At 44.2% G+C, this 121,148-nt stretch overlaps 4 protein-coding genes across 7 annotated transcripts; 3 read left to right on the top strand and 1 right to left on the bottom strand.

Annotated features, from left to right (window-relative positions):
* The first annotated feature begins 17,341 nt into the window (after positions 1-17,341).
* ZC3H6 (zinc finger CCCH-type containing 6) lies at positions 17,342-40,977 on the top strand. Of its 2 annotated transcripts, none has more exons than XM_028724918.2 (12): positions 17,342-18,459; positions 24,882-25,065; positions 25,825-25,947; positions 28,591-28,828; positions 29,171-29,283; positions 30,203-30,319; positions 31,299-31,410; positions 32,652-32,761; positions 34,153-34,406; positions 35,183-35,652; positions 36,670-36,912; positions 38,634-40,977. In XM_028724918.2, exons 1-12 carry the CDS (start codon positions 18,368-18,370, stop codon positions 40,109-40,111), a joined length of 3,534 nt encoding a protein of 1,177 aa, XP_028580751.2. In that variant the 5' UTR covers positions 17,342-18,367; the 3' UTR covers positions 40,112-40,977. The 2 variants fall into 2 exon arrangements, with proteins under 2 accessions (XP_028580751.2, XP_028580752.2); XM_028724919.2 differs by lacking the exon at positions 17,342-18,459 and adding an exon at positions 22,989-23,501.
* Positions 40,614-58,112, bottom strand: LOC114594788 (uncharacterized). The gene is made up of 8 exons (XM_028724914.2): positions 55,025-58,112; positions 53,146-53,361; positions 51,670-51,853; positions 45,109-48,408; positions 43,940-44,131; positions 43,060-43,232; positions 42,295-42,412; positions 40,614-41,706 (listed from the first exon to the last, which is right to left on the bottom strand). Exons 2-8 carry the CDS (start codon positions 53,349-53,351, stop codon positions 41,512-41,514), a joined length of 4,368 nt encoding a protein of 1,455 aa, XP_028580747.2. The 5' UTR covers positions 53,352-53,361; positions 55,025-58,112; the 3' UTR covers positions 40,614-41,511.
* Positions 58,113-58,244: 132 nt separating this feature from the next.
* Positions 58,245-89,814, top strand: TTL (tubulin tyrosine ligase). Of its 2 annotated transcripts, XM_028724920.2 has the most exons (7): positions 58,255-59,010; positions 72,694-72,772; positions 76,358-76,590; positions 77,942-78,077; positions 78,216-78,485; positions 80,687-80,830; positions 82,694-89,814. In XM_028724920.2, the coding sequence occupies exons 1-7, from the start codon at positions 58,854-58,856 to the stop codon at positions 82,806-82,808; spliced, it is 1,134 nt and encodes a 377-aa protein (XP_028580753.1). In that variant the 5' UTR covers positions 58,255-58,853; the 3' UTR covers positions 82,809-89,814. The 2 variants fall into 2 exon arrangements, with proteins under 2 accessions (XP_077781629.1, XP_028580753.1); XM_077925503.1 differs by lacking the exon at positions 80,687-80,830 and having other exon boundaries at positions 58,245-59,010.
* A 2,913-nt stretch (positions 89,815-92,727) lies between these two features.
* On the top strand, positions 92,728-115,228 carry POLR1B (RNA polymerase I subunit B). Of its 2 annotated transcripts, XM_028724912.2 has the most exons (15): positions 92,728-92,947; positions 94,012-94,179; positions 95,431-95,577; positions 96,491-96,623; positions 98,046-98,182; positions 98,908-99,131; positions 100,272-100,443; positions 102,213-102,384; positions 103,676-103,957; positions 105,464-105,597; positions 105,903-106,073; positions 107,162-107,318; positions 110,398-110,594; positions 111,262-111,515; positions 112,962-115,228. In XM_028724912.2, exons 1-15 carry the CDS (start codon positions 92,768-92,770, stop codon positions 113,839-113,841), a joined length of 3,408 nt encoding a protein of 1,135 aa, XP_028580745.2. In that variant the 5' UTR covers positions 92,728-92,767; the 3' UTR covers positions 113,842-115,228. The 2 variants fall into 2 exon arrangements, with proteins under 2 accessions (XP_028580745.2, XP_028580746.1); XM_028724913.2 differs by lacking the exons at positions 92,728-92,947; positions 94,012-94,179; positions 96,491-96,623 and having other exon boundaries at positions 95,450-95,577.
* Positions 115,229-121,148: the final 5,920 nt, after the last annotated feature.

Raw genomic sequence — 121,148 nt, forward strand, 5'->3', positions numbered from 1 at the left:
AAATGCAGTATTTTAATGGAAAGATGTAGTTTGCATGCTTCCCTTCAGTTTTTCCATTGCCCTCGTCATTTGAACCAAGGTTTAGATTATTACATAAACTAAACCTCGGTTCAAATTACGAATGCCGTGGAAAAACGGAGGGCAGACATGCAGAATACATTCCTGTGGAGTATTTTTGGGATGTATGGAACATCATCAACATGAGCAAAGTTGTTCCTGCTCAGAAAAGTTTGCATTTCAAAAACAACCAGGTGCATACATCTTCGTTCAAGATACATCAAAATATAAGGCCCAGAGTCAGTTTAGTGATTACAGCAATGGATTTGGACCAAGGTGATTTACAGTGCAATTGTATACGTAACTACTAAAAAGTAATCTCCATTGAGTCCAATGGGACTTACCTCTTGCTGTGGTCTAAACCACTGAGCTTGCCGAACAGAAGGTCAGCGGTTCAAATCCCCGGGACGGGTGAGCTCCTGTTGCTCTGTCCCAGCTCCTGCCAACCTAGCAGCTCAGTTTTTCCATTGCCCTCGTCATTTGAACCAAGGTTTAGATTATTACATAAACTAAACCTCGGTTCAAATTACGAATGCCGTGGAAAAACGGAGGGCAGACATGCAGAATACATTCCTGTGGAGTATTTTTGGGATGTATTTGTGAGAATAGGACCTGCCTCGAACATCACAAAGGAGTGGATGTGCCACGTAAAAGCTGGCAGTGGAAAATTTCAGAACCTGAAATAGTTGTGTAACAAGCACACGCTCCTCCGGTAAAAAGAGGAAGGAAACAAGCTTAAGACCTTGCGATTCCTAAAAAGGCAATGAGTTAAAATGGATAGTACATTGTATTAGAAATATGTTATTTTGTAACAGGAAGATTGTAAGCCAAGCCTCCGAAGGAGGGGCGGCAGTTAGGGCTTAAAAACCTACATGCATTGCTTGAACGGGGCTCTTCGGTCACACGGGGATGTGATGGGAGCCCGCCTTTGCAAACGCGACCCAATAAATATATTTGGTTGACCAAGCTAAAGGTCTCAGTCCGTTTATCCACGTTTAGGATATTCTCACAAATTTGGCGCCCAACGTGGGGCCCCTTACCGTCCAACGGGGGAATCGGTGGAGACGAGGGGCTTGAGGCGCCTCTCCTTGATTTTAGGGAGGTCCGTCCTCTCCACCCGACCCGCCGTGGGCGAAAGGGGCTAGACGAGACCCACAGGAAAGTAATAATTGGAGAACTTGCAGGGACGCCTGCCTGTCCACTACCTGACGAAGGACTGGACTGACCGACAGGTGAGTAGAAGGGAAGAAGCAAAAGGGAGATTGGAAAACTGGGAGGGAAACAGAACTCCCTGGTGAAAGAGAAGTCCAAATGGACGCGTGAGAGTGGACCGGATTCCTGGTAGTCCGGCGGGAGGATTAGCTTGCGGTTCCGTCCTCCCGCGAGGGAAACGGCCAGGCGATTCCGCGTGTTTGTGTGTGTGATTGGGGAGTATTTTTGTGACAATGGGGAAGGGACAGAGTAAGTCCGCCCGCAGAGAACGAGAATCTGAAAGAGAGGCGGCAAATGACACCAAAAAAAAGAGACGTATAGATCCCAATTCGCCCCTGGGACAACTTCTGCAACAGTGGTCCGAGGAAAATTTACAAAAATATACCCGGAACCTGGTTAAAATCACTATGATAAGGTTCTGCCGGGATCTGTGGCCTGGTTATCCGATTGGCCCAGATGGGGCCTATCGTTGGAGCCCGGAGGGGGAGGTGGATAAATATTGGATGAACCAATTGAGAGCCTATTTACAGGACAAAGGCAGGAAGGTGGAGAATGACTATTTGGAGGTTTTCTATCATGTACAGTTCATAGGACCTGACCCTCCCCACCCTGGGCTCCGGCAGTATCCCCTCTCGGTCGACTCGGACATGGAGGACTTGGTCCCTCCTGGGCGGCGCCCGAGTCCGGCCCCACAACCGGGACCGAGCCCACAGTTGGGGTTGGGCACGGATGCCTCCGGAGCCCAGCCCAGTGCTCCGGTGACTGAGGAGGGGTCGGAATCCGAAACGGAGCTCCCTCCCCCTTATTCTCTGGACCACGGACGTCTGAGAAAGGAACTAGAAAACCTGAATAAGGACCTGCAGAGTTTGCCCATGGATCGTACCCATGGGTCGGGTGGACGGAGGCGTCCGCCGGCAACCCAGGGGGGGACACCCATAGCTGCAGTCTGGCCATCTCCCGCCAGTTCTCCCGGAGTGAATAATTACCCTTTGAGGGAGGTCCCAGGAGGGGTGAATGATGGAGGAGCAGCCGTAATGGTTCACGTAGTAAGCCCCTTGAGGCCCAGTGAACTACGAGAACTGAAGAAAACCCTACCTAAGTTGCATGAGAACAGCCAGGAGGTGGCGGAACAATTGGAACTGTGGATGGGACCACATACCCACACATATACGGAATTAATGTATGTGTTGGGGTACTTGTTCACTCCGGAAGAAAGACAAATGATCCGCACCGCGGCCATTAGAGCATGGGACGCAAGACACCAAGGGGCGGCGGGGGCCGTAGCGGGAGACGTAAAATTTCCTCTGGCAGAACCTGCATGGGATATAAACGTTCAGGCTGATCGAACTAGGATGAATGATTTAAAAGACATGATATTGGAGGGCATACGTAAAGCGGTCCCCCAAACAAGAAACCTTACAAAAGCCTTTGAGGTCTGCCAGACGAAAGAGGAATCACCCGGGGATTTCGCGGGTCGTATACGGGAACACCTAGTCAAGTATTCAGGAATCCAACCGGATACTGAAGCTTTTACCAACCTCCTGCGCATGCAATTTGTAACAAAGTTCTGGCCAGACATCCAGAAGAAGTTGCAAAAATTGGAATGGCAGGACGCCACCATGACCGAACTGGTCAGGGCGGCACAGCAAGTGTTCGTTAATAGGGAAACGGCGAAAAACAAACAGAAATGTCAAATGATGGTGTCAGCCTTTCAGGCAGCGGCAAATAAACAAACGCCGCAAGGGAACCTAGCAAGGAGGGGACAAAGGGGAGGGAGATTGGGTCAGAGGACAGGAGACCGTCTGACTTGTTTTCGATGTGGAAGGATGGGACATTTTGCCAGGGAATGTAGAGCCCCTCAACCGATGGGACTGAACACAGGGAAAGAAGAACGGACGACTCCGGCGGACCGGGTGGTCTCAGACGACCCAGATACCACCGAAGGACTCTACACATTGTTTGACTAGGGGTCCTCCGGCTCTCCTTTGGGAGCCCGAGGAGAGCCACTGGTGAACATATTAGTGGGCCCCCATAAGCAACCCTTGACGTTCTTGGTAGACTCGGGAGCTACCCGGTCGTCAGTCGGTCAGGAAATCAGGGGAATAAGAAAAACGGGGGAAACTCTGCGGGTGGTGGGGGTGAGCGGGTCTCCAAACGAGGTAGACATACTAGAAACCACCACCCTGAGTAGGGGAAATCAGACGATACAAGGAAATCTCCTGTATGCCCCCATGTCAGGAGTCAACCTGTTGGGAAGAGATCTGATGGTGGGTCTGGGGTTTCAATTATTTGATCTCCAAGGAGAAATCCCAATGTACACCTTACGTGGGGAGGATGAGGAACAAATATCATCTGAGGTATGGGCAGATGGGGAAACAGTGGGAAAAATGGACATTAGCCCGATAAAAATCCAGGTTCAACCCGGAATAGTTAAATTGTGGACCCCTCAATACCCCATGAATAAAAAGGGGCGGGAGGGGCTGAACCCGGTGGTGCAGAAACTAAGGGATCAGGGATTGTTGGAACCCACGATGTCTCCATTTAATTCACCCATCCTTGCGGTACCCAAGAAGGATGGGACTTATAGGATGGTACAGGACTTACGAAACATAAATAACATCGTGGTTCCCCGCTTTCCCGTGGTCCCGGACCCCTACACGATTTTGAGCCAGGTCTCGCCAAGTTCAAAGTGGTACACAGTAATAGACCTGAAAGATGCATTTTGGGCTTGCCCTTTGGTGGAGGAAAGTAGGGACTTATTTGCCTTTGAGTGGGAAGACCCTGGAACCGGACGAAAACAACAATTTCGATGGACGGTCCTCCCTCAGGGATACACCGAGTCCCCCTTGTTGTTCGGGCAAGCCCTGGGCGAAAAGTTGGTAGGATTCCTCCCGGCCAAAGGGAATTCCCTGACCCAGTACGTGGATGACCTCTTGCTGTCGGGAGAAAAAAGGGATAAGGTCAGGATAGACTCAATTAAGCTGTTGAATGCCCTAGGGAGCTGGGGACTGAAAGTGTCGAAGGAAAAACTGCAATTTGTGGAAGAAAAGGTGAAGTATTTGGGACACTGGTTGGAGAAAGGAACTCGGAGGCTGGACCCTGATCGTGTAAAAGGGATCCTGGAATTAAAAGCCCCGAGCACAAAAACGGATGTAAGGCGAATGATTGGACTGTTGGGATATTGTAGGCTGTGGATAGATCAATACGCCAAGGTGGTACGGTTTCTGCATGAAAAGACACTTGGGGAGGGAGAAAGGGTGACCTGGGAAGAAAATGATGAGGGAAAATGGGACAAAATAAAAGAACTGCTGACACAAGCCCCGGTGTTAGCACTGCCCAACCTAAAACTGGTGTTTCACCTATATGTAACAGTAGCTCCACAAGTAGCGGTTGGGGTTTTGGCCCAGAAAAGAGGGGGGCGGTTTCAGCCGGTGGCATTCCTAAGCAAAACACTGGAACCTGTAATTAGGTCCTGGCCCACCTGCATTCAGGCTGTGGCGGCCGCTGCATTATTGGTGGTAGAAAGCAGGAAATTAACATTTGGGGCTCCAATAATAGTGCACAGTCCCCACCAAATTTCCTCCATTCTCACAAATGTGGCAGCCACCTGGATGACGGAGGGACGTTTGGTGACTTATGAGACAATTCTTAGAACTAGCCAAGACATTGTGATAGGGACTGATAGAAATTTAAACCCTGCCGAATTCCTTGCGGGCGCCCGAAAAGAGTGGGAGGGGGATGAACACGATTGCAGAGAATCTATAGAAATAGTCTCAAAAGTAAGGGAGGATTTGGAGGAGACTCCACTGGAAAGAGGAGAAAGATGGTATACAGATGGGTCAAGTTACGTGAAAGAAGGAAAAAGAAGATCTGGATATGCGGTTGTGACTGAGGAGGGCGAACTCATAGTTGTGGCAGCATTGCCAGGGACGTGGTCAGCTCAGAAGTGTGAAATCATGGCTCTAATGCGGGCTCTCGAGGAAGCACGGGGACTAGAGGTAACGGTCTGGACGGACTCCCGGTACGCTTGGGGGGTGGTTCACACGTTTGGAAGAATGTGGAGAGATCGGGGATATATAAAAGCCAACGGAAAGGAAATAGATCATTGGAAACTAGTAGACCGCCTTCTAAAAGCCTTGATGGCCCCCTTGCGGATTGCTGTAGTACACGTCCCGGGACACGGTAAGGGAAAGAGTCAGGAGAAGGAGGGAAACCGGTGGGCGGACAAACGGGCGAAGGAAGCCGCAGAGGGAGGGGAATTGGAAGCAGGAGTTAAGGAACTGGCTCTAAGGATCCCCGTGATTGAAGGACCAGTGAAGGGAGGTGTCTTTTCAAAGGAGGAAGAGGAACGCCTGAAAAAGATGGGATGCACGCGGGAAGGGACTGGGGAATGGAGAACAGTCGAAGGACAACTGGTGGTGAATAAAAATACAATGAGAGGAATATTGGAAAAAATCCATGAAAGTGGCCATGGAGGAACCGAGGCCATGATTAATACCGCAAAGGCTCTGTATTGGAGTCCAGACATATGGGCAATGGCGCATGGGGTGGCTTGGAAATGTTTGATATGTCAAAAGGTAAATAAAACCAGGGCAAAGCAACGGGACAAAGGGGGTCGCCCCCTAGCTGTTTGGCCTTTTCAGCGGGTCCAAATAGATTTCACAGAGTTACCAGAGAAGGGAGGGATGAAATACCTGCTGTTGCTGAAAGATCATCTTACGGGCTGGGTGGAGGCGTTCCCTAGTCGAAGGGCGACTGCCCAAGTAGTCACTAAAATCATCCTGGAACACATTATTCCCAGATATGGGATGATGGAGGCAATGGACTCCGACAGGGGAACCCATTTCACCCAACAGGTGCTTCAGGAAGTAATGCGGGCCTTGGGGGTGAGATGGGACCTACACACCCCTTGGCACCCCGAGAGTAGTGGAAAAGTAGAGAGAGCAAACGGGGAAATTAAGAAACATTTGACAAAGTTGTATTTGGAAAATGGGCTACCTTGGACGAAGAACCTCCCTCTGGCTCTTATGAGAATTCGAACAACCCCAAGAAAAGACACGGGGATCTCCCCATTTGAGATGTTAATGGGAAGGCCCTATTTAGCCTGCTTGGGAAACCCTATTCCAGAGTTCCGAGACATGTTTTTGAGGAAATACCTGCAGACATTGTCCCAGTCTTTATTATCTCTTCACAGACGAGGTCTTCTGGCGCAGAGACCACCTCTCCTTGGAAGCCAACATCCCCACCAGCCTGGAGACTGGGTGCTCATAAAAACCTGGCGGACTGAGAAATTAACCCCGGCTTGGGAGGGACCGTACCAAGTTCTGCTGACAACTGAATCGGCAGTGCGGACCCAAGAGCACGGGTGGACACACTATCACCGGGTTAAGAAGGCACCACAGGACTGGACCGTTTGGGCCGACCCTAGCAATCCGCTAAAAATCACGATCCGACGAACCTAGGTCCAAAGGGGGATGAGCTCGAGGAGGAGAGGGATGGACTGGCCAAAGATGACCTGGACACTTTTGCTGTGGGCTACAGCCGCAATCGCGGACGAACATGCCTGCACAGACTGTATCCAAATTACTAAAACTGGGACTGTTGTCACACGGACATTGATGTATTATAATGTTGCTCCGGAATGTGAGAAGGAACTAGAACCCTGTGTCCATAACCAAACCCAATATTTTAGGTGCAGAACTAAGGAAAACAAGACCGAGTGTTATGAGCCCTTAGCAGTAGGGCCCATTACATCCAGTATATATGTGTATGGATATAAGGGAGGAACGGCAAACAAGGCTGGAGAAAGAGCACATATGTTTGCCCTGGCACAACAAAGGCAAGGGTATATAGCCCACAATATTACGAGGGGTGCAGATAAGGTACATGTCTGTTTTGATGCATGCACCGCTATCACAAAGGGGCAGGGGCCTAACGATCAAGCTGGAGTTACTTGCGGGTCACTGAGCTGGGAAAGGTCTTACCTCCAGGAAAATAAGTATCTATTCCAGCAGATTGCCGGTTCTAACGTGGGGACCACCCGGACGATCAATTATTGGTATACTACGGGGGTTGACGAATCACCCCCGTATCGGGGTCCGGAAGGTGTCAACATTACCCGAGCAGGAATCTCCACGGCCTGTAGCTCGGGGAAATGCAACCCTGTGTGCCTATGGACTAAGGAACTGCCCTCCACTAGCCCCAAATATGTCTATTTTGGGTTGGGGATAGATGGAACTGGAAAGGATCCCTATGGGTATTTGATTATAAAGATTCACACTACCAAGGTAAGCAAAAAGCCTATATCAGTATATGAAAGTTTTGAAGAAGAAATGCAACAACTAAACAATTTACCTTTACCCCCAAAAGCATATAATATGTTTCTAAGCCTGGCCGAAAGTATAGCAAAAGAACTAACAGTAAGAAATTGTTTTGTGTGTGGGGGGACAAACATGGGGAACCAATGGCCCTGGGTGGCGCATGAAGTAAATTATACTGAAGTCTTGAGGAATGAGAAAAATTATACGTACCTTCATCCAGGGAACGAAGTTTGGCAAATATCAAATAGCCTTGTGGGAGTAGAATGCTTTGTCCGGAACAGTTCAGACCAAAAGAGCATAAGGGTAGGAGATACCCCTTGCTTGGGACAATGGAATGGCAAGGAATGGTGGAGCTCCAATAATGCAACCAAGGATTGGCCATCAGCCTTAGCCAACATGACTAACATGACTCCTCTCCAGGATCCCCAGAACACCTCAAGGGAATGGACGACCCCAGATGGGTTTTATTGGGCCTGTGGGGGATATGCTTACAATCGCTTACCTTTAAACTGGGTGGGATCATGTGTACTGGCCACTCTTCGACCAAGCTTTTTCTTGCTCCCTCTGGAAGTCAAGGCTAGGTTGGGTATGCCCGTGTATGATGAAATCGGACCACGGAGAAAGAGAGCGGTCAGCATAGGAAAATGGGAGGATAGTGATTGGCCCCCCGAAAGGATAATCCAATATTATGGCCCCGCTACTTGGGCTAATGATGGAACCGCTGGGTCCTTTGGACGGGACCCCATTTATTTGCTGAATCGTATAATCCGCTTGCAAGCTATTGTAGAAATAATAACCAATGAAACTGCTTCCGCATTAACAAAACTCGCTAAAGAAAGTGCAAAGAGTCGCACTTATATTATGCAAAACAGATTAGCGCTCGATTATTTATTGGCAAAAGAGGGCGGGGTTTGTGGAAAATTCAATTTAACTAATTGCTGTATTGAAATAGATGACAGTGGAAAGGTGGTGAAAGACATAGCCGATCGAATGATAAAGTTAGCTCACGTTCCTGTTCAAAGATGGGAAGGGCTGAATTTTAAGGAATTATTCGGCTCATGGTTCCCAAAGTTGCCAGGGTTGCAAGCCATCGTAGCCCTAATTGGATTAATAGCCGCAGGATGTGTATTGATCCCTTGTGTGTTACCTATCTTTGTCAGGGCAATCAACAACTCCCTCTCCCTGTTAGCACAACGACACGCTGCCACTCAAATGATGGTAATGAGGTATGAACCTGTGCTTACAGACGAGGAGGAAGGGAACCATTTGGATTTATTGTGTGAGTTCGAGGCAAGCATGAAAAAGAGGGGGGATTTGTGAGAATAGGACCTGCCTCGAACATCACAAAGGAGTGGATGTGCCACGTAAAAGCTGGCAGTGGAAAATTTCAGAACCTGAAATAGTTGTGTAACAAGCACACGCTCCTCCGGTAAAAAGAGGAAGGAAACAAGCTTAAGACCTTGCGATTCCTAAAAAGGCAATGAGTTAAAATGGATAGTACATTGTATTAGAAATATGTTATTTTGTAACAGGAAGATTGTAAGCCAAGCCTCCGAAGGAGGGGCGGCAGTTAGGGCTTAAAAACCTACATGCATTGCTTGAACGGGGCTCTTCGGTCACACGGGGATGTGATGGGAGCCCGCCTTTGCAAACGCGACCCAATAAATATATTTGGTTGACCAAGCTAAAGGTCTCAGTCCGTTTATCCACGTTTAGGATATTCTCACATATGGAACATCATCAACATGAGCAAAGTTGTTCCTGCTCAGAAAAGTTTGCATTTCAAAAACAACCAGGTGCATACATCTTCGTTCAAGATACATCAAAATATAAGGCCCAGAGTCAGTTTAGTGATTACAGCATTGGATTTGGACCAAGGTGATTTACAGTGCAATTGTATACGTAACTACTAAGAAGTAATCTCCATTGAGTCCAATGGGACTTACCTCTTGCTGTGGTCTAAACCACTGAGCTTGCCGAACAGAAGGTCAGCGGTTCGAATCCCCGGGACGGGTGAGCTCCTGTTGCTCTGTCCCAGCTCCTGCCAACCTAGCAGCTCGAAATCATACCAGTAGATAAATAGGTACCACTACGGCGGGAAGGTAAACAGCATTTCTATGTGCTCTGGTTTCTGTCACAGTGTTCCGTTGCGCCAGAAGCGGTTTAGTCATGCTGGCCACACGACCCAGAAAGCTGTCTATGGGCAAACGCCGTCTCCCTCAGCCTGAAGCAAGATGAGCACCACAACCCCATAGTCGCCTTTGACTGGACTTAACCATCCAGTGGTCCTTTACCTTTTTTTTTTTTTTTACCTTTACACCCTCTTTGCAGAGATATTAGATGATTCCGACTATTTAGTGAGCATGCATCCTAACTTGTTCACAGGGAGGTTAGATGGCGTGTCAAAGCAAATGTTATCCCACACTTTTCAGTGTGTTTCCCCAACACTTTCCTTACGGCAAAAAGTTCAGGCTTTCAGAGATATCTCTGAACTGCACACTGTTTCTATAAACACACACATAGGTGTCAGGAGCGAGCGAGCCAGCAGTAAATCACACAAAGTAAGTGGAGTTAACCCTTTATTTGAGAAAACAGGATCTGCACAGGAGTGTCAGGTCAAATGAGCACAACAACTCTTCTTTGCCCATATAAAGAAGTTGCAGTAAGGGTCTACAACTCCCACCAAAGAAGAGTGGCAGACAAAACTGATGAACGACGTTGAGGTGGCAAAGCTTACAGGCAGAATTAGAAACCAAGAAGAGGACCTCTTTAATAAAGAATGGGGAAAGTTTATAATTTAGTTGAAAAGCTATTGTAAAGAGTTACATACATTGGTAGGATTGACAGAAAACTTGTAGTAAAAATTTGAACTATGGATGGACAAATGATTTATAAAAATAGAGTTATGAAAGGGATGGTGTTATGTACTGAAGTTCTCACCCTGGGCCAGCAGGGGGATACTGTAGATAGTTATGCAAATGAAGGATCGAAAAGTGACATCCAGTGATTGGATAGTTTTGTATGCAAATGAAGGATCGAAAAGTGACGTTCTGTGATTGGATAGTTTTAGAAAATGGCAACAGTTACATTGTTCTGGAGCTCTATATTAGCAGGCTGACTGAGCTCCTCAGTTTAGTTCTGTTCTGATATCGGAATAAAGAAGAGCTGTTTGAAGAATCACTGTGTCGTCTGCTATGTTCGCCCACAACTTAACAGATGCAGAGGCAGAAATCACTACATTAAGATGCTGCACTGGTTGGAGGGTATGCTAAGCAGCACGTCAGGGCTGTCGTCGTCCTGGCGCGAGGAGTTCCATCGGCCCTTCTCCGCCCGAGGGGGGGGGAGGGAGAGAGACTCTCGCCCACGCCGCCCGCGAGCCCAGCATGAGGCGGTTGCGGCACCACCACGGCCACTGAAGTGCCGCCCTTCTGCGTCCCTCCCCATCCCCTCCTCTTCCTCCTCCCTCAGGCTGCCTCCTCAGCTACAGCCGCCACCGCCTCCGGCTTCCCCTGGCAGCGTGGAGGACGTCTCACAAGAGAGGGGCTGCTCACCCGCCCGCCACCACCCGTCTCCTCACGACGCACCCCTGAGGGGGAAAAGGGAGAGATGGAGACGCGGCAGCTCGTGCACACTCTCTCGCGTGCGGCGGAGGACCCCGAGCCGCTGCTTCCCTCCCGAGCTGGGCGAGCATGAAACCTGGGAAATTTAAAGGACATCATCAATAAGGGACAGCAGCGGGACACAGCGCTGGGATAAGGGAGTTTCCCGCCAAATAAGGGACGGTTGACAGCTATGCCACAGCTTCATTTTAATAGGACTTCGAGTAAATAAGCTGTGAAATGCAGCCTAGGGGTCTTACGTTCCATTGCACTGCAGCAAAACTGCAGAACCAATATGAATTTCCCAACATGGACACAAACAACCTTTTTATTTCCTTCTACCGGTGTTGGGAGTTGCCCTGGCCCACAATGGTAGGGCTGCCAAGCTACATTGCTGCTGCGAGGTCAGATCAGCTTTTGCCTGTGAACAAAAAACATGGAATGAGTCATTTCATGATGAAATGACTTAGCGTTCTGTCACCGGTCCAAGCCCACTTAGCACCCCAGCCAGAATTTTGGTCCAAAAGGACTGAACTTTTAGAAAACATTTTGCATGTGTTTTTAGAAGTGTTTGCTGCCAATCGTTCGAAGAGGCCAAATGCACAGTGGCCCAGCAGCGTCTCCTCCTGAACCAGAGCAGTTTACAATGCTTATCAGTGCAAACATCATATTACCCAAAGACCTTAATTGTAAAAACAATTCAGCACTTCAGATGCAGTGGAAGGTTCCAAGGAAAGCTTTCTTTCCTCATCATTTGCATGTGACCATCAGCTTTCTGCTTTGAGTAAGAGACTGTGCTCAATGGCCTACAAGGTCTTCTGCAACTAGGATGGGGGTGAATTTCAATTCATTTAAAAGTGAGCCCACATAATTTTGACTTTCTTAAACAATATGGGGACCAAAACACAGCTATTCTGTGAAATTCACATTTCTCCGCATTTTACAAAGCAATTCTCCAGTCAACTAATGTGTACCAAAACTATTTAGGTATGCTGGCCTAAACACATATATTGGTGAAAAGAGCATACAAAAATGCATAATTCTAGGGGAGAGAATTTTGCAAAAGTATGCATATAAGATTTAAAAAATGCATACATGAACATATATATCAGGAGAAATGTGTGTTTAAATGCTGGTGAATTTTCAGAATGACTTTTATTTTTTTGAATAAAACTTGACATGAGCCAACAATGTGACACGGCAGCTAAAAAAGCCAATGCAATTCTGGGCTGCATCAATAGGAGTATAGCATCTAGATCAAGGGAAGTAATAGTGCCACTGTATTCTGCTCTGGTCAGACCTCACCTGGAGTACTGTGTCCAGTTCTGGGCACCACAGTTCAAGAAGGACACTGACAAACTGGAACGTGTCCAGAGGAGGGCAACCAAAATGGTCAAAGGTCTGGAAACGATGCCTTATGAGGAACGGCTAAGGGAGCTGGACATGTTTAGCCTGGAGAAGAGGAGGTTAAGGGGTGATATGATAGCCATGTTCAAATATATAAAAGGATGTCACATAGAGGAGGGAGAAAGGTTGTTTTCTGCTGCTCCAGAGAAGCGGACACGGAGCAATGGATCCAAACTACAAGAAAGAAGATTCCACCTACACATTAGGAAGAACTTCCTGACAGTAAGAGCTGTTCAACAGTGGAATTTGCTGCCAAGGAGTGTGGTGGAGTCTCCTTCTTTGGAGGTCTTTAAGCAGAGGCTTGACAACCATATGTCAGGAGTGCTCTGGTGGTGTTTCCTGCTTGGCAGGGGGTTGGACTCGATGGCCCTTGTGGTCTATTCCAACTCTATGATTCTATGATTCAATTCTATTCTATGATTTTTTAAAATTTCAAACTGATATAGAAATGTGGAGAACTGAAGACAAGGTTAAAAAATTAAGGAAGTGAGAGAAACTGAAATTGACAGATTCGTTCATCTCTACCTCCAGCTCTGCTATTCTTTCTCTCTGTGTGCCTTTGCTATTGGAAAATAAAATACGTGCCTGCCACAAAGGTGACCATTACACTTGTCATACTTATGCTACAAATTTATTCATTGAATCTTTCTCTTGCCCTTCATTTGATTAAAAAAAGAACCACAACTCTCCCTCTGTGTGTTTCTGTGTCTGTATAAGTTGGATTGCTCACATTCAAAAGGCTACCACCACAAGAGACATGGGGGAAATGCAGTTCAGTTCATGCTTAAAGGTTACCGTATTTTTCGCCCTATAGGACGCACCGGCCCATAGGACGCACCTAGATTTCCTAGCTCGCCGGGCTGGGGGGATAGCTTCCTGAAGTGTGGAGAGCGAGCGGGGTCGGTGCGCACCGACCCCGCTCGCTCTCCAGCCTTCAGCGAAAGCCTGCATTCACCCCATAGGACGCACACACATTTCCCCTTCATTTTTGGAGGGGGAAAAGTGCGTACTATAGGGCGAAAAATATGGTAACTTACCTACCTTTTTTATTCCTGATACAGAGACACCCTTCAAAATGTACACTTGTGCAAATTTTGCACTGCACTTCTACAACCAAGTAATGTGCAGAAATATGCATATACTATGGTAAAGTGTGCATTAAAGTAACGTATGGTAGTGAAACTAAAATTTAAAAAAGCATTGTACTAGGGGGAACTGTTTTGCAAAAACGTGCATATGAGGCAAAATTGCTGGCAAAAAAAAAAAAGTATGTATATTAGGAGAACGTCTCAGTAGAATTTTCATAAGGGCTTAAAACAAAAATCACAAACGAATGTAGAAATGTGAAGGGCTGAATATAAGACTGGAAAAATGAGACTCAGAGAAACCAAAATTGACATTCACCCATTCCTAGTCACCAACAGTAAAGAAAAGATAGGTAATATATAGCTCGTATATGCCACCTGGTGGATAAGGAGAAAATAACAAACTCCAATTATGATAAAGGTAAAGGTAAATGACCCCAGATAGTTAAGTCCAGTTGCAGATGACTCTGGGGTTGCGGCGCTCATCTCACTTTACTGGCCGAGGGAGCCGGCGTTTGTCTGCAAACAGTTTTTCCAGGTCATGTGGCCAGCATGACTAAGCCGCTTCTGGCGCAACAGAACACCGAAACCAGAGCAGCGCATGGAAACGCCGTTTACCTTCCTGCTGGAGTGGTACCTATTAATCTACTTGCACTTTTGGGCATGCTTTCGAACTGCTAGGTTGGCAGGAGCAGGGATCGGGCAACGGGAGCTCACCCCATTACGGGGATTCAAACCGCTAACCTTCTGATCGGCAGACCCAAGAGGCTCAGTGGTTTGTACTACCCTGACCATTAGGTCCAGTAGTGACCGACTCTGGGGTTGCGGCGCTCATCTTGCTTTATTGGTCGAGGGAGCCGGCGTACAGCTTTCGGGTCATGTGACCAGCATGACTAAGCCGCTTCTGGCGAGCCAGAGCAGCACATGGAAATGTTGTTTACCTTCCCGCCGGAGCGGTACCTATTTATCTACTTGCACTTTGACGTGCTTTCGAACTGCTAGGTTGGCAGCAGCAGGGACCGAGCAACAGGACCTCGCCCCGTCACGGGGATTCGAACTGCCGACCTTCTGATCGGCAAGTCCTAGGTTCTGTGGTTTAACCCAGAGTGCCACCCGCATCCCTGGTTTAGACCACAGCACCCTCCAATTATGATAGTTCATAGCAATTAGCAGAACCTGCCACAAAATGTCACATAGGGTGCTTCCAGGTGGTGTGTTTATTTGAGCATCCATCCTGTTTTTCTTGCAGGGACATTAAACAACACTGGCTACTTCATGAGAATTGCCTCTGATTTGTTTGTGGGGAGGTTAGACCACTTTGGGCCAAAGCAAAAGTTATTCCACGCTTTCCAGTGCATTTTCCAGTTACTTTTCTGATTGCAAAAAGTCTGATCTTTGGGGAAAGTGGGTTAGTTGTAAAACAACTCCAAGTCAGCTTTAATTTAGCAGCTTGTACTTGAATTCCACCCTTGGATATGCTCATACCAATAACTAACTTAGTTGGTCTCTAAGGTGCTACTGGAAGGAATTTTTTAAATTTTGTTTCAATCACCTAACAGTGAGGGTGAAGGAATCACCGGAAAAGTAAGGTTTGAAAGTAGGGAAGGAGAGAAAAAGAAAGGAGCAGAGTTGCATTACCCTAAGTACTCTCATAAAAATTCCAGGCATAAGAGATGGCATGGAAGAACAAGTAAGGGAAAGGAGAGATAGCTGCCTCGCCTTCAGATAAACTTATCTAGGATTGTTGTGTCTTGTGTCTCTCGCTCAAGGCCAACTCAAGAGCTCTTGGTGCCTAAAATCATAAGATGGCGTCCCACCTTCTTTCTGGGTATGGGAAGAGTGTGGGGTGGGGGAAAGGTTATGTCCTATATTTGAAGAGTTAAGATGCTTAATCCAGACAGGAATGTATTATTACTAAAAGGTTGTTTGAATATCACAAAAGAACAGTTGGCAGCAGGTGTGTTTTTTTAACATCGACTTTTAAATGGCATGGGTAAATTCAGATTTAAAAGGGGAAGGGATATGAGCTGCCATTTTGATGCTAATGATGTTTTCTGAACGTTGCCAAAAAAATGCATTAAGAAAATCAAAACCACAAGAAATACCTGTCTGAAAGAACTCTTAGAAAAGGTTTGCTGGTGTGTGTGTGTGTGTGTGTGTGTGTGTGTGTGTGTGTGTTAAAGGCTACAGTGTATTTAGGGCAACATATGCGGGTGGCACTGTGGGTTAAACCACAGAGCCTAGGACTTGCCAATCAGAAGGTCGCGGTTCGAATCCCCACGACGGGGTGAGCTCCCATTGCTTGGTCCCTGCTCCTGCCAACCTAGCAGTTCGAAAGCACATCAAAGTGCAAGTAGATAAATAGGTACCGCTCCGGCGGGAAGATAAACGGCGTTTCCGTGCGCTGCTCTGGTTCGCCAGAAGCGGTTTAGTCATGCTGGCCACATGACCCGGAAGCTGTACGCCGGCTCCCTCGGCCCATAAAGCGAGATGAGCACTGCAACCCCAGAGTCGGCCACGACTGGACCCTAATGGTCAGGGGTCCCTTTACCTTAAAATATAAAAGTTATTTCAACCCTTCCTCCTCTCAAGGACCCCTTGTGGGTGACAACAGCTTAAAAGACAGCAAAAGACATACATTTGATTTTATGTTCCTTGGTTTTATTGTTTTCACTTTATTAGTAAAAACCAGAAAATGAGATGTATTTACAAGCAAAGTAGCAACCGTATAACAGGATGTTTTATTAAAGTTAATTCACACAGACTTAGCTTGTGCTGTTTAGAAACATTCAGGTTAAACTTTTCTGTTAGGAATTCAGATAGTCAAAAGGGCAATGTAACTGGTCGTGCATGGCAGGTGGTACATGAGAAAGCAAGTCTGCTAGGCATATTGTGACTATATGGTAATATATTTGTGACTACAGACACGCTGTTAAGACCATATTCATGGAAGACAATCTTACGAGTGATCGCCAAAGAAAGAATATATTTGTGACTAAGAAAAAATTGAAAATAAATGTATTGCATACATTTTAAAACTTGTAGATGCAGAACCTCCTCCGTGCTGCATATATTTGCATAATGTTCATGCACAATCCTTCAAGTGGCTTTCTGCTGAGCTTCCGGCTCACAACCTTTGCTTCAAAAGTCTTGAGGAAGTGATATTCTAAAGTTTTCTGCAGGTCCTTTCCCTTAACAGCCATTCCCAACTGGGATCTGGAAAGCGAATGGCTCTGAATTCAGCCGGAGGCTGTATATGCACTGGAAAGATCTATGCCATCCATTTAAAGCACATCTAAGGAGCTATTTGGCCATTTCTAAAATAATTTTTAAAAGGTTGATAACGAGCCAATATTTAGAGATTTTTAGGGGAGCAAGGTTGGCAGCCAAAAGTTTTACTCAGGCGTATTGAAATTAATGAACCTGAGTCATGCTCGTTAATTTCAATGCGTGTACTCTCGAGTAAAACTTGGCTGAATGCCACCCTCGATCCCAGTGAAATAAATGAGGCGATTTATTAGCCGCTCAATCAAGCGGTACACCTAATACACACGTTATAGGAGGGGAGAGAGAGAGAGAGAGAGAGAGAGAGAGAGAGAGAGAGAGAGAGAGAGACCCGCTATCTCTGCGCTTAGGAAAGCAGGAGACGGCGAGAGAAGCGGACGCGCGCCCGTTTTATAAATAACAGGAGCGGTTGCGCGACGCGCACGCAAGAGAGAGGGGCTTTCCGCTCTTTTGCATTTCGAACGCGCCCTGGATAGGCAGCAAGCCCGCCCAATGGACGCCTCCCCGTCTACCCTCGCGGGCCAATGCTGAGAAGGGAAGCCCCCCTAAATCTAGGCGATGACGACAGCGGCGGGGCGCAGCAGAGCGCGCGGCCAGGCCCTCGCCTCGATCGCAGGCGACCCGTGAGGCGCCAACAGAGAAGCTCCGCTGGCCCTTCCCCCCTCCCCTCCCCTTTCCCGCCGCCACCTCCTGCTCCTCCTCCTCTGCTCGGCGCCATTTTGTGAGCGCGTCCCACCTCCTCCCCCACCCGCTCCCCTCCCCACCACCCCGTTCCGCCGCGCGCCATTTCTCTTCCCACGCGCTCTCTTCCCCGTCTCGCTCTTTTTCTCTGTGGCAAAGCGACCGGGCGCCATGTTTGTAAGGAAGACATAACCAGACCAGCCTCCTCCTTCTCCTCCTCCTCCTTTGCGGCCAACGGCACCTCTTCCCCGTCCCCTCCGACCGACCCACCACTCCCTCTTCTTCTTCCTGTGGTGCGTGTGTGTTGCCTGTTGTTAAACCCCCCTAGCCCCTATCTTTATTTTAATTTTATTTTTTGAAATTTGTGGCCAGCCTCGCCCGGCCCAGAGCGACCGTTAAAAGCGCCCTTTTCTGGGGGCCGCGCGCGCGTGTGTGTTTGCGTGTGTCCCCGTGCCCACCCTTCCCGTCACTCAGTAAAAAACCGTGAGTGGAAATCTTCGCTGCTTTTTGCTGAGGTGGTGGGGGGGACCCCCCACGCGGTCCTCCTCCGGCCGCCGCCGCCGCCGCTTCTGCGTATATTTGTGTGTGTGTGTGTGTGTGCCTTGTGTCTCCTCCTCCCTCCTCTTTCCTCTCCCAACGCCCCACCACGGGCAGCAGTGTCCTGCCTTCCTCCTCCTCCTCCTTCCTCCTCCTCCCTGCACACACAGCCAGAGCCAGCACAATGGCCTTTGAAAGCCTGTTCTCCAAGCCCCCAAACCCAGTTCTTGACCAAAACATGCCCGACTCTGACAGGCAACATGCAGGGGACGAAAGGTCGAGTAACGTTCTTCTCTCTCTCTCTCTTTTTCTTTTTTCTTTCTCTCCGCTTCTCAATGGTGATAATAACTAAGAATGTGAGATGATGGTCGTGGTAATAATGATGATAATGATAATGATATTGTCTTAAATGTACCTAGGTGGGTTTTTTTTTTTTTAATTTAAAATGTATGTAACATTGTACTGGGGAGGGGAGTCACCTTCAGCCTGAGGGAGGAGGGGGGGTGTTCTTAATACAGGAACAAGGATGTCTTTTGAGGAGGGGTTTTTTTTTGTCTCTTCAAGGTGCATTTTGCATGCATTCCCCCCCCCCCTCACATTTCATTATCTTTTTTAAAAATCCCATCTTTTCATAAAATGCACTTTACATTGGGTGTCTGTATAATGTCACTGTTGTTCTTATCCTCCCATATATCCCTTACTGCCATTTGAAATCAAAGAGTGTGCTTCTCTCCCCTCCTCCCTTTATACATGGAGCTACGTGTAAGTGTTTACACCTTACACATTTAACTGGATCTCTTTTTGTGCAGGTGAAGTTCTGTTCGATTTTATCTTTTCCTCCTTTCAATCCCTTTGAGCCAAGACACCAGAGGGTTTTTGTTTTTTTTCCTGGTTGAGGTCTTGTGCCTTGCTCTGTTTTCTCCAGCCTCTTGTTTTCATAAGATCTGGCTCTTCTCAGTTGGTTAAAAAAAAGGGGGAACCTCTCTGAAATTATTGATCTGTCATTCACCAACATGTATTCAAATCTTGTTCCTTAGAACACGGTTTGTAATTGTATTCCCCATAACAGCAAGCCTACCCATGGTCCACATTCCCCAACAACCATGTGCAATACTGGTTTATCAAAGTGGTAAAAAAAAAAACATAACATAACCCCTAATTCATGTAGTAGCATTGTAGGTTGTATACGGCTTTCATCTTTTATAAGCCAGGATAAAGAGACAAATGGCAATTAAAATGACTTGGACAGAGCTACAGTGAATCGGACTGGGCCTTGTATCTCAGATCTACATATCAGCAGTCCTTCATAGCTGTAGCAGTTTAAAATGTTCATGAAACAGTTTTTACAGTACTGCAAAGGATACTACCTGGTGCAGTATTGTTACTTTTAACATAGTCATAAATGCAGCATGAGTTTTCCAGCAAATATTAGTTAAAGGAAAGGCTTGCACATTACTGAATTATTAATAGACCTGGAGCTAATTATCCTAGGAGTTCTTAAGAGATACTACTCTTTTGAAAGGGGAACTAATAAGGGGAAATCAAAGATTACTACATAATGCAATGTGTTCTTGTAGACATTTAAAAACAAAAAGTATGTCAGAAAAGCAGGTGACCCTCAAATCTATTGACTAGCAAATCTTCTGAGATACATTGGAATTGTACTAAGTAGTTTAAGCACAGCCAAAGCTTGTAAACTTGTATAGCTTTGCAGAAATTGCAGCTCCTAATGAACTAATTCCCCTGCTAGCCTGTCAAATCTCTGAATTTTTTGTTTCTTTCTAACTCCCAATAATAAATTAGACCTTTTTATAGGTAGATAACTTTAATATTGAGATTCCCTGAATTGTTGGAAAAACAAGAAACACAGGGGTTGTGATTCCTTGTTTTGCAAAAGTAGCAGAAGCAGATACTCTTTCTGCAAAATCTCAGAAACAGTTTAGTTGCAAAACAAGAGGGAAAGTCTACATGGAGAAATTTAAAATACAATGGGAATTCATTTTCCTTAGTTCTTAGTTCTTTCGTGCCATACTTTAAAGCAAATAGAGATAGGGCTGCTACTTTTGAATTGAAGATACATTTTGTTTTGTTTTGTTTTGACATAAGACATCTGGGGCAAGGAACTCTGCAAATGTTTAGCAGATGTTTCCATCCTAGTCCTTGGAGGCCCAACTGCCCATTTTACTGCCCCACTTATTGCGCTGAGTGTAACTGACTATGTGCAGCAGACAGAAAAGGAGGGTGTTTGAATGTTGAGTGTTGGAGCCTTAGAATTTGCTAGAATAAATAATATATAGTTAAATGGGAACACTTGGTGCCTATGAACTCGTTATTGTACACCAGTAGTGCTATTCTTAATCTATATCAGAGTTAAACCTTATAGTTTTCTCTTTTCACTATAACTTACCACAGCACTGTTGGACAGAATTAGATTCCACTGTATACAAGAGCCAGATCTCTTTCTGTTTATAGCTAGATTAATCTAATTTATAAGCATTGATCACATCAGTGGTATCCAACATGGTGTCTTCTGAATGCTTTGGAATACAACTGCCATAATCCCTGATCATTGACCATGCTGGCTGGACATAGTTGTTGTCCATACATATAGAGAGCACCATGATGAATACCCTTGCTTCACATTAAGAAAATACTAATAGAGCTGTTTTCTCATTTTGTGCTCTTAGATCCCCCCCCTTGCATTAATGAACACATTTTAACTGCATATTTAAGGGCTTATCTTTTTCATCTCACATTAAATTTTAACTTGAATATACTAGATTTGTAGATCTGTGGAGTTTAGTTAACAGGGAAGCAAGTAAATTCTTGCATTTCAGTTGCAAGAGTGAAAACCATATTAAAAGCTCCCACTTCTAAACAGGTCAGTTTAGAAAAAGAACATTTAGATAAATTTTGGAGAGGTTTTTAAAAAATCGAATCCTTTTTCTCAGAATAAGAGTGTAAGGTTTACTGTTACTGGAGGATCAAAATATATCATGATGCTGTTCATGCTAAACTAGTTTGGCCCTTCAGATATGTTTTAAAACTAAAGGCATGTACAGTGGTACCTTGGTTTACGAACCTAATCCGTTCTGAAAGTCCATTCTTAAACCAAAGCGTTCTTAAACCAAGGCGTGCTTTCCCATAGCAGCAGGGGACTCAATTTACAAATGGAACACACTCAACAGGAAGCGAAACATGTTATGCTTCCAAGGCAAAGTTCACAAACCAAAACACCTACTTCCAGGCTTGCAGAATTCTTAATGCAAGTTGTTCATAAATTAAGCTCTCCTTAAACCAAGCTACCACTGTATAAGGCAAAAGTGCATATTTCAAATACAGTTTCTGCATAACTAAGATGGTGGAATGTTAATAGTTACAAAATTACACCAACCCACATTCCTGAGACTAACTCTGATAAACATTTGATTACAGTGGTACCTCAGGTTACATACGCTTCAGGTTACAGATTCCACTAATCCAGAAATAGTACCTCGGATTAAGCACTTTGCTTCAGGATGAGAACAGAAATTGCACTGCGGCGGCACGGCAGCAGCGGAAGGCCACATTAGCTAAAGTGGTGCTTTAGGTTAAGAACAGTTTCAGGTTAAGAAAGGACCTCCAGAACAAATTAAGTACATAACCAGAGGTACCACTGTATTAAACTAAAGATATGTTTATGGCACATTGCATATGTTAGTAGATGCCACACAAGTCATCTAATTTAAACCTTCAGCATTGAGACCACTCCTGGTATCCAAATGCTGGAACCCTCCAAAGGAGGAGACTTTCTGTTTTCTAATCAGTTCCTTAGCTAGTTATCCTTGTGTGTATAGTCCTTGTTTATGTCTAATACAAACACTGCCTTTGTTGAATTTAATTTTGTGTTTTTCACTGAGTTCAAGATTATCAAGTTGTGTGTGTGTACTTAGATGATTTGGGGGGGGTTGTCAGTGTTAAGACATGCAATGTTGAGCAACTACGGTACATCTCTCAAGTAAAAGGTAAAGGGACTCCTGACCATTAGGTCCAGTCCTGGCCAACTGGGGTTGCGGCGCTCATCTCGCTTTATTGCCCAAGGGAGCCGCCATACAGCTTTCGGGTCATGTGGCCAGCATGACTAAGCCGCTTCTGGCGAACCAGAGCAGTGCACAGAAACGGCGTTTACCTTCCCACCGGAGCGGTACCTATTTATCTACTTGCACTTTGACGTGCTTTCAAACTGCTAGGTTGGCAGGAGCAGGGACAGAGCAACGGGAGCTCACCCCATCACGAGGATTCGAACCGCCAATCTTCTGATTGGCAAGTCCTAGGTTTGTGGTTTAACCCACAGTGCCACCCACATCCCTACATCTCTCAAGTACTTTTTAACTATTTGTCATGGCAAGCTGTGGCAGTACAAGATGCCCAAAAGAATTGTGTCCCCAAGAGTTGTAGTTGGCTTTTGCAACATACAGTGGTGCCTCGCAAGACGAAAAGAATCCGTTCCGCGATTATCTTTGTCTAGCGGTAGCGGCTAAGCGGATTAGCGCTATTAGCGGCTTAGCGGCTATTAAAGGCTTAGCGGCTGAGCTGCTAAAAGGCTATTAGCGGCTAAGCGGCTTAGAAAAAAGGGGGGGAGCGAGAAAAAAAATGGCGAGACTCGCAAGACATTTTCGTCTTGCGAAGCAAGCCCATAGGGAAATTCGTCTTGCGAAGCGCATCGCAAACGGAAAACCCTTTCGTCTAGTGGGTTTTCCGTCTTGCGAGGCATTCGTCTTGCGGGGCACCACTGTACCTAGTCAGCATTTCCCAATTGTTGAAATGTAGACGTAAGTTTTTTCAAGTAACATTTCATGAGAAAGCTGAACAATAGCAGCTTGAGGTAGTACTGTCCAGAAACAAATTCACCACTTCATCTGCTGTTTGAATAAACTTGATCAGAGGCCTTTGATAAAGTGATAATTTAGTTCTCTCTACCCCAACCAATGTACTGAACAAATGGTTGCCTATATGTCTGGTTATACTTAAAGTTGGTTGAGATTTCTGTGTTCATTATTTTTTCTGGGCATATATGTAGTTGGTCTTTGTAGATTTTACCAGAGCCTGAAATAAATTCTTTGATTTCTTTTATCAATCATTGACAATTCTACCCAGAGGCAAATTGCAGTCATGCTGTTATTCACTATGGCAGAGGAATCTCACCCTGTGCATGCTATGAGGCATTCTGGTTCATAAGAAGAGCCTCCTGCAGGGCCAGGCCAGTGGCCCAGTAGCTTTCACAGTGTCCAGCCAGATGTCCCCATGGGAGACTCTAAGAGCAGGATCCGTGCACAAGGGTACTTTCTGCCTTGTGGCTTCCAGCAACTGGGATTCATCCTATGCCCTTTTAAAATGTCGGGGGTTTTTTGGGGGGGGGGCGTGTTATTGGGCTGTTGTTTTTATTTTGATTATATACTGTAGTGGTTTTATATTCTGATTTTGTTCTGTAAACCGCCCTGAGACCTCCAGGTATAGGGCGGTATATAAATTCAGTTGTTAATAATAATAATGATGATGATGATGATGATGATAATAATATTAAGCATAGTCACATACACCTTAATCCAGGGTTAAATCCATCCCTCCTACACCTCACTGATCAGCAGCTGTTAACCTTAAGGTAGACATTTAAAAAAAAAAAAAGAGATCATACTAAATTTGTGAGATGTGTTTTGTTTTAGTTTTCCTTCAAACACAAGTAGCCTATTTTGAGAAGAGTTTAACTTCAGTACTTTATTAAGAGAGCCTTCCTTTTTAACTGATGCCCTACACCACTTAACATAACATCACTGTTCTTGCATAGTTCATTATTTCTATAGTACAAAGTGCATTTCAGTTATGAAATTCATTTACACTTGCAATAACCCTGTAAAGTAAATTAACCAGAAAATAATTATTTGTGCAAGGCTAGAAGTACAGGACTTAGAAAATAGATTTCCATGCTCTGTATTAAGTGCAGTTAAGATTATTCTTCCTAACAAATTGTATATGTTATTATTTTAAATTGTATATCGTATATTTTCACAACCAAACTAAATAACATTGCTGTCACATGTGATCAGTGTTATCATAGTAAATCAATACCAAACAGTGTTCCCATATGAACCTGCCTGATAGTTAAGATATGCAATAAAACCCTCTTTTCCAGGGGCCCTTCATAAGTGAGTCAGGATGAGGCCTCACTTCACTAAGCAAGTGAAGGAGGCATCTACACTAGCATCACTTAGTTCAGAACTACTATATTCACCTGGGCAATTAATTAATATTTTTTAATTGCTTTGTAATAGATTTAGCTGCTTTATTGGTTTTGTCAGCTTTTCATGTCTTGGATTATTTATTAATGTATTAATAGTTTTTAGGTTTATGTTTTTATGCATTTCATAGTGGTGAGCTTTGGGAACTTTAAAATCAAAAGTGATTTTATTATTCATTAAACTGCCTATAATTTTAAGGTAGTAAACTGAAGTTATGTAATCCTTGCATGCCTCTGTTTCTTAAAATGCAAACAATACTAGATAGTACTATAGGGTGAGCTTGTGTAAATGTTATGTAATTGTTGTGGTTGTTGGACAAATAAGCATGGGAGATGATTGTACTATTACTGTCAACTATACCCCCTTTAAAAAAATATATTCTAATTCATATTGAATCTAAACTATTGTGACTTTATAAAACAGAGAGGATGGTGAACTCGAAGATGGCGAAATAGATGATGCTGGATTTGAAGAGGATAAGGAAGAACAAGATGCAAAGGTTGAAGATAAACAGAAAAATGAAAAAGCCCATAGAAAATCCCGCAAGAAACGCAAAAAAGAAAAGGATAAGAAAAAGTCAAAAAGGAGAAGACGAGATAAACACAAGGTTAGAACTGTTAGTCAATATTCTTTGTAACTCTAGTAATTATTTTTCATTTACTCAAAGTAGTGTTAAAAAAAGTTTACAAATATTGTTTATTTATTAAATTTGTATTCTGTTTGCCATGTCTAGAGTGGCAAACATCAAAAATATTTACACAGTACAATTTAAATAGAATAAAAACATATTTAAAACACTAAAACAATTTAAGAAAATTTAAAAACAATCACATAGCGTCACAGTTTTTAATTTCACAGTTGCCGTGACCATTACCTACAGTCATCAAATGCCTGGGTAAACAAAAATATTTTAAAGTTTCTCCTGAAAGTCAATAATGAGGGAGAAAGGCACACCTCACCAGGGAGGGCACTCTGCAAATGGGAACCACCACCAATAAGGCCCTGTAATAAGCGAGGACCAACTGGGTATGTACAGATATAATGTGCCCAAGAGTATTGGCCTACTAAATCATTATTTGCTGTGTCCAACATTCCTCACACCACATGTGTACTGAGAAGTGTGCCAAATAATGTATTGCAATGTTTGCCTGTGCTTGAGGCTCATGAGCTGCTCTAGTGCATGCAGCTAAAGTACAAGCTACCTTAATTATTATTGGTAATAAATTAGCCCTCATGGGGATTTGAATTGTATGCCACTTCCCCACAATCTGCTTCTCTTCCAATTGACTTTCCTGTAGCATTTTAAATACTATATATATAGTTCATATGCCTGCATTATACAAATGAAATCATTCTTGTTTTTCAGCATAATTCCCCCTCTAGCAATGACAGTTCTGACTATAGCATTGATTCTGATGCCGAACGAACAGAAAGATCCCATAAGAAAGGATCTGGTTTCTACAGAGATTATGAGTCTTCATTCATTCAGGTACAGCTTTCAAAATGTTTGTTCCATCCAAAGTTATAGATCATGCTGATTTCCTGACTTGTTGCCATTTTTTGGTGATATGGGGGCAACAGAGGGCAACAGTTTCCCTGGTTACTTGTTAGTAAAGTTTCCAGTCAGAATGAAGCAATTTTTATCCTCCCTCTTTTCTGGCCGAGTATGAAAGCCTTCCATTTACTTCTCAATAGCTTCAAAAGTAATTTGTGTCACTTTGAGTTTTACTGGGGCCATGAGTTTCTTTTTTGCCTCTGCCATATTTATTCAAAGAAATGGAACCAGAGATTATTAAAGTAGCATATGTCTTTGCCTTGACTGCCATTGAGATTTTCATTGTAGGAGTTTTGTGCAGTGTTTCAGTATTCTTCAAAGGATCAGTAACAGACATTCCTTACAGGGGAGTAGTATCACTTTGTTCTCTGTTACAAAAGCTTCCTCTAGATTCATAGGGATAGAGGACATATGAGTGACTCTGTTGAAGTAAATCTCTCCCAGAAGTAAAAATGATCTCGCCCTATGAGGGCTCTTGCTTTCCATCCAAAACCTCCTTCCATTACAGTCATACCTCAGGTTGTGAACGCTGCGGGTTGCGCGTTTCTGGGTTGTGGACCGCACCGAACCCAGAAGTACTGGAACGGGTCACTTCCGGGTTTTGGCGCATGCACAGAAGCTCAAAATGACGTCATGCACAGAAGCGCTGAATCGTATCATGTGTGTGCGCAGACACAGCACTGCGGGTTGCAGTCGTGCCTCCTGCACGGATCACGTTCGCAACCCGAGGTATGACTGTATTTGAATAAAACAGGACTTCATTGGGTTTTTCTTGGCTTCATGTCTTCCCGAATGAAGGAGCATATGGTTTCTCTTGACTAGTCTAACAGTTGCTCTGGGAGAAGATAAATGTCCATTCAGAACCACAAACAATTTTATTACTGCTTGACTTATAAAATCAGTAGTAATTTCATACTATCTGGAGTTTAAGGTAGCACAGCCTTATATGGATATTTATTTATTTATTTGATTATTATTTTTATTACAAAGCATTAAAACAATCAACGCATTCCAAAGATCATGTTGAGAGAGACAATACATAAGTGAACTGTGCATCCTTATTCCACACTTACAAAATAATATATCAAAAATTATTAAAATTAAAGGTGCTGGCAGAATGAAGCTTAACTTCAAAACATCATTTATATCACCTGAAATGTTTTTGATATGACTTGCAACCAATTCAAATTGAAAATTCATAAGGTGAAACCCAGAAAAAGGAGATAAATATTCCAGACATAGAGCAGGGAACCAACTCCTATCAGCCCCAGCCAGCAAGGGGAATGGTGATCAAAGATGGTAGGGTTTTAGTTTACCATATCTGTAGGGCCACAGGTTCCTCAACCCTGCAAAATTATTTACTACTAGCATAGTATTACTAATCATAAATTTATTCACAATGCTGGAAGTCATGAAATTGGATGTTCTACATCTAGAAAAGGGGTGGAACTGGCATAAGAAATGCTTCACTCTTACTGCCAGAAAATGGGTTGCAATATCTTCATGCTACAGAAAATAAGTAAGAAATTTTTCACTTGAATCTAGTAGTTCTCATTGGAGAAATAATTAATGCTTACTGTATTACATGCTTATGTTTCAGCATGTTTTCATAAATTTCTCTGCAAGCAATGAGGACAGTTGATCTTGCAAAAAAAAACCATTCCTTTGTGCTCCAATTACTCTACTAAAATTGAATACAAAAAATGTTAATTTGCATAATTTTGACTTATTGCAGAATTTCACTTTTGCGGGGAGCTGAATTTGTGTTGACTTGGCACACACTTAATTGTGTGTGTCCTTTTTTGGCAGGGTAGTCTTGATTCTGCCCATGCATCTGTGGTGTTTGTTACAACTTGAACTCTAAAGCATGAGAAAATGATGTCCTTAGAATGGTTTTTTATTTATTTATTCTTGCTCATTGCAACAGAATGATACAAATAACTTGTTCAATAAAGTCATGTGTCTTTTGCCACAAAATGAACTATTTATAGAATAACACCTGTAAAAAGAGTGTGTGGGCTGCTGCGGGGGAGGAGAAGCTGTTAATTCTGCTTCTCCTTTCACCCATCTCCAGTATTTGCATATACACACTTGGCTTAGCAAATTGGTAGTGCCAAAGTCTCTGCTAAAAACAGTTATTTCTACTTTGGCCACTCTTGTGTGAAATACAGACAGATTTGGAAGAAACAGAAACTTAGTGAACCATTTATATTATCCACCCACTTCACCAGGGAGTTTTTCAGGATCAGTATTTGTTGCTTTCCCTGGAACAATGGTTTGAGGGGACAGAAAGCTCTACTACAGTTTGGAGACACAGCACCCATAGCCAAGTGAACAGATCTGTGTTCATCCCAACAACTCTCCATCTATCTATGGATAATCAAGCACTATAGGCATCTTTGCATGTTTTCAATTTGCAACTGCAATACACATTTAATGAGTTGCAAATAACAACCCTAATTCAGGATAGAAAAGTACAACACATGAACACCAATAAAATGTTATGTTTTCTTTGTAGAGAAAATAGTGAGAGGTCATATCCTAATGGTTTTCTAATTATCATTCTCTTTTGTCCAGCATGGGCATATTTCAGGAAAATACACCCCTTCACAGAAGTCACAGCATACTAAAAAATCAAAAAACAAAGATTATGATAACTACAGTGATGATTTTGTCTACAATGAGGATGAAAAAGAGGATTTTGCTGACCAATTAAAACAGTATAGACAAGCTAAAGAAACTTCAAATGCTGATTTAGATGCTCCAATTTCAAAAGAATCTATGAAAAAGCAAGGAATGAAAGGGATTCAGAAAGGTAAGGCATTGGTCTAATGCTAGCTTAGTTTGTGTTAGAAACCCACCTATGCATAATTACAGCATTTACAATGAAATTGTGTTCAGAACAAGCATTTTCCATTGAATGGCTTGGAATGAAACTTTTTGGGGCCAAGTTGCAAATTCACTGTTTTGGAAGCTGGAGTTAAAATGCTATTTTATAATTTTAGAAATGACCTTTAAAAACACTATAGTTCTGACCTGGCATGTATTCCTTACGTGACCTCTTCACTCTGCAGAAAAGTACAGGTGGTATGTATGTACATTCTTCTTTCAGGTCAGAATCTTTATGCTGAAATGTGTTGGATGTTCTTGTTTTTAGGTGCTACACAGACAAGCAATAGTTACGGTATTGGCCGAGGGCGTGGCATGCAGAAGAAATTGAAACGCAAAGACCGTGGAAGGGGAAGAGGGATAAATAAAGGTCCTGAAGAGGTAAGTGGAATGGAAGTGGGTTAAGTTACATTGAAACTTGGGATTTCTGTTTAGTTTGCTGTGGATAATTCAGAATACCGTATTTACTTGAATCTAATGCTCTCCTTTTTTGGCTAAATTACGTTGCAAAAATTAAGGTGCGCATTGGATTCAATGGCACATTTACATTCGCCAGCAAATACTTTTTTTGGTTTCAAGATTTGAAAATTGAGGTGCGCATTAGATTCGATGGTGCATTAGACTCGAATAAATACAGTATTTCATTTAGAATAAGCAGCCCTTCAGTTATTATTACTCTGCGTCATAGCTGTCAACTTTTCCCTTTTCTTGCGAGGAATCCTATTCGGAATAAGGGAGTTTACCTTTAAAAAAAGGGAAATGTTGACAGCTATGCTCTGCATCATGTAGCTTCAGTATTGCAGCCTAAGGACACATGCACTATGAAATGAACTTCTGGTAATGCTAAGCTGGAGGAAGGCGTAGTAACAATTTTGCAGTTTGGAAAAAGAATGTGGGTAAGAGAAATATTAGTAGTTGGCAGGTAGCAACATTGGCAGAATTAAAATGATACAGAGAACTAGAGCTAGTGAAGTCAGCCAGTAATAGTAAAATGTGTACAGCTTGGGGAAAGAGTGAATGAATTGTCAGTCCCATCACCTTCCATCACCACCACTAAAAACAAAGAATAACATGTTATTCACAGCTTTGTTTCCTCATAAGCAAAATGTCTATGCCCAACACTATGCCTAGCATTTACCATAACTAGAATGTCAGTGACCATACCTGTTTGTTTGGCCCTATGCTTTTTGAGAAGCTTGACTACATCATTTTAGTTTATCGTTTTGAGTACTGTAACTTTGGATCTTCAGTGACACTTTAGGTAACGATGCATTAAAACAGGATGCTTTTTTTTTTACAGGAAATAAAGCCTGTTAAGAAATGGCCAACTATGAGTCAGGCATTCATAAATCAGCATACTGTGGAACACAAAGGAAAACAAATCTGTAAATATTTCCTAGAGGCACGATGCATTAAGGTGAATATACAATTGTACTCTTTCTAGAAAGGGTAGGGGGAATGTGTGGGTTTTATTGCAGTTTGCTCAACACATTTATCAGCCCCCACCCCAACTGTTAAGTATTTTTAAAGTACTAAAAATATATTTAAATTTAAAATATGGGTGTATTTTGTTCAGTCGTTTTATTTCTTGTGCAGGCTTTTATATTTAATGTTGAAAGTGTGTAATATTTAAATAGCAGCCATGATCTCCTTTTATTGAAATAGAAAAGCTTGATTGTACAGTATATAGTATATCTTCTAGTGAGCTATGTAAATTATTGCACAGAGTTGCATCACTGTGAACAGAGCAGCTTTCTACCAGTCAGTCGTATGAGAAAATTCAAAAACTATCAATGCATTCTGGCAGGCAAGTGTGATAGGGCTTTTCCAGTGGTGTCACTTGTTTTTAGAAATGACCTCCCCAAGAACTGCATTCGGCTCCCTCCTTGATTTCTTTCAAAGAAACCCTAAATATTTTTCTTTTCCAATCAGCTTTTGGTTAATTTAGGGTGGCTAGCATGCTGTGCTGGGAGTGAGAGGTCTAGCCGTGCTATTTTCATCTGCTGCTTGTTTTTGTTTGTTTTTTAATTTAAGATCAATATTTTATTGATCTTAATTGTTTAGGTAGCTGTGTTGTTTTATTATTTTGCTTTGGTTTTCTACTGTAAGCCCCTTGGGGAAAGGTCTATGGTCCTGAAAAGTATTATAGAAATGACTGAAATAAATACAATTCTGAACAACTGCCATCTGTTTAGTGTCAGTGCAGGAATAGTTTCATGTTCTGCTTTTTTAATGATTGGTTTGCCTTACAAACAACTTCCTCCAACACCACTGGGTGGGGGGGAGGAAAAGCAGCGAACTATGTTTGATCAAACTTTCTCATCCTACCATTGAAAATTCAACTTGAAATACAATAATTCCACATTTGGAGCTAATAACCTCTTTTATGTATACAGGGAGACCAGTGTAAATTTGATCATGATGCAGAAATAGAGAAGAAAAAGGAAATCTGCAAGTTTTATATACAGGGTTATTGTTCCAAAGGAGAGAACTGCATTTACATGCATAATATCCTTTTACAAATAATATTCTAAAGATATTTTGTTTAAGTGTGTGTGTGTGTGTGTGTGTGTGTGTGTGTGTGTGTCTACATATACATATGAATATGACCTCAAATATATAATGTAAATGATATTTTCAAAGTGATAAATGATGGGAGTTCATAGTCTTTGATATGTCACAATAAACGTTATACTTAATATATTGTTTATACTTTGTTGTTAAAACATCAAAAATGCAGTGCTTACAATTAAAGAGCAGGAGTTCAAAATTTTGACTCTGCTTACAAGTCATGCCTATTATTTGTGATGCCCACTAATTTTTCCCTTTCCTTACTCCTGTGCTATGTTCAAAAGCCACACAGGATGGGAGAGAAACTATTTCTCCTTTCCTCTCTAGAGGGGTGGAGGGTCTAGGGAGAAAGGAGAGGTGATTTGTCTTCTACAAGTTGGACTTTTGCAGAAAGCTTCAGCAGCAACCTGCTGCCACTTCCACCACCTCCTACAAAAGCCTAATAGAAAGGCAAAGAGGCTACTCCATTTTTCCTCAACAAAATGGGCAAGAAAGGAGAGGGTCAATTCTCTCTTCCTGTTGGGTTTTTGCTGGAAGCAGCAATGAGGTACTGCCAGAGCTGTTTGCAAAAGCCTAACTTCATGAGAGAAGCTACCGTATTTTTCGCCCTATAAGGCTCATAGGATGCACCTCCTTTGGGGGGGGGGGAATGAATAAAAAAAAATTATTTCCCCCCACAGCCCACAGAACAGGCTGCTGCCCGCAAGCCTTCCGAGCCCGCGGGAACTCCCGCCGGGCGCGCAAGGCTTGCAGACACCTGCCCGAAGCACGGGGCGTCCTCCGGAGGACGCCCTGTGCTTCGGACTTCAGGCTGCCGCCCCAAGCCTTGCGTGCCCAGTGGTAGCCCAGTCGTCAACAGGCTCATCACAGCTATCTGCCAATCACCCATTCCCACCACCCTTCTGAGTAATACCCCTCCCCACCTTCTCACTATATAGAAGGACCTGGCAACTTCTGTTTCAGTGTATCTGAAGAAGTGTGCATGCACACAAAAGCTCATACCAAGAACTAACTTAGTTGGTCTTTAAGGTGCTACTGGAAGGAATTTTTTTTGTTTTGACTATGGCAGACCAACACGGCTACCTATCTGTAACCAGTCATGAGGAGTTCCCTTTAGGGAGCCCAATAATCCCACTCTCAAAGTGTTATACTTGTTAGAATCCTTAATACAGGCTCACATGAGTTCCCTTGCAAGTTCTATCATACAGGAGCTAAGTGCTACCACGGCGACAAGTGCAAGTTTTCTCATGATCCACTAACTAAAGAGTCGAAAGAACTCCTTGATAAGGTGAGTAATACTCCTTTGTATCAACAGAATACACCACATCATACTTTAATATGAAACTGATATTTCAAAAAAGCTGTTTTTCAAAACTAAGAAAAGTCTGTGGTGACCCAGTTTCAAATTGATTTTCCAAGGAGTCCAGTCATGTTTATCGATATTTCAGTTGCACATGATGTACAGTGGCATCTGTCAACATAGTATATTTTCATGTAGAAAAAGCTATTCGAGGCTTCATAGATTTTTCCAGCATCTCATGATGAAGACAAACATCATATAAAAAGGGAGCTTACAGCAGGACCCTTAGCTGAAGAGTGAACCTGGCACCCCTCAGCTTTGCAAGGCTTGCACATCACAAATGTGCATGCCATTAATGCCATCTTATTAATGCCATCTTAGGATTCGATCTTGCCCCTCCTTTGTTTCATCATCAGTTTATTTTTTTATAGCACTGCTTACGCATTTATGCATTACCCATTTGTTTTCACCCTCCACTTAAAATTGGGGGGGGGGGGTAAATGGCAAAGCTCCAGAAATTTTGGGAGATGTTTCTTGTTGACTTCATGGGTAGCAGCTAGTTAGCAAAGTGGACAGTCAGTTTCTGGCAGAACTGGATCTTTTCCCCTTAGTGGTAGAACCCCAAAGAGGAAAAGCATGTTTGGTCGGAGCATTTTTATGTTAGCCCCACTGAAGTAAAAACGTTACATCTGATTTAAACTTTCTGCTTTCTTTTAACCCATTATCACCTTTTCCCTTTAGTTTTCCTCTTCAGGTATTATTCTTTGAATCTCCTAACTGCTCATACTGGTGTAGTGTAGTCTTACAGAAATTGGAAGGTGCACATCACTGCACACTATCCATGAAATCATAGGACCCAAGGGTTCTGGGATGGGCTTGTTGTCTATTGACAGTGTTAGAAAAGATTCTCTCCAAAGTCAACATTTAATTTCTTAGTCATGGTCTAGTTGAAACTAGATGAAATAGTTGTTGCTATTGAGGGAAAAACCACCATCCAGTTCAGTGTACCAAAGAGTTGAATATTCATAGCAGTGAGCAGACGTGAAGCCAAAAGTTTGGATGGTGGACTGTGCTCTGATTGATCTAAATGTTAGAACATAATGTTCTGAAAACTTGGTTAGGTCTTTATAGGTGGCTTTTTTTAGGAGCTGCACTTCAAAATGGTGTTTGAGATTAATTGGGGTATAGTATGTGAATTATTTTAATCTTGTTTGAATTCCATGGATGGTTTGACTTTTCTATTTCGAAGATTTGTAACCTACCCTGATCCTTCAGGATCAGATCAGATAGAATCCCAGTTAGGGGATTGTATAGCAGCCACCAGAATATTATGCAACAGAAACTTTTATAACTCCGGGTATAATTTGTGTGTGTTTCAGGTACTGAATACTGAAGAGGAGCCACAAAACGATGATGAAAAGGAAGTGGAGGAACTTCGGAAGCGAGGCATAGTTCCTCTTCCTAAGCCTCCTCCAGGAGTTGGGCTTTTGCCAACCCCACCAGAGCCGTATTCATTTACTGAGGAAGATGCAGAAAACTTTCAGGATCCCTCTGGTGAATTCAAGAAAATCCCATCTCTCTTTGAGATAGTTGTGAAGCCTACTGTGGATTTAGCCCACAAGATTGGGAAAACGTAGGTATTAGAAGTATAAAAGTTGTGCATGGTTTTAATGAGGCAATAAGGAAGTTCAGGAAAATGATGGCATTATAGTAATCTTACAGGACTGGTTAAAAAGAGAGAGTTACAAGCACAATGACCCTAGAATATAACAGTGGTGGCAGGCATAGTTTGCCTCTCTCAGCTGGTGGCAAGTAGTTTCACACATACCGGTAGAAGGCCGCATTAAATTTTTTAGGAGAAAGGAGCTAAAACTGTATTTATAACCTTGCTTAGATCTAGTATGTCTGATTAAATTAACACCTTAGTAAAAAAATCATGTAATTATTGCCTACCTATTTTGATCTAAAATTTGGCCTATATTTAAAAACTAATTGCATATTGTTGACATCCTTTTCAGAAAATTGAAAACTACTGGTTGTCCAGTCAGTCTCATTTAAAATATATGTATTAAGGAATGTCTCAAATCTCGCTTGTTTGTATTTCATATGCTTACCTTTTATAAGAAGAACCCGTTATAAGGAGAACAGTTGCTTTTCATCTTTTTATTAGGCACTCAAGTATTTGAAGACTTCGGTCATGCTCCTTGTAATAATCCAAAATTCACCTGTTTATGGTCTGGTGAAAAAACCAAACTGAATGGTAGTGTTCCCTTCTAAGAGAAAGCAAACTAATTTTGATAAAATAGAGCATGTAGCCATTTTCAGACTCTTGACCACTATGCTCCTCATAAATTGCTTATCGCTTATGCTTATATAAAAGTGGTATTGACCTAACTTTCTGTCTTGCAGTCCACCAGCATTCTATAACAGCACATCACCACCAGGACCAGAGTTTGAAGGAAATGATCCACATATGTATAATACAGAATCGAGCCCAGGACATAATGGACCAGCAGGGCTCCCAGGTTCTCCTGGGCATCCTTGCATAGGTCTAGGAGGGCCGCAGAGTCCGCCTTTGCAGCCAGTTCCTCCGGGTTACCTAGGACCACAGGGTCAAGCCGGTGGACCAATGCATGGACAGCAGGGTGGGCCACCTTTGACGCCACCTGGTTCTTCATATGGCTGTGCAGTTGCTCAAGAACATATGGCAAACATGCCCAGAGACAATCATTGCCTACCTGGTCCACCATATCAGCAAATCCCCGGTGAACGGCTGCCAAATACTTGCTACGAGTCCCTTCAGAATCCAGCCAATTTCTATGATAATTACTATTCGCATCAGGCTGTACATAACTTTCAGACAACCAATAACACTGGTGGTAAGTTTAAATGTTTAAATCTTATGTCCTTAGTTAGAACTAAACAATTGTGTCTCATGAGAGTGGGAGCTATATTATAATTCAAAATCACCTAGTCATGGGCCCTTCTCATTCAAGATTTATAAAAGTATTCCCAAAATACTCATTATGGGGGATGCATGTGTGTGTAGGGGGGGAGAACACAGACTTTTGAAAGTGCAGTATGCCTCCGTATACTCTGCACACACCCTCTTCTTGAATTCTTGTATGGGGGACTCAGGACACCCTAGATCAGATGCGAAGGATAAATTATGCCTTCCCACCCTCCAGGATGCGTCTAACTTTTCCCCATAAGCAACTACTCAGTGCACGAGTCTCCAGTAGTCTCCATCTCTTCGCCTGACAATCTTCCCCCCGGCCTTTCCTAAGTGCTTGAGGTGCCTTCTAGCAGCAGCATCTAAAACAAATAAGCATTCTGGCCATACCTAGAGGGACATGTGGTGGCTTGGATGCTACTTCATAGGAAAAGGCCAGTGGAATGGTGCTGCTTGGGTGCTGCTACTTGAAGACATGCTGAGCACCATTGACCAGCCCTCTTCTTCCTCCCACTCTGGGCTTTCCTGCTGTAGAGCAGATAAGAGCAGTTTGGGATAGAGGTTGATGGTGTGACCCCTGACTTCCTCCCAGCTTTGGAACTAGGGAGGTGGCAAGAACACCACACAACTAGCAGTCCCTGCCCACTTTGCAGCTTAAGCATTGGGAGGAAGGCTTGGTAACTCCATGCTTGCTAGAGGGCATTTGCACACTCACCATTGAGGATGGTGAGAGGAACTGATGAATCCCGTTCGCATGTGAGAAAGTAAACCTGTCCTCTGCCCCCTAGAATTAAGCCTCTTATATGTACAGCCCCACCCCTTCATGTGCCACCTTGATGGCTTTTATAGAGATCTCATCAAATAGTACTTAACATTTCTTTGTAATTTCTGTTTAACTTAAGTTGAGGATAAATACTAATTGTTTGTAATACTGTCAATGTAGATGGTGCGTGGCAAGGAGAATTTGCAGATCAACAGCCTCACCACATGTCTTCAGATTCACATAACAGTGGCAATGAGTACGAGTCAGACTGTGCTACAGCAGCAGGCCACAGTTCAGCTATTAACGTACCAGATTTTCTTCCTGCAATGCAGAAAGCCCTTTTTGTAAGGCTTAGTCAAAAACAACAAGACGATGGAGAGCAAATGAGCAATCAGTGTCAGAGATCCCTGAGTAGAGAAGAAGGTATTGTCACATTCTGCACTTTTAAAATAACATGTTGTAACATAGTTGTGTGCATTTGCTGTTTCCACATGTTAGTGAAGAGTTTAGTTTACTTCCTACTGGTGTTTATTTTCCTTGCAACTTTTACTAAAGTTACTTTCACACATTGAAGAATCCAGTTTGATCCAAGGAAGGGATACTGGGGTTGATTCCATTATGGAGATGAGTCAGTTTATCCACCCGCCTGCAAAACTCACAGTAACAGAGTTGCATCATTATTATTATTATTATTATTATTATTATTATTATTATTATTTATACCTTACCCATCTGGCTGCCTTTCACCAGCCATTCTGGGCTGCTTACAACATATTGTAGGCCCTCTGCAGAAGGAGGTGCCTGTATTCTGCAAAACCTATAAGTGCTAAATGAAATTCTTGTTCCAGTTTCAGCAGCCAAGAAGAAAATTGATTATGTAAATACTTGGTATAAAAGGAAAAGGTGCATATTGACAGAAATGGCAGAATTTCATGAGAACAAAGAAATGAAGGTGCATTCAATCCTTAGCAGAGCTAGTGTTTTGCTCTGTAAAATGGAACTGAGAGTGATATGGAGAGGTGAATTATAAGTTCAGTGATACAGACATTTCTTCTTGAAGCTGCTATAGAAGGAGGCAGTGGTTTCCCTCTCCCAGTAACATGTCTGAGCTAGATTATTCTGTCCCAGTATCCAGACTTTATTCTCATCCAAGCAGTGTAGCACTGAGCTAAACTTAGATCTGAAAGGTGAGTGACTAGAGTTAGATTACTACAATGTGTTATATGTAGGGTTGCCTCTGAAGATGATTCAGAAACTTCAGCTAGTGCAGAATTTGGTGGCCAGATTCCTCACTGGGGCAAGAGGGTTTGAGCATATTCAAAGTGCTGGCTTTGATAAAGCATTAAATGAGAAACATAGCTCAAATCAGTGGATCATGAGACTGTTAATCTCAGGTTCAAGCCTCATGTTGGGCAAAAGATTCCTCCATTGCAGGGGTTGGTTGACCCTCGTGCTACTTTCCAACTTCATAATTCTATGATTCTATGGACTGGCTCAGGACCACAATACCTCAAGGACCGCCTCTCCCTATATGAACCGAACCAGACCCTTCAATCATCATCTGAGGTCCTTCTTTGTGTGCCTCCTCCATGAGAGGTCCAGAGGATGGCAACATGAGAATGGGCCTTTTCTGTATTGGCTTTTCTGCAGTTTATGGAATGTTTTCCCCAGACAGGCTTGCCTGGTGCCTTCATTGCATATCTTTAGGTTCCAGGCAAAAATGTTTCTCTTTAAACAGGCTTTTGGCTAATTAACATTCTGTATCCCTTTAAAGGTGTTTGTGGGAGGAAGGTAATTGCTTTGGTTTTGTTCTTGTTTTTATTATGTATTTTGTGTTCTCATTTTGCATTTTTATGTTGTGAACCTATGATCTTCAGATGAAGGGCGATATACATATTTAATAAAATAAATATCGCTGACATAAGCTAAGAGATGGCAATAGACTACAGTTAAATAATTTCCCCCACTCACTTCCTACCATATTTGTCATCCTAATAGGAAATTAGAATTCTTTTCTTTTACATAGCCTGGTTTTATTAAAAAGAATTCCCAACACTATTTGGGAAATTCTGTTTTGTTTATCTTAGGATAGAAAATATATACTATGGCTACTGAAATTTGTATGGTGTCTTGTCTTTTTCTAGATGATAATGTAAACTGGTACTCCAGTAGTGAAGAGGAAGAAGGAAGCAGTGTTAAATCAATATTAAAGACCTTAAAGAAACAAAGTGAGACATTAAGGAAACAGCAGCAGCAGGCAGCAGACCAACAGCTTCGTGTTATGCCTACTGACCCAAGACTTGCTAAAGAGCGAGGTCAAGGAAGCCAAGCTGTTGATCCCAGGCTAAGATCAGCTTCAAGATCAAATGCTAGAAAACCACCAGAGTCAGGAACCTTGGACCCAAGACTTGCACGAGATCCTAGAATTTTAAAGAGCAGCGAAAGCAGTCATGCTAGTTCATCTGCTAGTGGAGCAAACCCTGGTGTCAAGACCGTGCAAAAAGGATTAGAAGAGGAAGAAGAGGATGGAGAACGGGAGCTGAGAGAGAGAGCTTTCTTAATACCATTGGAACCTCTGCCTGGAGTAACACTACGGGATCCAAGATCTCAGCTTAGGCAATTCAGCCATATTAAAATGGACATTGTTCTGAGCAAACCCAACTTTGCTAAGCATATTGTATGGGCTCCTGAAGACTTACTCCCAGTACCTTTGCCGAAACCAGACCCAGTATCTTCAATCAACTTACCCCTTCCTCCACTTATAGCTGACCAACGATTTAATCAATTACGGAATATCAAAAGTGATCCCATCCCAAGTACAATACCATCTGACCCGAGATTAGCAGCAAAAGCAAAAAATAGTACACATTTAGTAAACAGAAGTGTCTCTTTGGACCACTCTACAGATTCTCATCCTGGTAGCACAAGCAAATTGGGAGACCCTCGCTTGCAGAAAACAATTGATCCCAGGCTCCACAGACCGTCCAGTACAGACTCTCACCATGCAGTAGTGAAGGACTTTTTGCCTCCAAAGACTGACCCCAGGTTAGCCAAATCCAGCACTGGTACATCACAGTCCTCAGAAGCTGCAGCCTTTCATTCTGATTCGGATGTGTTACCCCCGTATGCACCTAAGCTATCATCTGCCACTGCTAAACTGGGCACCCCTAGCTCGTTATTAAGTGGCATTAGCTTGTATGATCCAAGAAATCACACTCCATCGGACCCCTCTCCAGTTAATTCAGGGGAGAATGGAGAGAACCTGAAGAAGGGTATTTTGAAAAATGCTGGCCAAAATGAAGCTACACTCTCAGAAGAACAGCTGCCTCAAAAAACATCCCTGCACATAGAAAAATGCCTGGAAACATCTGGAGAAGCCATTCCAGATAAAGTAGGCAGTAAATCTCAGGCTAAACACTCCAGTGCTGCTCCAGCAGTACACAACCTTCCCATCCAGGCTTTGTCAGGGTTAATCAGACCACAGTACAGTGATCAGAGGCCCGTGAGGCAGCCTGGGCAAATCAGTCAAACGTCAGAGAGTGATCCAAATGGGGAATCCGATGACAAATCACTGAAAGATGTTTTCAAGACTTTTGACCCAACGGCTTCACCTTTTTGTTAGCTGTGTGTTTATGAAGACTTTTTACCATTGTGAATAATGCAGGTTTCTGCAGTTTTGTAACTGATTTACCTCTATGCTTTATTTATTTTTAAATTATAACCAGAAACACATTTGGGCTGCTATTTTCAGAACCACATGCCGTAACACAGTATGCTATAGTGTTTGCCAAGTTGGTATTTTCTATATAATTTTCACATTTCAGGGAGACTAATCATTGATCTGTTTTTTAAAAATAAAAATAGGTATATCATGTTAGATCTGAAATAAGCACTTTCATTGTAAATAATCATTAAGGATTCAATTTGAAGACTTGTATATGTGTAATGTGTCTTTTCAAAATCAACATTTAGAGAATGTTTGCCACTTTTGTAAGATTGTATAGGTTCAAGCAATATAATGTACATTACTGTGAGAGACACTATTTAAAATGACAATTGTCTGATCTATCAAGTCCAACTTGCTAAGTAAAATTCAAAAAGAATTGATCTTTTCTGAGCGTTGACACAGCATCATTTTTTATTCATGAATTGATACTCATAGCCTAAAAGATACTGTATTACATATTGAGGAACTGAAGCATTTTTAAAGTATTTTATTCTATGCTGTATATAGAAGAAATTGCAAAGGACACAGCTAAAACATTTCTAAGTAGAAAATTCATAAGTTGTATGTGTAAAAAATGTATTTACTTTTTTCATGTATACATTATTCTCATTTAGTGCTGGCACATTGTGGTGTTCATGTATTCAATGTATTTTTGTATTCAACTGCTTAATTTGTATTGCTTTTTTGTATTGATATGTAATGACAGTAACATATACTCATGTGTCTGACATTTTTAACAAATTAAAAAAGAGTGAAAATCTCTTGACTTTTCATGGACTGCTAAAAGGCTGGGAAATCTGCATTGTAGATTTTATCTACTTTCTCCCCCTTCCCTCCTAAGGTGTATATACTTGTTGGACTGCCTGGCCATTTCCTCCTACCCACAATAACCCTGTATGGTACGTTAGCCTGAGATATAGTGAGAGTCATGGCCAAGCAAGCGGTTTGAACCCATGTCTCCCAACTTTGGTATTCTTTCTACTACCTGACATGGGGGGGGGGGTGAATGGTAGTGAAGTTGAAGCCATCTGAAACAAACAAGATAGGCATATTGAAAGACAAGGGCAGAGTTGCAGCTTTGAGGATAGGCAACAGCTAAGCATGTGAATAATTGTGACCATAACGGCGAGTACATTTGTGCATTGAGCTTGGGCACTAAGTCCACAGCAACTTGTAATGGGCAGACTAAATTATTCTGAGTGTGATGTCTCTTTCCACAATTTAGAGCATAACCAATGTCAGTAACCTGCTTCTGGCCAGAAACAGCAAAGCATTTAGATTTAGAGCAGTTCTGACTAAGGAGCTGATAGTTCTTGGGTCATGGATGTGAATGTGGGTTCGGTCCACGACCCCTTTTTGCGAAGTCCCAGTTCATCTCTGTCTGAATTTAAAGCTTCCTTGGCCCTGTGCCACCACAGACTTTTCCTCCACCTGCTGCAAAATGCAGCTACATTGGCTTCTTCTGAATTAGGGGCCGGTTGACGCAAACCCTGCAGAAAAGCAAAGCAAGGAAAGAGCAATGCTGTTTAAAATTGAAACTAATACATTCAGGAAACAGGGGCTTTAGAATTATGCTAAGCAGATGCAGGCAGAACAATTCACAATCTTGGGGTAGTTGACAGAAGAGATGAGTGAGAAAATGCTCACTTTCCTGAGTAGGTCAAATCCCAAGATCAAAACTTAGTTCAGTGTGATGTGAAAAGCCAAAGCAAACCTTGAGTTCACACACTCTTCACTCCTCTCATCTGGCACAGCTGTGAGGGGTCCAGAAGCTTCCACTTTTGCTTAACCACAAGCTTGTTGCATTGCCACAACTGACAAAATGTGGTTAATTTGAATTGGTGGCTAAAGCCAACTTGAAACCATGGGTTCATATAAACCAGTTTAAAATGACTGGCCCAAGGGTGAATGTAGTCCATGTGAACCGAAAAGGTCTAGACTCTAGCTACTCCTGCCTTGAAGCAACAAAGTGCAGTGAGATAAGACGAGGGAAGAGTTTCGCTCCCCTCTCCCACATAGTCTTTTTAATGTAAGGACCCCCAAACCCCTGCTTTGTATGTAAATAAAAGGTTACTTACTTTGACGCAAGCCACTTCTGCAGCCTTTAACATCTGAAGAGCCACCTGGATTAGGTTCTGTGCATTGCTCACAAGGTGCTCGGCAGATGACCTGCTTTTACCTGTTGATGCGTTTACCCTTGGAAGTACAGAGAGAAAGCATTATGCAGTGCACCTAAGGTGTGACATGGGGCTTCTATGGCTGGAGGAAGAGGTGTTGAGCCCTACTCATGCATTGTTTTCCTGATCTAAACCCTCTAGGGATGTTTTTGGGGTGTTCTATTGATTACTCTTTTATTCATGTAATAGTGTTGTAATTCTACCCCAATAAGGCTAGTTCATATCATCCATTGCCAACCATCCCAGTAAACAAGGATCAAGGGTGATTTACAAAAACAAAACTTTTAAATCGACTAAAGAAAGATGATTCACCTTTCCTGGGTACCAGTGCTGAAAAGCCAGCACTGAAGTGCTCAACCAATCCAGTTTACAAGAACAAACTCACAGTAAGTATGTTCACTGCTGCAACTCCCTCCCTCATCCACTAGAATGGGGCTTGGAACCTTTTGCCCTCCAGTCCAGACCATCATCATCCCAGCTCCCCAGGGGGCAGGCAGCTAATGAGATCTGGAGGCTATGAATATCTGGAGGGTCACAGGTTCCTCAGCCCTACACAGAGATGTGCAATAAATCTCTCCCCTAGCAATAAATTGTGCCAAGGATAAAATGCAAAGCATGTTATCCTATGGAAAGAATCAGAGAGCATGTTCTGAAAGAGCCAGTTACCTGGAAACGATGCTAAGCTGGTAGCTAATGGTCTTGGTTTGCTCCATGGCATACAGCAGTTCGGTCGCACATCTTTCGTCTAGACAGTTCTTTGCAATGATGCCTGCAAACTTTACCAGGGTTTCCCCTCCAGAAATGATCTGTGCGGCGCAGGAAATGAGTTGTTCCTTGGTCTAAATGGGAAGCAGTTCCAAAAGAAAACCCCACAACACAAAATCAGCCCTGATATCCACTAATACATTCACACTCTACTCTTTATCCAAAGAACTCAGAACAGGCCTTAAGAGTCAGTGTCTATAACCTGCAGTTTGCGGAATAATATCATTTTTAAAAGCTCCCTGCATCTGGAAACGGGAGCAGGGAACCCTTGGTCCTCCGAATGTTGCTGAACTACAACTCCCATTGGCTCTAGCAAGCATGGCCAATGTCTAGGGCTGGTGGGAGTTGTAGTTCAGCAACATCTGGATGCCCCAAACCTTCCCACACCACATCTAGAAAGGCAGCAGGTTAAGGAGAAGGGCTAGGTTGGAGCATTCTTCCTGATAGAATAGTTTTCTATGTGGTAAGGGAATGTGGACTATTTAAACATTTCAGCTGAGGTTAAGGACAATGTTGTCCAGAGTGAAACAGGCATCTGAAAGGCATAACCAGCCAGAAGACAGCAAAGGAAAGCAAAACAAAAGGCACAGATGAGCACCCTGAAAGCCAGCTTGGCACATTTCTTGAATAGGTGAAGTTTCTCCAGGAGTTTGTACAGCAGAATAACAAATTTCTCTGTAGAGAAATGAGCAGAGTCTGTTGAGAAGGAACAATACAGTGGCCTTCTGAGCTTTTGCCCTGGTCTTCTTTCCCAAAAGAAAAAACATTAATGTAGAAGTACCGCGATTGGCCCCTTCCTTTTTAGAAACTTGGCCATGTAGGACATCTGAGTTGTCATCTGCTGGGTGACTTGTGCAATTGGGCAGCCGTCGTGCCCCAACTTCTCAGAGTCTCCCGGCGAGGCAGCAGGGCTGACTCTCAAGCTGAGTTCAGACTGACTGGGCTCAAAACCACTTTGCGGATCTTCCCAAGGCTGATGGAGAAAGCAAAAGAGAAAATTCCAGCCTAGAGAATATGCGGCGTGTCCTCTTCATAAAATGCAAAGAATGAAATCCAGGTACTCAATAAATAAAATACATTTCTATATCATAAATAGGACAATCTTACAGCCAGATACCCAAGCATATATAAACACTGGTATTAACAAACAAGAGTGTGTAGCCACACAATGAGATACAAGGTATGAATATAATTCACTGTACAAAACAACTGTATTTTGAGGGTAACGATTCTGTGTTTTTACTTTTAAAGTCATCTTCAGTGCCATACAAGTAAAGAGGGGCCTGTACTTGGATATGGGCCCAGAAGGCATAATAATATTTGTGATTTGCTGCAACAAGGTTCTTTTGTAGTTTGGAGGGGGAAATGACCTGTTTCTCTTCAGACCCCAGCAGCAAGTTTATTCTTCTGCTATTGGGAGAAGTAGCAGTGTGGGGGTATTTTTCACCAAGCAAACGCTTGGCCAGTTCTGCATATTTGTCTCCCTAAGCCAGCCCCCTCCCAACCTGGTGCCTCCAGATGTTTTGTATGCTAATCCATCAGCCTCAGCCAGCATGGCCAGCCAGGCAGCAATCTGGAGTTGGGGAAAGGTACATTATCCTAAGGGGGGGAACATGTGGCCTGTGGATGTAGTTGGATTCACAAAACACACAAGTCACAGAAGAGAAGCAGGATAGGCTGAAGGGTTAGTAAATAGCCGAGGGAAAGGTGGAGATGGCTTCTGAGCCCCCAAACTCAAAACCCATATTTGTTTGCTCCAAAACCCACTTCCCATAAGGGAAACTGGTGAGGCTAAAAGAATGGATTTTTCAGAAAAGATCTTGCAATAAGTTGGAGCAGTTCTGCTCCTCTCACCGTATCCTGATGCAACTCATGAGAAAGCAGTGGTATCGCTGGCAAAGCAAAGCTCAATATCTGCTAAAGAGCTATCGGAGATACGAGCCATCTTACCGTTTTGGTAATGTCCCTAGCAAGCAACAGGCCTTGCCCAGTCTCATTGCCTTTGTGCTTTGGTGTCCCAGGACTCTGGTCCTTTGCACTACCCAGTTCTTTCTGTAAGGGGGGCTGCAGCTGACAGACAGATTGGCTGGAAGGCATGTGCCCCTCCTTGTTTTGCAAGCACCTCCTCACGTGTTCCACAGCTGCTTCACTTGCACCCTTTGTGGACTGAAGCTGTTTCACAAGATAAGCCGCTGTAGCAGACCACTCGTATAAAACACAGTCTCCGAGAAGATGCTCCTTGTCTAGCTGGCTTTGGAGTTCCCCAGCTCTCCTGATCACTTCATCAGTGAGGAGCAGAAGGTGGTCGGCCATGGAGAGTAAGTTCCCTCTCAGTTCCTCAGAAGAAAGGCTCTCCAGAGCATCACCGATGGTCTTTTTGACCATCTGGATATTTGCCCGGAGCTCATCCGCATTTTTCTCAAAGGCCTCCTTGTCTAATTCGACCCTGTCGCCTTCAGTGCCACATGGCAAAGGCAGGGTTCGGCTGATGATGCTTCGGATGCAACTCAAGTATTCTCCATTGATCACACTCATCTGAAGCAGAAGGACTTTGGCTGTTATGGCAAGTTCCCTTTGGAGAAGCTCAAAACGAACCGACAAATTGGGGGCAGGCAACGGGGAGGCAGTCAGAACATCGGCAACTCCAAGCAGGGAATATGTCAGTGTTTTCATCTGCTCCTTTAGTGCTGTAACCTCGTGCTTAGCGCTGTGTTGAGCACACGACAGAAGCGACAGCCTGCTTGCTTCCTGTATCCGAAGGGAACTTTCTGATACTGCTGCCAGGCTGCTCTGCAAGCAGGGCAGGTGCTTTGTTTTGTCTCGCAACTCGGTTAAGGACAATACGTCTCTTCCTATAAACTGGTCTACAGAGTTTAGGAATGCTTGGATGGTGACAGACCACAAGAGGCAATGAGCATCCATTGTCTCCAGCTCAGCTTTGTTGCTGGAGCGGGGCTGATTAACAGCCAGCGCCTTTTCAAGCAAGAGTTTTGTCCTGGCTTGCACACAAATTAGTTTAGCTTGAACTCGCAGAAAAGTTTCGTGAAGTCCGGGAAGCTCAGGGAGCCCCTCGTCGTGTTCTAGACGAGTGGCTTTCCCAGCCAGCTGAACAACAGCCTGTAAAATCTCCGTGATCTCGCCTAACACTTTAGCATTGTCAGAAAATTCGGGAGAGGATCGAACACAAATTAACTGCCTAGCCAGGCTGTACCAGGAACTTGCAACAACGGTCAGACCTTGCTTAACTGCATCAATTCTCTCTGAGAGCAAAACTGCTGTTTGCTGAAGTGTCTCTGTGCAAGGAATAGAGTTTGCGTCTACCTCTCTGGCTGAGCTAATAAGACAAGGGATTAATGTCACTATTTCTCTGTATTGCAACAGTTCCTCTGACACAGGCAGCTTAGAAACCTGCAAGGCCTCTTTAGCAGCATCCACCCAACAACTGGAAAGCTCCAATAAGTCAGAGCAAGCACTGTTCAGACTTGTGACATTGTGTGTCTTTGTAGCTGCTAGGATATCGCTGATCAGAGTGTGCATATTGATCTTTCCACTTACACCTTCAGAAAGTAAATCACTGCCGCTAGGATTTGTGGAGGAAGAACAAGGGATAGACCTGCCTGAGAGCTCTTCCAGTAATTCTGAATTGTTTGAACTACTTTGCTTTGTGGTGCTTTGTGTGTCAAGCTCTAGAAGGTCCTGGGGAGTGAAACAATCTGGAACATCTTTGAAAAGAATGCCGCTTCGAACACCCACCCGAAGTGGGCTGAGAATATCTGGCTGATTGCACTCATCCAGTCCCAGTCTGACACTGCAAGCAGCCTCCATCAAATCTTTTGCCCTCTTTGAATATTCATCTTTGGCTTGCAGACTAGCCATTCTTGCCAGACACTGATCTGCAGCACCTTTCACCTGCGGTATGGCATTTTCCAGTTGCTGAATTAGAACCAGCAGTCCATTCCGGAAAATGGGATCTCTGGCTCTGTTCAGATGTCTGCTAATAAACTCAACAACTTGCACAGCTCTTTTGGAAAGACTGGATGCGTGCTGAGAAAACTCTCCAGACTGCTGCTCCTCTAAGGCCTTTTCGCTCCTTGCTTTGTGCTCCACCATGTCCTGAAGACATAATTCGAGGAATTCACGCAGATCAATTACTTTGTCCAAACATATCAGCAGGCTTTCGGTTGTGCTCAACCACGTCTGACACAGGAAGTGCAATTTTTCGGGTGCACCCTTACGACCTGGAGGGTGGCTCATTTCACTGAGGAGGGCAGGCACAGTGGCAAGAAGCCTACTCAGATGGTCTACACAGCCTTCGATGCTTTGAATGGTTTTCCTTTCAGTGCAGGTGACTAGAACAAAATTTGTCGCTTTCAGCATCTGGTTGGAATGGTTGAAGAATTCAGTAGTGAGAGGCTTCAGTTTTCTTAGGAATCCTCCATTTTCAGCAGGAGAACATGGTTGCATGGCAGCTTCCACCAACCTCTTCATGGGTCCTTTGGTCTCCACAAAATTGTCCAGAACCTGATAGAGAACAGCAGTACGTACTGCTTGATCAAGATTTTCCATCTCTGCTCTCATGGCAGAACATTTCTCTTCTATACTACCCCCTCTCTGGTTTTCCACTGGGAAACCCTCCAATGTGCCCTCATTTGTGGCAATCATCTTTCTGAACTTCAGGAGGCGATGGCAGTGCTGGACCAGATTGAGCTTCACAGGTCCTCTTGAAGAGTCAGCTAACAGCATGCTGTAGAATACTAGCGATTCTACAAGGAAGCTTATCTCACCCTCGTTGGACTGAGGTCTGGACAGGAGGCTCAAAACATTGTGCAAATGGTGAGGAAAGAGCCCAGTTCTTTCATGTAGTTTCTTTGTTCCCACCTTGTTCCTCAGCTGGGAGATCAATTCCTTCACCGTGCTTCTTGCCAAGCCAAAAATATAGCTTTTCGAGACTTCCACTTGCTCATCACCAGGGTGCTTTAAGCTGCTGAGTTTTGCTGTGTACAGCATCGGAATGCAGTTCTTAAGGAGCTGTAGGGTTTGAGCCAAGTGCTTCCGACAAGATTCTTTCAGATCCCAAAGAAGTTTTTCTGTCAGTTTGGTCAACAGCAACAAAGCCTCCGAAAAGCTGCGGAAAGTGACCAGCATTGCAGATATGTCTTCAGCAGGTTCCAGTACAAGGAGGCAGTTGAAAAGCCAGTGGCCAGCTTGAATTATCTTCCTAACCAGGGCATCATCTTCTGCTTGGAGGACCTAGTAAATTAATTAAGAACGTATGTATTATTATTTTTTAATTGCATTGGAATAATCATTTTGGGTGAGGGAGATTAAACACCACCTGCATTTTGAGAATGTTGATATATAAATACTAGTTATAATGTTAAAAGCACAGGTATATTAGCAGCTTTCCTGCGCTGTCATCTCATTTTATGAAGGTCAGGATTAAAATAAAAATAAAAATAAAAATAGATTTTAAAATGTCAGCATAGTTGCAATAATCTACAGTGGTACCTCGGGTTACATATGCTTCAGGTTACAGACTCTGCTAACCCAGAAATAGTGCTTCAGGTTAAGAACTTTGCTTCAGAATAAGAACAGAAGTCATGCTCCGGTGGCGCGGCAGCAGCAGGAGGCCCCATTAGCTAAAGTGGTGCTTCAGGTTAAGAACAGTTTCAGGTTAAGAACAGACCTCCGGAACGAATTAAGTACTTATCCTGAGGTAGCACTGTATTTGGAAACTCTTACAGTGTCATTATAGTGTCATGCTTTTGTATTATGGTGCTGGAGGAGACTCTTGGGAGTCCCATAGACTGCAAGAAGATCAAACCTACCCATTCTGAAGGAAATCAGCCCTGAGTACTCACTGGAAGGACAGATCCTGAAGCTGAGGCTCCAGTACTTTGGCCATGAGAAGAGAAGACTCCCTGGAAAAGACCCTGATGTTGGGAAAGATGGAGGGCACAAGGAGAAGGGGACGACAGAGGACGAGATGACCAAACTGTGGGAGGCAGTGGAAGACAGGAGTGCCTGGCGTGCTCTGGTCCATGGGGTCATGAAGAGTCGGACACAACTAAACGACTAAACAACAACAATAGTGTCATTATCCTAAACGCAGGAATGGGGAACCTCAAGCCCAGAAGCTGAATGCAACCCTCCAAGCTCCTCTTTCTACCCAGGCCACATGTCTCATTGTTCCTGCTTAGTACCTTGAGTGCTTTGGCCCAGCTAGAATGTGTCCTTAAACTCAGACAATGCCTCTTGCTTGCCTGGATAAAGAAAAGAGAGGGGTGTGCGAGTGGGTGCAGAAACTAGCTGCTGTACAAAGGGAAAAATTACATCCATTGCTCCACCCATTTTTGCATCTGGCCCCGCCCACCACCAGCATGTGGTGGTGCCCAGAAGGTTGCTCAGAAGGGAATGTGGCCCCCTGGGTTGAAAAAGATTCCCCTACGCTCTCCTAATGTTCCAAAGATGGGCTTTCATTTTCATATATTACCTATATAATATTATTGCAAGAAAAAAGTCGTCATGCTGTAGTTCACATGGCCACCACTAGGTGGCCAGGTGACCCTCAGTGTGATGACAATAGGTGAAGTGAGCAAGCAGGTAGGCAGGCCTTGCCATGTCCCCCCGGTCATGTTGCTGCCGCCACCACTCGCCTGCCCATCATGAGCAACATGAATGATGACTGTAGCATACCCTCCAACATTTCTCCAATGAAAATAGGGACGTCCCACTCCATAAAAATAATAACAATAATTTTATTTTATATATATCCTGCTGATCTGATGGGGTTGCCCCAGCCACTCTAGGCAGCTTCCAACATAATCAAACATTTAAAAGCTTCCCTATACAGTGGTACCTCGGGTTAAGTACTTAATTCATTCCGGAGGTCCGTTCTTAACCTGAAACTGTTCTTAACCTGAAGCACTACATTAGCTAATGGGGCCTCCCACTGCCGCAGCGCCGCCAGAGCACGATTTCTGTTCTCATCCTGAAGCAAAGTTCTTAACCTGAAGCACTATTTCTGGGTTAGCAGAATCTGTAACCTGAAGTGTATGTAACCTGAGGTACCACTGTACAGGGCTGCCTTCAGATGTCTTCTAAAGGTTGTATAGATACTGATCTACTTGGCTCGGGGGTTGGATAACTCCATACCCTCAAAAAATTCTCTGATGAATATAGGGACATCCTAAGGAAAAGTGAGACATTCTGGGATCAAATCAGATTCTGGGAAACAGGGACGGTCCCTGGAAAACAGGGACACTTGGAAGGTCTGCTGCAGTCTCTAGTAATATACCATATTTTTCTCTCTATAACACTCACATTTTTTCTCCTAAAAAGTAAGGGGAAATGTCTGTGCGTGTTATTGAGTGAATGTGTGGTCCTTGGAGCCGACTGGCCCGAGTACAGGGGCAAAAATCAGATCGCGGAGGAGGGAAGGCTAAAAAGAGGAGGTTGCTGCTTTCCTGCATTCTGCCTCAGGGTCTTACTGCCCACTGTTTTTGCTTGGAGCGCAGCCGACAGCCACCACCTCCTCCTCTCCGTGCTCCGCTGCTGCTGTGTCCAGCATCGCAGGCAGCCAGAAAATGCAGGTGGGAGAGAGAGAGAGAGAGAGAGAGAGAGAGAGAGAGAGAGAGAAAGAGAGAGAGAGAGAGAGAGAGAGAGAGAGGGCTGGCTTGGGTGGGTGGGTGGGTGGGTGGGGGAAAACCTTTGCCTTCCTTTCCTCCCTCCCGTTAAGCCCCTCTCCTGCATTCTTAGCCAGCTGCTTCTCCGCACACCCCTCTCGTGCTCCTTGTCCCTTCTGTGTTTTTTCCTTCCCTCCCCACTTAAAACGTGGTTACAAAGCACGGATCCACATGGATCCTCAGGATCTTTGCATTGGGTCACCCCAAATTCACCATCAGATCACATTACATGTCCATGGCTACAGCTTGCACCAAAAAAATCACGCACCCACTGTTGCCTGGGGCCACAATGGTGCAAAAACGTGGTTACAAAGCACAGATCCACATGGATTCTCAGGATTTTTGCATTGGGCTACCCCAAACTCACCGTCAAATCACATGTCTGTGGCCACAGCATGAAGCACAAAAATGATACATCCACTGTTTCATTCAGAATTTTTTTTTCTTGTTTTCCTCCTCTAAAAACTATGTCCGTGTTATGGTCAGGTGTGTGTTATCGAGCGAAAAATACGGTAAATACAAATTCACAGTGCAATGAAGTCTGGGCATGTATGTAAATGCTACAAGCTTTGTTCCTCCTTAATGAGCAGAATGGTCCACCAGTTACGGTGCCCTGCACCCAGCAGGGACCGGCCTCTCTTGGGATACTGCAAGGCCTGCCCCCAACTCCCCACTGACTCAGGAAGGCCTAGGGAGGCGTATGACGCCATATAGGAGAGGTTGCATCCAGCAGTTTGTAGCCATTAACTGGCGAAGAAAACATCACTGAAACACTGGTGAGTGAGCCCGTTTGTGTTTAAACACACTGGAAATACGTTTGTCGTACTTTTATGGTTTCCACGAGGATCCTTTTTGCAGATGAAGCCAGTTCCTCTAGGCAGTTCTTGGCATCGGGTTGAATGAGAAGCTTCTGAGCAACCAGGAGGATGTTTTCTCCAGAGATCAGGAGAGATTCCGCTGCGGGTGCCATTTCCCGCTTTAGCACCTCATCATCGGATTCTTCAGCCAGCCTAGAATCAGGCAGAAGATAATAATAGTAATAATAATAACAACAATAACAATAATAAATATTATTATTATTATTATTTCTACCCCAACCTCCCCAGCCAAAACAGGGCTCAGAGCGGCCAACATAAAATAAATAAAATCAGGCAATCAATTAAAACACATCCTAAAATCAAATCAGAATCAAAGTGAAATCCAGTCAGATGGCAACCTGCAGATTAGGGCTGGGAACCTTAAATGCTCACCAGCTTAACTGTTTGTACTGATCTTATATGAGCCTGTGAGAAAAGTGGGGGGGGGGCACTTTCATTCAAGTTCTTATAAGGAGAGAGGGGGAGCCAGACTGGACCCCGACCAAAGGCCTGGTGGAACAGCTCCGTCTTGCAGGCCCTGCGGAAAGATATCAGATCCCGCAGGGCCCTGGTCTCTTGTGGCAGAGCATTCCACCAGGTCGGGGCCACAGCCGAAAAGGCCTTGGCTCTGGTGGAGGCCAGTCTAACCTCCTTAAGGCCCGGGACCTCCAAGATGTTATTTGTTATGTACTGAAGTTCTCACCCTGGGCCAGCAGGGGGATACTGTAGATAGTTTTCACTCAGGTCCACATATGCAAATCAGGGATTGAAAGTGACGTTCAGTGATTGGATAGTTACAGAAAGTTGTTACAGTTGCGTTGTACTGGAGCTCTATATAAGCAGGCTGGCTGAACCCTTCAGTTCAGTTCTGTTCTGGCCTGTGAATTAACAAGAGCTGTTTGAAGAATCGCTGTGTCGTCTGATATGTTCACCCACAACTTAACATTATTATTTGCGGACCGTAAGGTCCTCCATGGGGCATACCAGGAGAGGCGGTCCCGTAGGTATGAGGGTCCTAGGCTGCATTGGACTCAGCTCAATAACTCTTTTTCTAGAAAAATAGCACTGGAGGGCCCCCTCCTGAGCCAGCATCGCTTCCTCTGATGGCTTAGCAACAGTGATGGATTAGGTGTCCTTAGCAATGCCTGATGAGTGCTGAATCATGAGAGCTACCTCCACAATTTGCATGCTAACTTTCTTCAGAAATGGCCAACTGACTTTTGTTTTTCTTTTTTAATGAACGTTAAGAGACTGGAGCCACTGCTGGTTTTGGGCCTCTCAAAATCCTATTCTTTCTACCCATCTGTCGATGGCCCTGCAGGACAACTTGGCAAGCCCAGTCCCTGACTTAACATACCGGGGGGGGGGGGATTTGGAAGGGTAGTTGGTTGGTTTGAGCCCAGATTTCAAATTGAACTATTTTACTTTAAAAAAATAAATACTACCTCCTTGCAGTAGAGGAAAGCTGTCCAGTAGCTTTGGCTAATTCCTCCGCTGCCTCCTGTAAACCAGCCAAACCTTCACGATTCACTTCTCCCCATTGTACTGCTATAATTAAGTGGTAAAGTTCAGCAACCATGGGTGAAATAATTCTCTCGGTGGATTTGGTGTAAACAACAGCAGTGATGTCATACAGAGAAAAAGGTTCCATTGCTTCGGCTCTGGAAATAGGAAAACCACTGTTACCTAAGTCAGTTCTACAATGTAAACAAAGGGATGTTAATACAGTGGTACCTCGGGTTAAGAACTTAATTCGTTCTGGAGGTCCATTCTTAACGTGCAACTGTTCTTAACCTGAGGTACCACTTTAGCTAATGGGGCCTCCCGCTGCGGCTGTGCCGCTGCAGCCGCACAATTTCTGTTCTCATCCTGAAGCAAAGTTATTAACCCGAGGTACTATTTCTGGGTCAGCGGAGTCTGTAACCTGAAGCATCTTTAACCTGAAGCATCTGGATCCTGAAGCTTCTGTAACCTGAAGCGTCTGTAACCCGAGGTACCACTGTATAGTTACTAAAGTGCTTGCCCCATTCCCCAAATAGTGGTACCTCAGGTTACATACGCTTCAGGTTACAGAAGCTTCAGGTTGCAGACTCCGCTAACCCAGAAATAGTGCTTCAGGTTAAGAACTTTGCTTCAGGATGAGAACAGAAATCGGGCTCCAGCGGCGTGGCAGCAGCAGGAGGCCCCATTAGCTAAAGTGGTGCTTCAGGTTAAGAACAGTTTCAGGTTAAGAACGAACCTCCGGAACGAATTAAGTACTTAACCCAAGGTACCACTGTAAATTTGAAATTTCAGAGGTGGGCATCCTCAGTGTCAGCACTGAGGAATTACTACATCTTTGTAATCACAGCTTATTTACCAATACAGAAACAGATCACATTGGTTAGCAGGCAGAAGAACTACTAATTCTGCTTCAGATCCCCAAGGACCAACCGCATTGCAGGAATATCTCAGCTGTAGCTGAAACACTCAGCTGAAAACCCTCCCAACTCTCTCTTCTGACGCTATACATATTTCTGCCAGACTCTGATGAGTAACACAATGCTGATATGGTATGTTACTCCTGTTTTAATAAACTTACCATATCAACATTACCTTTTAGCAGTACCTAACAATACCTAACTGCCATATTTAGTGAGGATTCATGAATTTAAAAAATATAATTGTAGAGATATTTTCCCCTATTAATTTCTGCCAATCAACACATTAGAAGATTAACAGATTTAGAGTGAATCAGCAATTCTGACTTGTTAACTGCATATGTTAATAGGCTTACCAATGCGTAATATCTGTGTTGTCAACAGCTCTTTTTGTGAATGGTGACTGTTAATAACTTAACAATCGCCAGCTGTGCTTTTCTACATTTCATTTCCTCCTTACCTGGCTGTTTACATTTCCTACCCATCCCTAACCATGTGGGTCTGGCTGTGTATGTGATCTGTGATACACACACACACACACACACACACACACACACACACCCCACTCAGGGTGACAGATCTGAAGAAAAGTGCCATGGTTCACACAAACACCACAATAAATTTGTTAGTCTTTAAAGTGCCACAATACTATCTGGGAATTTTTGCTGAGACGTACTAACAGAGCTATCCCGCCAGAAGTTGTTAATCTGCCATATGCATGTTTTAAATCGAAATATTAAAAGTTCTGATAGGCTCGGAAATAGCTATGCACATAAACTGAAATCTATTTTCAGAGTGGAAGGTAAAAACATGTGCAGTCCCTCTTTTTTATGAGAATCATTCAAACACACCCCACACACCGCTAGAACGGACACCCACACATGAAGGAAGAGTGATAACTTACGTATGTTGCTGCAAAGGGGGAGTCTATTGGTTTCCAAATGCACACTTCTCATTAATGGACTAGAAATGGCAGCTTTCATAAATAATTTATCTTGGCTTGTTTACAAGTAATCGGAGCCATCGGCAGATGTGATGCCTGTCATGGCAACAGGCAGTCAGCTGATCAGGGACCTGACATCACTGTCAATGGGTCTGGCTGGCAAATCATGGTGAACCTGTTAAGAAGGCAAACCTCCCACAGCTACCAGACCTCACGCCTGATGTCTTAGGAGATCTGAACCATAAGGAGTTGAGGGACAGGAAAAAATTGAATTCTTATATGACAATGGTAGAATGAGACAGAAAGGTGGAGCATGTCTACACCGATGTACAGAGGTGAGGGAGAATTTTAGTTTGGTTCACACTTAAAGGCAAATCTACTTAATTCTCACTTTACCTGAAGCATTGCACAAATTGAATCACAGACAGCTTTCAAAATTTGCACTTCTACAACAATTTCACTGCAGTTCTGAAGCCAAGGAATGTGCACAAACATTCAAATGCTAGGGTAAAGTGTTTCAGGGAAAGGCATGTTGGTGAAAACTGCATACGAAAATGAAAACTGATTTGCAAAAATGTGTTTACGCCATAAAATTGCATGCAAGAATGTTTCTATTAGGATAAATTCTCACTGAAATGCTGGCAAGTTTTCACTGGGGCTTTTATTTTTTCTTCCCCAAAAAATTGCAAACTGATGTGGAAATGTGGTGAACCTAACTTTAGGCTGGAGAAACAAGAAACTGAGAGAAACTGAAATTGACAGGCTTCCCCATCCCCTCCAACAGGACACAGGTCCATCAAATTTCACTGGACCTGAAGTTCAAGCTGATACAACAATCATTACTATTTTGTACAAGCAAGACATCTTTGATGCCATTTCATGAGCGGTCTGATAAATGTTGGCGCTGCCACACAGAATATACCTCACTGAGCCACATGCTATGGTCACGGCAAAGGAATTGCCCCATCCATGGGAAGAAGTATGTTCTTGTAGAAAGGTATGAAATCTGTTGGCGTTAAGCTGCTCATAGACTACATGCCTGTATTGTGGAGTCTGACTGATGGGACAGCATCGTTGAACATTTGTTGTTGTTGTTGTTTAGTCGTTTAGTCGTGTCCGACTCTTCGTGACCCCATGGACCAGAGCACGCCAGGCACCTCTGTCTTCCACTGTCTCCCGCCGTTTGGTCAAACTCATGCTGGTAACCTCGAAAACATTATCCAACCATCTCGTCCTCTGTCGCCCCCTTCTCCTTGTGGCCTCCATCTTTCCCAGCATCCGTGTCTTCTCCAGGGAGTCTTCTCTTCTCATGAGGTGGCCAAAGTACTGGAGCCTCAGCTTCACGATCTGTCCTTACAGTGAGCACTCAGGGCTGATTTCCTTTAGAATGGATGCGTTTGATCTTCTTGCAGTCCATGGGACTCTTGCAGTCGTTGAACATGGAAAGGCCTTATTGTGAAAATTCTGGTGCTTCAGCCTTGGAGACAGCGCCACTTTCCACTGCCCAGTGGACCCAACAACTCTCTGTGCCTTCAGACATGCTGCTTATCATAGACAGCACTTGGGCACCTGCAAGAAAACTCAAAAGAGCTGCTGCCAGTCCGTGTAGACAGCATTGAGCTAGATAGACCAATAGTCTGACTCACTGTAAGGCCACTTCTTAAAACCCTATGGCCTGTATGTAGATCCTATTGGTGGGTGCTGAACACCCCTCAATGCTGACTTTATTCCCAGTGCAAACAAGATTCTCCCTGCTTCCACTCCACTTCTTCCTTTCTCTTCCATGCCTCTGACACTGCAGCTATAGCACAATCACAATGGCAAGTGGCCATTGTCAGCCTCATCCTCCACAAATTCATCTAATCTTATTTCAGAGCCATCCAAACCAGTCCCCATAGGTACATTAAAGGTAAAGGGACCCCTGACCCTTAGGTCCAGTTGTGGCCGACTCTGGGATTGTGGCGCTCATCTCGCTTTACTGGCCGAGGGAGCCGGCGTACAGCCTCCGGGTTGTGTGGCCAGCAGAACCTTCTGGTGAACCAGAGAAACGCATAGAAATGTGCAGTATGTATTTATCTGCTTGCACTTTGAGGTGCTTTCGAACTGCTAGGTTGGCAGGAGCAAGGACCGAGCAACGGGAGCTCACCCCGTCGCAGGGATTTGAACCGCCGACCTTCTGATTGGCAAGTCCTAGGCTCTGTGGCTTAACCCACAGCGCCACCCACATCCCTTAGAGGATGGCAATATGAGAACAAGCCTTTTCTGCAGTGGCTCCATTTGTGGAACGCTCTCCCCAGGGAGGCCTGCCTGGCACCTTCATTACATATCTTCAGGCAGAAACGAGTCTCTTCCAACCAGGAATCTGGCCGATTCTATGGCTTTTTTAAAGTGTTTGTGGGTTTATTTTGGTTACGCATTCTGTATTTTCGTTTTCTATTTTTCTTATATCTTAGAACTGCAGTGTTGTAAGGGGTCCCAAGGATCATCTGGTCCAACCCCCATAATGCAGGAGTCTTTTGTCCAATGTGGGGCTCCTACCCACGACCCTGAGATCGAGTCTCGTGCTGTACCGACTGAGGTCTCCCAGGCCACTATCCCAGTCCTGTTGTGAACCGCCCTGCGATCTTTGGATGAAGGGTGATATGCGAATTTAACAATAACCATAACATTTTGTGGGAGTTGGATGGGATTATCCAGCCAGCCACTGAGGTAGCAGCACAATGATGGGTTTGCTCGTTTTTAGGCGTGCGTGTGAGAAAGAGAGAGGATGCGTGTGCAGCGAGGAGGGCCCAGAACCCCATTGTCTGCACCCAGCTTGCCGCAGGGTACATATTTGGAGACGCTGCGCGCCTCTGCTACGGCTCCTCTCGAACCGGCGCAGAGAATCGGCCCCCTTTGCGCTCCTGATCCGGAGCGAAAACACACGCTCGCGCACCCACACACCGAATCAGCTCCGAATCAATCGCACCCAAAGAGTTTGATAAGTGTTCTGGGAACAGAAAGGACAGTCTGCCAGACGCGGCGAGGCGTTTCTTTCCGGAGCCCGGCCCCCTTTTGCTCCCTGACCCCTGCGCTCCGCGGCCCCGGATCACGGCGGGGTGGAGCCAAGATGGAAGAGGAGCCGCTGCCGACGCTGCCGGAGGGGGAGAGGCTGCCTCGGTCTTCCCAGAAGGCGTTTCCTCCTCCTCCAGAGATAGGCGTGCGCCTCTCTGCAAGCGGCAGCGGCAGTGAAAGTTCGGGCTTGTGAGAGCGCCTCCTCCGCAGGGGTGACCATGGCCCTCCGGGGATCGCTGGAGGGACCCGGGGGCCGCTCGGCCGCCGCTTTTTGATCCGGCTCCTGCTGCTGCCTTCGGCGCCTTCCTCGCGAGCATGTAGGAAGGGGCTGCCAGGAAATGCTCGGGAGTCCAGCGCTCGAAGGGAAGGTGCCCGGGCTCTGATCCAAGGAAGGCGCGCGCCCGGATCCCACCCCCGGCCACCCTCCCCGGTGCCGCGGAACCGGAGTCAGACCCGGCGGCAAGCCTCCTTCGCTGCGTCCTCTCGGTTTCACCGCCACCGCCGCCGCCCCTAACTCGTTTTTGAGCCCGGCAGGGTGGATACGTCTCTTGCAATGCCGGTTTGGATGGTTTTTATTTTGGGGGGGCTAAGAGACGGCGGGGCCCCCACGCCTTTTTAATCCATGGGTCCAGGGCTTGCGCTTTGATCCGGCCAGGTGGGGCGGGGGAGTGGCGGCGCATTTTGCGCCTCTATTTATTTATTTATGGTTCATTTTTAAATATATACATATATAAAGATGTACACGTTTGTGGCACGGGATGAGAACAGCAGCGTCTACGCGGAAGTCTCCAAAATCCTGCTTTCCACCGGACAATGGAAGAGGCTGAAAAGGGACAACCCCAGGTTTAACCTCATGCTGGGGGAAAGGAACAGGCTGCCATTTGGGAGACTGGGTAAGCGAGCTATGGGGCTGACAGTTATCCGGGCAAACGAGCTGGCTGGGGTGTTTTTTTTTTTTTTTTTTTTTGCGCTCTCGAGCATCAGGTTTCCGCGCAACACTCCTAAAGCTGCGCTTGGTTGTATGAATGGGCGCGCGGGGGAGGCAGCCGGCTGCGTTCGAAGCAATACGGCGCCGGGTTTCCTCCCCCTAGACCTGCTTCTTATGTATGCAACTGCTTAAGTTTGGGTGCACAAGAGGTGGGGCGTGAGAGAGAGTGAAGGAGAGGGTCTGTCTGGCTCGTGGCGCATATAACTAGGGTTGGGTGTTGGCTACTGCAACCAGGGAGTGACTTGACTGTTTGGCAAGTCCGCTTCGGGATTTGCTTTTTCGTGGGGGGGTTGGAGGACAGAAAGTAGCTGGAGTAAACGATATACTGTACTGGCACAACGTCATAAAATTGGCATCTCTTGTACCTTCACCTCCTGATATATTTGTTATCAATGTTTTTTAATGAACCAAAGGATTGCGACAGTTGTGAAACTCATTTGGACTGGGGTGCTCCTCTTGGTAAGGATAACGATGCATTTGGTTGGGTCTCAATCACAACATATTTCTGAAAATCACATTTCTATAGGAATACTTAGATTTCTGCCCCACTTCCAAAGGAACCACTGGAGAGCAAACTTACCGTATATGGCAGCCAGTCCCTTATTAGGTACCGAGATGTCCTTTTTGCCTTTTCATATTAGACTGTGGTTAGAAGCAACCACAGATCTCCAGCAAGCTGCCCTTTGGCAGGCTTTGTTGTACCTTGACCATTTTTTTTAAAAGACTGCTGGATCTCTCAAGTGTTCAGCAAAAGTGTTGGGGTGTGTGTGCCATTGTTGATGATAAAAGTAACAATAGTGCCTTTTATTGAAGTGACATGGGAAGGACTTTTCCTAAGTTGGAAATAGTAATTAAGCTGTGCGCAAAAGATGGATGAATCTTAAACAGTTGTTATATATTTAATTCAAAGACCCAAACACTTGGCAAAAAGTTTAGTTCATTAACCTCCACTATTTGAGTTGTTCATAGTTACTGGTTGACTAACTTTAAAGCTGATCCACATCGAAAGCTGATCCACATCGAAAGCTGATCCACAGACCTCTGGGTATAGGGTGGTATATAAATTATAATAATAATAATAATTTATGTGAACAAAAACGAATGACACTGCAAATTTCTGTGCTGCCTCTTAATTTTGTGTAATGGTCTTTATTTTCTTCAGTGGGGTTATTTTTAAAATGCCATTTGCGGACTCTTGTGAGTCAGGCAGACAAGACATTTGAGCCTGTTCAGCCAAGAGAGAATAATGTGCTTTTGGAACAGGTGGCTTCTTCGAGAGATGGATTCCTGGGAGGAGAGAGAGCATTAGGGGGATGTAGGAATAGTGGCGACAACCCCGGAGAGAACTGTAGTCCAAAATACCTGGAAGGCACAAGGCGAAGGACGAGCTTCATTGGTTCACTTTGGGGCAGGATGAGCTTTGGGAGGGTGGAATAAGTCCTGGAATTAAAAACAAAACAAAACCATAGAGTGCATTGTACATGGGAAGAATTGCAGAAATGGCTTGCTCATAACACCATTGGAAAGTGCATCATGGATTCTAGTAGGCCTGAAGTAAAGCATGAGTCAGTAGCTAAAAAGGCTGAGTCAGGAACAAGTTCCATAATTTGACTATTCACTGCACAAAGAGGTACTTCCCTAAATTTTCCAACATTCATTCAGCTTTATTGGATGCCTACAAAGTCCTAGTGTTACGAGAGAGGGAGAAAAAAAATTCTCTGTCCACTTTCTCCATGCCATGCTGAATTTTATAAGCTTCTATCTTATCACCTCTTTCTTTTCTCCGAACTAAAAAGTCCCAAACGCTGCAACCTTCCCGAACGGAGGAGTCTCTCCATCCCCTTGATCATTTTGGTGACCCTTTCCTGAACCATTTCCAACTCTGCAATATCCTTGCAAGAAAGGGGATTTCAGCTAAGTATTAGGAAGAACCTCTTGATGCTGCACACTGGAACAAGGTGGATGGCTTTGCTCTCATTAGAAGGTTTTAAGCAGAGGCTGGATGGTTCCCCTTTAGGGATCTTGAGTTAATAGCACTAGATAGTTGGATTGGTGAACTTGGTGGATTCTTTCAACTCTTACGATTCTGTTAATCTCAAGTTTTTCAGAAAATCAAACTAGGAAAGAAGAGTCCCAGCCTTCAGCCACCCTACAAGGTAGAAGATCACACACTGAGCCATGTGTTTCTTTCTGAGATAAATGGGCAGTCATAATAATAAACAGTCCTATGCATGTCTAGTCAATGGGATTATTCCCAAGTAAGTGCATATAGGACTGGGTACATTCATGGGTACATGAACAGGATCATTATTTAAGCAAACCAAACAAATCCATATGTTCCATCTGCAGACTAATCCTACGGAAATGTAAACGTCATGGAAACTAGCCTTGAGGGGAGTGTGACAGTAGGATAGGCTCTGCAGTTGCTCTGCTCCCAACATACAGAAGTCCTTCTCCAAGGTTATGAGTTCCCTGCTTTGCCATTTCATCTCCTGTGTGGATCATGAATCTTAGTAATTGTTTTAACTGATGCATGAGTAAGAATAGCCAGGTTCAGCTGCTCTAGATAGGGGGCATACCAGCAGCTGCACCAACTCGAAGAGAACCCACAAACTAGGACCAACTCAAGGAGTTCCCCATCCAAGATAGGTTGTACCTCTCCATCTAGATTGATCACATGTACACAGACATGGTATGTCCATCTTGGTCTGCATTAAGGACAGTTTCAGAGCTCGGGACAGCTAACGGAGGATATTCTCATAACTCACCTCGTGTGGCCTTCTAACTGGAAGGAAAGAAGTGTGTCTTATCCTGTTTGTGGATTGGACACCTCTGCAAAACTGTTGTTGTTGTTTAGTCGTGTCCGACTCTTCGTGACCCCATGGACCAGAGCAAGCCAGGCCCTCCTGTCTTCCACTGCCTCCCGCAGTTTGGTCACACTCATGTTTGTAGCTTCGAGAACACTGTCCAACCAAACTACAACTGCTTTTGTGCTAGTGTTACTGATGGAATGATTGCAAACAAAATGCAAAGTCAGAATAGCTGGCCAGGCAGCAGGACTGGTGAGCAACAATTCAGACAAAGGAAGTTAGGACTGATTGATAATGGAACATGAGTCAGCAATTAAGGATGGTTGCATAAAATGCTAATGGACTGCATTAGCAGAAAGCTTCATGTCCAGATTTCAGGAACCAGTGCTGATTTTCTTGGCTCTGATGAGTTCTCAGCTGATGCACTCTGTAAAGTTCTGGATACCACAATTATAAACAAATGAAAGATCCGCCTTGTAGCCCAAATCCTGTTCCAACGGGGCTACGTTGTGCCCTTGTGTAAATAAAGGGTGAAGCATGGTCAGGCTATTCTTGCTAGTTGTGTTTTGTTTTTAAAAGAAGCAAGTTGTGTGCTTCAGCAGTATAGAAGGCAAGACTGGGTTAAAAGAATGAAGAACGTACAGTATAGCTATATTTTCAAGTTCGAGTTTGCAGGCAGAGCAAAAAACCTGACTCCTGGAAGGCACTTAACATGGAGCTGCTCTTGAAGACAGCCTGGAAGCTGCTGCTGGAACAGAATGTGGTAGCATAGCTTTTGACTAGAGGAAGCTACAGGGATTGCTTAACACCAGCCTTGTGCCAACCTCATCATTATTAGTTTGTCTCCAGGCCACATTAATGGGAGTGTGCTTTCCCTAAATGCTCTGGGTGTTTTGTTTTATCTTAATGAGTTGTAGGTGTCCCTGCGTATGTGCCTTTGCCACTGCAGCGTTAAAATTGTGCTAACAGTACATGCAATTCAGGTTGTTACGATTCGCAGCTGCTCTGAAGGCCATATGGCAGAAAGCGACCTATGAACTTGAGAGCTATTTATATTTAAGGGGTGGCGCTGTGATCTAAACCACTGAGCCTCTTGGGCTTGATGATCAGAAGGTTGGCAGTTTGAATCCCCATGACAGGGTGAGCTCCCGTTGCTCTGTCCTAGCTGCTGCCAGCCTAGCAGTTCAAAAGCATGCCAGTGCAAGTAGATAAATAGGTGGCGGGAAGGTAAGTGGCGTTTCCATGCGCTCTGGCACTTGTCACGGTCCTCAGTGCACCAGAAGCGGTTTAGTCCTGCTGGCCACATGACCCGGAAATCTGTCTGTGGACAAACGCCGGCTCCCTTGGCCTGAAAGCGAGATGAGCGCCGCAACCCCATAGTCACCTTTGACTGGACTTAACTGTCCAGGAGTCCTTTAAAAGGAAAAGGTAAAGAGACCCCTGACCATTAGGTCCAGTCGTGGCCGACTCTGGGGTTGCAGCGCTCATTTCGCTTTATTGGCCAAGGGAGCCGGCGTACAGCTTCCGGGTCTTGTGGCCAGCATGACTAAGCCACTTCTGGCAAACCAGAGCAGCGCACAGAAACACCGTTTACCTTCCCACCTATTTATCTACTTGCACTTTGACGTGCTTTCGAACTGCTAGGTTGGCAGGAGCAGGGACCGAGCAACAGGAGCTCACCCCGTTGTGGGGATTCAAACCAGCGACCTTCTGATCGGCAAGTCCTAGGCTCTGTGGTTTAACCCACAGCGCCACCCCCCATAGGAGTCCTTTACCTTGTTACCTTTATATTTAAACAATGCATTAAGTGATTGCATGAATGTGCCACAATTTAAGAAGGATATTGACAAGCTGGAGTGTGTGCAGAGGCGGTCAAGCAAGATGATCAAGGGTCTTCATTTCATATGTTAGTACATTCCTTTTACTCATATTTTCAGCAGTAAACAATGCTATTTAAAAAATTTGTTTGATCACTTTCCTTTTTTTCTGAACCCCTTCTGTTTGAAATTTGCACCAGTATGGTCTATAAAGCATCTCCAACAGGGATGTATGATTGATTGGCATAATTATATTAAAATTGCTATTCCCCCCCTTCCCCCCACTTTATATTTTGATCTTAGCTTCATGCATCAGAGTGGTTGTTTCTGTTTTTAGCCATGCTCAGATTCATTGCTTGAGCCTGAGGGTATAGAGTGCACCGCCTCACAGATGTTGTTAGACTCCAATTCCCATCAGCCCCAGATTATAGCAAGGGTTGCCTTGAAAAATCTGTCTTTAAATTCAGCTCTGTGCAAGGCCAGATGTCAGGATGCGTGATTAAGCCGTACGAATGAAACTAATCTTCGACAAATCGTGAAGGAGGAAGAACGGCAGGTGACACAGCAAGTGAAGAGAGAATAATCAAATCCGGATGGAAGTTCTGCATAATTTCAAGGGAATCTTGGGCTTAGATGAGGAGCGGAATCTATAAATCTCTATGGAACACGAAGTTCAACTTGGATGTAATTAGAGAGAGAGAGATTAGAGAGAGAGAATGAATTATTAATGTGGTTAAGGGATATCCATCCCCACTTAGGACTGCTTTACCCGATATCAGAGGCTGAAACACAACATGCTATCCTGGGATAGGGAAACAACCAGAGATATCCGGGCAGTCAGGAAAATAGAGTACCATATGCTTCTCCAACAGATGTGGACAGATGTAGTATTCTTATTATTCTATTATTAAATTTCTATACCGCCTTTCATCCAAGGATCACAGGGTGGTTTGCAAAATAAAAACACAAAAAGACATACCATAGTAACAAACGAAAACAATAACCCCTACACACAGTTTAAAAGGCCATTGATTGTTTAATTAGCCAAAGCGCTTGGTAGACGATGAATGTTATTGCCTGGCACCTAAAGATATATATCGGAAGCGTTCTTGTGTGGTCACCTAGGAGCCTCAAAGGATGATCTCAGGGTCCGGGTCAATTCCTATGGGGAGAGGCGGTCCTTGAGGTATTGAGGTCCTGAGCCACTTAAGGCTTTATAGGTTAAAAACAGCACTTTGAATTGGGCCCGGAAACTAATCGGCAGCCAGTGCAGTCTGGCCAGAATTGGTCTAATACAGTGGACACTCGGGTTGCGAACGTGATCCACGTGGGAAGCACGTTCGCAACCCGCAGCACCGCATCTGCGCACGCGTGGGTTGCGATTCAGTGCTTCTGCACGTGTGCAAAGCGTGATTTAGCATTTCTGTGCATGCGCAAGTGCCGAAACCCGGAAGTAACCCGTTCCAGTACTTTCGGGTTCGGCACGGTGCACAACCTGGAATCGCGCAACCCGAAGTGTCTGTAACCCAAGGTATGACTGTATGCTCAAACCGTCTTGTCCCGGTGAGCAACTTGGCTGCTGAATTGTGCACCAAGCTGTCTTCAGGGGCAGCCCCACGAATAATGCATTGCAGTAATCTTAACCTAGAGGTTAGCAGAGCATAGGCAACAGATGTGAGGCTATCCCTGTCTAGATATGGGCACAGCTTAGCCACCAGCCAAAGCTGATGGAAGGCACTCTGTATCACTGAAGCCACCTTGAGCTCAAGTGATCTATTATTATTATTATTATTATTATTATTATTATTATTATTATTATTATTATTTCTATACTGCTCTTTATCCGAAGATCACAGGGCAATTTACAATAAGTACCCCCACTAGCAGTAACTACTTTCCACTAACAGTGCCTCAATCTTATCTGGATGGAGCTTCAGTTTGTTAAATCATAGAATCATAGATTGTAGAGTTGCAAGGGAACCTGCGGATCAGGGGTCAGCGACCTTTTTCAGCCGTGGGCTGGTCCATCGTCCCTCAGACCATGCGGTGGGCTAGACTATATTGGGGGGGGGGGGGATGAACGAATTCCCAAGCCCCACAAATAACCCAGAGATGCATTTTAAATAAAAGCACACATTCTACTCATGTAAAAACACGCTGATACCTGGACCGTCCACGGGCCGGATTTAGAAGGCAATTGGTCCACATCCGGCCCCCAGGTCTTAAGTTGCCTACCCCTGCTGTGGATCATCTCGTCCAATCCCCTACAATGCAGGAACATGCAGCTATCCCATACAGGGATCAAACCTGTGACCTTGGCGTTACCAGCACCATGCTCTACCCAACTGAGCTACCCATCTCTCTCATCCAGTCAATTTCCGAGGCAAGACACTGGTCCAGCACTTCCACTGCCTCACCTGCAGATGTAAAGGAGAAATAGAGCTGTGTGTCATCAGCCTATCGCTGGCAACGTACTCCAAAGCTCCAGATGACCTCACCCAGCGGTTTCATGTAGATGTTATATTTTATATTTTTTTATTAGTTTTTTAACATAACATTTTCAACAATTATTAAACATACTTTTATATCTTATACCTTTTTTTTACTTCCATCACATCTGAAATTTTTCCAATCTTATCACCTAATTTACATTTCTTACTTTCACGATTACATTTAAATATTATAACTAATGTCTCTCTTCTTTCTCTTCTTTGCAACATTTCATATATTTCTCCTTACAAAACTTCTTGTAGTCCTACTAGCGTAATTTGTTGATTACAGTTGCTCTTCAAATAGTTCGTATATTTCTTCCAATCTTCTGTAAATCGCTGGTCCCGCAGGTTTCGAATCCTTCCTATCATTTTATCCAATTCTGCGTAGTCCATTAATTTTGTCTGCCATTCTTCTTTCGTCGGTATTTTTTCTTGCTTCCATTTCTGGGCCAACAGGTTTCATGTAGATGTTAAACAGCATCTTAAATTGAACTTTGTGTCCCGCTAGAGATCCAAGATTCTCCTGGTGATCTAGCCTGAGATGATTCCCTTGCAGTTCTGCAGAATTGCCTCCGGATTTCGTTACTCTCATCACTTGCTGCGCCATCTTCCGTTTTTGCTCCTTCGTGATTTGTCCAAGTTTAGTTCTACCCTAACAGTTTAATAACCCTTCTTGACATCCGGCCTCGTGCAGAGCTAAACCCAAAGGCAGATTTCACAGAAACCCTTGTTAAGATCCGCCTCTCCTTCGGCAATTAAAAACACTTGGATAACTACTGTGTGGGCTCAGTGGCGTATTTTTTTTATTTTGTTCCTTGTTTTAAGCACCAGCACTTCAGCTCTGTCAATGCCCCCATTGTTGCCATAAAAAAAGAGCTTTCTGATCGCCCTCCACCACCATCTGTGGGGAGGAAAGCCAAGAGCTCTGTTGAATCTCCTTTGTCAATGGTCTTTGATACAATTCTCAACATGAATACATTTGATGAGGGAGGCTAGCGTTTTCGGAATATTTTCCTAGGCCTGCCTCACTTTCGCAAGCATTCCCCACTTGGAATTGTTCTTATACAGTGGTACCTCAGGTTAAGTACTTAGCTCGTTCCGGAGGTCCGTACTTAACCTGAAACTGTTCTTAACCTGAAGCACCACTTTAGCTAATGGGGCCTCCTGCTGCCGCCGCGCCGCCGGAGCACAATTTCTGTTCACGTCCTGAAGCAAAGTTCTTAACCCGAAGCACTATTTCTGGGTTAGTGGAGTCTGTAACCTGAAGCATATGTAACCCAAGGTACCACTGTAGGTTCTTAAATTTCAACAAACGTCGTCAAGCCTTTGCATGGCTAAGCCTGGTTCTAATGCCCAATGTACTGTGCAGTGGGGCCCTGCAAATCTATCGCTCAAGAGCCTTGACCAATTCATCCATCGAGAAGCTATTGTGATACTAGCATCATGCATTATACATGAGAAGCCCGGTGAAAGTTCGCCCGAGGTCAGTTGAAAAGCTACATTCATGCAGTTTTACACTTCGGGACAGTTCACACCAACTCTCACTACTTTCTGTGTTTCCTCCACCTTTAAAAAACAACAACACTTTTTTCTTTTTAAATATGCTCCAATGTGATCCTTTTGCATTGCTAGATGTTTCAAATACGCATTTGTATAACGTATGCACACAGAGTCAGCCTATTTGTCCGTCTAGCTCAGTAATGTTATTCTAGCAGCAGTTCTCCGGGGAGTTGGAGCGAAGAAAGGTCTTCCATATCACCTGCTACCCGATTCTTCTTTTGTTTGTTTCGAGATGCCTAGGATTAAATTTGGGACTTGTTTCTGCATGCAGAGCATGTACTCTACCACTGCTGAGTTACAGCTCCTCCCATCCTATAAGGCTCCATTTGCACCGTACATTTAAAGCACTACTGTACTACTTGCCCTTGAGGCTGATCCAGAGACTCCAGCGGGTGCAAAATGCCGTCGCAAAGCTCCTTACGGGGTCTCTGCCATGGGAGCATATTCACCCAGTGCTTTACCAACTGCACTGGCTCCCGGTGGAGTACAGGGTCAGGTTTAAGGTGCTGGTTTTGACCTTTAAAGCCCTATGCGGCCTAGGGCCCACGTACCTACGGGACCACCTCTCCTGGTATGCCCCATTAAGGACCTTAAGGTCCACAAGTGACAACATTTTGGAGGTTGCAAGGTGGTTAGATTGGTCTCAACTAGGGCCAGGGCCTTTTCAGTACTGGCCCCGACTTGGTGGAACGCTCTGTCACAAGACACTAGGGCCCTGCGGGACTTGACAACTTTCCGCAGGGCCTGCAAGACAGAGCTGTTCCGCCTGGCCTTTGGTTTGGACTCAGTCTGACCCTTATGTTTCCCTACCCTTATGGTCTTGATTTATCGGCTATTTTAAAATGCGGCTGCATTTTAAATTGCATTTTAACTTGTATTTTAAATTGGGTCCCCCCCCCTCTCTTTTTCTCCTATTATGTTTTTACTGTGATTTTCTTGGTGTTAGCCGCCCTGAGCCCGGCTCTGGCTGGGGAGGGCAGGGTATAAATAAAAATTATTTATTATTATTATTACTTGAAGCAGGCATGAAGTCCTGCAAAGAACCCGGGGAAGTGTAGTTTGCTAAGGGTGCTGAGAGTTTTTTTTGGGGGGGGCTCCTACTCTCCTCAAAGAGCTACAATTTCCAGAGTGGTCTAACAATCATTCCCTCTTCCCAGGGAATTCTGAGAGTTGTAGCTCTGTGGGGGGACCTGTAAGCATTCCCAGGAATCTTTGGCCGAAGCCATGACTCTTTAAAGTGGAATGGTTCTGCTTTAAATGTCTAGTGCAGATGGAGCCTAAGTCACGGTAGGGAAGAAGTCAGGGCTCATTATTCCAGGCTGAAGTTCTGCTCACTGCACACCACACAGAGAATTATTTAAATTATTAAATTATTCTTACTACATTTCCACATCGCTTTGTGAATCTTCGTTTAACGTTCCCATTAAAACTTCATCAGCTCGTGTTTTTTCTAATCATCCGCTAATTTCTCTTAAAAGGGACGTGGGTGGCGCTGTGGGTTAAACCACAGAGCCTAGGACTTGCCGATCAGAAGGTCAGCGGTTCGAATCCCCGTGACAGGGTGAGCTCCCGTTGCTTGGTCTCTGCTCCTGCCAACCTAGCAGTTCGAAAGCACATCAAAGTGCAAGTAGATAAATAGGTACCACTCCAGCAGGAAGGTAAACGGTGTCTCTGTGCGCTGCTCTGGTTCACCAGAAGTGGCTTAGTCATGCTGGCCACATGACCCGGAAGCTGTACGCCGGCTCCCTCGGCCAATAAAGCGAGATGAGCGCTGCAACCCCAGAGTCGGTTACGACTGGACCTAATGGTCAGGGGTCCCTTTACCTTAATTTCTCTTAATATACACATTTAATGATTCAATTTTGCCCAAGATAGACATTTCTACAAAGCAGTTTTACCTAACAGAATGCATTTTGTATGTTAGTGGAAATAACATACAAAATCCATTATATATGGAGAAAGAATTATTATGCACACTTTCCCATACTATGTTTGTTTCTGTTGTCATCTTCTGCGGCGGTCACTCGTAGCCGAGTAAGATTGTCTTCCATGAATATGGTCTTAACAGTGCGTCTGTAAGTGACCGTAGAGGCCAATTCTGAATCCACACATCCACAGTGGGGACATAGGTTTCTAGGATTTGCCAAGCATGCCTTCCTCTTAGCTCATTCCTCCCTTTCACCCAGAGTTCATGCTTCTTCATAATGCCTTCTGTAAAGGCTGTTCTCCAATTGGAGCGCTCGTGTTTGTTTCTGCATGCATTGCTCAGCTGGTGAACTTCATTGCAAAATTCATTGAAGAGTGAATTTCAAGGATTGGGTGTATTTCAGTTCTCAAATTGCTTTGGAAAGTGCAAATTATGTGGGTTTGCCTCCCAGTGTGAACTGAATCTAAGTTCTCTCTCATCTCTAGGCAAAAGGTAGATCGCTGTAGTAGTAGACGGGAAAATCCTGCCTTCCAAATATTTAACAATACCAGCAAAAACTACTGCCCAGCTACCCTCAATTGAACTGCTGAACAGAAGAAAGCATGGGAGTGGATTTTTATGTGAAAGGACTGGCCTGCGTTCAGTTCTGAAACTCAGAACAGATTCCTGAGCTCTGAATTCTTTAATTCTGAATATCTTTTGCACCAGGGTCTGCTTAGCGAATCTTGAGGCTCTAGTATAAAAGAAAGTAGATCCCGTAAGCCTGACGTCAGCTGACCCTTGCTGTGTAGGTCTGGAAACGACTTAAGCTGCTTACGTCTCACAGAAGGCAATGGGATTTAAGCAGTCTGTCTGGGAAATTGCAGCCTTTGTATTATCAGATGTAAGGATGCCCAAATCTCTTCTTGCATATGCCCAAATTGGCTTCTTCGTAAACGTGAGCACTGCACACATTAATGCATCCCTTCTTGTCTGTCCGTATCTGTCTATTGACCTTCATTATTCCTAGCTCATACACTGGCTGCACTTTGACCTTATATTGTTATGCGAATGAGCCAGGGTTAAGCCTTGCCCCCATACGCTCCCCGTTTCCTCCTCCAGCTCTGTTTTTAACTAACCACAGTTTAGTATCAAGTCTGAACCCAGAAGCTTTACTCGAATGAGGCAACTTCAAACCTTGGTTTATCAAGCTGGCTTGTTTCAATACACTGTGGCAATATTAACCCAAATTTAGGGCAATTGCCTATGCCTGGCTCACCCCACTTATTGTTTGCCTACCTTCAGATCTGACTGGGTAGATAAGTTCTCCCTGTCCGCTTTATCTACGCCATGCCAAATTGTATAGACCTCTATCCCCTCCCTTGCACCTTTTTCAAAACTAAAAAGCTCTAAATGTCATAACCTGTCTTCCAACCCCTTGACCTTTTTGTTTCCCCACTTCTGAACTACTGCTTCACACTGAAAGCTGGATGGGGATGGGGGGGGGGGTGAATCACACTTGTGAATGCTCCCTGTGTAAAACATTCCCTGCAAGTATAAATCTAGCACATTGCAGGGAGAGGTTCTAGGCCAGTCTGATCCCTTCTGAGCTACTTTTCTACTTGCAGGAATTTTGTGGGTTCCTTTTTTTTTTTTAACATAGAGAAACATTCAAAATTTTAACTGGAGTGTATTTATTGAGACCCACTTGCAGTTAGAAACAACAACAACAACAACAACAACAACAACAACAACAACAACAACAACAACAACAACAATAATTTATTATTTATAGCCCGTCCATCTGGCTGGGCTTCCCCAGCCACTCTGGGCGGCTTCCAAAAAAATATTAAAATACTGTGATACATCAAACATTAAAAGCTTCCCTAAACAGGGCTGCCTTCAGATGTCTTCTAAAAGTCTGGTAGTTGTTCTCTTTGACATCTGGTGGGAGGGCGTTCCACAGGGCGGGTGCCACTACCGAGAAGGCCCTCTGCCTGGTTCCCTGTAACTTGGCTTCTCGCAGTGAGGGAACCACCAGAAGGCCCTCAGTGCTGGACTTCAGTATCCGGGTAGAACGATGGGGGTGGAGACACTCCTTCAGGTATACTGGACCGAGGCCGTTATGTTATATAATCACCTCCACCTTCTGCATGTGTACCTGAGACTTCAGTCTCAGTGGATTTGTAAAGAGAGAAAAACCCTATCTTCTAAGCCACACAGTGATGGGGTGAGGGACTTTTCTGTTCTTCCCACAGTGACTGCTTATACCACTTCAGTAAGGTGTCACTTCTGATTTGGTGCTAACTGCGGTTATTAACTCAGGGATGGTCATGCAGCTTGGGTTTAGAATGCCACTTGCTAGCCTAGGAGAAGCCAAAATCCTGCCTTCCAGATGTCTGTTGGACTACAGCTCCCATCTGGCCCAGCCAGCATGAACAGTAGTCAGGGATTTGAAGTCCAAAACATCCTGTTCGCCACCCCAAATGAAATCAGGAAGAGTCACCAGCCTGCCTTTCAACAATGTGTGTTTAAGTACAAAAGAAAAGATGTTACCGTGCTACCTTGGTTGTCAAACTTAATCCGTTCCAGGAGTCCTTCGAAAACCAAGGCGCGGCTTCCGATTGGCTGCAGGAGCTTCCTGCTCTCAAGTGGAAGCCGCGTCGGACGTTCGGCTTCTGAAAAACGTTCGCAAACCGGATCACTCATTTCCAGGTTTCTGGCGTTTGGGAGCTGATTTGTTCGGGAGCCAAGCCGTTTGAGTACCAAGGTACCACTGTATTTCCTTGAGGCTTGGGCACAAGCAAAATTTGCTGGGATTTTAAATTTCACTTTCGCGTTCCACCGAACTGGGTTTCCGCCTAAAAAAAATTGGAGATCATTTGCCTGGATAAATGTTTATCTCTTTTTAAAAAAAACTTTTTCGTGCGCACACATGTACACTTCCAAATTCAAAAAAGAAAAGGTTAAGATATAAAAAACCTCTCTCTTTCTCTTTTGTAGGTCACGAACCTGGACTTGTGCAGCTGGTGAACTATTATAGAGGAGCTGATAAGCTTTGCCGCAAAGCTTCTTTAGTGAAGTAGGTTTGGCTCTTTATTTGCTTTCTTGTGACTGTGGGTTATAAGGGACCCTGTGCAGCACGTTTTTGTCATTTTTTCCTGAAGTTACATGGAAGGGGGCAGCTAGATGCAGGATACTTGGGGGGGGGGGCACGCGAGGGAAGGAGAGGTCCCATTGTGCAAGCAGAAGTCCTTGCACAGGGCTGCCACAGACATGAATCTTGCCCTGAGGATATTTACACCCTTGACATTTGTATTCTAAAAAACAATGTTTATAATCATTTTTCCTTACTGTATGTTATGAGCCTTCCTTTAAAACCCTGACCTTTTCTTGTGAAGGTGAAATAAATTACAGTGGTACCTCGAGTTAAGAACTTAATTCGTTCCAGAGGTCCGTTCTTAACCTGAAACTGTTCTTAACCTAAAGCACCACTTTTAGCTAATGGGGCCTCCTGCTGCTGCCACACCGCCAGAGCACGATTTCTGTTCTTATCCTGAAGCAAAGTTCTTAACCCGAGGTAATATTTCTGGGTTAGCGGAGTCTGTAACCTGAAGCGTATGTAACCTGAAGCGTATGTAACCCGAGGTACCACTGTACTGGGCCATTCTGCCATAGTTGTATGTCCTTTTCGAGATACATCTCTTGATAGATATGCAAAATGTAGTATAAACAACAAAGAGATTTGTGGCACCTTAAAGACTATGGCTTGCACCCCGTAATTGTACAGTCAGTGCAAGGCTTTTCTCTTGTGTAGTGGGACTTCCTCCACTTACGCACGCCCTAAGTCTGTTCTGTTCTGCGTTTTCCCCAAATCCCATGGAGCAGATTCGGGGAAGGGAGGAAAGTCCCTTTGTGCAAGAAAATCCTTGTGCTTATGGGACATGAGAGCTGCCCTCAACAAATTTATTACTTCGTAAGCCTCAGTGAACTCAAGCTCACCCCTCTCCCTTTTTGCTGTTTCCTCTTAATAGCAACAAATCGCACCTTTTCCCCTGCAGCAGACCCCGCAATTTCTTCCTTTCAACTTGTAAGAATATGAAACACAAAGCGTTCTTTGAAATAATAAATGGTACTAGGACTGGAAACCTTCCTTTGGCGATCCGCTTTCAGACCTAGCGTGATTTCCATGAAGCCGCCTGACACGCCACTCTGATTCTGTGCGAAAGGTGCTTGAGGGCTTGTTTTGATGTGGTCTAAACCACTGAGCCTCTTGGGCTTGTCGATCAGAAGGTCGGCAGTTCAAATCTGCGCAACAGGGTGAGCTCCCGTTGCGCTGTCCCAGCACCTGCCAGCCTAGCAGCTCGAAAGCACGCCAGTGCAAGTAGATAAATAAGTACCACTGTGGCGGGAAGGTGAACGGCGTTTCCGTGCGCTCTGGTTTCTGTCACGGTGTCCCGTTGTGCCAGAAGCGGTTTAGTCCTGCTGGCCACATGACCCAGAAAGCTGTCTGTGGACAAACGCCGGCTCCCTCAGCCTGTAAAGCAAGATGAGCGCTGCAACCCCATAGTCGCCTTTCACTGGACTTAACCGCCGGGGGGTCCTTTACCTTTATATAGTGGCATAATGTAGGCCTTTTCATGCTGCCTTTATTTGCATATGGAGATAAGCCTTGAGGCTGCGTGACTCGTTAATTTCAAATGAGCCTTCCTTAAAAACCTTGACCTTTTCTTGTGAAGGCGAAATAAATTACTGGGCGATTCTGCCATAGTTGTGTGTCCTTTTCAAGATACATCTCTTGATTGACCTTTTGCAAAATTATATTCCGCTTGGCCTTTAGTGCTAGAAATCAAGCTGGAATTAACTAGAGTGTCTTCTTCTACAACTGCATGTCAGTTTAACTCAAGGACTAAAACTGATCTTAATCCTCCTAGATTTCGACCCAAACCACCTCAGTAAAAATTCTCACCAATTACCCTGCCAGGGTTCAGAAAACCGTGAAAATTACCCTGCACTCAGTTCTCATCTGTGGCTCCTACAGGTGAAACTCGGAAAATTAGAATATTGTGGAAAAGTTCATTTATTTCAGTAATTCAACTTAAAAGGTGAAACTAATATATGAAATAGACTCACGACATGCAAAGCGAGATATGTCAAGCCTTTATTTGTTATGATTGTGATGATTATGACGTACAGCTGATGAAAACTCCAAATTAACAATCTCAGAAAATTAGAATATTAAATGAAATCAGAAGCTGTCAGCATGTGACAGTGGCCACATCCTGGGAAATGGCTTCAACAGGCCGGCCAAACCAGGTGAGGGGAGCCGATGGGTCTCAAACCCTCAGTGAGTTAGGGGCTTCCCCTGCATGCGAAGACAGGCTCTGGTGGATTGAGCGGACGAGACCAATAGTGAGTCCAAGGATCAAGAAGGCGGTTTCTGCATGTGCTGTAGAAGGAAGTGAAAGGCACATGGGACTCTTCAGCCTGGAAAGGTAGCCCATATAGGGATATCTTTAGGAGAAGAAGAGGCTACGGAGTACCTCCAAATTTTACAGCAGAGAGATATTGAAGATAACGACTTGCCCCTTTCGGGAAGCCTTCTAAGTGGAGATCTCTCCCTCGCCCCCATTCAGTATCTGCGGTTGCTCGAGAGTAACCAGGCCAGACTCCGACCTGTCTTTTACAGGCTTTATTTTGGTGCAAGCTATTTACAGTGAGGGACGCGGGTGGCGCTGTGGGTAAAAGCCTCAGCGCCTAGGGCTTGCCGATCGAAAGGTCGGCGGTTCGAATCCCCGCGGCGGGGTGCGCTCCCATTGCTCGGTCCCAGCGCCTGCCAACCTAGCAGTTCGAAAGCACCTTCGGGTGCAAGTAGATAAATAGGGACCTCTTACTAGCGGGAAGGTAAACGGCGTTCCGTGTGCTGCGCTGGCTTGCCAGATGCAGCTTTGTCACGCTGGCCACGTGACCCGGAAGTGTCTCCGGACAGCGCTGGCCCCCGGCCTCTTAAGTGAGATGGGCACACAACCCTAGAGTCTGTCAAGACTGGCCCCTACGGGCAGGGGTACCTTTACCTTTTACTTATTTACAGTGAAGAGCGTCATAAGTTCATGTCTGGCTCAATCGCTAGCAGAATCCAGGAGTGGTCTGTTTTTGTACCTCCCCCAACGTAAAAGTTTCGTTACCCCCCAGCCGTTTCCGCCCCTCCCTGCGCCTCAGACTACTGCGCAGGATGGGCGATGGCAAGAGCGTGCTTCCCTCCTCTCCGGCTTGCTCAGGAGTGGTGCTACGGCTTTTACTAGCATCCTCTGGTCCTTGCACCTCTGCTCCACTAGAGGTGGGGCTTTCCTCCTCACCGGAAGAGGAACTGCTTCGCAAGATTTTCGGAGGCTCCCTGTAACGCAACTGCCCTTCTATCTCTCGCCTCTGAGCCAATGGCAGTTCCCTGACAGATATAAATGTTTATGTGTCTATATAAATGGTTTTTTAATATGCCATGCTTTTGAATTGTGTTTATATATGCAGTTGTAGTGTGAAACTGTTTTGAACTGGTTCGTAAAGGAACTAAATGGTGGTGGTCGTGATGATTTGAAAGGTCTTTCAACTCCAGCATGCCCTATGGAGGGGGAAAACCCAACTCAAATTAAATCCTTGTCTCTTTCTTTAGACTAATCAAGACAAGTCCTGAATTAGCAGAATCTTGCACATGGTTCCCGGAGTCGTATGTGATTTACCCAACTAATCTCAAGACTCCAGTGGCTCCAGCACAGAATGGGACTCATCATTTGATAAACAACCCAAGAACGGATGAAAGGGAAGTTTTCCTGGCATCCTATCAGAAGAGGAAAGAAAGCGGAGAGGGAAGTGTGTGGATAGCCAAATCTTCGGCGGGGGCCAAAGGTGAGCAAAGAGAGTCTCAAATTATTGAGATATTTATCCAATAGATGCTAGAGCAGTGTGACAGCTAAGAGGCCGAGGCGCAAATCAAAAGAGCCACAGACCCACTCACGGTCTCAGTGTCTTACAGCAAAGACGTAATAATATTGTATGCTTTTTTTTAAAAAAAGTATGTCTCTTTGGTGTGTGTGTGTATAATTTTTATTAAGTTTTCTATTTTACAATTTAAAATATTCATTAAACAACCCTAAAATGTCATTGACTTCCCCTTTTCCATGGTTCAATTTGCATATCATAAATCCCTGCATATTTTACATAAACTAAACCATTCAGTATTCCATTATTACTTCTATCAAAACTTTTTTACACTGTTGAATTTATCTTAATGCTGCCAACGTTTTCAAGTGTACACAGTCTCCCCCCATATATTCAATAAACATTTTCCAGTCTTCTTGTTCTCTTATTCTATACGTTAGGCCTGCAAACTGCACATATTCCACCACTTTAAGTTGCCATTCTTCTTTGGTTGGGACCTCGCTCTTTTTCCATTTTGGGGCTAATTAAACACGGGCCACAGTAGTGGCATACATAAATAGCCTTTTTTGACGCCTGGGAATTTGCATCTGAATTATCCCCAACAAAAGGGACACTGGTTTTTTTTTGAAAAGTACTTTTAAACATTCCCCCCCCCCCAATTCATTATAAATCATTTCCCAATACTCATTTACCCTTTTACAGGTCTACCACATATGAAAGAACGTTCCCTCAATCTCATTGCACCTCCAACACTTATCTGATTCTGTCTTATACATGTATAAGATGTATTTAAAAGTATGTTTCTACCCTGCTTTTTAGCCAAAATGGCTCCCAGAACGGCTTGCAAAGATGAGCAGTAATATTACTCTTTCCCACAGGCTTACAATCTAAAAGGGATGGCACACAATGGAAAAGGGTTGGAGGGGATGGAAAGTCATTGTTCTTTTTTTCTTATCACTTCTTTGTTGAGGTGGAGGCTTGTACAGTGCTGCCTCGCAAGACGAAATTAATCCGTTCCGCGAGTCTCTTCGTCTTGCGGTTTTTTCGTCTTGTGAAGCACGGCTATTAGCGGCTTAGCGGCTATTAACGGCTATTAACGGCTTAGCAGCTTTAAGAAAAAGGAAACAAACTCGCAAGAACTCGCAAGACGTTTCGTCTTGCGAAGCAAGCCCATAGGGAAATTTGTCTTGCGGAACGACTCAAAAAACAGAAAACCCTTTCGTCTAGCGAGTTTTTCGTCTTGCGAGGCATTCGTCTTGCGGGGCACCACTGTACTTCCTGTCCAACTTCTTCGCTTTCGTCTTTTCCTCCTGGTTAGGTGAAGGAATTCTTATTTCTTCGGAGGCTACGGAACTTCTGGACTTCATAGATAATCAAGGACAAGTGCATGTGATTCAGAAATACCTTGAGAAGCCTATGCTTTTAGAACCAGGTCATCGCAAATTTGATATTAGGTAAGCTATTTTCATATTGATATTTCAGCTCAGTGAAGGTTTGGTGTGAAAGGCTGGTCATTAAATCTGATACTTCTGAACTGAAAATTTTCTTAATGGTTTTAAAAACACCACCTCTATATTTTTTCCACCTTCTAGAAGCTGGGTGCTAGTGGATCACCAGTATAATATCTACCTCTACAGAGAAGGCGTTCTACGGACCTCTTCCGAACCTTACAATAGTGCTAATTTCCTAGACAAAACCTGCCATTTGACCAATCACTGCATACAGAAGGAATATTCAAAGAACTATGGGAGATATGAAGAAGGGAATGAGATGTTTTTTGAGGAGTTTAATCAGTATCTGATGAGCGCTTTGAACATTACTCTGGAAAACACAATCTTATTGCAAGTCAAAAATATAATAAGGTAACGTGTTTTACATTTGTTAACAACTGTTCCCAGAGGATTCTTCCAAGACAAAGGTTACCATTATTAATCAATCAATGATTGATTGGGGTTTTTTTCACGAATGCTTTTAGAATTAGGGTATTGTGTTAATTTGTTGTACACTCATACCTTGGATCCCAAACACCCTGGAACTTGGACGTTTTGGCTCCTGAACGTCACAAACCCAGAAGTGATTGTTCCGGTTTGTGAACGTTCTTTTGGAACTCGAACATCCAACGGGGCTTACATGGCTTCTGATTGGCTGCAGGGTGCAGCCAATCAGAAGCAGCAATTTGGTTTTTGAACATTCTGGAAGTCGAACGGACTTCTGGAACGGATTCCGTTCAACTTCCAAGGTTGTACTTTAATGTCACTGTTAGTCCCTAGAAGAACACAAGAACTTAAGAAGGGTTTGCTGGATCTGACCAATGGAACAACCTGCCTGCCAATTTTGTGATGGCCCAAGCACAGTTTGGCATTTACAAAGCACATATAAAGCACATATTTTAATTAATATTATTTCCCCCTGCTTTTATATAAACTCCTGTAGACCATAATTGCTTCCCGTATAATATATCTCTTTCTTTATGGCCGACAGTCCCAGCAGCGGATGTTACTATGCATTACAGTGGTACCTCGGGTTAAGTACTTAATTTGTTCCGGAGGTGCGTTCTTAACCTGAAACTGTTCTTAACCTGAAGTACCACTTTAGCTAATGGGGCCTCCTGCTGCTGCCACACTGCCGGGGCACAATTTCTGTTCTCATCCTGAAGCAAAGTTCTTAACCCGAGGTATTATTTCTGGGTTAGCGGAGTTTGTAACCTGAAGCGTATGTAACCTGAAGCGTATGTAACCCGAGGTCCCACTGTATTTGGTGTTTGTTAAAATTGGGATGGTTTTAGCATATACAGTTTGACAAAGATTTGTCAGTGTGTTCGGACTGTTGTTTTATTTTCGATTTTGCTGTTCTGTAATTGGTGTGTGTGATATGTTTAATAATAATAATAATAATAATAATAATAGGTTCTCTGACCCTAGTGTAGCAAATTAAACTTCTAATGACAGGCCACTATGAAGAGTGAGTGGATTCTGCCATCTAGGCCAGAATAAAAGCAAATCAATGCTTTTATTTGCTGTCATAGTTGTGAATACCCAATGGTGGAATAAGCCCATTGAAATGAATGGATATGATTAACTTAGGTGTATTCTGAGTGTCACCTTAATACAGTACTTCCTCCTGGCACCCAGTCAGAGAGGCAGTTGCTTCCTACCTCAGCTTAACATAACTATTACATGGATAACAACCTAACATAATGCTTTGAGCTGGGGTGCCGAAATTCCAGGGGAGCAGAAAATATGTGTATGTGACAACGGCTGTGTGGATGTTATTGGCCCAGAGATGGAAAGAATATAAAGTCCCTACCAGAGAAGAATAGCAGATCGAGTTGATGGATTACGCTGAAATGACGGGAAGAATCAGAAATCAGGAAGACCAAATTTTTTAATAAGGAATGGGGGAAATTTATAATTTATCTTAAAAACCATTGTAAACAGTTAAAATTGTTAGTAGGATCGGAATAACACTTGTCGTTTAATAGTGAATTTTGGACAAAATGGAGAGGTAAAAGATTTGGATTACTATAAAAGATTATAAAACAATAGGACCCACAAAGGGGAGGAGGGAAGTCCAGGAGATTTGGATAAAAAGGTAAAGGGACCCCTGACCATTAGTTGTGGCTGACTCTGGGGTTGCAGCGCTCATCTCGCTTTATTGGCCGAGGGAGCCAGCGTACAGCTTCCAGGTCATGTGGCCAGCATGACTCAGCTGCTTTTGGTGAAGCAGAGCAGCGCACGGAAGCGCTGTTTACCTTCCCGCTGGAGCGGTACCTATTTATCTACTTGCACTTTGACGTGCTTTTGAACTGCTAGGTTGGCAGAAGCAGGGACCGAGCAACGGGAGCTCACCCCGTCGCGGGGATTCGAACCGCCGACCTTCTGATCGGCAAGCCCTAGGCTCTGTGGTTTAACCCACAGCGCCACCCACGTCCCTTGAATGTTGGATATGTGACTGTAAAACTGAAAAGCAAATAAATAAATTTATATAATAATAATAGTAATAATAATGATGATGATGATGCTTTGGGCTGATATCAGGCGTGCTCTGTCCTTTTTCCCCGCAGAAGCTGCCTTATGTGTATAGAACCTGCTATCAGCACCAAACACCTTCATTACCAGAGTTTCCAGCTCTTTGGCTTCGATTTCATGGTGGATGAAGACTTGAAGGTCTGGCTGATCGAAGTGAATGGTGCCCCTGCGTGTGCCCAGTAAGTTCTTGTCGCATGTTGGCATGCTTTTCCCGCGTGTGAGTGAGCTGTGTCGCAATATAGAATACCCTGTAAATTCCAGACCCTTGTTGTTTTGCTTTTTTTGTGGGGAGATGGCGATTGTGGACCCACGAGCATTTTTCCCTCCCCCTTTAAAGCTGATGTAGGTGCTGGAGAGAGAGGTTTGGAAGAGAGAGTCTTACATTCTCGGGGCAGAGCTGTTGTTATTTTGGGTTTTTTTACTTACTTTTTTTTTGAAATATTTTTTATTTGGTTTTACAAATATAAACTTATAACAGTACAACCACACACATCAACAGATTCCTCCGAATCTCTGGACTTCCCATCTTCTCCTCCATGGGTCCCATTATCAAACCTTTCATGCGGCAATACGGTCCATGTTTTATATAACTCCATTATCTCCATAGTACTTGCTACATTACAACTGTTACTGCAATCCTGCTAGTGTTTTCATCTGCTTACAGTGGTCTCAAAGATAAATTATAAATTTTCCCCATTCTTTGTTAAAGTTTTTTGTCGTCTTGGTTCCTGAGCTTTCCGGTCAATTTTGCCATTTCGGCATAGTCCAAAAGTTTCATTTGCCATTCTTCTCCAGTAGGAACTTCTCTTCTTTCCATCTCTGGGCTAGTAGCATCCGTACTGCTATCATCGCATACATAAAAAGTCTTTTATGCTCCCTTGGAACCTACAATTCCAAAAAGAAAACCCTCTGGTTTTTGTTTTATAAAAGTTAATTTAAACATTTTTTTCAATTCATTATATATCATTTCCCAGAATGCTTTTATTACCTTACAAGTCGTGGCAGAATTGTTAGCACAATGGCGATTGCTCCGAGCACATTGAAACTTGGTTAGATTTTGCGCAAGGGTGCATCGCTGCCCAGGGAAGGCAGGTAAGATAGACGGGATCTGCCGAGAGAGCCACTTCCTAGCCTCTCTCAACAGTGCCATCCACACTGCACATATACATGTGGATTCCAGGAACCATAAGCGCCTGTACTTCATGTCTGTCCTGCTCTGCTATAATAGGGGAGGGGAGGTGGAGGCCAGAGAGGCAATGAACCCCAGCAGCCCTAAATCTTAATATTTGGAAATTAAATTGCCGAAGATATCAGCTGGTGCATGGAAAGCATTACGCCGCTGTTTCTTTGTACCGCTTGCTAGCAATGCCAGATACTATTTGTGCATCTGTGCAAAACGACACATGAAGGGGAAACTGGGCTAGCAGTTAAAAAAAACAGGTGTCTTCCTGCATTCCTAGACCCTTGGCCAGCTGTGTGTTTAATATCCTTATGAGGGTGGCAGCGGCCTGTATTCGTGAGGGATCTTAGCTAGGATTCAGATTCCTGTTTCTCCCAGCTCCATAATATCAAAGGAGAAAGACTGTCTTCCGGCAGTAACGCTGAGGATTTATTTTGAGCCTTGGTTTAGGTTGAGACGAATTATAAATAAATATTATTAGTCATAACATGACATTTCAACAATACAATGCAAACTGGCCCCTCAAACCCACAATATTCTTTCTAATCCCCCCGCGTCTGCTTTTGTTAGCTACACTGATGACAGAACATTGTGCTATAATAAATTAATTTCAGTTTTAGACTGGCTTTTTTTAAAGGGGCTAGATAAAAGGGGCTTCAGTAGTCCTTTGCCGAGAGAGGAAATGATACGAAATCTGATGTTCTGAAGAATGTCACTGCTTTACGGTGCTATTCTGTCCATGCTTACTCAGGAGTATGTCCCATTTTGTTCAGGCGAGTGTACTCCTAGGTACGTGTACATACACTATGCTCAATCAACATTTCTAATTCAAACTTGTCTCTTCTGATTTTTTATTTTTTAGGAAACTTTACGCAGAGCTATGCCAAGGTATAGTGGATGTAGCCATCTCTAGTGTCTTTCCTCTTAGTGACACTCCACAGAAGCAGAGCCAGGAACCAATATTTATTAAGTTGTGATGATGATCACATTTTTAAAAAAAAACAACGTCCACCCAAAACACATGGGAGAACTGCGTCCTACGGATTTTGGGGGGGAAAGAGGAAGCTTGGATCGATCATTACACTTGCTCACCAGGCAGAAAGGATACAGAACGATGTCTCGGAAATTTAGGAGGGATGCCAAGTTTCCAAGAAAAGTCCAAAATGAACCAAAGCTGTCTCATCAATGCTGTGTGTGTGTGTATTTTGGAACACCTTTGCATTTGAAAGGATTCTTGCAATGGAAGGAAATTCTGTAGGAGAACAGTGCAACAGTTCTGCTTTAACGTGAGCAAAAACAGGGACGTTTTGTTTTTCGCACCCCTCCAATGTAATAAATTATTTTAGCAAAGCATTCTTCCAGGGATTCCATGCCTTGGAGGTTTTGTCAACTTGACATACTGTCATGTGGGTATTGTTTTGTTCTGTTTTGTTTCCTTCACCTGCTGCAGTTCTAGTGCCTTAGCTATGTTCCCAATAAGTAACTTATTTTATTCTTACTTTGTTCTATAGCTTTTCTTTTTTTAAAATCTGTGGGGTATAAACTGTTCCTTTAAAAACTGTTATATATATGTGTGTGTGTGTTGAGTTTTAAAAAAAACCTGTTGTGTTTTTTTATTATTGAACATTACAACGTGCAGAAAACTAACCTGAAGGACTGCTATCTCCCTTTTGACTCCCACCCCAATAATGCAGGAGTGGGCATTGTTTAACTGTCGAGATGGCACTGGACTACAATTCCCATCATCCTTAGCTGTTGGCCATTCTGATTGGTGCGGATGGGAGTTGGAGTCCAACATCACCTGAAGGTTCTGTCATCCCTGCTCTAATACAGGCCGGCACAACTCGTGACCTAAACAAGTCAAGGCAACCAGCCGTGTTCCTGTGGCTTGGCAGACCCTTGACAATCTCTCTCTGTAGACCCAGGCAGCTTTGAAATGAAAGGTTTGTTAAGACTGCAGTCTTATGTTCACTTACCTGTAAGGCTCATTGAGACTGATTTCTACGTGAACATGCAAAGCGTTGGGCTGTATGCCTCCGAGACATTGCCGTGCATAGTTGATAATGGGCAGCATTTAGCTTGGTTGGCCAGAGGTTTTGCAGGCCATCCTTAATGTAGCTTCCATCCGTTATTCCTCAGGATCTGGTATTGCTTTTTTAAAAATAGCAAAAATGGCACTGAAACCATAGCACGTGTGTCCTAGCATTAGGACCTTTTCCCCCAAAAAACGTTCACATCATTTAGACTCCAGTCATTGGCTGCAGAACCCTTTTCACCACCTTTTGTGTTTTAACTGTTTTCCCCCTTTGACTTTTACTCTTTTGGTTCGTTTTATTCATATTTCTTAACGAGGGGAGATCACTGGAAAGGAACATTGCCATCTTCTTCTGTTGCATTAAAAAAAACCATCCTTTTGCATATCTCTTCATCTTATTCTAAGGCTTCGGAGGTTCCAAAATACAGGCCACTGACCCCTTTCCTGTTTGACAGATGTTGTGGCTTGGTTCAGACGTCACAGCCAAACCACGGTTTGGTGGTTGTGAACCGACTTGGAAGTTCTTATGCTTCCTCCTTTCCCTCATATTCCATGCCACCCTTTTGGTTTGCAGTAACTATAATTCTCCATGATTGCCCAGTGAGCAAACTATGGTCGCCACAACCACTGGTTTGAGTCTCAACCAGTATTGAAACAAACCATGGTTAGGAGGCACGCTATGGTTTGTGATAAAGCAGTTTTCGCCCAATTTGGACCTTATGGCAAATTAAGTCTACTGTGAACTAGGTGGAATGGAGGGAGCAACCCCTTTCGCAACCGCGAAATAATTGCTCTCTGCCATTATTTCTCTGAAACAGTTCTGTATAGTTTAGAACTAGCAACAACATTGCATCCACAAGACCATCACATAAAATAAATTATTTTAAGATTCAGTTTATTATATAAAGAAGCTGGCATTTGGAAGTTCTGGGTTCAACCATAAACATACTTACATGTAAATAAGGCTGAGTGCAATAGGAAAAAAAAGATACTAGAACTTTGTTTTTAAGGTAGTCGCTATGGTCTCTTAGGAACCCAAGAGGTAGGCGAAATTAGATCTCGTGTATCATCTGCTGCACTTGTGGTATCCTCAGAATGCATAATATGACATGAGATACTGATTGCAAACATACTACCTGGTCCTATACATATTTACTTAGAAATAAATTCTGCTAGTTTCAATGGAACTTGCTTCACGTTTGAGAGCTTAGGATCAAAGCTTCAGCTTTAATATTCAAGAAAGCTTTGCAAAAATGTTTGAGCAAAGCGTGGTGAGCATTCTATAAACTCTTAGGTCTTGTACTCAGACTCGTGCTTGAGATTGCTCAGCTTTGGGGTTCGGCTGTGATTGCACACAAAGCAAACATTAACTGCTCTGCATCTATGACTCTTGTTGCCCTTGCAGACTTGGCTACAGAAGCATGCCTTCGGCATTTTATCAAACCAGATTAAGTTGCCTGACAAGTCATTAAAATGTTCGGGTGACAAATTTGTAAGTTCTTCAGTGGCGAAAAGGTGCTTCCAACATACTTAGGTTAATGTAGTGTATCTCCTTTGGAACTAAATGCAATTGCTCTGGCTTAGGTGGGGTCAACTTTTAACTAGCCCTTGTTCTTGGGGTTTAACAGCATCTTGATGACACTTACTGCTGCATTGTAAACATGCTGCCTTTGCAAATCGGCTTACTACGAGAGGCCAGACCGAGACAGTCCCCCGCTGCCTGCTATTCAGTTGGCAACTCTCACTGGATTTTGGATTGGACTGCATGCCATTTTAGACCATTGCTCCCTATCAGTGTGAGGCCATTGTTCCTATGGTAATATGGCCTCCCCTCTGAATGGAAAATGGCTCCCCAGGCAAAGATGGTGGAAAGTTTCTTCTGCTTCCCTAATATGGAAGAGGCATTTACTGGCAGAACAGAGTCAAAACAGGTTCACATCCACCAGTGGCGTAGCGTGGGTTGTCAGCACCCGGGGCAAGGCAAGTAATTTGTGCCCCCTAACCCATGGATTTGCGCCCCCTTACCCGTGGATTTGCGCCCCCTAACCTGTGGATTTGCCCTAACCCCAGATGTTGCGCCCGGTGCGGCCGCCCCCCCCTGCACCCCCCACGCTACGCCACTGACATCCACCAAGGCAGAACATGCCATAACCCACTTTAGAAAGTATTGGCTAGAGGAGAGCTGTTGGCTCGAAAAGATGTGAAGGCCTCACAAAGGCTGGGTGGTCTGGTCCTCCGATTGACCACATTGCCTCCACTTGAAGGGTTATTTTCTGGTTTTGCTTATGGAAGGAGAGGACACTGTGAGTTGTGTTGGGCTGTGTCTTCAGAGTCTGATTAGTCTATCAAAGCAAGATCTTCTGGTCTAGAAGATCTGGAAGTGGAGGGATGATAAGTTCCCTAAAGGCACTTCCTCTTCATCCTTGTCTTCCTCTGAGCTCAAGGGCAGACTGAGCCCTGAGAACATTTGTCTCACCTGGTATTGTGTATTCTGGTTGACAGTGCCTTTCCACAGTCTCGGGCATGTATTCTAGCACTGAGCTATGGAGCTTCTCCTTTGCAGAAGCTGCTATGGGCTTTCTGTTTGCTGCAGAGAATTCCTTTTGGGTTGCAGAGTCAGTTCATGTAGGATGCTAGGCCCACACATTCTGAGTAGAGTAGAGAGCACACCTTGACACTCATCCAGTGCTCTGCTGTGGCAAATATTGCGGGAGAATCTTTGTATAGTGAAGAGCGGCATGCAAACTTCTTTTTGCAGAAGCTTGTCCGCCATGAGTGATCATCTCATGGAGGAAGGAGGACCTCAACAAACCTAGTATTGCCCAAAACTTTGCTCAAGAAACCACTGCTGTAAGGCACTGGGAATTTTTCAGATCTCAGATTAGACATTCAGCCACTCAGGTTTTAATAGTGAGGGGTGTATAAATATTGAATGGTTTTAGGATCATGGCATGATAAGCTAAGAAGTACATGGAAGGAAAGTATACATTGTTGTCTCCTCTCTCCTGCAGCCTTCTGAAAGGCCTCGTGGAATTGGGAAAGGGGGCTGATGGGGGACAGGGAATTGCCCAAATTTAGGTTGAGGTCAACCCAAATTCAGACAATTCTCCCTTTCCTCCAGGAGCCCAGGTTGTTTCAGAGAATCTCCTGAACATTTCAAGATAGTTCTAGAGGGGGAAGGAGACAGGAAACTTTCATTTCACAGTCTTCCTTAATTTATCTTAGGCTCTAAGCCCATGACTTCTGCTTTATTTTTCTCTCTATTGAGACTTTATTGTTGATGTCTTCATTTAAACATTCTTTTTGCATTTTTCCTCCATTCATCGTCATTTGTCCCCACCATCTAATTGCTAACACTGCGTTTGTTGTTCCATTAACTACCTGGATCCTCCCCCACAATAAAAAATCATTGCGATATGTAATTTTATAGCTGAGGAGACAAGATGTGAACTGTTGATGGAACAGTTAAAATTTCCTTGGATTATTGCATTTAATCCCTTTTTTGCAAGTAGAAGAATGTATAATGCAAATTCGGGTATTCAAACAATTTTTGAACATCCAGTACATTCATAATTCATTGCTGATATGACTTGAGTAGGTGACCTATAGTTAGAAATGCATTTACATGAAAATGGGATACAGTTCTCTTAATTTTAGAAAGTAAAAAACTAGATAATAAGAGATTTGGATGGTGGGCACTTTACCAACTTTTGGAGAGTTTTCTGAAACTACCTTTGCAGGCAGACTTTGTATGACAAAACGCAGCAAACAAAATGTGATGCACAGCATGACTCTTACGAGTTTAACAAATGCAGAATAACAGGACAGCACTTAATTGTGGACTTAGGATTTCTGCCCATCGCTATGAAAATTCCTTTTTGGCTTTGTAATGTTCTGTGGGAAAGCCTTGTTTAGGAACACAAATATAGCACATAAGTTTTTTTGCTTTTCTTAAAAAAAGATCTCTCTTTAAAAAAAGGGCTGTGTTCCAATGTAAGACAATTATGTGTATGGCCTCTTTTGATATTCGGGGATATCTTTTCTACGCTGTAACTGATTTGTGTGTCCTTTGTATTGTGGTGGAATCATGCATCCTAGAAACCTTGTTGTGTTGTCAAAATCCAATGACTTGCAGATCTTTTTTCCAGTAGGATTTCGGAAACGGTTTTCTGCTCAGCCAAACCTTCAAAGCAATAAGAGAATGGAAATTCAAGTACTAAGGTGTAAATACCCACGTTCTTAGTGCAAATATCATGTACATTTGTTCCATAAAATGACTGAAACGTACAGTAGATAGTGACAAGGCAGACTTAAATACAAGACGTGATTGTGACTTGAGTGAATGGACGAACGATCCGAAGCATCACTTTCGCAAAAATGAAAAATTGGTACATTGTGCCCCATTTTGAGAGAGACATGTTGTCCAGTTTTAAATACATAAATAAAAAGCCCAACCAATCCATGAAAAAGCCCAATGCGAATAGATTGACATCTTTTCATTTTAAAGTTAGCCAGTGGCGTAATCTGTCAATTCAATACAGTATTTAGTATAATTTATCCTGGTGCAATTTGTCTTAATTTTGCATTGGATACAGGATTGCAGCTCAGCCTGCAATCCTGTATCCACTTACCTGGGGATAAGCCTTATTCAACTCAGCGGGACTTACTTCTGAGTAGACCCATATAGGATTGCCCTCTTTTGCTTTAATTTCTGGATGAGGCCTGCTCTGTTGAGTTTTTAAAAGGATTTGCTCAAGTGGTCCGTCCCGCGCAGAATGTATAATTTACTGTTGAGGAGTTAGAAAACTCAATTTCTGCGGCAAACAGTAATTTAAGACTTAGAAGATGGCGGTGTTAAAGGTAGAAGCTCTTTTTAAATGCAAGCACTTTTAGAAACAATTGCCAGAAACAATAGGTAAGAAAATAAAAACATTTAGGCTATCCTCCTAAACATGTTTACTTGGGGAGCAAGCCCCATTGAATACAGTGAGACTTGCTACTGAAATAAAACTTTCATAGGATCAAACTGTTTCTCAGGGGTTTCCTTCTCAGATGGTTTCTACTGATGACTGACATTTGCCCTCTATCACTCTCCTTACAAGGTATTTTAGGCTCTGGCTAAATCTCAAAAGCCCTTTTTAGAAAACAAAAAGGGGTAAAATGGCCACAGCAGGAAACTGGGAAAGCTGTCTGAGAAAGACGGCTTTTAAACCAGTGGCTTGGCCACTATCACTCCTGACAGTGACTCTGTGCCTTCAGTAGCTAAGCAGAAATTCAAGTGGTGTAGCTTTACCCTACTCTAGGCTGCTCCTACTGAATTTCTGCCTGTTATGAAACTGTTGAAGGAACAGCAGGGCCTCTTTTACAAAATGGGTGGCACCCCTTTTAGCAAACAGCAGTCCTTTATATACAGGATCTGAGGAGAAACAGGGAAAGGAGACATACCCACCTTCTTCCCATCAGGATTTTATTTTCCAAGTGGATTCATGTTTTAGCTCATAGGAAAAATATCCTATATAAAACTACCCCTTCTGTGCTAAAATCTCTAAAATGTGCTCCTACTACAATTTAAGTGGTTGGCATGCAAGTTATTACAAACACATTAATGGTGTTCCTGACCCCAAAACCAGTTTCATTCATGTGGGGAGCCCTGCATTTTGCCCTGTATTTGAGAGTCCTCAGGACTGAATGTGTATGAATGGTCAATGCATGTCTCATTCTCTGAGCATTGTCTGTTTAAAAATAAAAAAAGGTTCTGAAACCATGTCATATACACAGTGTCTGAAGTTACGTCATACCGATCTTTCATCTTCAGAATATTGTAGCGTGTGGATCTTTGTGTCTGATGAAATATGTGACTGTAAGCAGTGCATGGTTTGCTGACATTCGTATTCAAACCTCTCCCGAGCAAATTAAAAATATAAGCGAATTAAAAATATAAAACCTAATTTTACTTGTGCGTTCGTCTCTTTCTCTTGAAAAAGCAGGATTAAAATGTGTGGGAGCCCAGGGATATACAAACAAGAAGGTAAACAGCTTGTCTTTCAAGAATTTTTTGAAGTCCCTCGGTCAGCAAGGGGTATATTCTTAATGAAACAGAGAGGCTAAGGCAGGATCCTTACCCTCCTCTTCAGTATTTACCCATAAACCCACATCTGCTTTGAAGCATTTCCCTGGTTAAATGCGTGAGAGAATCATGCATCTGCAGGGAAGTAAAGTAAGCATTTGGGAAAGGGATGAAGAACCTATTTTGTGAGAAGCCGCCCAGAGTGGCTGGGGAAACACAGCGAGATGGGCGGGGTATAAATAAATAATTACGTACTACTACTACTGTGGGACGCGGGTGGCTCTGTGGGTTAAACCACATAGCCTAGGACTTGCCGATCAGAAGGTTGGCGGTTTGAATCCCTGCGACAGGGTGAGCTCCCATTGCTCGGTCCCGGCTCCTGCCTACCTAGCAGTTCGAAAGCACGTCAAAATACAAGTAGATAAATAGGTACCACTTTGGCGAGAAGGTAAATGGCGTTTCTGTGCGCTGCTCTGGTTCGCCCAAAGCGGCTTAGTCATGCTGGCCACATGACCCGGAAGCTGTACGCTGGCTCCCTCGGCCAATAAAGCGAGATGAGCACCACAACCCCAGAGAAGTATCCCCCTAAAACACTCCCTCAAAGGCCGGCCCAGGAGTTTTTGCAGCCTGAGGCAAAACGGAAAGTGCTGCCTTTTGGTGACAATGGCATTTCCCCTGCAGCCCCCACCCCTGCCATGCAGAAGCGCACTGGCCCTATGCACCATCTTGCCACCTCTCCCCATAACCCATCTTGTCGGAGCACAGGTGTTCTGAGACTCCGGGCCAGCCACCATAGTGCTGGTACACCTGCGGGGGGCTGCAGAGGAGGCAGATCTACCTTCCAAGGAGCACGCTGCAGCTGCCACCACAAGAGGGGATGCGATCCTTGAAGGCTGGATCTGCTGTCCTTCTGGCTCCTGCCGCCCAAGGCAGCCGTCTCACCTGGCCTCATGGGTGGGCCGGCCCTGTCTCCTATAATAATAATAATAATAAATAATAATAATTATTATTTATTTATACCCCGCCCATCTGGCTGGGCTTCCCCAGCCACTCTGGGCGGCTTCCAAAAAAATATTAAATACTGTAATACATTAAACATTAAAAGCTTCCCTAAACAGGGCTGCCTTCAGATGTCTTCTAAAAGTTTGGTAGTTGTTCTCTTTGACATCTGGTGGGAGGGCGTTCCACAGGGAGGGCGCCACTACCGAGAAGGCCCTCTGCCTGGTTCCCTGTAACTTGGCTTCTCGCAGTGAGGGAACCGCCAGAAGGCCCTCGGTGCTGGACCTCAGTGTCTGGGTAGAACGATGGGGGTGGAGACGCTCCTTCAGGTATACTGGACCGAGGCCGTTTAGGGCTTTAAAGGTTAGCACCAACACTTGGAATTGTGTGTAGGTCTTTCAATACCTGTGTTATGTGGTCTCGGCACCCGCTCCCAGTCACCAGTCTAGCTGCTGCGTTCTGGAGTAGTTGTAGTTTCCGGGTCACCTTCAAAGGTAGCCCCACGTAGAGCGCATTGCAGTAATCCAAGCAAGAGATAACTAGAGCATGCACCACTCTGGTGAGGCAAGTCACAGGCAGACTGCTCCTGCTCTTTCTCCACTGCTAGACCTTGGCGGTTACCAGAAGATAACTGTATTTAAACTGTAACCTCGAAATAACACTAACCAGATACCTATGGGAAGCCCACATGTGAATTCCCAGCAGCTGACGTTCAGAGGCATTATGGGCGACATTCCAACTAACTTTTACCCAGGACAGACCCACTGAAATCAATGGACGTAACTTAGTCAGGTTCATTCATTTCAATGTGTCTGAGTGAAAGTTAGTTGAATACCATCGATTGCCTGCAGCAGCAGAAGTAAAAGGTAAAGGTAAAGGTAAAGACAACATGCGGGACTGACCCAAAACATTCTTTAATGTGTGACATTTTAATGTATTTTTAATCTTTGTTGGAAGCCGCCCAGAGTGGCTGGGGAGACCCAGCCAGATGGGAGGGGTACAAATAAATTATTATTATTATTATTATTATTATTATTATTATTATTTGCTGCCTGATACAAAAACAGGACATCAAGGTGCACAGATTATCCAAAACGGGCCAGGTTATTTTGGCACCCGAGGGAGAAAATCCCACCACCATCTCTCGCTCGGAGTACAAACTGCAGCCGAGATAAATGACAAATCTGACACTGCACCCTTAAAACAGCTGCCTCGCCCTGGCTAACGCTAGCGGCGGCCCGGATGTCCCGCCCATGGATGGAAAAGGAGAGCCATCAGAGCGGCAAACCCTCCCCTCCAAAGAACTACCCTCGCCCAACCTTTAGGCGGCGCTCACAAGCTGCACGCGCTAGTGCGCAGGCGCTCAGGAGAAAGAGAGATGGAGGGAGGGGAGCCCGTTGGTGAGATTGGGAATCAATACTGAAGTAGTAAAAGTATAGAGGTGACACGCTGCGTTGAACCTATGGTGACAATTTAAATCCGCCGCTGGGCCGTGCTCCTCCCTAAAGCCGCTCTAGAAATTGGCTATGGCAACTGAGACACCTCTAGGCGTGTAAACTCCGGACTAAAACAGATCACGTTGGCCAGAAAAGGGTTCGCGTTGTAGTATAGCTCTATATTATTTCTATCTCTGCGAATTAAAAACTGCGCGGAGGAAAAGTGGGCGCAATGCGGTCTGGGAGCTGTATGCCTTCCCTTTCAGTGCCGCCGTTACCTAGAACGCCGAGGCGAAGGAGGAAGAACTACAAGTCCCAGCGAGCAGCGGGGGCGGAAGTGACGGAACATGAGGTGTCTTTCTGGCGGAGGCGGTGTCCTGAGGCTGCCCAGGGAGAAGCATGGGCGACAGCGCGTGCAAGTGGCGGGCTTTGCCCAGCGGCCCCAGCCTCAGGAACCTCACGGCGCCGGGCTACGGGCAGCCCAAGGAGCGCCAGACGCCGGCCCTGCAGGACGTGGCGCGGGCGCACACCGAGTCCTTCAACTACGCCGTGGGAGAAGGGCTGCTGCGGGCCGTGCAGGTGGAGCTGGAGGGGCCGGAGGAGGGGAGGGAGCCGGGAGGGGGGAGTCAGGGAAAAGAAGCGGTGTAATATTACTACTACTACTAGTAGTACTATTAGTAGTAGTAAAGTAGTAGTAGACCAGGAAAAGGGGATATGAGGGAAGTCAGTTGATATTTAATAATAATAATAATAATAATAATAATAATAATAATAATAATAATAAAGCTTTATTGGACTTTCTTAAGTAATGTTTCTGGATGGTTTTATTTGATTGTTTTAAATGTAGGTTGCACACAGCTTAGATTTATTTTATTAAAAATATAAATTAATAACAAGAACAACAACAAAACAACGACAACATTATTATTATTATTATTATTATTATTATTAGGACAGGAAAAGGGGGTGTGAGGGAAGTCAGTTGATATTTAATTATTATTATTAATGGGGTTCTGTTAGTATTTGTAATGTAATTTCCTCCGAAATGTATTTTACAAAGAATAAATGGTACTGGGGAAAGGAGGTGGCAATTGGCAGTTGGCATTTGATTAGTTATTTTATGAGATTTTATGTACCGCCTGATTGTAGAGGGGAAAGAACCTTCAGAGCAGTTTGCAAAGAAGGTAAAACCATTGCTTTAAAAAAGTACGGCTGTGTTTTAAAACATACAAAAAGGTTAAAACCAGCGTAGTGCAGACTAAAGCAAATCAAAACTCATTCAGGCTTCTAGACATCTGGCTAAGGCGCGTCTAAGTAAGAATACCTTCAGCAGATACAGGGGGGAAATACAGTGAAGATGTTTGCAGAGAGCTTCAGTTTGGCATTAGCCGGTATAGAAGTGAGTAATAATATTAATACTTTAAGGGTAGGAGGGATTTGTGGGTTTTAAAAAAACATGTAGTGCCTTTATTGGGACCAACTAAAAAGTCACAAAGAAGTGAGCAGGTAAGGAAAAGAGCTATTTCTCAGAGGTTCTGATCCTGGAGAAATAGTATACAGTCATTATGACCAGCAGTGGATTTGGTGGTGAGCTGTGATAACCTGTGGGTTTTCTTTTTCTTTCTCTCTCTCACTTTTTAAAGGCCATCCCACCTTTGGAATTTCTTTTCAAGAATGATCAGATCACTTTGGCCATCGTCGGGGCCACCATCAACCCTCCTATGGTACCAAAAGGAAGTATATGTAACGAGCTAAAAGTTTACCCAGCAGAATGCAGGGGGCGCAAAAGCACCTACCGCGGAAAAATAACCGTAAGTAACAAACGTAAAGGAATGTGGCAGAATCATGTGAACTTTAGAAATCCAAGGTGTGTAGAAACGTGGCGCTACAATATTTTGGAGATTTATACACTCCCAGCTGGCGTATAAGGTGAACTGTTAAGACAGCATGTGGGTGTTACAACTCCTAATAATTTGTCAGCTACCACTTTCTTCCATTAAGAACAGTTTGCAAGCATGGTGATAGGTGGGTTTGCTCATGTAAGCCAACCCATGGTTTGTCTCAAGCAGAGAGATGGGAAGAGAGCATGCAAGGCTACAAGTTAAGCATTAATATAGTTTGATTGTGATTAGAAAAACAGGCAGTGCTTCATTTGTACTAGACTACACTCTGGTCTTTCAGGAAATCTGATGAATTTGCACTTGGAATCTAACTAGACATTGTAGGGAGATGCCTTATACCATGGCAGGCTACTGATTCATCTAGCTTGTTTACACCAAAGGTAGTCAATGTGATGCCCTCCATATGCAGTTGGACTGCGGTTTCCATCAGCCCCAGCTGGTCAAGAATAGTGGGAATTGTAGTCCAACAACATCTGGAAGAGACCATGTTGGCTACCACTGGTCTACACAAGCTGGCAGCTGCTCTCCAGGGTTTCAGAAAGAAAATTGGCTGCCTCCGAGCATCCAGACCCTATTCAAGGGGTTTCTACTAGTGCACAAAGCCCTATGTTATTTGGGACCCAATATCTTGAAGGAACGTCTTTACCAGTAACTTCTGGCCTGAAATTTGCAATCTAGGGGAGAGGCCCTGCTTGAGGTCCTGCCCATCAGTTGGAGCAGTAAGGAGGATGGGAGCCCGAGAAAGGGCATTCTCAGGGGTTGTGTCCCAGTTAAGGAACTCACCCCAGCACCAAGGAAAATGGGTCATGCAGATGGGATGCTGAGAATTTTTTTTGCCCAGGCCTTTGTAACGTAGTTCAGGAACACTTTTGTCTCCTACTGTGGATGCTCTAATCGCTGTGGATGTTCTAATTGCTTTCATGAAGAGAAGTTTTATTGTTCTCAGCTGCCCTGGGTTCCCTTTGAGGAGAAAGGACATGTTATAAATTTGACCTAATAAGTAAGCACACACTGCTGGCAGTTTTTCTCTAGGCACATTGTTTGCCTTTGTAAGATACTTGCAGTGTAGCTCTTTCTTTGAGAGGAGAGCCTTCTACATTTTCAGTGATTTGGATAATCTAGATCTATTTTTCTCAAATCATTATTTCCCCTCCCATATAGGCTGATATCAGCTGGGCAGTGAATGGCATCCCTAAAGGGATTATAAAACAGTCCCTCGGAAATGCTCCAATTATGGTGAAGTCCAAACTTTGCAATCTCCACGGTCTCTCACCCAAAGAGCTCATCAAACACCATGAGGAGGAAGAGGTATTGCTGGATTTTATTGATTTGCCTTTCTATGTAGGAAGCCGCCTTATATTGAGTCACTCCTTTGGTCCACCCAGCTCCCTCTTGTCCACCCTGACTATCAACAGCTGTATGGGGTTTCAGAATGGGAGTCTCTCCCAAACCTACCTGCAGATGCCAGGGATTGACCTCCTGCATGAAAATCGGATGCTTTAACCACTGAGCTACAACCCCTCCTTTTATATATGAAGCAAAAGAAAGTGAATGTTGCATTGCTTGGAGGGAGATTCACCACGTCCATTTCAAAAGTCGTTTGTACCAAGGTTGTTTCCTCTCCCTCTGGAGAAAAGGATCCATTGACTTCTGGGAGGACCTAGGACTCCTGTTATTAATATTAAGCTTTGTACATGGTTGGAGTTTGCTTTTAAAAATTCAATCATTTTAAAGGTAAAAGTTGATAACTTCCCTAAATGGAATGGAAAATGCAGGCTACAAATACAGTCATACCTTATGTTACGGACACTTCAGGTTACGTGTTTTCAGGTTGCGGACTGCGGGAAACCCGGAAGTACCGGAACGGGTTATTTCTGGGTTTTGCTGCATGTGCAGAAGCGCCAAATCGCACCTGCGCAGACGTGGCGCTTCAGGATGCGAACGTTGTGGACACGCCTCCGTCACGGATTACGTCCGCAACCCGAAGTTCCACTGTACTTTGAAGAATAAAGAAAATAAACTAGATTATGTTGAAATTAAATTTCCTTTTACTAAAATTTTGATCGTTCTTTGCAACGAAAACAATTTTAAAAAATGAGTAAGTGTGCCCTCTGCTTCCAGACCTAATAAAATTTGCCTTTGTTGATTAATGCACTGAAGTTTTAATGCACTGAAGTCAATCTCGCAGCTCTGTTAATTGCCTTTTTTCACCTTTTGGCAGGAAATGGGAGGCTATTTCATTGTTAACGGTATAGAAAAGGTGATCAGAATGGTGATTATGCCAAGGCGCAACTTCCCCCTTGCAATGATTAAACCAAAATGGAAATCCAGAGGTCCAGGCTACACACAATATGGTAATGTTGTTCTTTGTAAAATAACTTAAAAATAACCCTGCATTAAAAAAAAAATAATCACATGATGAACAGCATGTGCTGTTGCTCTTGCTGTTCTCTGGATTTAGGAATTCGTCTACCTTTGATTCTCCCTCCCCTGATGCCGTTGAGTTTCTCTGCCCACTTCCACGGATGCTGGAGTAAAGTATGTAAGGGGTGCCAGAGAACAGTGGCAGAGCATGTGCTCTGAATGCAGAGTGGGGGCATTTTGGGCAGCCAGACTGGAAAAGAGGACTGCCTGCAACCTTGGAGCATGGTCTGAACCCTCCTTACCTGGGTCCCCCAGACTGTTTAGAGTGGATCACAGCCACCTTTCCTGGACCTGACTCCATATGCCATCAGGCACAGGGAAGTTCAGGTCAAGAAAGGTCAGAAAAGAATTGACGCCGCAAGCTGTAAGGGAAGAGTCGGGTGCGCTTCAAGCAGCTGTACCTTGACATTTCATAGAATTGTAGAGTTGGAAGGGACCCTGAGGGTCATCCAGTCCAACCCTCTGCAATTCAAAGCTTGAAGGACCATAGCTGAATAGTAGAGCCTCTTCTTCACATGCATAAGGTCCCAGATTCAGTCTCTGGCATCTCCTGGTAGGGCTTGCTGTCTGAATCCTGGAAATCCACCGTCAGTCAGCATAGACAATACAGAGCCAGATGGACCAATGGTCTGTCTCATTATAAGGCAGATTGCTATGTCCCATCAATCACCTGCTGTCTCCTGGCCAAATCAGACTCCCTGCTCTTGTCTTAGAGAGCCTTCCAACCAAAATAAGCTATGCTAGACTTCATTTTCATTTATTATAATTCTATGCTGCTTTTCACTCAACATGAGTCGCAAAGCAGCTTACATAACAATAAATAATAACATAAATTGCAACATAAATCATATAAAATAATTAACAAATTGTCAGTATTTACAGATTTACAGTATTCCAGATCTTCAGGAAAACAACCACCTTCTATAAAGCACTATTAACAAAGCAACTTTAAAAAATAGGCCAAACAGCATGACCACAAGAAAAATTGTATTATAAAATCCACAAAGCATTAACAGCACTCATAATCCACAAAACAGTATTAACAACATTAACAAGCTAACCACCAAAAGCACTAAGCACTGCTGAATTCTACTAGGCTTGATGGAATTAGTAGTTTGACTGTATAATGTTAGTACAGAGGTGCAAATGAATGTCCTGTCTTTGGTGATTGCTAGGGTTGAATATTAGGTAAACTGCATTGTTTCCTCTTTTGCTTATAACAGTAATCATGCTGGTATTTTTAGATGACAAAATGACACAGTAACTCTTAGAGGTTTATTTGTTTATTAATTGGTATATAAATCTTGCTTAAGTAATTGGTGCTACGATTTGCTTCCTTTGGGTGGCGCTAGGTGTCTCAATTCACTGCGTTAGAGATGAACACACAGCAGTTAACATGACCCTTCACTACCTTGAAAATGGCACAGTGATGCTGAACTTCATTCATCAAAAAGAGCTGTTCTTTCTTCCACTCGGATTTGTACTGAAGGTACTGCAGCTGTGCTCTGTCCGTAGGATCCCTGTTATATTTTACACACTACTTTCCCAAGAACCATGAGACGTACAATTGCAAAGAAGTCGTTCAAAGTTAATAGCCCACCTGCTTTCAAACACTAGTGTAAGCCATTTGTGGTATGTCAATAGCCTGAAAGGAGAGTGAAGACACTCTTCCAGTTTACAGTGTCATTCTGTGCTTGCATGCCTAGAGTCCATTTCTACTCAAGGCAGGTTGAGGTAGGCAAGTGGCTATTTACAAGCCTGTCACTAGCTTAGATTAAATGTAACAGTCGAGCCATGATTTTCATGAACGGGCTTTAAACTTGAAAACTCCTCCCTTCTTTCCTAAATATTTTGCTGTGATGTCCAAATTGAGCAAAATCTGAGCTTCCAATTCCAGCTTGGAGGCAAACCTTTTGCCCTGTATGAACATGGCAAACAATGGATTGTTTAAACCAAATAGAGAATATAGCTATAGATATATATAGTATAGTTCACCTCATTCCTCCCTGTCCCCACATTCCAGGGACATGTTGGGGAAATGGGAAAACATAAGAAGAAAAAGGCTGCCTGCCCCAGTATACATGGTAGCAGCCTATATACAGAATTGCAGTCTTTGAAAATCATGATGCTTTTAGTGATACCTGCCTAGTATATTCTCCCCTCCCCCCCACCTCCCAAACTAATTTCTTCAAACCTTTTCTTTCTCTGCTGCAGGCATTAGTTAGTTTCTCAGATTTCCAGATTTTTCAGGAGTTGATTAAAGGAAAAGAAGAGGATACTTTCTATAAGAACTGTATGTCTCAGATGCTGCGGCTGGTAGCAGAGGATGGCTGCATGACGCAGAAACAAGTCCTCATCTTCCTGGGCCAGCGCTTCAGAGTGAAATTCAGCCTTCCTGACTGGCACAGCAGTGAACAAGTTGGAGAGTTCCTTCTTAAGTATGTCTTTAGGCAGACGTAACTTAAGACACGGGTGGTGCTGTGGTCTAAACCACAGAGCCTAGGGCTTGCCGATCAGAAGGTCGGCGGTTCGAATCCCTGCGATGGGGTGAGCTCCTTTGCTCGGTCCCGGCTCCTGCCAACCTAGCAGTTCGAAAGCACGTCAAAGTGCAAGTAGATAAATAGGTACCGCTCCGGCGGGAAGGTAAACGGCGTTTCCGTGCACTGCTCTGGTTCGCCAGAAGCGGCTTAGTCATGCTGGCCACATGACCCGGAAGCTGTACGCCGTCTCCCTCGGCCAGTAAAGCGAGATGAGCGCCGCAACCCCAGAGTCATCCGTGACTGGACCTAATGTTCAGGGGTCCCTTTAGCTTTACCTTTAACTTAAGTTTTACCTTCCTTTTGAAATACAAAACCAGTCTTTGACTGGTTTCAAATCAGACCCTGGTGCAGGAGTCCCCAACCTGGAGGCACGTTCAGAAATATTAAAGGTTGAATCCAACAAGACACTGCATCAATGGAATAACCTCCGCAAGGGCAGTGCCTCCAGATCTGTTCCTGAGGGCTGGGAGAAGCCCCAAATTTGGAGGATGAGAGGGAGGGGAAGTTCTGTTCCACTTGTGCAATAGAATGCAGCCTTGTGCAATTATTCAAATCTAACATTCAGTGGGTGTGCAGTCTGCATACACAATAGCTGTACAACCCCAAAGAGTGTACACTCTTTCACACAAACACTTCTATGTGTATAGAAGCAGCTTGTACCTGCGCTCAGTGTAACGTGCGAGCAAGCATTGAATGTTTCTTGGGGACTGGAAGTCTTAGTTTCATGAAGAAAACCAATGTGAAATTTTATTTTTTGTTACAATTCGTTGCATGAATAATAATTACCCAAAAAAAGCTATTCTCTCCCACCCCAACGGAAGACTAATTTTCTTCCAGTGAAATGGGCCCTTTACCAAACCTGAGGTAAGGTCACCACCACCATGAAATCCTTGGCTGCTATTTATTTGTATGGCTGAAAGTACCAAAGGCAAGTTGCAAAGATAGCATTGGGCTAAAATCACTGCCATGTTTAAGTTTTGGAGTGATGCTCAGCTAAAAAAGAAATGGTTATCACAAAACGTTGTGTTGCTCCCACAGCCAGTGCATCTGCATACACCTGAATAACAAAGCTGAGAAGTTCTACTTGCTTTGCTTCATGACTCGAAAACTGTTTACTTTAGCCAAAGAAGGCTGCATGGAGGAAAATCCTGACAGTTTAATGAATCAAGAGGTGCTCACCTCGGGACAACTTTACCTCATGTTTTTAAAGGTACTACCCTGAGAGTTATTCTCCATTCCCCTATAGATAGCCAGAAACATGCTCTTTAATAGTTGCCAGAAATCTGGGTATTTTTTTCCCTGTGTGCCATGAGACACAGGCAACAGCTTTCCAGGTCACATCAAGCATCTTGTGGTTCCCACAAACTTCATTTATTTTGTGTCTTTTATGTCATTTATAGGCTGTCCCATCACTGAAGTCCTCTGGGCAGCTTATGGGGTTTAAACCAACAAAATTACAAGCCAGTGTGGTGCCCTCAAGATTATGTGGACTACAACTTCCATCAGCGCCAGCCAGCCTGGCCAGTAGCCTGGAATGATGGAAGATGTAGTCTACAACACCAGAAGGGTGCCATGTTGACAACACCTGGTATAGCCCATCAAGTAATTTCAAAGGCCTGGGGGAAAATAAAAAGGTTTTTGCATGGCATCAGAAAGAGATTAAAGTAAGTGCCAAGCAGGTTTCATTGAGGAGGTAATTCTAATATTAAGGAGCCACTGCTGAAAATAGCAGAATAGGAAATTGCTGTCCCTGGATAAAATAATCCCAAGTAAAAGCTGTTCTTATTATATATGGAGTTATTTGTGCCGGGAAGTTTTGTGTTTGGTAGGAGAGCTGAGGTTCTGGGTTTTTTGTGATGAAGCTGGAGACGGAAAATTATTCTCCAGTTGCCCTGCCTCTCATAGATTTCTCACAGCTATGTAGTATCCCTCTTACAGGTCAAATTTGAGCTCTGATGCAAGAATGCGTATTGCATAGCTGAAAGTACTTCAGTGGAAATGTCAGCAGTATCCCAATGAGCTAGGTTAAGCAGTAACATGGAGCTATGGTTTGGCGCCACATGAATAAGTTTCTAAGGGCTCTCAGACCTGTGTGCAATACAACTCCAGCTAAACCATAGTTTTCCATTTTTGTAACCCTGGCTTGTTCTTGCCCTGCAAACTGAGATCCCCCCCCCCCCCAGTTCTCCATTGCAAGGACTTCAAGTGACCAGTCATCTTTGCAGGTTCAGTTAAAGTGACAAACTTCTGCCGTGAGCCAAGGAGGGGGTTGCAGAACACAAGGTCATTTGAAAGCGTGTTCACGTCGCAACAGATTGTGCTTTGGTTGATAACTGCCTCTCAACCTAGTCAGTTGGGCTAAATTGCTGTCGGCTGCAGCTTTGATTGATTTCCCTGCTTATTAAGCTGGGTATCTCTACTCACCTCTAGTGGCTGTATATTTGGTCAGAGCATTGAAATCTGTACCGGTAGTTGATTCTGTGTGACACATTTTGCAATGTAGAGGTTCCAAAGCAGATGTACATAACAGGAGCTTGGTTGTGATGAACCGGGAGGCAATTTGAGAGAGGCCAAGTTCCAACGGCGACTTTCCCCTCTGTCCTTGTGTTGGGACAGAACCATTCCTTGCCACGCACATACAGTCATACCTTGGGTTACAGGCGCTTCAGGTTGTGTTTTTTTGGGTTACGGACACACCAAAACCCGGAAGTACCAGAACGGGTTACTTCTGGGTTTCGGTGGTCGTGCATGCGCAGAAGCGCTAAATCGTGCTTTGCGCAGAAGCACTGAATTGCAACCCGCACGTGCGCAGATGCTGTGCTGCAGGTTGCGAAGACTGCGGGTTGCGAACGTGCCTCCCGCGTGGGTCATGTTCACAACCCAAGCGTCCACTAGTTCGTCACGTGGCCAGTTTGTATAGAAGTGTGTTGCGTTAGTTCTTGAAGTCTTTTTTCTTGTTCTTCTTATCCTATATCGCAGGAGAAGATGGAAACTTGGTTGCAGTCTGTGAAAATAGCTTTGGACAAGAAAGCTCAGAAGTCAGCTATGACAATTAATGCAGAAAACATGATGAAGATTCTTGGCATGGGGACAGATATTACAAGGATGCTCGAGTATCTCCTTGCTACTGGCAACCTGCGCTCTAAGACAGGTAAAAATGTCAGAGACCTACAGCACAATTTTGCAGCTGTAGTCTGAAGCACGTGGATGGCACCAGCTTGTGAAAGGCTGCTGTAGACATTTTGGGCACATCACAAGCGAGGGGCTTGTTTGCATGTGAGAATTTGCAAACGCACAACAAAGCGGATGCAGTGATTCTAGGGTGCAGAGATCAGGTTCCATGGAGCGTTGCCTTTTCGGGTGGGGGTTTAACCCAACACTTTCTTTTCTTTACATTTGTAAAACTGCTGCAAGGCATGGTGAAAACTCAGCACCCAAGGAACACATTTCCAGAAGTTGGGGTTGTGCAACTTCCATAGCTCTCCTATCCACCCTCCCAAGTCAGAATAGGTTATACAGAGTAAGAGGCATTAATGCTGATCTGACCAACGTACGTCATGTAGACAGGGCAGGAAACTGTTTCTTCCTTGTTGCATAACTTGGGATTATTTGGGTGCAGAATTTTAACTTTACTTAGTACAGTGGTACCTCGGGTTACATACGCTTCAGGTTACATATGTTTCAGGTTACAGACTCTGCTAACCCAGAAATAGTGCTTCAGGTTAAGAACTTTGCTTCAGGATGAGAACAGAAATCGTGTGGCAGCGGCAGGAGGCCCCATTAGCTAAAGTGGTGCTTCAGGTTAAGAACAGCTTCAGGTTAAGTACGGACCTTTGGGACAAATTAAGTACTTAACCCGAGGTACCACTGTATAGCATGTACATGCTAAATCCTAATTGTAGGATCAGAATGCTACCTCGTTCTAAAGATGGATCATTTGTATCCATCACTCCCGCCACCAATTAACTCCCCTTTAGATTGCAGTCCAGCCTGTAGGATGCTGCAACCAAAGATCAGGAAAGGTGATGCACACCATATCGTTCCAGGGATCACAGCATAAGTAAGCAAAGGAAGGCGCAGATTACAAGGGGAACGTATTGCGGATGATTGGCCAGTCTGTTGGTAATCATTATGCCTTACATTCCTAGAGCGATTCCTTGCTGCAGCCACAGAAGCTGTTACTTGGCCTACACCCCTCTTGAATCCTGACCACTTGTGTTTACATCCCCTTTTAAAATAAAATCAGAAGTCCTAGTGGATGCTTACTCTGCTGCGATGTTCAGATGTTGATGCAGTTGAATATTTGACGTACATCACACAACTCTGTGCATGTGGTGGTGGTGTTAAAACCGCTACTGCTACCAAGCAACTGTTCTTGCAAAATAATTCTTGGATCAAAGCTGATATTCCCTGCTTCCCATTTCTCTCTCTCTCTCTCCAAGGTCTGGGCATGCTGCAAAACTCCGGCCTCTGTGTGGTAGCAGACAAGCTGAACTTCATCCGCTACCTCTCCCATTTCCGCTGTGTGCACAGAGGGGCTGATTTTCTCAAGATGAGAACCACCACGGTGCGCAAGCTGCTGCCGGAGTCCTGGGGCTTCCTTTGTCCTGTCCACACGCCCGATGGAGAACCGTGCGGTCTGATGAATCACATGACAGCTCCGTGTGAAATAGTAACACAGCCATCGTATACATTCTCCCTGCCATCCTTGCTTTGCTCTTTGGGTAAGAATGGATCTATTTGATCTATAAGAAATGCTTTCAGGGGAAAGCAAGTCTCAGATCGGTAGGGTTGCCCTTTCACTGAGCTGTAATTAATATGCCCACAGAGATGATTGCAAAGTTGTTGTTTAGTCGTGTCTGACTCTTCGTGACCCCATGGACCAGAGCACGCCAGGCACTCCTGTCTTCCACTGCCTCCCGCAGTTTGGTCAAACTCATGCTGGTAGCTTTGAGAACACTGTACAACCATCTCGTCCTCTGTTGTCCCCTTCTCCTTGTGCCCTCCATCTTTCCCAACATCAGGGTCTTTTCCAGGGAGTCTTCTCTTCTTATGAGGTGGCCAAAGTACTGGAGCCTCAGCTTCACGATCTGTCCTTCCAGTGAGCAGTGAGTTTGATCTTCTTGCAGTCCATGGGACTCTCAAGAGTCTCCTCCAGCACCATAATTCAAAAGATTGCAAAGTAGTGGGTTTCAAATTGGGATCTGAGGAATCCTGTTATTCCTTGGAAACATACCTGGCTTTGTCAGTGAGAAGATCATTTATGGCACACACACACTTCCTTGAACAACACTTTTCTAGACTGCTAGTCTTCCCTTGCAGGCTGCAGCCGCAAGAGTGTCTGGAGTACACCCTCAAGTTGTGCTGGGCAGTGGTGAGACCCAGCAGGCCCAGCCAATTCCCACTGAGTACTAAGCATGTGCAGTAGCCCCAGAGCCAGCCCCAGAAGCCTCTGTAGTGCATAGGAGGTCTTTTTGGCACAATGCAGAAGACCCTTAGCAGACAAGCTCATGTGAAGGTAGTTGTCCAAAAATTGAAATCATGGAGGCTGAGGGCTGCAGCTCATTGGTAAGCTGCGTGCTTAGCAAGCAGGTGACCCCGTGCTCCATCCCAGGCATTTTCAGTTAAGAGGATCATACTTCAGGTGCTGGAAAGACCTCTGCGTCAGATCTTGAATAGCTACTACCAAGGAGACCATACTAAGCTAGATGTACCAAAGTGGACTGAGTCAGTACAAGGCAAGATCATAACTTGAACCACTGTGCTAAAGCACATGGTTGCTGGCCACAGGCTGGCCTTTCCCCCCTTGAAATCCTATACCTGATTAGTCATTTTCAACAATAAGCTCTTGGGCTGCATTATTGGTATATATTTCTGCAGCATAGTTTTAGAATGCAAATAAAGACAGTCTCGCTTCCTGGGTTCTTGGCTGAACCAGGGACCTGAAGCCATCATTCCCTGCTTCACATAAAACACTGTTTAGTCAATGCCCCACCCTGTTTTCAAAATGAGCCACAAATCCTTCCTAGCATGTCAGTTAACAAAATAAAACCTAGCGAAATTACAGGTTTGTATGTTTCAAACCACCTAGAGAGGCTTGTCAGTTGCAACGAAGCTTTGCTGCAAATTTTGTGTAGCCGCTAGTAAAAGGTTACATCTGTTCACCTTCTGAAGGATGCTTGCAGTCGGTGGCATTGATGCATCACATATTGCTGTGCAACTTTCTGTAGGTGTCACTCCAGTTGATGCTGTGCCAAGCCAGCCCTACTCTGAATGTTACCCAGTTTCACTAGACGGCTCCCCAGTAGGCTGGATAGAGAAGGATCAGGCTCCTGGTCTTGTGGAGACACTCAGGCACTTCAAGGTTAGTTTTATTTGTGCTACAATGTGCATCTCTACTGTACTTGAAAGTCTGCAGGCTGTTGGACATCTTATAGCATTTTGATGATCCAGCTGCCTGTAGCTATGTTTATCCGACAGAATTAAAAGGGTGAAGAGATAAAGATGAATTATCATTGTATAAATACCTGGCCCCACCCTTGCTGACTGTGGGAAGAGTTGCTTCTTTTGAATATTTTGTTCTTCACTTTGCCTCTGTGGATCAGGAGAGACATTTCTGCATCGCTCTCTTGCTTGTAAAATGGACGCTTCTTTGATTTATGCCACTAGGCAATGCAAGAAAAGAAGATTCCCGTTTGGACAGAGGTGGTCCTTATCCCGATGACAGGAAAGCCCAGCCTTTACCCAGGACTCTTCATTTTCACCACCCCTTGTAGGATGATGCGCCCCGTGCAAAATTTGGCCCTGGGAAAAGAAGAGTTAATTGGCACAATGGAGCAGGTACATGTTGATTATGCAGCCGTGATCTTGGGAATCCTTTTAGTGTATTTGAACAATAGTATGCAGGTGGCTGTGGGTTAAACCACAGAGCCTAGGGCTTGCCGATCAGAAGGTCGGCGGTTCAAATCCCCGCGACAGGGTGAGCTCCTGTTGCTCGGTCCCCACTCATGCCAACCTAGCAGTTCGAAAGCACGTCAAAGTGCAAGTAGATAAAAAGGTACCACTCTTGCGGGAAGGTAAACGGCATTTCTGCGCTCTGCTCTGGTTCGCCAGAAGTGGCTTAGTCATGGTGGCCACATGTCCCTCGGCCAATAAAGCGAGATGAGCGCCGCAACCCCAGAGTCGTCTGCGACTGGACCTAATGGTCAGGGGTCCCTTTACCTTTACCTTTACCTTTATCCTAACTGGGTGGTTGAATTCCTTCTGCTGCTGTTACTGTGAGTAGACTTGGAAGGGAAATGGGAGGTCGTTGGATTCATATCGGGGAAGAGCTGTAGCTCAGAGGTAAAGCATGTGCTTTGCATGCAGAAGGTTCCAGGTTCAATCGTCCTCCCATGTTTCTATAGTCTTGCACTTTCCTGTGCAATTTGGGATTGTGCAACTACTTAAAAATATTAACAAGTCATCAATACGAAGAGCCATTGCTAACAAGTTAGTCCAGTGGGTATTGCCTGTGCATCTGTGACCATTTACTCTGCATCTTTTTCTTTCTAATTCTGCAACCACAATTGTCGTCGTCGTTGGTGTTGCTGAGCATGTTTTAATGCCACTATTGTATGTGACAAGTCACCTTATCTCATGAAATGCTCTTTCCAGCAGGAATAGGTTTTAAGGAAATGAGCTATCATTACCACGACTGTTAAAATCTGGTAAAAGGCACTCTTTTGATTGTGTGTGTTGACTTAATAATACGGCATTGAAGAATTGTGGCTTCCGTTGGTGTAGAAGTCTTTTCCAAGAGCTTTGCTTGTGTTTAATGTGCTTGGTGACCACTCATAGAAGCTGAAAATAGTTCAGCTTGCTTGCTTGCACTGTTCTCCCAAAGAGAGCTTCTGCAAAGGGTTTAAACTGGCTTTCCCTTACCCAAGGTCTTCATGAACATTGCTGTGTCTGAGGATGAAATTCAACCGGGACTGACCACACACCAGGAGCTCTTTCCCCACAGCATATTAAGCGTGGTGGCAAGTTTCATTCCCTTCTCGGATCACAACCAGAGTCCAAGAAATATGTACCAGTGTCAGATGGGTAAGTAATACTTAGTTGTTGTTTTTTACCCTGGCCTTGGACAGTTCTAGTTGCATTTTTCCGACCCACCCTTTTCTTCTGATGTAAATCATGTTAACTGCTTTTTAATCATGTACAGTGGTACCTTGGTTTTTGAATGTCTCTGAAGTCAAACGTTTCGGTTTTCAAACGCTTTTCGGAAGCCGGACATGCCACACGGCTTCCGTATTGAGTTTTCTGAACGTGAATGCTTCCAGAAATGCATGCTTTGGTTTTCCAGATGTTTTGGAAGTCAAACGGTCTTCCGGAACGGATTACGTTTGAAAACCGAGGTACCACTGTATTATATTTTATGGTGAAGGGCAGATAGTAACTCCTATAAAACAAAATAACAAAAATGTTTATAGGAAACTCATTCTCCAAGTACAGATTCTTATGTAGCCAATTGGCTCCTATCCACACATCAAACTATCAGTTGAGGGAATGCCAAAATTTGCAAACCACCCCCCAAAAAACCATAGTTTTTTCGGTGGGGGGGAGGTTGGGTGGGACGCCAAAACAGTGCAGGGAGAACAATGTTGTCATGGGGCACACAACACTGATAGTTAATGAGGGGCAGCTAAAGAACCAGGTTGTGGGGAAAATTAAACAGATTATACTGGGGGGGGGGGGTTGCTGTGCATGTTGGGGCTGATGGGAATTGTTGAAAGACAACAGAAAAAAAGGGAGGGGGCTCTACAGAACTAAAATCTTTCAAGTGGAACAGAAGATGGAGACTTGAGGATGCTGGAAACTTTAGATTGCATATAGAGCAGCCCCACATAAGGATTTGAAAAAGAAAGGGAAACAAATGGAAGTGAATGCCTTAAGTGCTGTATTATTTTTATACTTAGGAAATACAGTGAAACGCCTTACAGGAGGTCAGGCTAGTTCATCATCTAGCCCAGTATTGTCTTTTTTAATTTTTTTTATTATTTCCTTTTTTTATTAAGTTTTTATTGTTAAAATGGTTCATCATTAATACACATATACAAGCATACAAACATACATTTCATACAATCCTTAAAAGTGTTCAAACATACTTACATTCAATCCCACAAATAGTTCCTTTCCCCATCACCATCCACCACCCCTCACCCCACCTTTGTGTTTGACTTCCAATCTACTCAATTACAATTTCTTTCCACTTCTATTACTTTCTTTCACACACCTTTAGCCTGATTTCATACTTCTTTATCTATTACACATTGTCATCCATCTTATTTGATATTTCAATATTTGAAACGGAACTTGTTTATTCTAATAGGAGTTCTGATTTTTCGATATGATTTTGCAAGTATCTTTTAAACACCTTCCAGTCCCTATCTCTCTTTTCTTTTGAAATCCTTCCAATTTCTTCCATTGTTTTGGATATATTGTAATACTCCAATAATTTGGCAAGCCACTCTGTTTTTGTCGGTATTATACCACTTTTCCAGTTTTTCGCAATCAATAGCCTTGCTGCTACTGTTGCATATAAGTATAAGGTCTTATCTTCTTCCTTTAGGCTTCCTGGTACTATTCCCAATAGAAAACCTTCTGGTGTTTTCCTAAATGAGTATTTAAACATTTTTTTCATCTCATTATATATTATTTCCCAAAATTGTTTGATGTTTAAACAATTCCACCATATATGTATCATAGTACCTTTTCCCATGTTGCATCGCCAGCAGACATCGCTACAGTTTTTATTCATTTTTGCTATTCTTTCAGGTGTTAAATACCATCTATGTTGCATTTTAAGGTAATTTTCTTTCAGTATATAACACATAGTAAATTTCATATCTTCTTTCCACAATTTTTCCCATTGTTCAAACATAATATTTTTCCCAGTATCTTGCGCCCATTTGATCATTGATGCTTTAACTAATTCATCCTTTGTTTCCCACTCTAAAATCAGATCATACAATTTAGATATATTTTTTGATTTTTCTTGTATTAAGTATTTATCGAATTTTGATATTTCCTTTTCAAATCCTGACTTTTTGTCTTTTGCTAATCTATACTTAATTTGAATATATTGGAACCAATCACTAATATGAGCTTTAATTTCTGTGTAATCCTTTAATTCCAATTCTCCGTTTTCTTCCTTTAATACAGTTTTATAGGTAGCCCAATTTTCTTTCATATTTAATTTTTTCACTGCGACAATTTCTGCTGGCGATGCCCACCAGGGAGTTTTCGGTTCTAGGAGTCTTTTATATTTCTCCCATATTTTATATATAGATTTTCTGATTATATGCCCTAGGAAGCCTTTATGTACTCTCACTTTTTCATCTATTAAATAGGCATGCCATCCAAATCTCGTCTCTACTCCCTCTAAATCCAATACATCCGAGTCATCTAATTTGATCCATTCCTTTAGCCAGGTCAGACCCACCGCATCGTGATATAACTCCATATCTGGGAGACCAAATCCTCCTCTCTCCTTCTTATCTATCATTATTTTGTGTTTTATTCTTGGCTTTTTCCCTGACCATATGAATTTAGCCAAATCTCTTTTCCAGTTATTAAAACATTTATCTCCTCCTAGTATTGGGATACTTTGAAATAAAAACATCATCCTTGGTAATATGTTCATCTTTATTACCGATATTTTCCCTAGTAAGGAAAGATTTAATTTTCCCCATACTTGCAAGTCATTTTTTATTTCATTCCATGTTTTCCCATAGTTCTCATTACTTAAATCTATAGTGTTTGTTGTTAAATTTATTCCAAGATACCTTATTTTCTTTTTAATTTCCAATCCTGTAATTTCTTGTAATTTCACTTTATCTTTTTCTTCCATATTTTTCACTAGTATTTTGGTTTTTCCATAGTTTAATTTGAATCCTGCTAATCTACCATATTCGTTTATGCATTCCAATAAGTATTGTCTTTTCTGACTGGCAGTGGCTCTCCAGGGTCTCAGGCACAAGTAATTCCCATCTCCTGCCAGGGAACCAGCCTGTGACCTGCATGCGAAACCTGCCTTCTACCTTTGAGCTCTGGTCTTTCCCTATGGAAGACATGAGTTTATTTCATCTGATGTCTACTGTGTCTGTGTATTCTGTCCTTCCAGGCAAGCAGACGATGGGCTTCCCGCTTCTGACCTTCCCATACCGGTCAGACGATAAGCTCTACCGACTTCAGACCCCTCAAAGCCCACTGGTGCGGCCGGCTATGTATGACCATTATGACATGGACTCCTACCCGGTCGGTACAAATGCAGTCGTTGCTGTGATCTCCTATACTGGGTACGACATGGAAGATGCAATGGTGAGTCCTCGGTTTTAAAAAAGCAAAAAGGAAATTTACGTTCAAATCAACGCTGTTCTCCCTTCCTAATCCCGTCAGCTTAGGGTGAAAATGAAGGGAGATGTGGAAAATCAGTAAAAATGATTTGGCAAAAGAAAAGAGCAAACAAAGGGGGCAAAGTGTACGTTAACTTGGCACTCTTTTTTAAAAAAATTTATTTAATCATTTTTTCAATACAAACAGCAACCACAAAAAACCACATACAACAAAAATCATAATAACACAAGTTAAGAACAGTTTCAGGTTAAGAACGGACCTCCGGAACGAATTAAGTACTTAACCTGAGGTACCACTGTATATGCAGCCTAATCCCCCACCCCAAACTCATAACATTATCATTATTATTACTTAGCTTGAACTGATTTCTATTTTGCCTTTTAGAGTGTGTACCCCCCCTTCCCAGGCTAATTACAAACCAATCCAGCGTTAAAATTCAAACTTTAAAATGACGTTTAAAAACAAAGAATGACATTAAAATAGCAGTACTGTAGTAGATCAAACACTTCCTAAATAAGAGCGCTAAGAGCATCTGAATTTGGGGAGAAAAGGATCTTCCAAGTTTCCTTAAAGGCCAGGTTTTTATATGACATTGATTTGTTGTGGGGGCTTTATTTCATGTTATTTTTAGATCTTGAACAAGGCTTCCTGGGAGAGAGGCTTTGGACATGGAAGTATCTACAAAACGCAACGTATTGACCTTGCGGAAAAAGTCAAGAAGGGAGAGGATAATCTGGTGTTTGGGATTGGTCAGGATAAGCTGGCAACTTTGCAGAATCTGGATCCTGACGGCTTGCCCCACATCGGAGCCAGACTTCAATACGGGGACCCTTTCTATAGCTACGTGAATCTCAACACGGGGGAAAGCTTTGTCACCTACCACAAGTAAGTTCAAAATGCTGCTATTTAGCTACAGTTTTCAACAAGATGGTGTGGATTGTGTGTGTGTGTGTAAACTGCCTATTGAAACACTAGCGAACCTGTGACTAGGTGTTGCTGGTCTACAAATCCCATCCCATTGGCCATGCTGACAAATTCACGGAGGATAAGGCTACTAGCCACAATGGCTATGTTCTCCTTTCACTGTCACAGACAGTGTGCTTCTGAATACCAGTTCCTGGGGTTCCCAAGTGGGGAGACTCCTGTCGTACTTAAGTCCTGCTTCCAGGCTTCCCCTAGGCATCTCGTGGGCCAGTGTAAGAACAGGTTGCTGTACTAGATGGCCCATGATCCAGCAAGGTTTTTGTGTGTGTGTGTGTGTGTGTATGTGTGTGTGTGTATATATATATATATATATATATATATATATATATATATATATATAGAGGTAAAGGTACGCCTGCCCGTACGGGCCAGTCTTGACAGACTCTAAGGTTGTGCGCCCATCTCACTCAAGAGGCCGGGGGCCAGCGCTGTCCGGAGACACTTCCAGGTCACGTGGCCAGCGTGACATCGCTGCTCTGGCGAGCCAGAGCCGCACACGGAAACGCCGTTTACCTTCCCGCTAGTAAGCGGTCCCTATTTATCTACTTGCACCCGGGGGTGCTTTCGAACTGCTAGGTTGGCAGGCGCTGGGAGCGCACCCCGCCGCGGGGATTCGAACCGCCGACCTTTCGATCGGCAAGCCCTAGGCGCTGAGGCTTTTACCCACAGCGCCACCTGGTTGATGTAAGTTGGAGCCAAGCAACATCTAGAGGACCATAGGTTCCACACCCTGCTTTATAGGTTCCCTGTTGAACTCCCTGGGAACCTTCCCACTCCGAAATACTGCTCTGGAAAATGCTTTGGATGGGGGCAGTTCTGTTGCAGTGCATTTGGGCAGCTATGCTCACAGGATAGCCTTGGGTTAGTCACAGGGTCACTCATACCCACAAAACTCAGCCAAACCCATTCGTGGAAATTAACGGATGAAAAAAATGTAATGCTTTTTACAAGATTGTGAAGCCTTTTGCAAGCCTTCTCTGGCTTCCCTTTTAAGATTGCAGCAAAAGGGCCACCTACCTGCCAAATTTGGCCCATGAGACGGGTCCTGATAAGGTTCTCCACCCATCCTTCCCCTCTTCTGATTGCGATGATGGTTATTAATGGTTGCAGTTAGGCAGCAATCCTTGGGACTATTTGCTCTGGGTGTTAAGGTTTGAGTTGAGAGCATTTGCTTCCTTGCTTTCTTTATTTGCAGGATCTTTCATTTGTTTCCATCTTCATTTAATCTGTATTTGTATTGGGTGAATACTTCACACGTTCCCTTCCGCCATCATCACCAAATAAATTGAAATCAACTTTCCTGCAGAATCTGTTGGCGATTCAAACCTTTCTTTCCTTTTTCTCCAGGAACAAGGAAATCTGTATTGTGGATAACATCAAAGTATGCAGCAACGACACAGGGACTGGGAAATTCAGGTGTGTGTGCATCACCCTGAGGGTCCCCCGGAACCCAACGATCGGGGACAAATTTGCCAGCCGGCACGGACAGAAAGGCATCTTGAGCAGACTGTGGCCGGCTGAGGACATGCCCTTCACCGAAAGTGGAATGGTGCCGGATATCCTCTTCAACCCTCACGGCTTCCCGTCCCGAATGACCATTGGCATGTTAATTGAGAGCATGGCGGGCAAATCCGCCGCTCTGCACGGGCTCTGTCACAACGCCACACCCTTCACGTTTTCCGAGGAGAACTCCGCTCTGGAATACTTTGGCAAGATGCTGAAGGCCGCCGGCTACAACTTCTACGGGACGGAGCGAATGTACAGCGGCGTCTCGGGAGTGGAGCTGGAGGCGGACATCTTCATCGGCGTGGTGTACTACCAGCGCCTCAGGCACATGGTCTCCGACAAGTTCCAGGTGAGGACTACCGGGGCCAGAGATAAAGTCACCAACCAGCCCATCGGAGGGCGGAACGTTCAGGGCGGCATCCGTTTTGGAGAGATGGAACGGGACGCTCTGCTGGCTCACGGGGCCTCCTTCTTGCTGCACGACCGCCTTTTCCACTGCTCCGATCGCTCGGTGACCCACGTGTGCATCGAGTGCGGGAGCCTACTTTCTCCCCTCTTGAAGCCGCCGCCCGACTGGTCCACCACACGCATCAGGCAACACGTCTGCACCACCTGCGGCCGGAGCGACACCATTGAAACGATTGCCGTCCCGTATGTCTTCCGCGTCTTCGTAGCGGAATTGGCTTCCATTAATGTAAAAGTGAAACTCAGTGTGAGTTAGGGCGGTGCGAACTGTCCCGACCTGAACACTGGGAGAGAATTGAAAGTACATTTTCCCTGTGGAACCATCTTTAAAAGGGCTGCTGTTATTACAAGCTGTCAGATTAGTCTCCTATATATTTAAAAGTGAGGTGGAACTCTGCTTAATGCTTATTTACAAAGAAATTGGGCTCCCAGGGCAAACCAGATAATTAATAAACTAACTAGAATAATTATTGGGGCTTTCAGTAAATTATTGAAAGCTGGCTGTTTTAAGAAGACGTGTGTGCTCTGCAGTTAGGACAGGTGAGGAACCTATGGGCCCTTCCATGTTGCTGGACTACAACTCCCATCATTCCCTGATCATTGGCCATGTTGGCTGAGACCGATGAGACTTGATAGCCCAACAACATCTGAAGGACCACAGGCTCACCACCTCTGCAGGTCCCATGAGAGAAACACATTTCCAATTTCCTCTCAGAGCTATATAAAATAACTTATTTTTTCATGCTGTGGATTTTCAACTGTGATGACAAATGCTGACAACAGAGATACCAAAGAGGCTTAGAAATTTTAAAAGCTGACCAGACAACTGGAAATATTTGCAGTAGAAAAAGAGACATGTGCCTTTACACCTCCATATACTGTCCCAATATTAGAAACTTGCTTACATTATTTGAATGGAAAATGGCTGCAAAAGTCCTTGGACAGCCCTGAAGCGGCCACTAAAATTGCCATAAAAGCAAAAGTTGCAGATTGTAGCCTTTGTTTTGAAAAGGAAGGAAAGTTATAGTGGACATTGTTACTTTACACCCACCATGCCATTTCTGAGTTGCATACTAGTGTCCAGAAGGACAGATCCACATCCCTACCCTCTCAGATCCCAAACGCTCTGGAACTCCGACGTTTTGGCTCCTGAGTGCTGCAAACCTGGAGGTGATTGTTCCAGTTTGTGAACATTCTTTTGGAACTCAAACGTCCGACGGGGCTTCCACAGTTTCTGATTGGCTGCAAAAGCTTCCTGCAGCCAATCAGAAGCTGCACTTTGGTTTCAGAACGTTTTGGAAGTCGAACGGACTTCTGGAACAGATTCCATTCGACTTCCAAGGTATGACACTATTTATTTCCTCAAAGTAGGTATCGGTTCAAGGATGTTGCTGTTTGCTGTTGTTGCTGTTCCATTTTCACCTGAGGCTGCTCACAACATTTCCATTAAAAGATGTTTTACAATTGGTATTGCTTTTGTCTTTTAAATGACCTTTTCAATTTAATAGAATCCAAATAATATTACTTGCTGCTTTAAAAAAAATGGTTTATGAAATGTTGCCATGTTTTGACCATGGGTCCATTGTTTGCATTCTGTGAAAAAATACTTTTTTAAAAATAAAAAAGAATCTTATGCAAATACTGCTCCTGAGTTTTCCCCTCTGTTGATATTTTAGTTTTGTTATGATTCATAGGAAAGTAAACCTGATCTTGAACCTAAACTATTGATAGTCCTTATTGATATTCATTATATTTCACACACATAGTACAGTGCTCAGAAACACTGTATTTAGATGCAAAAAGCAGAAATCCATTGATGGTTTTTAAATGTTCTGTTGGCAGGCTAATTGTCCAATTCATATTACATATGACAGTTCACAGGGGCTGGGATCAAAACATGGAAGGATCCTTAACAATCTGAATTTTTGATACGCTCCAAAATTTGGCCAAAGTAGAATGTTCTATTACTGAAGCAATCTATCTGCTTTGGGCATTTGGAGAAGAATTAAAATTGGGGTAGCCTTGCAAGCAGATTTGGGGGCGGGGGCTAAGTTCCTGGGTTGAAATGAGAGCTTGCAAATCCAGGGCTTCAAAACTTTTACTCCCTGTGTATCTCACTTTCATTTCTGAAATAAAGCAGAGACACTATTCTGCACCTAGGAAGAAGCAAATGCCTCTTCTGCCAGACACCATCCATGCAGCATGGTCCCTTAACTCCTCATCAAACGACAGAGGAGAGCCGCAAGTTTCCTTTCACCTCTGAAGACCAAGCCATAGGTAAAGGTAAGGGACCCCTGACCATTAGGTCCAGTCGCAGATGACTCTGGGGTTGCGGCGCTCATCTCGCTTTATTGGCCAAGTGAGCCAACATTTGTTCGCAGACAGTTTTTCCGGTCATGTGGCCAGCACGGCTAAGCCGCTTCTGGTGAACCAGAGCAGCGCACGGAAATGCCATTTACCTTCCCACTGGAGTGGTACCCATTTATCTACTTGCACTTTGACGTGCTTTGGAACTGCTAGGTTGGCAGGAGCAGGGACCGAGCAATGGGAGCTCACCCCGTTGTAGGGATTCAAACCACTGACCTGATCGGCAAGTCCTAGGCTCTTTGGTTTAACCCACAGCGCCACCTACATCTCTGCCTGGGAAAATACTGAAATGGATGCAGCTCTCTTCCTAATAGGAAACCAGGGTGGGGAGTTGTTGCTTGTCTTGTAGACTGGATAAGCACAATCAAGACTCACTCACACTGGGTTTTTTTCTTTCCTTCCTGTTCCTGAACCTTTGCATATTGTCCCTAGATACATGCTTCCTTCTTCTAAATTGCTAATATTCTATCAGTAGGAACACCCAGCTATGCAGCCATTAATGTCTTCAATATGTTGATACGGGTACATCTTTCAAGCTTTCTCTTAAGGAATGGATCAGCAAGAACTGACAACTTCATTGTTTCAACTGCACTTTAAAAAAATAAAGTTTCCCAGCATTCTTTCACAATTATGGCCAAGACAAACAACTCAGGATGGTGCTTTGCAGCTAGGAACAGACAGGAATCTTGGCGCAACCTCTATCACCGAGGTCTTCAGCAGACTCACTATTAGTTGTCTCTCATTGCTCAAATCCACCAGCTGCTGTACGCTCAGCATTGTGGGCCCATTCCTCTGGTACTCTCTTTCAGGTGATATTCTACTGTATTGAATTTCCAGCATCCAGTGAAAACCTTTTTCATTGCAGCAAGCATTGTAAGTTTTATGGTTTAGTTTCTTATTACAGTAGTTTTAACTGATTTTATTGCAACTTTTAAACTCTACTGCACACCACTTGGAGACGATGGTGTTAAAAGGGCATACAAATTGATGGAATACAACGATAGGATTTTAAGGTACCCCCCCTAAATCATTCAGTCCAACCTTCTGCAATGCAGGAATCTCAGCTAAATATCACAGCGGTGTCCCGAGTGCATGCCTTCCCCCCACACGGAGGTAATGGTAAAGGGACCCCTGACCATTAGGTCCAGTCGTGACCAACTCTGGGGTTGCGGCGCTTGTCTCGCTTTATTGGCCGAGGGAGCCGGCGTACAGCTTCCGGGTCATGTGGCCAGCATGGCTAAGCCGCTTCTGGCGAACCAGAGCAGCGCACAGAAACGCCGTTTACCTTCCCGCCGCGGTGGTACCTATTTATCTACTTGCACTTTGAGGTGCTTTCAAACTGCTAGGTTGGCAGGAGCTGGGACAGAGCAATGGGAGCTCATCCCGTCGCGGGGATTCGAACCGCCGACTTTCTGATCGGCAAGTCCTAGGCTCTGTGGTTTAACCCACAGCGCCACCCGCGTCCCTCCACATGGAGTTACTTTTCCCATAAAGACAAGTCCCACACTTGGGGAAACACGTGTTTTAAGAGCAAGGACAAAATTTGCCCTCTAACCATGACACTGGGTGGCTGGAGCCATACTGGCAAGGATCCTGCAAAAGAGATGCACAGCTCTGCTTGCATGCCCATGCCTGAGTCTCGTATACACCCCAAAACTGCTGCCTCTTTGCACCCATCCTAATGGTGGGAATTTTACAAGTAGCTATTTCCTAACGCAGCCTCAGCCGCAGGTGCACTTCCATGAATTGCCTTTTGTGCTCTTGGTTAAACTGCAGCGCGTCCGTTACTCAGGTGCATCCTTTGCTCAGCTCACTACCAGCTGGAGGCCAGCTTTGTGGCTTAGAGATGTCAGCCAGCGCTTGCCTGGAGCAGAAAGCTGAGGGGCTCTTATCTTTCTGCACTCCCTTTCCATTTGGGGTTTAAGCTGCTTCTGACCTCTCTGAAAAACAGGCCCTTGCTATATAGCGCGTGCCAACAAGTGAGACCCAAAGTAGGTATCATTAATTGGATTCTCCTTTTTCTGGCTACAGGAAAATGTTTTCATTTAAAATAATAACAACTGCACAACTGCAATTGTATTCTTGAAAACGCATGGGTGATTGGTGAAGCTTCAAAAATAAAAAAGGCGGGGTGGGTATTTCAGTGTCCTTGCCTCTTCCCAGACTAGCAAAAGGACAATGCATTATATGAAATAATATACAAATTTACTTTGTTTTCATAATTATGCAAACTGCAGAATTCCACATTTCTGGGTGCAATCTTTGGATTGCTTGCTTGCAGAAGCATTTTTTTGAGTTCTTTCACATTATTGTGATTTTAAATAAAGGACTAGCAGCCTTCAAAGCACACTTTGGTAAAGGACACATTTAATTATAAGTTGCAGAACTAATTCAATGCAATAGCCTCTTGTCCTCAAGATCTATGACCATGCAAACCAGCAGGGTTTAAAACCCCAAAAATGTGTACACACACAGCTCTTTTAAGTTCGCAAATCCATCAGACTTGGTAAGTATTGCTTCTTTCTGGTGTGGAAGTAAGACAATAGGTCTTTCTAGTCACAATGGGTTGTTCTCCCAAGGTTTGGGTCTTCGGGCCATTTGAGATGGTGTAGGACTCCCATTTGTTGGGGTAATATTTAGCTTCTGCAGCCCGGGAATGTCTTGCCCAGCCTGGACCAGGCGGAAGATCTCAGAGAAAGACACAGAAGTATCTGGACTCTGAGGCTGGTCAGCTGGGCGCTCTTGAAGTTCTTCCTTCCTATCCTCCACAGTACTGGGAAGTGAGCTTGCTGTCCCTGCTGCTGTGGATTCCATGGTTTGGTGGATGGATACCTGATGTCCAGCTGCAAGAACCAGCTGTCTAATGTTCAATGTTCACTTTGGCATCAGAGAAAAGGAAGCACACCTCAGGAGCACACCTGAAAAGAGACATTTTCCAAATTAAAGAGAGGGCAATTCAAGCTCCAGGTCAGGTTCCTTTCCAATTCTTATAAGCGACTAAATTAGGCTTCCCCGTGAGTAGCTGTGGTCCACAATGTCTGGACCACAACATCTGGACCTTGTCTCAATTCATAATCTTTATTTTATTCTAAAATATTAACATCGTTTTTGTTTGCTTGCTACCACTTCGTTAGCTGCCTGTGGTGCATAAATAGATGTTAAAAGTGTGAAATATTTTATTTATATTTTCCTTTATAAATGAAATATGAATTTTCTTTTATAAATAAATAAGGAAACTCTTATCTGCTTATTTAAATAAATAGGGGCCTTGGTAGCTGCTCTGAGTCTTTGGAAATCCCTCCCTAGAGAAGCTAGACTGGCTCCTTCCTTGTTGTCCTTCCACCTACAGGTGGAACTGACTGCTTTTAATTAAAGTACTGGTGGTATGGTGTGCTGTGCTGTGCTGTGCTGTGCTGATATGATATGATATTATAAATGCACACATGTAAACACACACACACAAACATATAGTTTGAATTCTATTTATGCTTCATTGGTTTTTAATTGCTCTTTCTATGTTTTTGCCAGGAACAGGCACCTGGTTTCCTGTACCCTCCAAGCTGTCTCTAGCCACAGCCCCCAGTCTGGGTGGCATTCCCCTTTTTCATGCATTTCAGTAGACGGCTCGAAAGCCAAAAAGGGCTTTTCAACCCCTCTGTTCCCCTCAGCTGCAGAAAACCTGGAAGGGGGCTTACAATCGGAGACCGAACAAGGGCAGGAAAAAGTGGGAGTGGGCAAAAAAAGGGCGTGGGCAAGTGGGAGTAGTTACACGTACTTCAAACCTCGGGTATCAAACAGTTGGGCATGAGGATCTGGGGGGAATAAACTAAACGCGCATTGTGCTTTTATGTTGTGGCCAATGCCCCGTGATCTTCGGGTGGAGGACGGGATACAAATTTAATAAATTACACAGCGGTATACTGTAGTGAAATTTGGGTGAGGAAATGAACCCTTTCCCGAGTCCTGCTAAATCTCTTTATTTAGAAAGAGCAGCTCCCATCAGATCCCTGTGGCTTGACAAACTACAGCCTCTCTTTTTGGGGTGGGTGGGTTAACCCCCAGAGCCTATACAGGGCTCAGCCCCGACCCTCTCTCCACGTTTACACGGAGGTAAGCGCCCCACCGGTCCCAGCCGGCCTACTCTGCAGGGAGGCAGCGCCCACGTGCCAGCCCCTTACACAGGCCCGCTGCCTCCCCCCCCCCAACGCCAAGGGTTGCCGAGAAGCGGAGCCCCCCCAAGAGCCCCCCTCGCCCTTACCCCTTGCAAGCCAAATCTCCGCAGCCGGGCTGCTCCGCTCCGAGCGGACGTCATGGAAAGCACCACCAGGGCAGCGAGGGGGAGGCCGGGCCGTACCAAGAGCGATCTGCCGCCGGGGGAGGAGGCCTAGGAGGAAAACTGGGCTGCTGCGCCCAAATCACTTATTTTCCCCCACCAGTTACAGTCCAGTTAACAGTCCATGAATCCCGCGCAAGCGAAATTTAAGTCGGGCAGCCCAGCTTTTTAATCGGGGAAGGGGTTGAATTTGCATATGCAGCACCTGCAGACTGTATAAACAAACAAGTAAAAAAGAGGTGGTTTTTTCATGTGCAGAGTAGACCGATTGAAATCAATGTGCCCAGCTTAGGCCTGGCTGCTGATTTCAGTGGGTCTACTTGGGGTACGCATAACCCCATACCTTCCAACATTTATCTGATGAAAATAAAAAGGTAAAGGAACCCCTGACCATTAGGTCCAGTCTCTGGGGCTGCGGTGCTCATCTCGCTTTATTGGCCGAGGGAGGCGGCATACAGCTTTCAGGTCATGTGGCCAGCATGACTAAGCCGCTTCTGGCGAACCAGAGCAGCGCATGGAAATGCCGTTTACTTTCCCGCTGGAGTGGTACCTATTTATCTACTTGCACTTTGATGTGCTTTCGAACTGCTAGGTTGGCAGGAGCAGGGACTGATTCAAACCGCCAACCTTCTGATCAGCAAGCCCTAGGCTCTGTGGTTTAACCCACAGCACCACCTGCGTCCCTCCTGATGAAAATAGGGACGTCCTATTCCATCATCATAATGGTTTTATTCTTTATATCCCACCCATTAAACATTTTTAAAAAACCTTCCCTATATAGAGCTGCCTTCAGATGTCTTCTAAAGGTTGTACAGTCACTTATCTCCTTGGCTCAGGGGTCGCCTACCCTCCCCATACCCTCC

This window comes from Podarcis muralis, chromosome 3 (assembly GCF_964188315.1).
Source record: "Podarcis muralis chromosome 3, rPodMur119.hap1.1, whole genome shotgun sequence".
NCBI classification, from domain to species: domain Eukaryota; kingdom Metazoa; phylum Chordata; class Lepidosauria; order Squamata; family Lacertidae; genus Podarcis; species Podarcis muralis.

Excerpts from the sequence above, each read along its gene's own strand:
- ZC3H6 (XM_028724918.2), top strand. The coding sequence starts at position 18,368 with ATGGCCTTTGAAAGCCTGTTCTCCAAGCCCCCAAACCCAGTTCTTGAC. Across the intron at positions 18,460-24,881 it reads CAACATGCAGGGGACGAAAG|AGAGGATGGTGAACTCGAAG; the intron begins GTCGAGTAACGT and ends TTTATAAAACAG. Across the intron at positions 28,829-29,170 it reads AATGAAAGGGATTCAGAAAG|GTGCTACACAGACAAGCAAT; the intron begins GTAAGGCATTGG and ends TCTTGTTTTTAG.
- LOC114594788 (XM_028724914.2), bottom strand. The coding sequence starts at position 53,351 with ATGGAACCTTTTTCTCTGTATGACATCACTGCTGTTGTTTACACCAAA. Across the intron at positions 43,233-43,939 it reads AAAGGAAGGGGCCAATCGCG|ACCAAGGAACAACTCATTTC; the intron begins GTACTTCTACAT and ends CTTCCCATTTAG. Across the intron at positions 41,707-42,294 it reads CAGAAGTGGCTTGCGTCAAA|GGTTTGCGTCAACCGGCCCC; the intron begins GTAAGTAACCTT and ends GCTTTTCTGCAG.
- TTL (XM_028724920.2), top strand. The coding sequence starts at position 58,854 with ATGTACACGTTTGTGGCACGGGATGAGAACAGCAGCGTCTACGCGGAA. Across the intron at positions 59,011-72,693 it reads GCTGCCATTTGGGAGACTGG|GTCACGAACCTGGACTTGTG; the intron begins GTAAGCGAGCTA and ends TCTCTTTTGTAG. Across the intron at positions 80,831-82,693 it reads GGTGCCCCTGCGTGTGCCCA|GAAACTTTACGCAGAGCTAT; the intron begins GTAAGTTCTTGT and ends TTTATTTTTTAG.
- POLR1B (XM_028724912.2), top strand. The coding sequence starts at position 92,768 with ATGGGCGACAGCGCGTGCAAGTGGCGGGCTTTGCCCAGCGGCCCCAGC. Across the intron at positions 95,578-96,490 it reads AACACCATGAGGAGGAAGAG|GAAATGGGAGGCTATTTCAT; the intron begins GTATTGCTGGAT and ends ACCTTTTGGCAG. Across the intron at positions 96,624-98,045 it reads TCCAGGCTACACACAATATG|GTGTCTCAATTCACTGCGTT; the intron begins GTAATGTTGTTC and ends GGGTGGCGCTAG.